The following is a 109,883-nucleotide window of genomic DNA, read 5'->3' as shown; positions in this document are numbered from 1 at the left end:
CTGAAATGATTGGTGTCCCCGTCCTCGTGGCCACTGAACAGATCGTTCTACTCTATGAGACTGCTCCATATGCTGAGGCTGGCTCCTACGAATATCAGCTGGGCCTGTTGAAAACTGAGAGCGCGGCATTTCACAGCCCATAGGGGGCTGTCTACAGTGTAAGCGAGATGATGGAACTCTCCTCAGGTCCGCAAACTGCTGTCTGGTCTGATTTGCCTGGACACTGCGTTCTAGTGTCTGTTGTGCAGCTAGGCCAAAGAGCTGTCCGGGGACTACCGGAAGGTCTCTCAGTGTTTTCCTACAGGCCTCAGACAGGGGTGATTGTGCGAGCCAGTGTATGAGCGTTGACATAAGCCTGCCCAATTCTCTTGTCATGAATGCTATTGACTGTAATGTAGCATCACTTAAGTCCTGGGTTGGTGTATCGCTCCCTGAAGACTGAAGAGACTGGGACAATGCTAACATAAGATGAGAGAGAGAATTGCCAATGCGACCCATACGCGCCGCCGTGTTATATGCCTGTATGAGAAGATCATCTGTAATCCGACATTGAGGCCGAGGGCAACGGACATTAGGCCTCAAGAGAACAAAAGAGGCGATAATTGGATCAACCTTAGGCATTTGGCCCAGGCCAAAAGTGTCTGCATCTTGCATCGCAGCCAAAGCTCTACCTGCACTAGTGTGGTGCGTACGTGATTTTGGTTTAGCCCAACACTTCTGCAATTCATCAATATAATCTTTTGATGGTGGAATGGTAAGAAGAGTTGGTTGAGCCGAACCTCTAAAAAAAGCACTAGTAGAGGTTGCTACTGCCAGGGCTGTATCAAGACCTAGACGAGCCAATGCAGCCCGAAGAGCTCGCTTCACCACTTCCTGCTCTGACTGTGGACCCTCTGCAGATTCCCAACCAGTATCCTGGGATTCATCATAAGAGACCTGGGACTGAATCTCCGATATAACCTCCCTTTCTTCCTCGTCATAGAACTGAGTGTGAGAAGCAGTCATCGACATGACATCCTCCTCAGAAATGGGTGACTCCAAAGTGGGGGCTTCAACTGAAGAAACTAGTTTCTCGCCCGTTCGCAAATTCATAAGCAAGGCCTTAATCTGAGAAAACTCAGCTGTTAACACATCCACTTTCTTAGCTAAGGGGTCTTCCTTAGATTGTTTACCAGCCGAAGCACCCATTGCTTCAGTATGTTTACGTTTAATTGCCGATTTACGTGGTGGTGGTGTTGGTAGCGACTCACCCAAGAGTCCCTCCACCATAGCTATCCTTGAAGTCTTTCTGTCCCAAGACGTGACTCCGCAGTTCATACAGGCATTCTCTGTGAGACCTTGTTTCAGGTGTTCCAAGCCTAAACAGGAAGGGCAACAGTCGTGTCCATCATCCTTTTGCAGAGTGGCCATGCACAACGTGCAGGCATGATATACTTTTTCCATCTTAGCCCAGATGAATTTTCTGTAAACCGAGCGAAAACACTCTGACCGTCTCCAGATATATATTATTATACAATATATACTATTATAATATATATATATATAGTATGCAATAACAAAGTCTACATGCACCCAGCAGTATCAACTACTATTAGCTGCTAGATACACACGGATACCGCACGTAACAGAGCACACCCACTCTTAATGCGGTCTTGTACAGCTGTGAGATACTACAATACCCTCCGGCAGCGCCACAGAGCGAAAGCACTCTATCTAGCTACCAAACAAATGCCGGGAAAAACGAAAACGAACCCCGAGCATAAATGTAACAACTCACCACACTGTATCCTCAATGAAATCGACTGAATCCGATGCAGCCTCTGTAGGACACGCAGTCGCGAAACACCAACAGCTGATCTGTTGCAAAGCTGAAAAACGGATTCCAAGTGTCTTCCTTTAATATTCTCCGACCTGTAATACATGCACGCGAGAAGATTATAGGGACAGTCTGCAGGAAGTCACAGGGTTAAATAGGGGAGGACCCCGAGTCATCCTGGTCACGAGGGACTTTGTTTGTATTAGACTTGACCTGTGCATCTGCGATGAGATAACACTCAGTGTGAAGCACTGCCTCTGGCGGTCAGTAAGAACGAAATAGAACACATCTAATATGGACCTACAGTGTATGTTTAAGAACATCATGCTCTTGGTGGAACAGGTTTGATGTTTTTTTTTCCTCAGTAACTGATCAGTGAGCCGTTGGCACTCATGCGGTGAAGGTTTTTCACTTTAGTACTATGATACGTGCACATCATAGTGTGATATTACTCATGTTATGCACCCGGAGGGCTGAAGTTATGCTAGAATCTAACATGACTGAAATCTTATTTTTGTATTTTGAATAGCATGTACAAATTATTTAATTTCAAGACTGTTTTAGACATTATTTATACATTATACTATTATAATGTTTTTGGAGCTGTTTTTTTTTCTTTGACTGCTTACTTTTTACTGTATATGAATATTAATTAGTATATTATAATAATCAGGTATAGGGGAGATGTCCAGAGACATGCATCGAATGAGACATCCCCCTGCTCTGCGATGATGAATGCTGATAAACCATGTACAGCGCCATGCAAAAATATTCAGACTTTTGATCAACTCTGCTATTTTAATGTATTATAAATATGACATTGGTGATACTTGTATTTAGAGGTAATTTTTTAATTCGCCATGGTTTTATGTTGGAGAGTATAAATAAAATGTGGTGAAGGGACAAATATTATTTAAAAATTAGCTTAAATAATCAGTTTGAAAATATTTAACAATATGGTATTTATATAAAAAAATGTTCAACAAAAATTATTGTCCTAAGGTCACTATTTTAAAATTTCTGAGTGATGCTGTCACCTTCCAAAATATTAAACTGCAGGGGGTGAATGTAACAAAACAATGTCACATTTTAGGAGATTTGTTTCAGTGCTTTCAAATGAAACCTCACAAAGGACACGGCTGCAATGTGGGACTGTGTAATCCAGTAACATGACAGAACTGGTCAAGGCCTGATTACTTTTGGCAAGGCGCTGTAAATGCTTATGTAAACACTTGAATGAAATACATGCTCCTCTTGTATGATCCTTGCCACTTTCTACTTTTCCTTGGAAATGTGTGAACATACGATGAAGATAAAAAGTAGTTCTGATAGCAAGAAACTGAACTCAAGGGAATGCCGAATATGCAGATTCAATAAAGCTGAATAACCCTGGCGTTGTCTTTGATTTCTTGCCATTTCTCAACAAGATATAAATGTAGATTTGTGCTCTACTCTTTCCTGGCTGCAGCTCTACTGTAGGATGTACAGTAAAGTAAGGCACAGATTTTTTGGCAGTAACAAAAAAGAAACTTAAAATACTATACAATGTTATCGTGGGGGACATTTGTGATGCCAGCACCATCGTACAATAGTTTTGTCAAATTGGCACTATGATGTATTGCATAGTACAATGATTTATGTACTATGGTATATATGATTTCTGAAGGATTATGTGACTCTAAAAACTGAAGTAGTGGCTAAAAGAAATACATTTTAAAATATATTCAAATAGAAAAGTTACTTTAAATTGTAGAAATACTTTGTACTATTTCTAATTTATTCTTCATCAAATAAAGATTTGGAGAGCATAAGAGACTTTTTTTCATGGTACATGTATCGTGTTGTACCATGGTATTTTCCTCAGTACTGTAACTACTGTAAAATTGGGCAGACTTTACCAGGGTTTGGAATAATTGATTCATGTTGATTAGTTAATTACTTAACTGAAAATTGAAATGGTGTTTCAGACTATTTTGCCATTTCTAAGTAAATTCAAGTCATGTTGCCTATGAAAACTGTTTTCTTGTGCCCTTGGAAGTGCTGAATAATAGTTGTCAGGTTAAACTTAATCATACTGTCCAAAGAATGCATCCAATTTAATTTCCTCCGTCGTTTGAAATAATGCTGTTGATGACAGGAGCTGCCTATAAATTAGTTTGTTTGGGTAAATTCAGATACAGGGGCAGATTTAGTGAATTGGGGGCCCCAGGCAAATATAGGAATGGGACTCTATACTCACGAATAATCGCAACTTAATCACACTTTATCTGTTCTAAATGTACCTTAAATTAATACTAATCAACATGGGCATCGACAAATAGCCTATGGATTCTTTATGCAATGTTTATTATTAGTGAAACCATAGTTATCACCGGGCATGAAGACTAGACATGTTTCATAGGTCATAGATGTTTTTCAAAGAACTTGTTCATGTCTATTAGACACATGAAAAAGAAATAGCAGGTTCCCATTACTTATCTTTCTTTGCACTGAGCAATTTACTTACACAAACCTGTTTACATTTGCACACCACTTCTTCTGAACATGCAAAATGTACATTTATCATTACACTGTAAAAAAATGAGGAAACCCTTTGCCTTAAAATTTTTAAGTAAATAATAATAAATAAAAAAAAGTTAAGTGAACTTGACAATTCACTTAACTTATTTTTTTTTCAATTATTATTTACTTAACAATTTGAACGCAAGGGGTTTCCTCAATTTTTTGAAGTTAAGTCAACTTATCACTTTTTACATACAGCTAAATTCTCAATAAAACAGTTTTCATTTATATATTTTAGTATTTCTGTTGTCAGACAATGTGATGAATATGAAACCATTAAGACAGCTCTCCCTTCCAAGATGTTAATCTGCACAAAAATCCTGATTTATAATCGTGCCGTCGTCTGATAAAATCAAATAGGCTACAAATAAGATAAAGACAATAGCTGTGCTGTTGGGCCCTTGGCTTTTGGGGGCCTAAGGCAGTCGCCTACCGTTGCCTAATGGGTAAGTCCGCCCCTGTTCAGATAAATGTGGTGATTCTGCACTGCATTTCAATGGCATTTCTTATTAAAATGTATATTTGGTAGAGAACATTTTTATGCATGTAAAATGTGCTTTAATGTACACAGTGGTTCTCAACTTTCAATTTGGACTCACGATTTTACATGAAATTACATCATTTTAGAAAGGTAAATAAAAATGTCCTTTGATTAAAAAAAAATATTATTACAAATGTATTAGTATTACGGAATTATTAAAAATGCCTCTGCAAACCAGTGGGAAATTTGTGAATGACAGAGAAAATATTCCTGACGGTATCTGGTAGGCTAAGATTAGCCAACACTGTCACTGTAGTACTTGGTAAACATGACATGCTAATATATGAGTGCAATTTCCAAGTCCTGGAGAGAATCTAATTATGTGGATTGTAATGCCCTCTGGTGGTTGCACAAAAGCTCCACTTTTTAAAACAGTTTCTTTGGTATATTTTATTTGTATCAACCTAATTTCAAAACGAAAACGTATTCTAGAACCGGATCCGCTTATTCTACGATATTCAAGAGCATGTACTTTTTCTCTCTATATCTAAATGAAGGGCACTTTAAAAAATACACCAAGCCGTTCTTTCATAAACATCTCTGGTGCAGGATGATTTGGATCCCGCCCACATTTTTGATTGGCTCCGTCATGCCACTTCGGCGTCCGTGATTGGTCCGCTCCGCGCAGCGTCTGCGTCAACCTGCCACAGCGGAAGTGAAAGCTTCAGAAGAAATAGTGGCTAGATTAATAAGCATGTTCGGTATTTGAGTATTGCACACTGTAAATATTTCATACTAACAAAAATGAGTGTTTTTATCTGCGTCGTGTTGTTTCTCGTTAGTGCCGCAGCTGCTAACAAAAGCGGGGACGATGACTGGGTGCATCTGCCAAATAAATGTGAAGGTAGACTGTGCTAATTTATAATGAATCAATGTTTTGCTTTAAATACACCATAATCGCTTGTGCACTTCCACACTTATTTTCAGCGCTTGATAAAATCATTTAATGCTAACGCAGACACATATTTTACACGATATAATAGATCTGAGATATGTTATCATACTCAGTGTATCAATAGCAATCTGCTTTTTTGTTTCATAGCAGTTGTAAGTCGAAAGAGACCATTTGTTTTTATTGCATTTTATTAATTATTTCTCGTTTTATTCATTAATTCTAATAGTTATTAATTCAAAATGTTGCATTGACATACTGGGAAAAAAAACAAGGGCTGCAGATTTCCTCTTTTCAACGGACCTCACTGGATGTGTCTCAAAACCTAGTGTGATGCCTCCCTAGGCTGCATGTTTGGAACCTTGAATGGGTCTGTGATGACAAACAATGCTGTCTATGTAGGCAGCACACTAGGATTTGAGGCACAGCTGCTTTCTGTTCCTCTTCTGGTGCTGAATATGTTCTGTTTGTTTTTATAGTGTGTAAATTTCTTAGTATTGAAATGAAGTCTGCATTTGAAGAGACTGGCAAAACAAAAGAAGTGATTGAAACCAACTACCGCTTCCTGGATGACAAAGGTGCACCGCCAATCAAATATGTCAAATCGTAAGTCACTTTTTTTTTTTCTTAACGCAAACTTTGACCTTTAAAGTATCATTCATCCATGTGAAAATTCTGTCATTTACTCACCCTGAAGTTTGTCCAAACCTGTATGATTTTTTTTTCTCCTGTTGAACACAAAAGAAGATATTTTGAAGAATGTTGTTAACCAAAGAGTTGACGGTAGCCATTGACTTCCATGTTTTTTTTTTTTTTGTTTTGTTTGTTTGTTTTTTGTTTTTTCATTCTATGGAAATCAATGGCTACTGCCAACTGTTTGGTTAACAACATTCTTCCACTAATTCTAGTTTAGAAATGCAGGAGTACCATAAATCAACCATGTCATACTGTTTTTGGACTTGTGCATTTTATTAAGCAATGTCCTTTGCTTTTCAGTGATATTCGTTTCATAGAGGTAGTGGAAAATGTTTGCTCAAGGATTACGCAGTACAATCTACACAAAGAGAGAGATGGAAGTAATCGCTTTGCAAAGGTCGGCTACCACTTTTCCTTTTCTTCTACCACATTTGTTTTTGCAGCACAACTTCAGTGATTTAACTTTTTTGGTTTATGAATGAATAAGATTTGGAATTGATTTTGTGAATGAATACCCCAAGTTGCAATGGCAATTTCGTATAATAAATGTAATGTGAAAAATATGCTTTGTACTCTATGCAATTTTGAATTTAAGTCTTGCATTTCTTTTTTTACTGTATGCTGTGATGTGCTATACTGCATTATAGCTGGTGAGATCAGATCATTTGTCTTTCTCTGCTCAGGGTATGTCTGAGACATTCTCCACCTTACATAACCTGGTTAATAAAGGCGTGAAGGTGGTCATGGACATTCCTTATGAACTGTGGAACGAGACCAGTGCAGAAGTGGCAGATCTCAAAAAACAGGTATGTGAGTGACTGAAAAATCGTAGAATTAAAGCCCCATTCACACCAAAGACAATAACGATAAAGATATAGTTCTAAAAATCATTCTCAGTATTAAAGAATAGGAGAGTCCACACTACAGCTATAACGATAAAGGCAGAGAGAAATGGTATCTTTGGAATCACTTCCAGAACGATTTTTTTCCAACTGATGAACTATACAAACATTGACATCCAATCAGAATCCATCCTGCTATAATGAGCTGGAGAATTTAAAGTGGCAGACGCACGTGCGCTGCATTCACGTGCTATCGGAATTATCTTAAGTACGAGTTTCCTAGTTGGAAATTGGCCATATAAGGCATCTCTAAGGCCGTTCATGTCCAATTTCAACTAGGAAGCTTGTATTTATGATAATTCCGATAGCACGTGAATGCAGCATTAAGCCCCGTTCACACTGTAAAGATACAACATTGATAATAATTCTTTGTCATTTTTTTAACAATATTGTTCAACCGGTATGCTGTTTTTTCTTGTAGAAATCTTTGATTCTGTTTCTTTTTCAGGCTATAACTTTGATGAACACAGATTAATGGGAGTGCATATAAAAACAGTGCATGTAAATGCATGTTTCTGCATTGTATATATACAGGTACATGGGAAATATGAGATGTGTGTTTTGTTCCCTCAGTGTGATGTGATGGTAGAGCAGTATGAAGAAGTCATTGAAGACTGGTATAAAGGCAGTCAGGAGGAAGATCTCACCACTTACCTGTGTGAAAATCACGTGCTGAAAGGACAAGACACCGGTAATATGAAACTAACAGCTGTTTTACTCCATCACAACCTTTTTTTATAACAGTTAAAACACTCTAGACATAATATTATGACTACTTACTGACTAAACCTCTTGATCTCCTTTATCGGCACCAGCTTTAAGAGCTGTTTCTGGGGAGACTTTCTACTCAAGGCCACAGGAGCAGCAATAGTATAGGGACATACTTTAAAAAAAAATATATATTATTTATTTTATTTTTTTCAAGGAATTAATACTTTTTGCTAAGCATATCGTTCTGTATGTATGTGTGTGCAAGTGTGTTAAGTAAAAACTGTACAAAATGTAAACATTTATCAAATGTAATATAAAATAAGTAATGAATCCTCAGTAAAAATACTAGTTGGGTTGTAAATGAGCAAATACTAATTATTTGCAGTCTGTCATCATATGACCAGCTTGTTGCTTCCTGTTATAAAAGATTAATTTGGCATTGTACTGGCCTTTTTTGCCATTGCCATAGCAACCAATATAGATCTGCCAGAAAAAGACATCACTTCCTGAACACGCAGCTCTGATTTGATCACTTGTTGCTAATAACAGTGAGGACAGTCAGTATGAAGATCAGGACTGTGCAAACACATACTTCTGATTCTCTCTGCAGACTGTCTTAAAGAGAACTGGTCTGGGAAAAAGGGAGACACAGCAGCTATCGCAGAGGGCAAGAAGAAAAAGAAGGTCAAAAAGAAGAAGGGTAAAGACAGTGAGGATGGGCAGAAAAAGGAGAAGAAGAAGAAGAAAAAGTCCAAGCTGACTGACACTGAGACCAGCAAGCGGAAAACTGAAGAAGCTGGATACACCTCAGATAAGGAGGACATCCAGAAGAAAGTTCCTCTTAATCAGGATAAAACTGAACTCTGATAGATTTCTTTGCTTTGGTTTTTTTTTGGGGGGTGGGGGTTCTGACACTTATCTCCTTGAAATCTAAATTTGTGACTGATACTGAGATGTGCGTTTAGTTTTAGTCTATTAGAAGAAGGTAATATTGAGGTCCTCATTCTCGATCACTTGTTAATTAACTCATCCAGTAACGAGCTAAAATCAAATGCCATTTCAAATCCAAAAGCTATTGGAATGGATTCTGGAAATCCTTGTAGTTCTCATTTCTATTACTCTGACTCATCTCACTGATTTTTCCCCCCTAAAATTTAGTTTAGGCTATAGGTTATGAATTTAGTTAAGCTGTTACTTTTATTTGTCATTGATTTCATAGTTAAAGATCCTTCATAGAGTCCCACTAAGGAACTACATACTTGCAACTTTTTCAGTATTATTATAATTAGGTGGTACAAATTTTAAACGATATATAAAAATATCAGACTTTTATCTTTTTTCTGTGTAGGAAAATATTTTTAGGTATACTTTTATGTGATGCAACAAATGCATCACATAAAGCAAAAGTGTTTTGTGATTCAACAAATTTGTTTGTGATTCATGTGATTTTTTTTTTTTTTTTTTTTTTTTTTTCTTTAATTGTTTTTTTCTATTATTATTTTATTTTTTTAAGCTTGAACAGTCTGAAGTTGGCATCTCATAAAGTCTCTAAATTTCCCACATTTCTCATTTCAGTAATGCAGATAATGGGAGAAACCCTGAGAAAATATTTGGGACCTTTTCTTTCTTTCGTATCCAAATAAGGGTGTACCATTTTTCTCGATATGTTCATATTTGTTTTTGCATTTTCTGTGTTTATGTATGTGATGTCACTTACAGGGAATGTTTGAGTTACATTTTTATTTAATATTTTCTCCAGCGATATTGTTTACTTAAGCTGTTTATCTGATATCAGGCGTCGCTGTTTCCAAAAGAGAGAGAGGTGTGTGTGTGTGTGAGCTCCTGCAGGTGTTTGTATGCCTATTCTGATTACTGTTGTTTGGAGTGTGTGTGAAAGTTATTGACCTTGATAGGTTGAACTGTATATGCAAATGTTGTAATGGGAGGAACATGTGCAGGTTTTGTTTCTTTGCAGCAGCTCATTAGCTGAGGCTTTTGATAAGTGTTTGGGGAGGTGTAGATGACCGATGAATAAAAAAGAAAACTAACAACAACTCTCAGGCTGATTTAAAAAAATAAAATTAAAATAAAAAAACGTCAGAAGGAAATGTTTTTAAATGGCAGTTTCCCAGGCTTCACCACAAGGGGGTGGTAACGCCAAGAAGGAAGAACAAATCCTTGCTTGATTTGAGATTGTTTATTCGAGTGTGCACGTGTCGTTAGGGCGTTCTGTCTGATTTTTATTTAGTTTTTTGCAACAGGGTATTTCTATATCATGAAAATTCTATATAATTAAAATGTGAAAATTAATTAAAAAGCAGTTTAATTTAAGGTGTAAACATTGTATTTAAAACTTGATAACTTGTTTTATTTGAACAGTGCTATGCCCTCAACAGAAAAAAGAAAAACAACACAAACAACGCATGTTGCTCCGTCTGTCACGAGGCCTGTTTATCAGTAAGTGACCCTGCTGCAGTGCAGAAGGCTTTGTCCGCATTTCCACTTCTCAATGTCACATTCCTCTTCTGTTATGTTTGAGCAATCTGTATTATATTTGCCCTTCAGTATTGGAGCAAATGGCTATTCACTTGCACAAACACATCTCAATGAATAATTCACAAAAACAAACATCTTGCACCCAGGCTAAAACCTTTTCATTTTTTGCTATCAGTAAGACTGGGAGATTCTTCCTATGGCAAATGTAGAAAATCAAGAATTTGATTGTTCTCTAATCTCCGAGAATAAAAATGCAGTATGAAATTGAAATATTGATCTTTTACGTTGCAATCACCTGGTATATTACACGAGAGACAGTAGCCTATGTGTGAGCAAGAATATGAATCTCTCTTCTCTGGGTCTGGGCCTTTGTTTTGTTTCAGTTTTTTTTTGTGTGTGTTCTTTTCAGTTTTCAGTGTTTGACCATGTCTGGCTGTATGAAATCATTTATATGCCCCTGCATGGTTTCCCCTGGATATGGTGCCCAAATAACCACATAATTAATCTCTCTCTTTACCACATTTGAAATCAACATCATCATTTTTGACATATCTGTTTAACTGAGTTTCAGTTGAATGTAGAATATATATATTAATTTTGTTTATTGAACTATTTTAAACCTTTTCTAATGTTAGTTAGCATTTAATAGTAAAGAATTGAGGGCCTTTTTTTACCCTATTCTTGCCAGAAGTTTATTCATATATTTAATGCAGATGTTTACTTAAAATGAATACATCACAAACACTACTGAGTGATAAAGACAATTTTATAATACAAATGAAAAATGTTCGCGTATGTACAGTCAGTAATACTTGATATATATACCATTCAAGATTTAAAAATAAAAAGTAAAAAAATCAATAGTTTTATTTAGCAATGATGTATTAATCATAATTAAGAGACAATAAAAAAGTTACTAAAATGTATGTAATTAAGTGCCACAAAAACTGATTATAATAAAATAATATAAGAAATGTTTCTTGAGTATTATAGTGATAGTAACTAGGCTGAAAATTCATGTTTGCCATCACGTGAATAAATTACAATTTAAAATATATTCAAAACTTTAAATTTTAAAATTTCACAAGTTTTTTATTTTTTTAATCTATTTGTAACAGATTAAATGCAGCCTTTATAAGGCTTAATTAAAAAACATTCAAAAATCATACCAACCCCAAACTTTGGAATGGTAGTGTAGGACTATAAATAAGTATATGTAGTTAGGCCTAGTTTTTTCTGGGATCATCTGAAACCATCATTTAAAGAAACATTCTCATTCTTCTACACAGTGTAAATCAAAAGAGTGAAACGCTGGTCATTTTAGATGAGGAAAAACATCCTCTGTTATCTTCAGATGTCAAGTAAAAAGTTGTTCACAAGTTCAATGACTTAATCACGGTTTAATCATTTCCTTTCAAAGTGTTGCCTCCCTTTCCATCCCATCATGCCCTAATATGGGTAATCTAGTTAAACAAACATTTTTTCATGTCTTATTTAAGCCTTTTCCTCAAAATGTGTGTCTTTATTTGAAGGCTGTGGTGCATGAAATGGGTCTATAACTCACTGAAGACAACAAGCTTCTTCAAATCACATTTAAAAAAAAAATCTGGGCTGCCTTTTTTATGAGAAGCAAAATAAACTCATGTTTTTATTGTGAATATTATGGGCAAATCAGTCAATCAGTGCGTATGACTAACTATAGTCATAGTCGCACCACCCTGAGAAAACAGCAGCCACCCTCAGTGCATCCTGGGAATAATCTGACATATCAGGCACATTTCTGTTTACCCCGCTCGAGGGAATTGAAAGAGCCCACAACTTGTCATTTCAAAGAAAATAATCAAAACAAGTTTCTGTATTGAAACTGTAAACAAATGTTTTGAAGTTTATTATTAGGAGTGTTTCACAAAATTTTTGGGGGGTATTTCAATGTTTTTTTGCTTCAGAATTTAATGTTTAATTTACTGTTGCATGCCGTTTCTTTGTAATAATTTGTAATATATAGCTTTTTTTTTCAATGTATTGGATCATGTTTTTAATTCTTGAGGTTTCACTTTTTTCTTTTGTTTTTTTCTTTGTTTCCAGTCTGCTTAGTTAATGCTCCCACAATATCCTGTAAGCAGTTCCTGTAACACAGAGATTCAAACCTTGTGTACAGCTAAAATAATATATATTCCAGGATGTTGAACTGAACTGAATACACAAACAAACGCAACAGTCCTCTTCACGTTGACAAGTACTGATATATTTCTCACAAAGCAATCATAGCAAAACAGATGCCATTTCTGTATCCCAAACACATGTTTATCTTTCGCTCCTATCTTTTGCTAGCTGTAGTTTTGAAACCACACTTTTCCCACGTTCCCAAATGGTCATTTCCCATTTTTAGGGAGCAATTCCAAATCAGAGTAACTTGTTTTCAAATCTATTTATGGTCCCCACAGATTTATGGTCTCGGGTGATATTCCTAAAGTATGCAAAAGAAAAATATTACAAGTCCATGTTACAGTACTGTACTTTGAGTCATGATTCCCTTGTTTGTATATTATACAGCTGGAGCTGTTGGAGTGCTGTTTTAGACTAGAAATATCAGTACGGAACAATACTTAGCTTGTGTCTGGCCACGAGAAGACCACAAACTTAATGTTAATGAGGACTTTGATACGTGTCAGTAAAGGCCGATATGTAGCAGCGGAGGCATTTAAGCACTAATGGGGTCTCATTTGCATGACCTGAATCGATAGGATTGTTTGATGGCTTTAGCTTCATCAGGAACGCTATTGACGACAAGGTGACACCGGTGACATGAGCATCGCTTTGTTTATTTGTGTTGTCAGTTCATTCTGTTGCACAAAATGGTGACAGACATCGATCTAGACCTTTCAAGACATCATTTAGCATTCGAATGCCTATAGGATGGATGGATCATCCTGACAACACCAGCAGGGTATTCTGTTCAGCGGGAAGTCTGTTTTCCTCTTTAAGTAACTCACAGACTAAATAAAGACTCGTGTGTTGGGGAAAATACCAAATGCATAAGAAAATATCCTCTGCGGCCTTAGTGTCTAGTTTTAGCTTATGCTAAAATGGTTAGTGAATCAAATCGCTGTAAATGCTTGAGAACATGAAACCACATCTACAATATCCACAGGTTCTCCTTGGAATAATGAGAGTGAACTTTTCTTTGACTTTGAAACTTTTGAATGAGTGAGGCGGTGGTAATACTGTATTTCTCATTAGGAAAGATTCAAACACATTCAGTAGTTTTTCTTTCTGAAAGCACATAAAGTAAAGGAAGGTCTTACAAAGAAAACTCCCACATAAGGTTGCTCAAACTGAAAAACAGGTGAACATTTTAAACAGTATTAAGAAGCTAAACTGACCTACAAAGAGAGATAAATGGACTGTAGAACCAGAAGTTGGACATACAAGAGAAAAGCAACGAAATGTAAAATTCCACACTCTTTAGAGTCTTTAAACAAGTATGAAACAAGCCAGATGCATCTCTTTTCTTCCTTTTTTTTTTAAAACATTTTCCTCAGCCTGTCCTGAGGGCATTAGACTGAAGGTCACTGTCCTGAAGGGATAATGCCAAAACAGCATCCAGTTGCTTCAAAACAAGTAACAGTACACCAACAGTGCTCTCCACAGAGCTTAAACAGGGAATTAAGCACAATGTATGTAGATAAAACAACAGTTGAGGATTCTGGAATGTTGTGTGGATGGAGCATTTGATTGGGTCAAAGAGAAGATCTTCTCCAAAGTAGCTCACTGCATAAAACCTTGAAGTCCTGTCTTCAGCATTCAGAAAGTGTGTGATGTGGAGAACATCCTTGTCCACCTCTTCTTAGTAAATTATTGGATTTTTTGTGTATGTTCTGCCTTCTGTAAGAAAGAAAAACAACAGGAAGGTTTGAGAGCACTAAACCACAGGTTGAATTACATCAGTCTGGGAAAAAATTGTACCTATCTACTGTAAATTTAAAGACTGAGAAATATAAAAATAAAAAGACTGAAACCTTGACAACTTTCAACATTAATTCAACAATTATTTAAGTATGTGTAATAGTTTGGGCCATCTAATGGGACTTATATATTTAATAAAGGTTTTACATTTTATAAAAGTTTGGGGTCAGTAAGATACTGGGTTGATTGTTGTCAGTAAAATATATTAATACTTTTATATTAATTAAAATAATATAAAATAAATTAATTACTTTTTTCTCTAAAATAATAAATTTTTGCATGTCATGGAAAAAAGGCATTAGACAGTAAATGAACACCTCCAGTCCAGTGCTGTGCCAACATGTAGCAGATTTTCTCGACATTAGGGAGCCATTTTAATAAAATTAACACAAGGTGTAATTCAAGTAATTTATCATGTCGCTTTAGCTGTCTCACGGAGGGGGAGAGAGCGAGAACGGCCAGCTGCAGAAATAGATAAACGGGTGGAAGGCGGCGCTGGAATATTCATGCAGTGAGGCTTTGCTTACACAGGAAACTTGCAATTAGTCCCCAGTCTTTTTATTCATCTATGTGTTTATTTGCCAATGGTTTCACTCTGAGACAGAGGGAGCCGATGATCTCATCTGTTTGGAGGACACGGGCGAGTGACACGGTGTTACTGAGAAAGACTGATGGGAAGGGGAAGTGAGGTCAAGACAACAAATCTGAATAAGCCACAGCTGAAACTGTGCACATCCATATACATACATACATAATGTATACGTGAGTGTGTTGATAGGCATGTTTTTTGTGCAAGGACCTTTTTTTTTTTTTTGAGGTTAATACTTTCATTCAGCAAGAATGCATTATATTGATTAAAAATTACAGTAAGACAAAAAAACTACTTTTACATAGTTACAAAAATTATATATTTCAAATAAATGCTGCTCTTTTGATCTATTTATCAAAGAATCCTGAAAAAAAAACATTAAAAAAATATTAAGCAGAATAACTGTTTTCAACATTGTCAATAATAATAATAAAAAAAATGTTTCTTGAGCATATCATGTGACACTGAAATAATGATACTGAAAATTGAGCTTTGCCATCACAGGAATAAATTACACTTTACTGTTTTTATTTTACATTTTATTGTTTGTATTTCAGTCTTTTAACTGTATATTTAATCAAATAAATGCAGCCTTGGCAAGTAGAGGAGATTTCTTTCAAAAACATAAATGTTTTTGAATACTAATGTATCAAAAATTAAAACTAAAATGAGTTCATTTAGTTCAGTCATACTATTTTATTTTTATATATATTAATGAAACAGACATAATGTTAACGTTTAATGTGTTTAAAATACTACATGTAATTAATGTAAATTAATTAAAAAAAAATCATAGTATTACTGTTTTTACTGTATTTTCGATCAAATAAATGCAGTTTTTTTTTTACTGTTCTTTTGCTCTCTATATATTATGTTTTTCATTTGTGTGTGTGTGTGTGTGTGTGTGCGTATATACAAGTATATACTTAATATATATTACTATGAAAAGGGGACAGTTCATCTAGGTTTCTATTAAATTTAATACCTTGTAACAAACGGTTGTCCTCCGGGCTTCTGCATCGCTCCGTCTCCATGTCCAGACTGATTGGATCTGTGTTAACAGACAGCGACAGCTGACAAAGCCTGCTGAAAGACTATCGGCCTGAATGAAACTCTCTGAGTGTGTGTGAGAGCGTCTCACCGTGTGTGAGAGCGCCTGATGAGGTGGCCTGCTGTAAGGCCTGCTCGATCTGCCCTCTCCGCTTGGACTCGTGTTCCAGCGCCTCCTGTAACCTCCTCTTTGCCTTCTTCTCCTTCTTTAGACGTCTCTGAATGGTAGCTGGAAGAGAAAATATCCATGTGTAAACATCAAACGGAAATAGACGATTTCTGTTTTTTCCGTTTTCCAATATGTATTAGAACGCAACATTACCTCGACTGTGTAGCTCTGAGGTGAGTTGTCTCTCTAGACTCTCTCTCATCTCTCTCTCTCTGTACAGCTCCATCTTGAGCTCTCTCCTCTCCTGCTGAAGCTGTTTCTCCTGCAGACGGGCGTTCTCCAAAGCCACCTTTAGCAGACCCTGCAACACGTCCACATGTTATTGTTGCTGAACGTGTGTGTGTGTGTGTGTGTGTGAGAGAGAGTGTGTGTGTGCGTGTGTGCGTGTGTGTGTGTGTGGTTTGTGACAAATGAGGACATAGATTTGTATAATGACACGGGTATGATACAGGTATTACAAGGTGAAGGTGACTTTTCAGGACATTGACCCATGTCCCCACTTTTCAAAATGCTTATAAATCATACAGAGTGAGGTTTTTTTTGGGGGAGTAGAAATGCACAGTCTCCTGTGAGGGCTAAGTTTAGGTGTAGGGTTGGTGTAGGGTAATACCACATACAGTTTGTACAGTATAAAAATCATTACGCCTATGGAATGTCCCCACTTTTCACAAAAACAAACGTGTGTGTGTGTATGTGTGTGAGTGAGTGAGTGAGTGTTTGAGTGTGTGTGTGTGTCTGTTGCATTTCTTCATGGCCATACCTGGACATTAGTGAGCAGTGTCTCAACGGAGGAGAGGCCATCTGTGAAAAGAAGGGAAGCAGGGAAGCCAGAGGACAATTGAGTTGGAACCTTCTCAAAGATTGTTGGTTTCACTGCATTTTGTTCAACTGTAAAATAATAAACACAAAGGGATGAATTCAACTGATCAACTGACCGTTAAAAGAATAGTTTAGCTAGAAATTCAAATTCTGTCATTTACTCAGTCTTATACAGGGTTATTAGTTAACCAAAACTAAAATCATAAAAAAATTACTTGAAATAAAGTAAACGCTACATAAAATTGCAGCTAGTTGGCAAGGCAACATTTTTCATTTTCATTTAGTTTAAAAAACTGATGTACTAGAATTTGAACTTAAACTGATATAAAATTAATAAAAACTATATAGACATTTTAAAAAGCAATTAAAATTATAAGAAAATATTAAAATAAAAATAATTAAAAAATATATAATATAATATACTAGATTGTCAATGATACTAAAATAATACTGGCCTCAGATGTGATTTATAAGCTACAAAGAAGGGTAATATTTTCAGCAAATAAGAACTTTTTTTCTTCTTGAATTACATCAATTAATAAATCTACAGAAAATCCCTGTTCTTTTAGCTTTTGGCTGTTGTTTTTGAGTGAGGGCATTTGTTTTTTTAATGTTTTTGAAAGTTAATTGTTTATGCTCACCAAGGCAGCATTCATTTGATTAACAATACAATAAAAACAGTAATGTTATGAAATATTATGATTTATAATAACTGTTTTAATAATATATACCAATTTATTCCTGTGATGGCAGAGCTGAATTTTCAGCCGCAATTATTCCAGTCTTCAGAAAGTTCAAAAGAACAGAATTTATTTATAATAGAATTTATTGTAACATTTAAAAAAAAATTCTTTACTGACACTTTTGGTCAATTTAATATGTCCTTGTTGAATAAAATGATTCATGTAATTTAATTTATAAAAAACTCTCACTGAACCTAATTTTACAACAGTAGAATCTGTATGTCGTTTTATGCTTTTTATACATTTGCTAGTAGAGGATGAAGCAAGGCATGAGCATATTATTTTAATTGTTTTGAGATTACTTGTATACAAAAACTAGAATATCCCATTACAACATACAACATACCATTACATCACCCAACTAAACGCAATGTAATATAGTGGCTCTGTGCAATAATTGAACTATAATGAGAGCAGAAGAGGTCAGAGGAGAGGCTTTTATGTAATGTTACATTATATTAAATTTGATTTTTTTTTATGAAATTTTGAGTATGTTGAGGAAACTCACCCCTGTCGTTGGAAAGTCTGCTCATATGCAGAGTTGAGTCTGTCTCACTTTGTTCATCATGAACATCATATGCTACAGAGAGAGAAAGAGATATATAAAGACAGCAGATAAATGAAACTAGAAGTTTCAGAGTAGCACAGACTATTGCCAACATATATTGCTTTGTGCTGTTATTGTGTATGCAACAGAGTCATTGCAAGCCTCGTTGATTACATTTTTTTCCTCAATGTAAATCATATAATGCTGTTTTCTATGGACATTATATGTAAGATATTATGAAACAACAGTAATATCACACTTCAAGATGAAGATGCTAACCACAGTAACTGGGTCTCTGTAAATACACTAACATTCAGAAACTACATTTTGTATAGCACATTGTGTTTGATAAGGTGTTCCAACTGGACTACAGGCCAATGACTGGCTTATGTTCAATTATATGGAAATAAAATAAACAATCGGCTATGATTGATGGCTTCTAATGCTACTGTCTGTATTTTTTTTTTTCATGTTTTTATGCCACAATAATGCATTTGAATTACACTACCATCCAAATGTTTGGGGTGAGTCAGATTTTTTAATGCTTTTTGTGCAAACCATTGTACCTGTTTTTTAGGATTATTTGATTCCAACACTATTTACTTGAAATAGAAACAGAAATATGAAGTGCAAATATCCCGCCTTGTTGGCAGAGGCTCCGCTCACCAATGGGTGGTTGGGCTAGACAACATTACAAGAGACAGCTGTCAAAGACAAGGTCCAGTGGTGTAAGTGGTAAAAAGAGTAGTGCAGACTTTTTGACACGACTGACCCGAATTCAAATGTCCCTTTTCACATCTCATATCACATGGAAAGGCATTTATTTTCAATAAAAATTAAGGAAAATAATCAAAAAGTTGAAAATGAAGTATTGGGTAGGGTTAGGGTTAGGTGTAGGGAGGGCTTTATTGTCCCAATAAGTCAGCATCCATTTAATAATTTTAATAAAATTTATAATTTACACAATATATTTACACAATAAAACTTAGAATTTATAATACGATATTATTGTATGCTGTTTTATAATATACTACAATAATGAGGTGCAGATATTTGCCACTATTTGCAATAAGTAGTATAAACAGCAGAAAATGCTGCTATTTTTACATAGTGTAAATACAAGCTATGACTATTTGCACTTAGTATAAATAGCATCTATTGCTAAGAAAATGCTATTTGCACTTAGTGTAAGCATCTATTGCAATTTACACAGTGCAAATAGCTGTTCCAAATAGAAATATTTTGTATCCCTTTAAATATCTTTACTGTCAATTTTAGTCAAATTAATGCATCCTTGCTGAAAAAAGTACTTTTAGTGCATATTCATTTGTGAGATTCGCTCAGCAGAGATTGAGGATTGCTAATTAATAACTGTAATTAATTACGTGTTATCATGTCATTAATTCAACTGACAGCCTGAATATGCAAACTTACCTGTCTTTTGAGGAGACTGTGGGTAAGGTTGTGTGGGGCTGCTGGGAACTGAACTGGTTTGTTGAGGTGAGGGTTCAGTTTTCTGAAGAACATTCCCGTCTATGGATGGTGTCAGAGAGGGGCTCTCATCAAAACACTCCTGCTGAAATGAAAAAGAGAGAGTTCAGTCTTGCAAACCTGTATAAACACTCCCCACATGACAACATCTTCATTGGCCCAGTTCATCTGAAATCCAACAGAGACAGGTTGCTTTGAGGTTCATATCACCATTATGGTTTTTCAAATTCAGATTTGTGGCTAGTAAGTTATGAAAGCTTGTTTCTGCCACAGGATGAATTGTCACTTTTTTCTCGCAATTCTGAGATATGAACTCTAAATTGCAAAATATGAACTCAATATATTGAGAAATACAATTCTGAGAAAAAAGGTCAAACCAATTACCTTTTAAACTGATTTGCGAGATGTAAACTCAGAATTGTGATGGGGTAAAAAAAACTTTTAAAAATGCAGGATTTAGAACTTAAAAAAATGCAGGATGTAAACTCAGAATTATGGTGGGGGGGGGGGGGGGGAATAAAATAAAATGCAGGATGTAAACTCAGAATTCTGGGGGGGGGGGATAAAATAAAATGCAGGATGTAAACTCAGAATTCCAAGAAAAAATTGAATTGGCTAGAAAAAAAAATTGAATTGTGAGGTAACAAGCTTCCATACTAAGCTGTGATGTGGAACATGGTTAACAACCTAAAACAGGTCTCAAGCTACCTGACCTTACCTAAAGCAGTTTTCACCCCTTTGTATCAAGTGGACCGGCAAATTTCCTTAAATCACTCAAAATAAATAAACTCAAGCTAGAATTGTGTGAACAGTCCCTGATGACCTTGCAGCAAAAGAGCTGTGTGTTTTAGTATCTGGTGTGTACAGTATGTCCTACCTTGATGGCAGATGTCTGCCTAGAGACGGGGCTGTGCACCTGTGCACTGGCAACCATGTTGGCAATTGTATTAAGGTGGTTCATCTGGTTCATTGCCATGGCAACAGAGGCGGGAGGAAGTCCAACAGGAAGCAGGGGATGGGGCATCATCATGAAGGGCAGGTCCAGTCCTACGAGAAGAAGAAACAATCATGGAATAACTGCTTAAATTTAGGTCTGTTTATCACACAAATCTATATGGCTTCAGATTAGACTTGAAATTTAGTCATATGAACTACTTTTACGATGCTTTTGCATAATAAGCTTGAATGCTCTAGTACCAATTAAATGGCCCAGGCATTGAAAATAGAAAGTCAAACAGGTTTGAAACGACATAAGGGGCGAGAAGCTACAGACAGAATTGTTATTTTATATTGAATTGTTCTCTTTAAACACATAAGGGTGTGAAAGTGAATGGTAAATTCTCACTGTTGGCCAGTAGATGGGTGTGTTGGAGAGAGTTGAGCTGAGAGCTGTTCAAGCTGTACTGTGTTTTCTCTGAAGTAGGTGATGAATGCTTTTCTCTCTCCCAGGACAAAGCGCTAAATCCTGTTTAATCATAAAAGAATATGAAATAGCGAAAAGAAATATTCGCAATATTGGTAGTCAGGTAGTTACTTTTTTTAACATAGCTAACATATAACATATAGCTTTTATATTTGAACATATATTCATTTAATATATTTTTATATTAAAAAGTTTTTAGTGTCTAAGTTTTTTAAGTTACATATAGTTTTAATTTTTATTCATTTCCATATTAATATAGATTTGCATATGTACTGTGTGTATTTTTTTTATCAATTCAGATTCACAGATTTAGTTTAGTTCATTGATTCTAACTGATTGAAGCTAGTCTAAACTATAGTATGACTAAGCAAAGCAAGATACATGTTTAAATCTATTGAAATACACAATTATAACAATATATAGAATTTAGTAGCATGGGTAAAATATATACATAAACTGTATTTAGAAATATTTGTATGTTTTTAAGTGACTTTAAACTTCATACTGACACCTACTGGTGTGGATGTTACTGTAGAATTATCCTATTCACAAGCATTCTTGAAACCAAAAATAACTGACTAAAGTTTGTTAAAAGTGCTATTCAATGCTTTTGGTTAGCTGCACATTTAACCACATACTGTACACATTCACACACAAATATGCTTAGAATGGAATCCCCAAAATAAGTGAGCAGAATTCTATAGATTGGGCATATCTCATTAGTTTTAATGAAAAAAAGGAAACAATAAAATGTAAGTTGCCCAGCGACCAGCAGCAACAATGAACTGAACTGATAATCTATCATCAGCATTCATGTCAGTGCCATTGGGAGCAGATGGTGTTTAGGTGGCAGATTTGTGGCGAAGGAATCAATGATAGTGCAGGATGAAGTCGGTCCCCCTAAGAATATCACATGCTCCAACCAATAAGGTCTTCACACGACTGGACAAAAATAACCTGATTAAAAACAATAAGCTCTCTCATTACGACACAACCCAACACTGCAGATACATTACAACACCACGGCAGCTTCGCAACCTGTGCCCTTCACCATTACATAAATACTGTACAATAGAGCGGCCATCTGTGCGACAATCTGCACGTCTGTGGAAATCAAGACTAGTGTCAACACAAGCTCACATATCTTGTGGGACTGGAGTTCTAACGTAAGTGAGAGGGCGCTAATTCACAGTAATCAGACAGATGAAGATGGATGAGAGGAGGGAAAGCAAGAGCAATCAGAGACAACAAGAGCTGCAGCTGTGCTGCGAAACACACTAAAACAAACACAAACATGCACACGTGCATACGGTATATTCTCCCGTGTCAAGTACACAAATAGAAACGGCTTTCAGCTTTTGGTCGGATGTCTAGAACAGCTTGCTTTGGATTACTGATATTCTGAAAGGAGCTGGTGTAAAGAGAAATACACTGTAAAATGGTTTTCGAAAAAAAAAACTTGCAGTTTTCTGTAATTATTTGTGAAATTTACAAGTCATTTCTGAGTAAAAGAAAACTGTCTGAGTTGCTTCTACAACAATTTTTTTTCAGTGTATGATGGCAGATCGTTCCGCAAAATGTCAACATAAAATCAATATTTTATTTTTTAATAAACATTCCTGGTCTTATTATGTGTGGTTCATAAGTACATGTTATTCAAGATACCTATTATTTTGTGCTTGTGATTTTAGACAGATCATTTTCATAATGAAATTGGCCAAAAAAAAGGCGATGTCATAGAAGAACCATTTTTGGTTCCACAAAGAACCATTCAGTCAAAGGTTCTTTAAAGAACCATCTCTTTTTTTACCTTTGTATAATATGAAGAACCTTCTTTCGCCACAAAGAACCTTTTGTGAAACAGAAAGGTTCTTCGGATGTTAAAGATTCTTTATGGAACCATTTAGACAAAAAGGTTCTTCTATGGCATCGTGAAGTGCCTTTATTTTTAAGAGTGTACCGGGACAGATTAGTTATTAATGAAGACTTGTTTTATGTGGTTTCTTGCACACTACTATTTTATGACAGTAAACACACTTTTACCAAAAGCATGATTTGTAAACTAATACATTTTGATGTTTGTATCACATAACCAGCTCCATGTGTATGGCTTTTTTTGATGTGGTAAACTTGCTCAGTAGCTCACCTGGTAAAGCATTGCATTTTTGATGTGGAGCAATCAAGTATTAGTCCAATGAGCCACGAGGCTCGATAAAACAGCTCAAAGATGCAAAGATTTGTAGAAGCAAGCTAAAATGGCATGGTTGCTTCAGGAAATGCGGTTTTCTCTCACATTTATTTAATTAACACTATATATTAGGTTTAGTGTATGCGCTGTTATGAGAAAAAAATTAGCCATGATGACAAGGTCAAAAATGTCACATGGAAATGATTATTGCTCACTTTTGAGTATTTTTGGCCAGTAATTAATTACAGTAATTTGTATCCCAAGTAATTAATAAACACCAGATGGTCAGCTTGTCTAGACTGTTTGATCAAGTGAGAAATGCTTTAAAAGTCAACTAGAAGAGATTTGTGTGTTTCTACATGTTTGCTCTCACCAAAACAAACACACATTGGCTGCACAAAAAAAAAAAAAACCCATACTGATTTAAACAGCATCTTAAAAATGAGGGCAACTTCAAACAGACAAGATGAGAGAGAAAGGAGGTGGATGGGTGAATATACAAAAATGCTGACCATATGCTCACAGGGAAAGAGGGGCAAACAGATAATGTGTGTGTTACACTATACACGAGTTCCCTGCTAAGCGCACGCGGACGTGAAAACAAGCACACATGTGCTAACAAACACCCGTATGCACGCACACAGCGCACACCTGTTTCTGTTAACGCAGGCAATCACCCGTATGACAGGTTTCGGCCATCTTGTTAAATAATGCATGGAATTTTTCTTTCAACTTGTCAACGCAGGGGGAAAAAAAGTATCTCTCACTGCTTCACTCCGCTCTTCTGATGTCATCCTTGATGCTGATTTTCCTTGACTGCATTCCATCTTTCTGAAGGCCGTTTTTTTCTTCTCTCCTAAATTCTGCTCGTCCACAGCTGTTCTCTCTAGGAATGCTGTGCTCTCTTCCTCCTAAACTCTTGTGAGAATGGCCTTTGAAGTCCACATTATCTGTGTTAGTTTTAGCCACAGTAAGTATATGGCTGCTGTGTTTGAAGACTCAAGATTTTATGCCTAAAAAAAAACTGTCTAGCAAATACTGTCAATTGCAAACACTAACAGAAGTGAAATGTTCCATTTTGTTGTTTGAACTTTCTATTTATCAGGGAATCCTGAAAAGAAATATGTACAAAACAAAATATAAAGCAGCAGCACACATTGGCAATAACAAGAAATATTTTTCAGCAGCAAATCAGCATATTAGAATGATTTCTGAAGGATCCTGTGACAAAATATATTAATATACATTAAAATAGAAAACATTATTTTAAATTGTAATACTATTTAATAATATTACTGTTTTAATGGTGTATAATTAAATATTTTATTTTTATTAGTTTTATATAAATATATATATATATATATATATATATATATAATTTTATTATTTTGTATTTATTTTATATTTTATTTTTATATGTTGCACTTGCTATCATAAAAACATATATAATAAATAAAAATATGAATATAAATATAGAGACAAAATATTTTTAAATATAAAATTAAATAATAAATAAGTTCAATCAGAAAAGCCACGTAAGGCATATCAGTTGCACACTTTTGTAATACTTTGCATCATCCACAAATTTTGTTTCTACTCATGCATGTACACACACAAATACTGTACAAATATAACGTTATCCATTTACACGTTTTCTAATTTTGCTTGGCTTGTATGCACACACACAAACACATGCACCCCTGCAGCAAATGTCTTGTTTCATCTCTAGGGCTGGTGTACGATTAACTATTCTTCTGTCTGTTGTTGGTCCTCTCTAAATGCACAGTCAGGCAGCAGTCATTAATGTCACCATTAGTCTCTGTAAACCAAGCACAACCCTGCAACATGGGCCCCCTAAGCGAGCTCCGTGATGGGGCTCATCTCACCCAAAAAGCCCAGGTTACTATTGCAAGGACATCTGTCTGGCACATCTACAGATTGCACTTTAAACAAGCTGCCTTAAAGGAACACAAACACACATTAACAAACAAATCATGTAAGCACAAGCCCTGTACCTGTATTAGTGTTGAGCTCATCTGAATCAAATTCTGAGCCGTTGTGGGTCTTGTGTAGATTCATCATCATCTTCATCTTCTGTATCTTCAAAGCTTCAGCCATGGCAGCTGTTGTTAGACCTGCAATACATTCAAGAACAATCACAAACACAAACAACTGTGTGCACGCACAAAACACCATTGGTTTCTCCCATTGGTTTCAACTCATGTGTCTCCTCAACAGTTTTATTAGCGATATCAACAATTTCAAATCTCAATCCCAATTTGAGCCCAAATTTGCCATGATTTTCTCTAATCAAATGCTAAAAAAAAATCCAAGATTAATTTTCCATCCAAATCTATTATGTAGACATAAACTATCGGTGAAAAGTTTGGGATAATAATGCTTTTGAAGGAAGTGGCTTATGTTCACCAAGACTGCATTTATTTGATCAAAAAATTTGATCATTTATTTGAGAAGAGTTTTTGTTGCTTAACATTTTTGTGGAAACTGTGATACACGACTGCTCAAAAGTTAAAGATAAATAACTTAAAAAAGAGGGTGTGTTAAGCTGATCAAAAGTGACAGTAAAACAATTATAAATGTTACAATTATTTCTATTTCAAGCATTTCAAGGGCTTTTGAACTTTCTATTCATCGTATACCATGCTTATACGACATTAAAAACAGAACTATTACTAATATTTAAGCACTAATAATAATTAATAATAAATGAGTACCAGAATATTAATCAGAATATTAGAATGATTTCTGAAAGATCATGTGACACTGATAACTTAAGCAATCACTGCTAAACAATCAGCTTTACCATAACAGGAATAAATTACATTTTAATATATATTCAAATAGAAAGCAGTTCTTGTATTTTTATACATATATATGAAGAGTTAATTTGCAAAAATAGATGACTCCGTTTTTAACTATTTTTAAAAATCATGTTTTTCATTGTGCATTCCAATTAATCTCAATTAAACTGCAGTTGGGTTATTTTGATTAGGTTAAAAAAGAACTAAAAAATACATCACTAATATTCTAATACATCACAATATTCCCGTTTTTACTGTATTTTTGAATAAATAAACGCAGCATTGGAGAGCATAAGACATTTTTTTCAAAAACATTTTTAAAAAAGCTTAATTAAACCAAACATTTGACTAAGGGTTTTACTGTAAGACAACAATGAAAAAAAGCCTTTACTTTTTGGTTTTGAATACCTTAATACACTGGTTTCAGGCTGCTAAGAGATGTGCTATTTATTAAGCGCATTAGCCTAAAAGTTACAGCAATAAATTCCTTAGTTGACAGTAAATGGATGTTGTCATCAGCAGCAGGGTTTAGTCAGAGCAACTGGAGGGTCACAGTGAGATAAGGGACCTGAATTAGCTCTCTGTTAGCAGGACTGCATTATTTATATAAGCATATCATGGAAGCAGTACAAAAAATAGCCATCTGCCAATCAATCACTTTAAACTCCTCCCACCAGCAGCACAATTAGCCAGGCAAAGAGCTCTGGCCTTGGATTCCCCTGGATACCATCAAAAAAAAAAAAAAAAAAAAAAGCATTGATTAGCAACAGACAGTCAATTCTCTGGACTAGTGATTGATGTTAAAATTGCTGTCCATTGTCCAATGTCCATTGTATGTATGTGTATGCGTGTGTGTGGGCATGTGTGCATGTTTATGTGGTTTATGAGGACACAAATTTGTATAATGACATAGGTATGACAGAGGTATTACAATATGAAGGTGGTTTATGAGGACACTGCCTATGTCCCTGTAATTCAAAAGGCTTAAAAAACATACTAAATGGTGTTTTTTTGAAAATCTAAAAATGCACAAAGTCTCCTGTGAGGGCTAAGTTTAGGTGTAGGGTTGGTGTAGGGCAATAGCACACACAGTTTGTTCAGTATAAAAACCATTACGCCTATGGAGAGTCCCCATAAACCACAAAAACCAACGTGTGTTTGTGCGTGTGTGTGCGCGTGTGTGTGTGTGTGTGTGTGTGTGTGTGTGTGTGTGTGTGTGTGTGCGTGTGTGTGTATGGTTTTGCATACAAGTTTGGGTGAGCGTGTGTATTGTATTTGACAAGGTCACGATTTTCCCTCACATTGTGACAAAGGAGAAGAAAAGTGCAGGTGAGGCTGACTGCTGATAAAGAGAAAAACAATGGACCATTAACACTCACACACACAAAGACACAAGTAAAGAGCAGAATATTCCCCTCAGGAGAGCATTGGCTGCTTGGCTAATCATGACTTTAACATCTCTGTGTAAATGCTGACTGTCTAAATCTAGTATACAGCTGTTGCATTAGCTTCGCTGTGGACTCATGGGAAAAAACAATCTTCAGAGACTTGATGAGTTACGTAAGCTGTATGAGAAGGAAAGCGATCGTTCATGTGAAGTGAGATTGTCCTGGGGGGGGGGGGGACTCTATTCCTTAAACTCTTACGGTATTGCAGAAACAAAGTCACAGCCACACACAACCTGTGTGTTAAGATTATATGAACATTCATACACAAGACATGCTTTTTAAAAAATGAGCTTTGAAACTGAGCTGTTTGATGCAGCTTGCCAATATAGGAGTAGTTCCTCCAAAAAACATGTATTGTCTGTAACTCAGTTATGGTACAACTTGGAGAACTATAACTTAAATTTATATTTTTCTTATAGAAAGTTGTCAAATGGTTTTAGTACTTTATGGTACTTTTTTGTCATTTTTTGAGCTTGGCAATAATGCAAATCTCAAGGTCAATTTTGTTATAGAAAAGAACAGCTTGGACATTCTGCTAAATATCTCCATATGCATTCCATTTTTAAGTTTGGTATGAAGAATTATCATTTGTGGGTGAAATATTGCAGGTACAGAGGAAATGCTCAGCTATATACACAAACATATACTGTATTAAAAACTTTTGGGTCAGTAAGTTTTTTTTTTCTGTAAAGAAATTACTACTTTATTCAGCAATGATGCATTAAATTGGTTAAAGTGACAATAAAGACATCTAAACATTTTTTATGTCAAATAAATTCTGTTCAAGTGTTCTGATAATAAGACATGTTTTTTGGGCAGCAAATCAGCATATTCAGCCTGGTCTCACGGCAATTCGTACATATTTTACGAGGTGGCTAATTCGTACGAATTTGTATGAATTACCTACACCTAACCCAGTCCCTAAACCTACTCGTCACTGGGGTTTAGACAAATCATACTAAATCGTACGAGTGAGGTCGTACAAATTAGCCATCTCGTAAAATATGTACGAATTGGTCGTGAGATAACGCTGACATATTAGAATGATTTCTGAAGAATCATGTGACACTGAAGACTAGAATAATGATGCTGAACATACCATCACAGGAATAAATTACATTATTTGAAACATTCAAATAGGAAACAGTTAGTTTAAATTGTAATACTATTTTATAATATTGCAATTTTTGTTTTTATTTTTATCTCAATAGGTGCATGCATGATGAGCATAAGAGACTTTTCAAAAACATGTAAAATAATAATAATAATAAATGTAGCACTTTATTATAGGGACCAATTCTCACTATGGACTAGTTACTTATTAGCATGTTTATTAACAAAATATTGGCTTTTAGTAAAGCACATACTCTGCATGGCCATATTCTACATCCCTAATCCTACCCAATACCTGAACTTACCTTACTAACTATTAATGAGCAACAAATTAGGAGTTTATTGAAGCAAAAGTTGTAGTTAATGGTTTGTTAATGGCCTTAAATTAAAGCGTGACCAATAAATCTTACCAAACACAAACTACTGAATGGTAGCGTGTATATAAAAGTATTTTTCTTTAAGGTAGCTTTGAGCTTATTACACTTGTCTTTTTTTCTCTCAGGCAAACAATCTGAAAAGCGTTTAAAGTGTTTAGCGTTTAGAGTTCCCGTCTAAGAGAAACAGATGTATTTCTGATGTTCTTTCTTTAAGCAAACAAAATGCAAAGCAAAATACTGTCATGTCTCCATTGTGTTTTCTGGCCTGTTGTATGTTGCTGTTAGAATATAATCACTGATTCACTCACCACGTTTTATTTTTTTACCCGACTGTCATAGCCCCAAACAATGACTGAGCACTTGGCAAATCAAAGCAAACTGCCCTACTCTCATTCCTAACAAGTCCTGACATCTGGCACTTGATGATGCCAAGACTCTAAGTGACATCTCCACGGTAACTGCTCAAACACGGCAGAATATCACTGCACAGTCTAGCGCATCCTCCATGGTGACCCCACAACTTTGTGTGTGTGAGAGAGAGAAGAACCACAGTTTTGCAGTGCCATTAATGTACAAATACACATGTACTGATAAGCATACAGTATATAGCTAATTATTTTTTGCAAAGGTCTTAAAGTAAAGTCTTAAAAATGAGGGTGGTGATGGCGCAGTGGATAAGACACATGCCTTTGGTGTGAGAGACCCGGGTTTGAATCCACTGTGAGACACCAATGTGTCCCTGAGCAAGACATTTAACCCCTAGTTGCTCCAGAGGCGTGCGACATATATAGCAATTGTAAGTCGCTTTGGATAAAAGCGTCAGCTAAATGAATAAATGTAAATGTAAATGTAAAAATGTTGATCTCTCTGACATCATATTTATGGGAGTGACCATTTTTTGACCACAGTGAAACGGGTCATTATTATATTGTTTACAATTACACTTGCCTCATCAAGCTAAATAAAGAAAGGGGGGTAAATTCTGTGTAAATAATGTAATGTGTTATTACTGTTAAATAAAACTAAAACTAGCACTATTAAAATATTTTTTGTTAATTGAAATGAAGCTGAAACATATAACGTAAATATAATTATTAGATGAGAACCTTGATAAGAAATTAGATGAAGGTTCGAAATGTTGCCTTGGCATATAGGTTAGATAAAATAGGTTGAAACTGAAGTGTTTAAAAATAACTAAAAGTAAAAATGAAATAAATAAATATAAAATATAAAAAAACAAAACAAATTAATCAATAAAATACAATAAAAAATAATTTAAAGCCAAGTAGAAAGAAAAAATTATAAAATTGCAAAAGCACAAAATCACTCAAACTAAAAATAAAAACTATAACATAAACAGCATAATATATATATATATATGGGAATGTCCAGCGCTCTCTCCACCCTCAATACCACGACTGAGGTGCCCTTGAGCAAGGCACCGAACCCCCAACTGCTCCCCGGGCGCTGCAGCATGGCTGCCCACTGCTCCGGGTGTGTGTTCACGGTGTGTGTGTGTGTGTGTGTGTGTGTGCATTTGTTCACTACTCACTGCTGTGTGTGTGCACTTGGATGGGTTAAACGCAGAGCACCAATTTCGAGTATGGGTCACCATACTTGACAATACGTCACGACTTTACTTTTTTACTTTACTTATATATATATATATATATATATATATATATATATATATATACACACACACACTGTATGTGTGTGTGTGTATATATATATAAATAAGACTAGCTGTACTTGTTGTGATGGTTGAAACTATACGTCTTAAGGCTAGTAATCATAAATAATTACTGGTATAACCGCATATAGGATAGAAAAAATAGGTCATAAAAACCCATGTCTATGATGGTTAATGCTCAGGTATTTTGGATCTGAGGTGGTAAAAATTGTGATTTCATGAAAGTTAAGTATTTACTTTTTCACATGATAAAAAAGTAAAAAATACAGTATTAAAAAAAAGTTAATTATATTTTCCAGACATTATCTGGCAAAAAAGTCGCTGTTTCCTGAGAATTAGCCATAATTGTCTAAAAGTGGGAAGTCCCCTTCCAGGTATAATCATTGCTACACTCCTGATTCTGGCAGAAATAAGACATTTCTTGGGTCAGATTTCAGCACATTTTCAGCATCCACCCTTCCCAATGTGATACAGTAGAGATGAGAAGCAAGGACGGGGGATGTGAGGCTTCTGGCCAGTGAGAGGAAGAGGGAAATAGAGAGGGATGAACAGATGGATGAGTGATCCCGCTGGGGTGTGTCATTCATCACTGTCACCCGTAAAAGAAGGTGCATGAAAGATGACCGAACTGAGCAGCAGAAAGGGAGAGAGAATGAAAGACGAGCAGAAGGACAGCAGAGGAGGGAGTGATTTAAGCATATACTTTTCATATGTGTTGAAGGGGGCTGCGAGTGAGTAAATTGAGGCTCATCTAAATTTACAGCATACTGAACGTGGTGAAAAACTAGATGGATGTGTGTACGCTTGCGTTTACCTGTGGGTGACAGCAGGGCTGGAGACAGAAGGCTGTTTGCTCTGTGGTGGAGGATTCTGGGGCTTTCTTGCACACTGGCCCCATAGGAACGCTTCGGTGGGCGACCTGGACGAGAGCTGTGAAGGGTGTAAACACACATTAGTATTGTGCCCATCGTTAAGGCCAACAGAGACATTGAAAATTAATATACATTTAAAGCAAATAAAACTACTTTTTCACTATTTTTTTTACTTTTAATAACACTTTACAAATAATATTAATAATAATAATACAAAAAATAGTTTAAAAAAGAAATAAAAAATAACACTTTTAATTTAAATTACAACAAGTTTGACAGGAAACATTTAAAACAAAAATTTTCCATAATGCCAAAATTACAACATGATCCCTTCCAGTGGCACAAGTCATAACGGTTCTGCATTAAATTTAGAAATCTTCCAAGTATTTCAACTGCCCCCCCCCCCCCCCAAATAAAAGCATGAAAAAAATATATAGATATTAATAATATTAAAAATATTATATATATATATATATATATATATATATATATATATATATATATATATATATATATATATATATATATATATATATATAATATATAAGTCTATTATGACTTTTATAAGTCTATTATGCTCACTAAGGATCAAAAATGCAGTAAAAACAACAATATGGTTTAATATTATAACAATTTGACATAACTGTTTTCTGTTTTAAAATATAATTTATTCATGTGATGGTAAAACTGAATTTTCAGCAGCCATTTCTTCAGTCTTCAGTGTCACATGATCCTTCAGAAATCAGAAAAATATGTTGATTTGGTGCTCAGGAAACATTTAATTCATTAATAGTGTTGAAAACATTGTTCTGCTTCATATTTTTTTAGCAAACTGTGATTTTTTTTCAGGATTCTTCAAGTATTAAAATATAAGCACTGTGAAATATATATGTCTTTAATGCCTTTTTTGATCAAATGAATGCGTCATTGCTGAATAAAAGTATTTATTTATAAAAACATCTGTTGAACAGTAGTGTATTTACACAATGTAAGCATGAGTTTCTAACCTCTGGAACTGGAAAGGCTTTATAAAGGTCAAAGCAAGAAAAGCTTTCTGAAGATTCAGGTGCAGACTGTTCAGTAAACTTCAAAATGGATACTTTTGTTTTTCCCAATAGCTCTTCAGTTGCTCTGACATTGCACTTTGTCTGTCACCTGTCAATCTGAAACAGCGTCCATAACACAACCAACTACTGATGAAATAAAGACAAACCCTTCTGAATTCAGTTGAAATAGCCAAAAAAGAGTATATAGACTGTCCAGTCAGTAAGGGTGATGGGCGGTAACAGGAGGAGAAAGAGAAAGGACAGTCGGTTGCTTTTTTTGCCTGTCTTGCTTTTGTTTATAACTTCAAAAGTTCATCTCAGGGGTAGAGACACAATCTCTGAGCAGTCAAAGGTTAAAAGACACTGAGGGGCTTTTGCCCTGGAAGAATGTGGAAGAAAAAAAAGAGGGACCTTTAAACAGAGGCCCGTGACTGACAGAGAAACAGACTGAGTTTAACATCCCTCCATTGATTTATGTGGTAATGGTAGATGACGACAAGAATGCGATCTGTCCTCTGATACAGCAACAATCATGAACCCATATGTGAATAACAAATAAATGACATTGACATACAGTGAACTAAAGTTAACCAGTAGCGTTTTTATTTAAAGCGGGGATATTCTACACATTTTTTTATTTTATTTCTTCTCTAATATTGTGACTGATATCCATTTAAATCAAGGTTTATTAAAAAAAAATTGTGAGTTGGTGGTGGATTTGTTTCAATACATACAATCTGAATATGTAGCTAATGGGACAAATTCATATGAATTCGTTACTAATTCAACAAAATGAAAATTTGCACCAGTTTAGTCAAGGTTGCCTAATTCGGAGTGTCTATTTACACTAAGTGCAAATGGCCTGCCTTGTTGTAAAGTCTATTTACACTAACTCCACCCACCGACATGTGGTTGGGCTAGACAACATTACAAAAAATGGCTTTCAAAAAAATCTCCAGTGGTTTACGTGGTAAAATGTGTAGTGCAGACTTTTTGACGTGATAGACCCAAGTGCGAATCTGCCTTTTGCCGAACTCTTTCTTGTCCCTTTTCACATCGGAAAGGCATTTATTTTCAATAATGAAGGAAAAAAAGAGAAAATTTGAAAATGAAGTATCGGGTAGGGTTAGGGTTAGGTGTAGGGAGGACTCAGCATCTTTAATTTACACTCAATACGTTATTATTCCATATTGTTTTATAATACAATACTACAATACTGAGGTGCAGATATATTTGCCACTATTTGCAATAAGTAGTATAAATAGCAGAAAATACTGCTATTTTTACATAGTGTAAATAGAAGCTATGGCTATTTGCACTTAGTGTAAACAGGATCCACTGCTATTTGCACTTAGTGTACCTATCTCTAAAAAAATATGCTTTTTACATTTAGTGTAAATAGCATCTACTGATATTTGCACTTAGAGTAAATAGAATCTATTGCTATTTACACTTAGTGCAAATAGATGCTGCCTTTTTAATTTGCAGAAGCCAAAAACTAAGGAGGAAAAACAGGCTGATAACTAATTAATTGGCTGAGGGTTTTTTTTTAAGTACATAAAAGGAATTTTCCACACAATTTAAAATAGTGCTAAACTTACAAAATTGATAAACAACTTACCGTGAAAATGTTTTACAATTAGGCTATTAATTAAAATAAATGACAGAAAAAGGATACAGGCACACTCAAACTAAACTTTAAAGTAACACTCCAAATAACATAAAACTAATTCTAAAAATAAATGCTTCCAATTACAAATATGACAAATTTTACAGGTGAAATTTCGAAATTTTTACTTAATCTTCTAGCACTTGACTATCCCCGGTGATTAATGCCAAAAAAGAACTACCAGCAATTAATCGATCAAACCAGTATTTTGCTATGCCATATGTTTAATACTTCTATAAATGTGTTCTGTGTATGTTGTGGGTGTTTATGTATTGTTATTATTGTATGTACAGCTAAGTAATCTTGTAATCTTCAGCTTAGGCTAGACAATAAAGTTTAGCTAAACTAAACTAAACTAAATTTCCTTTATGTTTGACTAACCTCTCTATATCAGCATATTCATACTGTCCTTCATCAAGAAAAGCAGTGTTGGGAAGGTCACTTTGGAAATGTAATAGGTTACAGATTACAAGTTACCCTATTCAAAATGTAATAAGTAGTGTAACTATTTCAATTACATTATTAAAGTAACTCATTATATTCAATTACTTTCTGATTACCTTATTACTGATTATTAAATTACTAACATTTAAAGCAGGTAGGGTTAGCCTTAAGTTTTTTGCACACTGAAATTCTAGTCTGAAATTTTTGCTTGTTAAAAAATAAACACGACCAATCACGTTTACACTGCCTCCGAAACAATCAACTGTTCGATTGTCTGCGTTTTTGCATCTGTAGTAAGCATTTTGATAGGAAAGAATGAGGAATATGAAATAAGCGAAAAAACACATTACAGAAATTTCAGACTCAGTGTGCAAGGACCTTTACTCAACACTAAAAGACTGTCAGAATTTCAAAATCCTTCATCACTTGAATTAAGATTATAATAATTTAATTTCAAAGCGCAGCCACCACAAAATCAGACATTAGCACCTCTTTTTACTTCGAGATCGTTCTGATTTTTGATTTTTACATTTCCAGCATTGGAACACAATCAACCAATCAAAAGCATCAGAATAGCTTCCCTTTACTAATTGGGCCTTTAAATGGCCGGAGATATTGTGCACATCAAAAACAGGCAAAGCAACAAATTAACATTATTCAGCATATCCTAACTTTTTGCCGAAAATATTCAGATGTAACCCCATTTGCAATTGTTAACATTTTCATAAATAACTGTAATTTAATTACACTTTTTTTTTTCAGTAACTGTGAAGGATTACAGTTACATTTATGTTGTAATTACATTACATAATGCCGTTATATGTAGCATAGTTACTCCCCAACACTGCTAAAAAGCCACTGTTATAAAATATGCTTAAGATACTGATGTCTCAACCCCCAAACCTTGTGAATGAACTGTTTAAACTGTTTAAACTTCTGAAGAAAATGTAAAAATAAATCTGTACAAAACTGTCATGATTCAAAAGAGCACACGTTCAAATCTGAATTGGGTCCCTCTTTTTTAATTTTTTTATTGGCTTCCAGATCACTTTGAAAAGTAATAGCTCAGGCTCTCCTCAACAAGCCACACAATTTTGCAATTATTCATGTCTGTATGATAAACGGTGCAGGGCGAGTTAGGCACTGAAATGTAATACTCTAGTATTTTAAAAGAGCAAGGAAAATCCTGTTTTCTCTGATACGGCCCCTTTGAAATCTTTGAGTATTAACACAGGCTCAGCAGCAGTTTAGAATTTAAACAGTCAATTTAATAAGGCAATGCAATTTTGAAACAATAAGGATTGTGTATGCTTTTTGCACGCTTAATTAGTGTGATGCCTAAAAGAGCCACAAGTATATGCGGATGAATCCCAACAGAGAGAAAGAAAGAGAAGGGGGGAAAAAAGCATTTCCACAGCAGTTCAGCTGCTCGTATCTCTCTTTTCATCCCGGTGTGTAATGTTTATACATCCACTAACCTGCTGTGTCAGCCTAACAGGAATGTGTGCAGTGTGTGTGGGACGGTGTGTTGATGTACGGGGGTGTGAATGGTTTCCTCTTTCTTAAAAGCACAGACAAAAGGAAGAACGCTGTTTACAAAGCTTACAGTAATACAGCTCTTGGAGACGCTCATTCATTGATCTCTTGATACCACTTCTCTCTCCCTCTCTTTCTCTCGCTCTGTCTTTCTGTGCACATGCACGGAAACACAAAAAAGCTAGTCCAGATCTACTGACAACAGCTCTTTTGTTCTGTATTATCAGAGAGAAAAGAATCCCTCTCTTTTAGTGAACGACAGGATGAGCTGCTAATGGAAGCGATGCAGTCATGCAGAGGTCACTGGCGCACACAAACTCTCTGAAAAATAACTGATTGTATGCACTGGAAACACACCGGCTAAAGAAGCCCGTCATGCCAATATCATGGCGTCAGATAAGACTGCATTTCTGTTACTCAGCAGGTAAAGCAAGATACGACAAATGCCAAGGTCACGGGTTTAATTCACAGGGAACAAAAAGACTTGCCACATTTGCATTTATAATCTTATACGATTATAATTGATAAACTGATTATGTCGAAAATCATGTAAACATTTATAACCGCACCATAGCACTTTTTGAAACTTTTTTGTTAGTGAGGTAAACATTCTGCACATATGAATTTTACAGATGTCACAAAATATCCACGGTAAGACACAACAGTATGTTACAATATAATTTTTTTATCTTTATTTTAAACCTATTTTTATGCGATTTAAGTAAAGATTGACCAAGTACTTAATCTAACCGTGAGTATTGCAAATGTAAAAAAATATATTTTTATAAAAAAAAAAAAAAAAATGATTTTTTGTTTCAAATTTGAAACAAATTTGATTCCCACAAATGATTTACAGAATGGTATTGACATCTGTTCTATTTATTTATTAAGAATATTGTGATTTTCTAATGTGATATTTTGCATTTTATTTGTGATACATAAGATAATGTTTCATTTGTTTGTATATAGTCTTCTTTGTGAAGCCAAATTAGCACAGTAGTGGAGAATAAAGCGTTATCTACTCTAATCTAATTAAACATGTTCGCTCACAGCAGGGATATTATATGAGATCTTGATGATATTTGCTGCATCACCGTGAACACAAAAATAACAATTCATTTTGTTTACTCTAGAGTGTAGGTGAAAATATTATTACATTTTAGCAAAGATAAGCTCTGCATATAACATATATCAGACCACACCCAAGAGTCTGTTACTATGGAAACCTGTTCTCAATCAATACTCTGTCATCGACTATGATTGGTGGCAGATGGAGAACAAGGGAGGATTCCCCCAGAGATCAAAGACATATTACTAAAGCTCAGGCTCACACACACACTAACACACAGTTCAACAACTATTCATTTTGTCAATCTCACACACACACACACACACACACACACACACACATACAGATAGGGTAGCGCTGCTATTTATTGCCGTGATAGATATCAAACAGCTGTCATAGGCGTTGACCACAGGTCTCACTGCAGTTCCTCTTTACATCCATAAATGTTTACTAACTATAACTGTTAAAGTGAATCTCAGAGAAACATGTTACCAAATTGGTTCACATTTCAATCCAAAATTAAAAGGAAAAAATTCTGAATTTTCTTATATTAAATAAATAAAATAAGGATATTTGTCCAATTTTAGGACCATTAAAAGTGTCTTTAGGACCATTAAAAATATGTTAGCCATTTGCTTGTTGATTTCCCTGAAAAGCATAAACATTGTTGGTCTATGAAGGTTTCAAAACATTGTATCTTTTTTGAGTGTTCAGGAAATTACACGTCATCTTAAACATTTAAGCATGCATGTATTGAAGTAAAAAAGGTGTTGTTTTATAACAAATCTTATTATAATATAGCAAAAATTATTATATTATGGTAAATTTTATTTCAATGTAGCAATTTTTATGTATTGTTTTTATTCAATCTGAGGGATTATTTACAATTGTCTTGTAAATAATGTTGCAAAAATGAATTTAAAGATCCTAAGAATATCACTTTCTTGTTATTATAGCAAATATTATTTTATTATAGCAGTTTTTATTATATTTTATTAAATCATAAATATTAAATTAAAGGAAATCACAACAATTAAAATAAAACACTTACTAAAAAGATGAAATATTTGTTTACCTCCATATCATGAGGACCATTGTGACCGTTAACCAATGAGTCAGAGAAACGTGAACATGCACTTAATGTGTTAATTAAATTATTACTTTAAAATGTAAGAGGGTACTTCAAGTACATACATTAGGTGAAAGAGGTAAAACTATGGGAATCCCTGCTTTGCATGTAAAGTACTTAATTTTTGGAATCTGATTACGTAATCCAGATTACATGTAATCCGTTACTACCCAGCACTACTAACAACATATACAAAACAATATCTCCCTGAACTACAGTAGATACTATATTGCAAATATATATAAAGTTATATTTAAATTTTGTTGCTTTGCTTTGTTGCATGATACACCTGAACTGACATGCTTTGATAAGACAAAGCATCTGTTTCTTTGTTTTTTCTACTATGAAGTCATAGTGCTCAGGTCTGGAGGGAATCCCTCCCTTTATTGATTGGTCAAGGCTGTCGTCTTTACTTTCTTTCTTTCCATTTGAGCTTGGTATTGAATTTGTGTAGCCATTTGCCTCTTTTCTTTGCTACTATCAAGTATGATAATAAGGATAGACATGCAGCACATACATAAACAAATGCTCTCCCTCTCACACACACACAAACACACACACAAGCTTAATCGCACCTTCACACACCCATTTATACACACATACACAATGACATCTATTGACTTTCTTCTGAGAAATACAATAGCCCCATCTTTCTCTGGCTGGTTTTGTGTAGACCACAGATGAGCTAATTACAGTCTCTCATTTTCAATTGAGTGAGAAGAGCAGGAGAGGAAGAGATGGCAGAGAACACATGCAAAAGGAAAGAAAAAATGGCCATAACAAAAAACAACAAAGAGGAAAGTGAGGGAGATAATAAATTAGAAGATCACAGTGAGACAATTTGAGACTTATTCAGTTTTCCAAACCAATATCATTTACAGCCCCTGACTCTTTATATTTGTACAGAATATTATGGAAAGAACACAATGCTCAGGCTATGAAGTCTGACTGTTACTTACTAATACAAGCATACACAACTCACAAGAATGGTGGTGGCGATGGGCAAGAATAACTCAGAATATAAAAAAAATATAAAAAAATAAACGCATATATATATATATATATATATATATATATATATATATATATATATATATATATATATGATTATTATTATTAATATTATAGATACCAAAACGGTATCTATAACAGGTGTATACATTTCTTTCCAAAACACATATAATTGTACATTTAAATGACAGTAAGTGCATTTTGAAGGCTGCGTATGAAAGCAGAGGAGGAAATGAACATAGCGAGAGAGAGAGAGAGAGAGAGAAAGAGGCACAGTTTATCTGCTGCTCTGTTGCTTCACCACACAAAGACTTCATTCATTCTCTTTCTAAAAAGAATCACAGAGGCAAACAGAAAACATAAATGCTGATTTCTATTCATAGAGTGGAAGAGGAAAGGGGGCACAACAACTGGTCGCTGGGGGCACAATTTTTTATTAATGCTTGAGTAAATATAGAAATGTCTTTAAAAGACAAAATGGCCAAGTGAATATAGTTTATGAGTGTTATTTGCTTTCATAACACTTATGATCTGTTATAAAATAGTCAACTGTGTAAACATATGTTGGAACTTTAGATTTCATTCCATTGCAAAAAATATCAATAAAATAGTGTAATTGTGTCAATTGTGATTCAAGTCTCTGGTGCAGATGGGTGGTTGCTAGGGTGTTCTGTGTGTTGCTAGGTGGTCAGGTGGGCCAAGGCTCCCTGACTCACTGTAAGCCTTCAGGGTTTTGCAGCTTGTTTTATCATTTTACCAGGTGAAAACTTACACATCCGATCACTTAAAGAACTTCCAATTTAAGCTATAGTTATTCATGCTACAGACATGGATAAAAGCGAGTTCAATAAAATGTGTTACACACCAAAGTCCAATACTCACAGTTTTTGCAGTTTGTTTAAACCACAAAAGTATGAGAAATAGTAAAAGTAATGGTTAAGGAACGTTAGCAAGCGTCACTAATGACCACAATTCTGCATTGACTGCTAGCTGGTTTCTGCCTCTACCTCATGAATACTTCTCTCTCTTCCTCTCTTCCTGTCTTTCTTTTCCTCTTTGCCTCCTGCATATTAAAACATTTACTTATTCAATTCTCTCTACTTTCCTCCCTCTCTGTCCTTTTTAGATAGAGGACATATTTGCAAGCCAATAAACAATCCTCTGTGTGTGCATGTGTGTTTGGAAAGTGTCAAGTCAGCACAGTCAGAGATGACACCTTGTGATCGGTCAGAGAGACGCGAGCAGCATTCTCAAAGGTGCTACAGGGCAAGAATGGAAAAACTGGGAGAATGAGTTACAACACAACAGACAGGACTGAAATAAAGCAAGAGGCCATGAGAAACATGCATTACAGCGATTTTAACATGATTAAAGGGTTTTTTTACACAAGAAGAAGAAATAAATAATAAACTTATGCCAGGGGTACATGCATGAAGTGAGGATCGCTGTTCTTCTCACACTACATGACTTTCACAACGTTACACAACTTTTCAACAGAAAGAATCACAGATAACTCTGTCTGGTCTACAAACTATATTTCACAACCAAACACATGTGAGAAGTGATACAGGAAAAAATTAAGGTCACGTGTGAGACAGGAGTTCTCGCGCAAGACTGGATATCTTCCTGTTAAAAATTGCAGTCCACAAGAAGCTTGTGATGCAAGCTGTCTTTATGCTGATTAGCAGTAAAAAAGAAAAAGGAAAAAAGAAGAATATGAAGGAGAGGATGGTTGCTTGCAGAAGCCATGCTTGCTGATGTTCTGTTGCAAGACTTTCACCTAATAGCTGGTTGGTTTCGTTTGTGGTTTATAACTCTTGGCAGCGGCTATTTGCACTAAGTGTAAATAGCAATAGACGCTATTTACACTAAGTAAAAATAGCATATTTTATTCGGAGTGTCTATTTACACTAAGTGTAAATAACATTGGATTCTATTTACACTAAGTATAGCATTATATTCTGCTATTTCATGAGTTCACCTGCCCATACAGTCCTGATGATTAATGGTAAACAAACTTGGCTTGCTTTCCTTAATGGAGGCTCGAACCCGAGGCTCGGCTTGAGCACCGAGTTCAAACCCCCCCCATTTCGGTACTACCTAGAACTGGAACTTCATTTATACTATTGACTATAATGTTACAATCTATGACACTGTTATAATCTAATCTTTATCTTTATCTAAAAAGGGTAAATAAAGTGTCACCTAATGTGGTGTTTGTGGAACAACTATCCCCTCAAGTAATTTAATACATTGTGGCTTGATCAATTAGATTTCAGATAAAAACAAAACATCTATTTTACGAGTGTGGAAAAAAAATCAGGTAAAAGAATGCAGAAAAATGAGGAAGACTTTTCAAGCTCTTTTCCCTACAATGACAATAAATGAGGAATGAACATTCATAAAGCACAACTCTTATGCTTATATTGTAAGTCCTCTGAAGATTTGTGTGAGAAACATGCCAAAATGTAAACAGTTATTCACTGAAATTATTCAAAAATTTTGGCCAGTTATTTTATTTTATTAACCTTTATTTAACCAAAAAAGACTATGAGATTAAAAAAATCTCTTTCACATGAGTGTCCTGGCCAAAATGGGGAACAATACAATCAGTTTCATCACAAATTTACACACAAACAAACTAAGAACACTTAAAACAATTACATGTGTGTGTACATATAAAAAAAATATAGCGCATATGTCACATAGACTACCATTATGATAACTTTATAATGCTTTTGTATCAAGCTTTCACTGTAATTGCATCAAAAACAAGTGAGGAAAAATTTTGTTCATATAGATTAGACATGGAAAGATAGTAAGTAAATGATCAGATTTTATTAATTTTTGGGTGAACTGCTCCTTTAAAAGGAAGGCAAAAGAAGAAAAATAACAGGCTTTGAAAGATATACTGTCAAGCTCCACTTTGTCATTTTTGCTTTCTTCAAGCCTCTAATGGAGAGGTGAGTAGGAAGAGAGGGCTTATCATGTGTCTAACATCATCCATAACATCCACACCTCAACAGGAAAAAGCGTGGGGAGGGAGCGTGCGTTTGTCTGCTCGGCTGTCTTAAGGGGAAACTGACTGTTTTACAGCAGCTTATCTCCTTCACTCAGATAAGAGAGCCGAACAGAAGTCTGGTTAAATTTTTTCGGAGAAACATTATCACAACACATCTATCCATCCGCATGTTACCCGTCTACATGACCACAATGCTAACACCGAGGCATGACACACTCAACAGAAGTTATAAACAGGTCATGATGCTAAGGCTAAAACAAGTGAGGTGGGGGATCCGTTTGTATGAAAACAAGCTGACTCTTGTTGCGTCTAGACGAGATCATTCATTTATGCGTCTGTGAACCGCACAAGAGTCAGGTCATGAAAAAAAGATGCCAGATTCCTCCTGTTTCATTCAGTATCTCGAGCACTCAATGTGCTAACCAGTCACTTAGCGCCTCACAATAAGCTAATCGCTTGGTGTAACATACAGAACTTCTCTTTGTGATCCCACTGCTAAATAAAGCTCTTCTCTCACCACAAACAGTAAAAACGCTTTTATTATCAGTTTGGTTTCACGTACGTCCATAAAATATTACACACAATCTTTGAAACCAACTGTAACTGAAAACAAAAGAAAGAGGAAGGTTTATATACCAATCAATATAATACCAGTCAAAATTTGGGGCTTGGTAAGATTCTGTTTTTGTCAAAAGTATCTTATGTTCATCAAGGCTGCATTTATTTGATAAAAAAATATATATATAATACAGTAATATGATGAAATATTACTTCAATTTAAAATAGCTTTTTTATTTGAATATATTTTAAAATGACATTTATTCCTGTGATGAAAATCTGAATTTTCAGCATCATTACTCCAGTCTTCAGTGTCACATGATCCTTCAGAAATCATTCTAATATGCTAATTTGGTGCTAAAAAAAATCTTTTTATATTATTATCAAAGCTGAAAACTTGTGTGGCTTATTATTGAAACCGAGATACATGTTTTTAAGATTCTTTGATGAATAGAATGAACAAAATTTATTTGATATAGATTTTTCCTAATATTTTTAAATTCTTTGCTGTAACTTTTGATCAATTTAACGAATCCTTGATGCATAAAAGTGTTCATTTCTTTTAAAAAACAAAAACCGCACTGGCCCCAAACTTTCGGACTGTAGTGTACTACATGCAATTAAAATATTTGTTCATGATTAAGACTAAATACACAAAGGAGTTTTCTTTCATTTCTAATCAGGAACCAAATCTTCTACTGATTACAATCTGAGCATAAATGGGCTTTTTCATCTACATGTTCCTGATATTCACCTGGTCTGTACAATAACTTTCTAAAGAGGAAGTTTGTAATATTTACAGCCTGATTCTCCACAAAGAGGCACAAAGCAGTGACGCAGAAGTCGCACCGTCCAACATCCGCCTCTGATGTGGACAAATGTAATTAAGTGTTATCAAAATGTCCACTTCACGCTACACATTAACCTCGCTGAGTGCAACTGCACCCCTAGTGCAGCTCATTAGTACTGAATGTACTGAATGACCTCAGCTGAGACAACTCAATAAGGAATCAAATGAATGACTGCTGCTCTCATAGTCGTCCACACTCACTGCTTGAAGCAGCACATAATGCCACGTTTGGCCTATTTTACACTGCATGCATTGCAGTGGCCCCAACATTAACAGGTTACTGGATTCACACTCCAGTGCCTACAGAAATAGAGAAATGTACAGAAGATTATTTCAGCCATGGAATAAAAAAATAAAAAAATAAAAAAGCGACTATTTAATCTCAAAATTCTGACTTTTTTTTCTTACAATTCTGAGTTTATATCTCAAAATTTACCTTTTTAATTTGTTTTGTTCAGTGGCAAAAACAGTGTTATTTTAGTATCACTGAGATACTATTATAGTTTTTATCATTTTATAGTTTAATTTTTATGAATTAGAATTTATTCTTATATTTTCCATTTCTTTTTAATTTCAATAAGTTTTAATAATTTAGTTGTGTTTCATTGTCATTTTTTTATATGTCTATAGTTGTTATTATTATTATTATTATTTATGTTTTAATTATATTTATTTTAGTACATCAAGGTAAACTAGGTGAAAATGAAAAATGTTGCCTCGGCAAATAAAATTAAAAAAGGTTTCATTTTTATATATTTTATTTCCGTTATCATTTATTTTATTGCAAGCAATTAAAATTTATATGTTTTATTTTTAGGTTTAGTTTAGTTAGCCTGCGTGAATGGAAACAAGCTTGACATTTTCTCACAGTTGTTCGACAATAGTTTGTCTGGCATTTCTGAGGTTAAATCTGGTTTATTTCTTGAGGAAAAGGCAGAATTGCATTTAAAAAGCCAGAATTGTAAGATAAAAAGCCACAACCACAAATAAGCTTCCATTAAAATGGTGTCACTACAGAGTCAAAAGCTGAATATTAGTATGATCCTAGAGGCTATTTTACATTCATATTATGGCAGACATAGTAGTCATCCACAGCAGCCCCATGTACAGACTCACTATTTCATCATGCATTACTTCATATTGACTCAATCATGATTCAAAAACATCTGAGGCATAGGCTTAATGTTTTATTGTGCTTAATGTTAATGGTTTCCAAATTCTTAATGAATGGTAATGTTTAATGCATGGCATGCTAGGCAATAAATCAAGCCACGCTTTGAGCCTTTGCATTCTTGGGATCACATATGGTGAGACATCACTGTATAAAGAAATAAAATCAAGAGTGTATGTGTGTGTTCGCCACAATATATGTCACAGGTGAATAAGCAGTTCACTCATGCACAGCAGTGTAAGCCATCTGCTAGGAAACACAATCCAGACAACACAAAAGGTGAAATGTGACCAATACTAAATTCTTAATGCAATTACAAAATTATATTGTTTTTCCTGGATTCATTCCATTTTTATTGTATTTTCTCATAAATAACTAATTATGAATGAATGATCAATTTCTTTTAGCAGTACAATAGCAAACACATGGCCTCAAAATTAGCAGACATGAACAAAAAGCCATTAAACAGTGGCTTTCTACATAATTATCTACAAACAAAAAACACTACTAGATGCACTTTTCTCTATCATTTCCTTATAGAGCAATAGCTTTAAATTTCAAAACTTTTTTTAAATGACTACAGTTTCCTAATCTCGCCAGAGGCACGAGTTTTGACTTCACACGCCATGAAAATATTTCCTGCAAACCTCTGAAAGTATCCAAAAGGCCCTTTGAAACCTGATGACAGGCTTTCTTCAAAACACATGACCTAATATGACAATATATCTCCCCTCTATTCAGTTATGGTCTCTGCACAAACAGACCGCAACAAAGAGAAGGATTAAGACATCACGTTCAATGTGCCAAATTTTAACCTATTGTTAACCTGCTGTTAATAAAGCGCGACTGTAACTTGACTCTGTAGAGGCTACATTACTTTACTTACTTTACTTTACTTTTGTCATTTAGCAGACGCTTTTGTCCAAAGCGACTTACAAATAAGAAAAAGTAACTAAAACTAAAAAGTTACAACTCTATAAATACTATATACCCACATATTTAAGAAAATAAAGAAATTAAATAAAATTGACACATGCATATAACAACATTTCAATAATAAACATATAAATGAAAAAATTAAATAAAAAGCGATACTTCTATCCCTGCCCGGTGGAGTCGCACGGTAGAGTCGATGGTCTTTACACTAAGAGGGCTTCACACGACTTTTCACCACGGTATAATAACCTTTTTTATACCAATCCAACAAATCATCATTTCAATTCAGCTGGACCCACTTTCCTGTTTATCAACTACAAATGGCCAGGCAAGTGCACACACTGACAAGATACGCGATACAGTACGAGACCAAACGCGATTTCAGCAACTCTCATCCCAGTAAACAAAATAAGCATGATCCTACATGATCCCAGTTTTTTCACAGCACTGTACAAAACATGCTAAAATATATACAGTCATGTAGTTAATCACTAAGAGATAAACAGAAGCTATTACTCAAATGAAATGTTTAAATTCATTACATTACTAGCTCCAAGCAAATATTGTCTTTGTTAGGTCAAAATGCAATCTAGTTGGTTCTCTCTCTCTCTGTTTAGAATAAGTCTGTTATTATTGATGTTAGTAATGAAACTTAACACAGGATGCTCAAAACGCACTTAATGAAAAACAAGCAGAGAGGTCGGAAAGCGAGTAAACAGCTTCCTATCTTGACCAATGCATATGCGTTTACATAATGGAGAGAACTGGAAAATTGATCTGTGTCACGTACATGAGGGTCTAAGGGGATTGAACAGGACAGGCATGCACTGGGCTTCAAAGAATGGCAATTACACTTTGGCCACAAAAAATCCACAAGCTGACGCATAACGTGTATTCACAGAACTAATGGTTCCTGACGGAACTATTCCATCTAATTAGAGCCAGGGTTTTCATTCTGGGGTCTGTGGACCCCTGGGGGTCCCTGAAAGTACTTCACGGTGCCCATGGAGAAGATAAACACATTGTGATGTATTAATGCTAGCAAATTTTCACTAAATGTTTTACCAAGAAAATACCTTTTTCATATTAGCAGTTGCAGGACTTTGCATTGGTGCTGTATTTTTGGCCTGGATCCTGTAAGTTATTCAAAAATTAATTAAGAAATCAAATTTCTAAAATAACTTGAAATAAATCTCTCTTTATGTTTTCACTTTCTGGGTTAAAGTAATTTACTTTTTGTGGGGCTTAAAGTGAGTCAAATTAAAAGGCTTACATTTGTAATGGATTGATTTTGTTTGCCGTTTACTTTAATATTTGAAAAACTTTTGGCTGCCAAATCAATATCAGTGTGGTGTAACCAACATGCAGGAAGCCCCAAGAAAACTATAAAGCAAAAACAAAAAAGAAAATCATAGTGAATCAATACCCAGATTTACATTGCATAAACTTCTATTCAAGGTACTTTTAACTAAGGATATTTAATTTTTACTAGGTTATAACTTTTGACATTTTTGCAGAAATTAAATATTCTTGTATGAAAGCAGCATGAACACAAAAGTTCCATTGCTAAGAACTTTCTTTGAGCTTGGGTTTTAAACTAGATTTAAAAACTAGAGTCAAAACTGGGGCTCCACTTGTTGCTTTCTGTTGACTGCCATTTGAAACGACTTATAAGCAGCATAACGGGACACTATGTTCCTCCACCCAGGCATAGTGTAAAATACAGTCTGCCTTTGTTTTTTCACACATCTCTGCTTCACTGCGGTGCGTGTTGCATTTAGCAATAAGAAATTAGGAATTTCTGTAATTCTGAAAAAGTACTAAAAAATATTTCTATATGCAATTCAAAGGCTGATGCACAATCATCAGTTATTTAAACTGTTAACAGAAAAAAGTTATTGACGAACCTTGCGTTGGTACAGTCGTTGTACAACGCTTCGAAATCCTTTCTGGAAATGAGTTTGCAGCGGTTCACTCCGGGCTGGATGGCACCGAGTCCGCGCAACACGCGCACCTGCTCCACGGTGCACACCACCGGGTTTATATCCAAACGCTTGAGTTTCGTGTACACGGTGTGTAGTCCGCCGACAAGGTGCTTCAAGAAAAGGTCGAAGACTTGCGGGAGACAAATAAGCTCCTGTCCATCAACGCTGAAAGAAGCGACTTTCACTCCGTGCACCTCCACGATTTTGCATTCGTTCGTCGCTGCGCCGCTCGGAAGCGTGGCGTTCAGCGAGTTGATCGGTCGCGGAGAGTCCGCGGGACTCGAGAAGAACGGGTCGGTTCTGAAGAGTTTACCGGACACCGCAGAAGTCCCAGAGTGAACCGGAAGAGTCGCAGGAACGGCCATAGTGGTCATTACAATTATTATTATTTTCAATATATTATTTTAGGTCATCTACTTTCTCATCACTCTCTTTTATATGCCTTCCTCTTTTGAACTGCGTCCACAGAGCAAACCTGGCAGCACCGAGCCGAGCGCCTCTCTTTACCCGTATGAAAACTCAGATCAGCGGAGCGCTTCTCGGTCCGGTTAACTCCGCCTCTCGCTGGAAGAATGATGCTCCATTTTGCCAACCACATGTGCTCCAATTTATGGGTAAAGACTTCACTGGAGGTCGAGAAATGTCAGCCCTCCTCCTCTATTGAGCCAGTGTCCAGCTTCTCTCAAGCTGTTAAATGTTATATCCCAGATCTATATCTGATCATCCATCCGTCAATCGCAAAATTATCCTGAACATTTTTAATGTGTTTTTTTTTTTGTTTGTTTGTTTTTGTTTTTTCCCCAGCACATGCATAATTATTAATAAGCAAATAGCCAAATTTATTGGGAAAGGTTGTTTGCACTGACTCCTCCCCCTTTGCTCAGACAATTTACCGAGGTATAAATGGCATTTTACTTATATTTACATTTAGTGTGAATAGCTTATTTCACTATTTGAACTTAGAAAAGCACAAACATAGAGATGCTATTAGTTGCTATTTACACATGGTCAAAACATTACTATTTACACTAAATAAATTCTACATGGAATATTTTATATAGCCTATTTAAAAAAGTACATTTTGTCACACCACATATTTCAGTGCAGTGTTATTCTATCTATCTATCTATCTATCTATCTATCTATCTATCTATCTATCTATCTATCTATCTATCTATCTATCTATCTATCTATCTATGGATATAAAGTACTCTTGATCCACTTTTTTCCATGACCCTCTGGCCAAAAAATACAATCTTCACAGAAATTTCCACTCACACATGTATCACACTGTGTAATACACTCTAAATTGTTCATGCACACTAAATTGTGTGCAATAGTTCTGTCAAGAAAATAAAGCATGAAATAAGAAGCACGATCTTTAGGCAACAGAAGAATCAGCTTTGTCTTTTATAGGTCAGACTAAGTCAGGTACTCAAGTGTTTGAATGCCATCTGTTCAGCATCATTGGGAAAACACGCTCACACATCTGGATGTGTCTGTGGAAAGACTTCTGTGCACCCCTCTCCTGGGACTCACAAGGAATCCTTTGAGAAAAATGCCATAAAAATATCCCACATGTCCTTTTAACCACATTTGTGTTCCCATCAGACATGCCATCTCTATATTCACATTAATAAAGCAGTTTTGTAAAGTATCTTAGGTATTGTGTAGGGTAATGGTAAATGAATAGTTCACCCAAAAATTACATTTCTGTCATCATTTACTCACACTCATGTCCTTTCAAACATGACTTGACTTGCATCTGTGAAACCTTTTGTCCATACATTGAAAAAGTCAATGTTGTTTGGACTCAAACGTTCTTCAAAACATCTTTTCTGCAGGAAAAAAATTAATAAATAATGCATAGAGGATGGAATGACATGAGAGTGAGTAAATAATTGCAGAATATTAATTTTAGGCTAACTATGCCCTAAATCTATTTTCCTGGGTATCGTAATAAGAGACAGCTTTATTGTTGTAGAATCTGTAGCAGATTTAATTGTATGTTAATAGGACACAAGTACTATTAAATTCAAAAAACAGAAAACATCTACAAGTTGCCTCAGACTGTGTGCAGTTTTGTTATAGAGCTTTCATGCTATTCATTTTCAGTTTGTTTTGTATTTAGAGATTTGAAAGACTGGTACAACTGATTTAACTCATGAGCTTTTGATATGTACAAATGTACAATACTACATGACTCAGACTGCACAGGTGAAGAGTAGGAAGAGGTTTTTTTGAAGTAGAGTGAGTCATGAAACCATTATAAAACAGTGACATAATATAGATTTAGTTGCATTTAGTTAACAATTTCAACATTATGAACACATGAAAACTCGTTTTGGGTATCGAGAAGCACAATTTCACAGTGTAAACTTCAAGCATCGCAGACCAAAGTCAATAAAGAGATAAAGTGTCAGGAAGATGTGGATGACCTCAATGACACTTTGACCTGAATTTGCATTTCAGCGTAAAATGTAATTATGAACAGTAGGAATGAGGCTTTCTGGGAAACAAAGCTGGAGTTAATCCATTCAAATCCAATTTAAAGGAGAGAGTGTATAACTAGTCTTAGACTGACATGCTTCTCTTTAAATGGTTAATGGACAGTAAATTAATGGTGCGAGAGCTGTAGAAACACACTGAACACTCAGTCATTTAGAGGCGAAGGAATGATTTGAAAAGTGAGGGGTATTAAAATATGAACAAACAAGTGTTATGATGAATTTTAAATAATGTGCTACATTACCGCTGTCTAAAACTATTTATTTTGAGTCTTATGACATTACAATTAAATAAACAGTTTTCTTGATGTTCATTTGACTTTAAAATGCATATGTGGCACCACAAATGATATTTTTTGGTTTGACATTGACACTAAGGTGTCTTTAATCACGTGTATAGTTTTCACATTTAGTTTGCTATAATTTCTCTATATTAAAGGGGGTTTGTAATATCCAAAGGGTATAGCTTCCATAAGCTGGTCTTTTATTTTATTATTATTTTTAATCTTGTACAGTATTTAATTATATAGACAAATGTGTTTGATTTATTTTATATGGTAAAATATATTTTTATCCATAGCGATTAACAATATGTTTAATTCATGTAATAGATCTGTACCTTTTTTATATTCTAGAGGTAAAGTTAACCATGATGCATTTGAACTTCATTCTATTTTACATGATTAACCTTCATGTAAAGGAATAGTTCACCCAAAAAATGGCCATCTAAGATGTAGATGAGTTTGTTTCTTCATCAGAACAGATTTGGAGAAATTTAGCATTACACCACTTGCTCACCAGTGGATACTCTGCAGTGAATGGGTGCCGTCAGAATGAGAGTCCAAACAGCTGATTAAAACATCACAATAATTCACAAGTAATACACACAACTTCAGTCCATCAGTTAACATCCAGATTTCTCCAAATCTGTTCTGATGAATAAACAAACTCATATCTTGGATGTCCTGAGGCTTTATGATTAGCACATTTTCATTTTTGGGTGAATTATTCCATTAAGATAACAAAAAGAGTTATGACAGAATTTCTCCATGACATCTTACCTTTGTTTGCATATCACTGACAATAAATCATATCGCGCACAGGATCAAAGCTAAATATCTTGAAGTGCAACCATCAAAATGGACTTAAAAACACAACTAACTAAATAAATTCAACATGTAAAATTACATTTAAAATGCAACTTAAATTCATTAAAATAGGAAATAGTACACTGATACCATCTCTCAATACATGGACACATTATCATTATTTGAGGGATTTGATTACCCACACATACGCACAAAATTGAAAAAAGGCAAGGCCAGTCAGTCAGAGTTTTGGCTATGCATCAGATCACTTGAAGGGCTCAAGGAATGAGAGAATTAAGCAAGAGTACGGACCATATATATATAAAAAAACATATATATATATATATATATATATATATATATATATATATATATATATATATATATATATATATATATATTAGTAAAGATCAGACAAGTGACCAAACGTCTTCAGTAAATGGAAAAACAAATCCAGATGCTCTGGAATAAATCTGCAGGATGGACTATGATAACCTTGTGGACGAATAAACTTGATAAATCTGATATATACAGTACACATACACATGTTAATTATCTGCCATTTAGAACCGTATGTGCATATGTTGAACGAATGATTTGCCGATGTTAAGCGTATCACAGGCTGTCACGTCCAAAAAAGAAATGACTGGCACATGTTTGAAAAAACAGCTCAGTCTTAGATACACGCTCCCTTTATTTTCGGCAGCTCTTTGTCACTGTGTGCAAATGAGAACAGATGCGTTGCTTATCTGGCAGATGCTAAAAACACTTAAATGAATTTTCCTCTTGGTTAAATGAGTCTGAGGTGACAGCAGCCTGACGTGACACTAATGAAAGGCGAAGTCTCCTCTAGCTCAATTTTACTGCTGTTATTGTACGCCTGAGCTGAATTCAGACATTGGTTAGGCAGAGTTTAGTACTAATTATTTAACAAAGCTCTCTGGACTTTCTCAAAAATATCAGTATGACAATAATTCTCACATAAACAGCAGATTTGTTTCCTAATAATATTTGTGCTTGTCAGATTAAATGACAGTAGCACTGTGTTTGCTCTGTAAAGTATTGCCAGGTGTTTACGAGCTTTAACAGTATAGATCTTAAGCAAAAAAATATGAATGAATTTAGGACAGATCATTTTCTGAACTGTGTTGAATTATATGATTGTGCATTTGTATTTGAAGTCACAATAATGGTAAATAATGTTCCCTTTGGTTGAAAATGTGAACCTTAATAGATTTTTCCCAGGTATTCTGTTACAGTAGAGAAAATTTGCTTAGTTACTAAGTAACTTGAAAGATAGCAACTTGATTTTTTTACTATAAAGTATGTGCGATTATTGTATATTAGAGTACAAAAATAATTAAATATTTATAAATGTATAAAACAATTAAATATTTTGTACATTACATTACATTGTATTTTTATGTATTCAAATGTAAATATGAAATAAGCTTAATATAAAATGCTTGAATTAATTATAAAAAAACATATATAAAGAATATATATATTCTGAGTTTTAGTCAGGTGGACAAGTAAAATCATGTCCTGTCAACTTGCGGCGTCTCACTACACAATAGGATGAGTTATAACAACCTCAGCTTGAAGAGAAATGGAAAACTTTAAATAACATGTTCATATAACAACAAAACACAAGTTCTATCATTTTTTTTTTTTTCAAGTCTTCTGAAATCATACAATCTCTTTGTATGATGGAAGCATACAAATTTCAGTCTTGGTTTTACATAAATATCAAACCTCATTGGTTCTTGCATGTCTTTTGATCAAATGTCATGACACGAGAACTAACGAGGTTTGTTGTTGTTGTATGTCGTAAATGTAAATGACAATTATCATCTTTGGTAACCTATTCTTTGAAATCCTTTAAAGTGTTGTTACAACCCAATCAATTTAAGGCAGGGGTGCCCACTCCTGCTTCTGGGGAGGCAAGATCCTGCAGAGTTTAGCTTCAACCCCAATTAAACACACCTAAACCAGCTAATGAAGGTGTCCGGGATCACTACAAACTTCCAGTGTGTTGAACCAGGTTGGAGTTAAAGTCTGCAATACATTATTGGCCCTCCAGGAGCAGGATTAGACACCCCTGATTTAAATGGCATGAGCTTGAATCCACTATTAAATCTTATTTTGGTACTGAACAAAGGTAATTAAAAGTGCAGACGGGCCGGTGCGGGTTAACAGGTTAATACTTTTGACAATTTATAAAAAAAAAAAAAAAATCTAACCTTTCATTGGATAATAAGAATTTAAAATGGGGGGAAATATCATTATGAAATAAATGTTTTTCTCTTATACACATTGGCCACAATTAACGGCACCCTTTTATTCAATATTTTTTGAAACCTCCATTTGCCAAAATAACAGCTCTAAATTTTCTCCTGTAATGCCTGATGAGGTTAGAGAACACCTGACAAGAGACAAGAGGGTTTTTTTTTTTAAGATTTGTTTTTGGATTATTGTCTGGTTGGAAGATCTAAACATGGCCCATTATAAGATTTCTAGCAGTCACTTATTGATTTTTTATCTGTTGGTATTTGATAGAATCCATGATGCCATGTGTCTAAACAAGATGTCCAGGACCTCCAGCAGAAATATAGGCCCACAACATCAAAAATACAGCAGTATATTTAATTGTACACATGGGGTACTTTTTATCCCTGTGTTCACCAAACCCATCTTGAGTGTTTGCTGCTAAAAAGCAATAACAGAATATGCTGGAGTTTGTTTTTGGATGAGCTAGGAGAATTTTCTTGAAACCCTCCCCAACAACATATGGTGATGTAGGTGCTGTTTAATCATTTTTTTCAAGGTTTTCTGACCCCGAGACTCAACTATTTTCTGCAATTCTCCAGCTGTGGTCCTTGGAGAGTCTTAAGCCACTCCAACTCTCCTCCTCACCGTGCATTAGGACGATATAGACACACGTCCTCTTCCAGGCAGTTTCATAACATTTTCTGTTTCATAACACAAATTCTTAATTATTGCCCTGATGGTGGAAATGAGAATTTTCACTGCTCTAGCTCTTTTCTTAAAGCTACTTCACTAATTTGTGAAGCTGAATTATCTTTTGCTGCATATCAGAAATATATTCTTTGGTTTTTCTCATTATGATGGATGATTACGTTAATTTGGGCTTTGCTTTGCCTCATATTTATATTTCTGTGAAACAGGAAGCCATGGATAATTTCATGTTCATAATCACCCTGGAGTGCTCAAAATTGTGAATATGAATGGGAATATAATTCAGAGATATTTTACTCATAAGAATTTCCAGGGGTACCAATAATTGTGTCCAACATGTATTTGAGGAAAAACATTTAGATTTTTTATTTTATTTTTTTAAATAAAAGATCAAAAGGATTAATAATGCAGGTTTATTTTCAGAGCCTTCTTTGATCATATTTACCAAGGGTGCCAATAATTCTGACCACTACTATATATAAAAAGTGTTTTAATAATAATAATTATTAAACTATAAATTATAATTATTAAATTATAAATATAATATATACTGTATATATATATATATATATATATATATATTTTTTTTTTTTTTTTTTTTTTTTTTTTTTTTTTTTAATTGCAGACATAAGAAAAAAGAAAGAAACAAACACTTGTTTGTTTGTTACTTTCTTTTTCTTTCTCTCTCTCTCTATATATATATATACATATAGAAAGAAAGAAGAAAAAACAAACAAATAGATGCAATCAAGTCAGTCAGTTAAACAATAAACAAATATTACATTCAAAAGGAAAATTTGCTCATCCTTAGGCCATCCTAGATGTAAATGAGTTTGTTTCTTGTATGATATAATTGAAATAGGCTGGATTTGTTTCTAACAAACACGCAGCTTTTTGCTCCACAAGATGTTAGGTTGTGGCCTAATGGTTAGAGCGTTGGACTTGTAACCCAAAGGTTGCAGGTTTGCGTCTCAGGTCAGGGATTGTAGGTGGGGAGAGTGAATGTCCAGCGGTCTCTCCACCTTCAAAACCACGACTGAGATGAGACCCTTGAGCAAGGCACCGAACCCCCAACTGCTCCCCGGGTGCTGCAGCATTGGCTGCCCACTGCTCCGGGTGTGTGTGTGTGTGTGTTTGTTCACTGCTGTGTGTGTGCACTTGGATGGGTTAAACGAGACACCATACTTGGCCACACGTCCTTTACTTTCCTAATTGATGGACTGGAGAGGTGTGGATTATTGTGATGTTTTTATCAGCGGTTTGAACTCTTATTCTGACGGCACCCATTCACTGCAGAGGATCCATTGGTGAAGTGGTGTAAAAATAAGACATTTTCAGCATTTTTATTTTTGGATAACCTATTTTTAAAAACAGTTTTAAAAATTACCTTGTCTTACATTGTCTCTGACGTGTATTCTTTCTTCTTCTCCACATGTTGGTCCTTGTTTACTTTCCACCAAAATATTTCCACCCCTCCACTCTCTTTTATATCTCCCTGGTGCAGAGAGATTCTCTCAGTTATTCTTAGATTTCATCTGATAGACCATATCATTCCTTCGCTGATTCCTCTCATCCCATCAGTTTTCCTGGCGGAGGAGAGGAGTTTCCTCCGGGCTCCCTGAACTCTAGCCACTGCAAGGCTCTAAATCATCCATGTATCTCTTTTGACTCATCCTTCTGCTTCAAGTTCATCTTGGGGTTTGGAAGGCCAGGTAAGAGCTGGCACCAGATTTTACAACTTTCCGTTCACTCTCCATAAAGGCAGAGGGAAAAAATGCTTGGCCAGGGTTTTTTCCACCAAGTTGTAGATATCATTGCCTTGGTAAAAGATGAGAAAAACACTGAGATCTGGAGCTGGAGAAACTGATACAACCCCATACAGTCTCATCAGAAACAAACATGTTGTTAATCATTGTGGTATGCAGAGTACTGTATATAGCTGGAGTTATTTGACCAAGTTGTACCATGTTCTTACTACATGTCCTCCATTAGCCTGATCATGATCATTTGATTCATTGAGTTGTAAAAGCCTGATTAAATTTCAAATCTCAATATTAAGTCCTTGTGCACTGCAATGTTTAGCATTATTCATTTCAATCAATAAAATATTTGAATACTTTTTTCCCAATTTGTTTGCAGTTTTACAATATTACCTTTACATTTAAATTAAATACTTAAAATCTTCTTATAAAATGTACTCCAATTATTTATTTGGGAAATTTTTTTATCAAAATTGGAAAAACATAGCACTAAATAAATAAAGAAAATGATTATTAAAAAGCAAACCTTTGAATTTTCTTTTTTTTTTAATTGCCAGCTCATGTTACATATTTAATGCTTTTTGCATTACAAACGTTAAAGGAATCATCTGTTCCTCCATCCTCTGTCTTTGTTGGTGTAAAGTGTTTACTTATTTTTTCATGTTGGCAAAACTGTGTAAAAGGTTAATCGAATTTGCTTTCAAGTGTCATTCAGTCTAAGGATACCATTAGTATGTGTGAAGGAAACCTGCTGATATAAAATCTCACAAATTTAAGCATTGATTAAACACTAAAAACCTTTTTAGTTACAATCTTCGACAGACCAATGCCATCAGTGCTATCGCCTTAATTAAAAAGGAGCAAAAAGTGCAAGAGGTTTTAATTGTGACTATAAATATTAGTTACTCCTGCATCAAACTAAATCCAAATGAAACTAATGCAGTATGAAGAAATTATCTTACTAAACAGAGAACAGGATGTGATTTTGAGCTAAATAAATGTGTGATGCATACAAGCATCTATTTTCTGCAAAGTGCAGGCACAAGGCCAAAAATTCTGAAATCCACCCAGATAAGGTGAAGAAATGAAAAAGTCAACTTGAAGGAAAAAGTTGATCCATGAGATAATGGAGAAAACACCTACAGTTTCAGCCTCTTTCATCTGTATTCAACCTCAAATTCCCCAAAAGATCAATCATAGGACAGATCTAAAAAAAACTTGTCTTGTCTTGTTTTAATCTAGAGTGTCTATCAAGTATATACCTGGATTTATGGGTACCTTATGAAAGCAGTTATTTTTTGCTTGATCCAACAGTAGCACAATCAATCAATTGTGATGGTGCTGTCATTGACCTGTGTTAATACTTTTAGTTTTTTTAAATACACCACCATTCAAAAGTTTAGGGTCAGTAGGATACTTTTATTCAGTAACATGCTTAAATTGACCAAAAATGACAGTAAAGAAATGTATAATGATACACAAGATATCTGTTTAAAATTATATATATTATAAGTGGTGGGCAACGATTAATCACATCCAAAGTAAGTTTTTGTTTATATAATATATGTGTGTGTTGTGTGTACATGTATATAAAAAGACACACTCATACATAGTATATATTTTAAAATATTTACAAGTATTCACATGTGTATGTATGTATATATATATATATATATATATATATATATATATATATATATATATGGCCAATGTATTCAATAGATATTCAAATAGAATTTTAAATTAGTATTTAAGTTTAAGTTATTTTAAATTCAAATAATTTTTCAAGATGTTGCTGTGTTTATTGTATTTGTGATCAAATAAATGCATACTTAGAGAGAAAAATTACCCCAATCTTTTGGGTGGTTTTGCTGTACATAGTCAAACAATTGTGTTGTGAATTTATTGAGTTCAAATTACAAACTGGATCCATCTGATGAAACTATTCACACTGGCTTTTGTAAACTGGATCAACCATTCAATGAGAAGATCAGATTATTTCTTTAAAAGCATTCTTTCTAGCCAAGATGCCATTTCTCTTGCCTCTCTTTGCAGACCTTTCTGAAGATCAGAGGTTTGGCTTGAGGGGTTAATGAGTGTCCAGATTTATTCTGACACTGACCTTCTCTCTCTGCAGCAGGGAACTTATCAGTGGTATTAATAGATTAATGAAATCATAAGCAAAGCCATTAATCATCTCAGGAGTATCCTGTCACAAGTTTAGCTTTCAGCAGGTACTCGACTCTCGGTTTCTTGTTGACATCAGCTAAAATGAAACAACACAGACCTGCACTTCAGATAAGTGCGAGACTGACTGAGACAGATCTTATGCAAATACAATCCACATCCTCGAGGCAGATTATAGTGTCCTCCATATAATGGACAACATCATACCTTACCAATATAACCACAAATGGAAAAGGAACTGTTTCTGAGTTTTAATTTAATTCTTTTTTTCCGTGACGCAAAGCTGCATTTTTTAGCAGCCATTACTCCAATCTTCAGTGTCACATGATTTATCAGAATTCTAATATACTGATTTGCTCAATAACATGTCTTATTATCAGCAATGTTAAAAACAGTTATGAAACTGTGCTACATTTTGTTTTCAGGATTCTTTGATCAATCGAAAATTCAAGAGAACAGCATTTATTTGCAATTATAATTGTCGTTACTGCCATTATTGATCAGTTTATTGCATCCTTGCTAAATCTGACCCCAAACATTCGAACAGTAGTGTACCATGTTGTCTGCAATGTTTATAGGAGTAAGTTGTTTCCAGAGTTTTGCCCAAGAACCCCTTTCTTCTGTAGTCTTGATACTGCAGAAGTACGTGTATATTATATTGATGACAATTCATTTTCTTGAGACAGCATTTAAACATTTTCTTAAAAGTCACCAAGTGCTGCTGTTACATGGCTGAGTTTTGAGGAAACAAACCATGGCAGAGGCTATTTGCACTAAGTGCAAATAGCAATGGATTCTATTTACACTGAGTGAAAATAGCAGTATTTTTTAACGATATGCTATTTAGACTAAGTGCAATTAGCTATAGATTGTATTTACACTGTTAAAATAGCAAGAGTTTCTGCCATTTATATACTACTTATTGCAAATAGTGGCAATTATCTACACCTCAGTATTATAGTACATTATAAAACAGGACGCAATAATAACGTATTGAGTGTAAATTATAGTTTTAATTCAAATTATTAAATGGATGCTGACTTATTGGGACAATAAAGCCCTGCCTACACCTACCCTAACCCTAACCCTACCCGATACTTTATTTTCAACTTTTTGATTATTTTCTTCATTTTTATTGAAAATAAATGCCTTTCCGATGCGATATGAGATTTGAAAAGGGAGAAAAAAGTTGGACAAAAGGCGGGTTCGAACGCCACTGAAACTGATGCAAAACAAACGTCTTTTTTTCAGTGTTGACTATCCCAATCACACGTTGGTGGGCGGAGTTAGTGTAAATAGCCTTTGCCAACAAGGCATGCTATTTGCACTTAGTGTAAATAGACACTCCGAACAAACCATTAAACATCCCAATTAACATACAAAGTGACCTTTGAACAGATTCTGTTTCTCCATATAAATTCCTCTGTCTAGTCGTTTAAACTGTGACATGTAATCTCATTTAAAACACAAGCGAAGGAGGGGATTTAAATATCAAAAGAGAATGAATCCACATTAACGTTCGTTCCATGGTATAAAACAGTAGGGGTTTAAATTTCATTTCAGTGTGGATAAAGGGATTGCTCTCCCTATCTTCCCCTCTCCACCTACTTCTTTTATGAAGCAAAGACGGAGTCTGATCCAGCAGTGTGGACGATTTTAATAAGCTGTGACATTGTCCTTGGTCATGACATCAGCTGGAGAGTGAAGACACAGGAAGACTTCTCATGAGACATGGACCCCAGAGGGGTGAGTGGGTAGGAAAAGGATTGGGATTGTCTCATAAGACAAGTGAACAAGTTTTTAAGAGCTCAAAGACACTTTCATATCCTTTTTGTTGTTAGACGTGCCATACCTGAGGGCTGCATATACATTAGCCTGAAACTTTTTTGTGAACTTATTCATACATAGATGAGGTTTCTTTCTTCAGGGAAGGACATTAAGAGATATGTAACATGATTCACCCATAAGTCACTTATTTAAAGGGATAGTTCACCCAAAAATGAAAATTCTGTCATTAAATACTCCCTCTCATGTCATTCCAAACCCATAAGTCTTTCGTTCTTCTTTGGAATGCAAATGAAGATTTTTCAGCAATGCAACTACCATGTTCAAGTCCCAGAAAGGTAGTAAAGACATCGTTAAAACAGCCCATGTGACATTAGTGGTTCAACCGTAATGTTATGAAGCTACGAGAATACTTCAAAAAAAGAAAACAAAAATAACGTGTGGTACACTCGTGAACGTGCGACAAAGACTGATATAAAAGAGATTAAATTCTTGAATTAAGTTGTTATTTTTGTTTTTTTTGCACACAAAAAGTATTCTTGTAGCTTCATAACATTACGGTTGAACCACTGAAGTTACATGAACTATTTTAACGATGTCTTAACACCTTTCTGGGCCTTGAACATGGTAGTTGCATTGCTGTCTATGCAGGGTCAGAAAGCTCTCGAATTTCATCAATAATATATTCATTTGTGTTCCGAAGATCTTACGGGTTTGGACCGACATGAGGGTGAGTATTAATGACAGAATTTTCATTTTCACCACTGTTTACTTTTCTAATATACATTCTTCATTATCTTTCATTCTGAAGTCTCCCCTTACATTTAATATCCTGCTTCTCTCATCACATTATAAAGTGGTGTGTGAATAAAATCTAATGTTTTTGAAAAAGTCTCTCATGCTCTCTGCATTCATTTAATCAAAATACAGTAAAAATAGTGTTACGTTAAATATGATTACAATTTTAAATAACTGTCTTTAACTGTATTTTAAAATGTAATTTATTCCCATGAAGGTAAAGCTGAATTTGCAGCAGAAATTCTTCAGAAATCATTCTAACATGCTGATTCGAATATTTACTACTATCAACATTTATGCTGCTTAACCGAGATACATTTTTTCAGGATTTTTTGCAGAAAGTTCCCAAGAACAGCTTTAATTTTCTTTAACAATATAAATGATTTCACTGTCATTTTTAAATTAGTCGCATGCTTGCTGAAAAAAAGTATTTGTTTATTAACCCCAGTTTATGAACCCCAAACTTTAGAATGGTAGTGAATGCTTCTTGCAAGAAAAAAGAACTGTAAATGGAAAAAGACGCATTTATGCATCTACTGTACAACACTACCTACAAGCAAAGGGTAACTGTTGACTTTAACATAAAAATTATTATTGTCCAGTTCCCTTAGATATCCATTGACAAATTTATAAAATATAAAATATCCATTGAAAAATTGAGAAGCAGAATGATAAACCACATAAACTGAACCAGCAGAAGCAAAAGAAAATGCAGGTCTTAAACTTTAAATGACATCTGGGGGGGATTAGCTAATGGGAAGACAGTTTAAGGCAGATATTTGGCTAAATACATGGATTTGAGTGTGTAGGTGAATGAATCATCAAGGGCAAAGTGGCTGGAATGGTTTAGACCTTTTCCAGTGTCTATTTTTTCTCAGACCCCCAGGGTGAGATGAACCAAAGGACCACTGACTGCTTACTAAATTAACAGAAGAGCTTTAAAATATATCACCCTTCTCATGTCAGGCGGTGTATGACATTTTCCAAATTACACCCTTGACATTTTGTAGTAACTCTTTCTGGGCATGTGTGCTTTTATATCCTTCAAGTGGAAAATGAGTAATAACAAGAAATAAAAAGTTTAAGGTGGGAGAAACAAATGGATGAGACAATTTGCCATTTACACACATCAATAGATAGCTATAGGTGAAGCACTCACATTTTACATTTTTAGGATAGGGTTATTTTTTAAAACCCTATGTCATGCACTTCTATTACAGATATTATTCACATCTTGCATGAGTCTTGAGGGCATTTACACTCTGTCAGCAATCTGATCAAAATAATATCAAGTCATCAGGTGTAAATAGGCTACCCCTTTAAAATCTTGACCACAAACAGACATTTAAAATTTTCACCATTTCTGTCCAGGAAAAAATAAATCTACAAAATGTTTGTAACAACATGCCCCAGAGACAGGGCATGTGAAATAGGTGTTTGAAACTAACATACAAAACAGCTAAATTTAAAAAGCATTCATAGTTGTCATCTGAGTCAACCTCCCAGGTCCCAGCTAACAAAAATGTGTTTTGCTAAGGTTCCCACTGAGTTAGGAAAATTTTATTTCTGATCGTTATCTGAATGTTTCAAACACCCTTTTTAAAAAAAAAAAATGATTTTCTTAGTTATGTGAACATTAGAGACAACAGTATGGGAATGTTCTATTTTATAATTTTGCAAATATTATGGGAATATTACTTTTGAAAGTTCTCCAAGACATCTAAAACTAATACATAACATAAAAAATAAGAAAAATGTCCAACTAAAATATTTCAGAAAAAAAGTTCTAAAAATAATGTATAATAATGTTTTTGTGCTAGTATTTTGAGAACATATAGACCAAGTCACTTTTTCATAACGTTGAGAGAAGCCTGCTAGAAAGTTCTGAGAAGGTTCCTTGTGGCCTACTCTTTGGTTTAGCTGTTCAGCTTTAGGGGCTCATTTCTAATTATGCAACAACTTTATATAAACTTTTTTTTTTTTTTACTGATTGTTTTAGGCTCCAGTTCCGTGACAAAATGTCTGTGTAAGTAGAAAAACAATGTGTGCAAAAATCATTTCAGCATTTCTCCAGATGTTGAACTCGTAGCACACAGGTTAAGGTGGTCGAAGGGACAGATTACCTCTCAGCCGCCGTACATGAGCCTCAGAATACACGGTGGAAAACACACAGACCGACAGGTGCTCGGAAAATCAAACAGGGCTGGTGGTGATGATGATGATGTGTGATGGAACAGTAGCAGCTGGTCAGCAGAGCTCCGGCTTCAGCTCCCCTTACAGGTTCCGCTCCGCCATATCAAAACAAGAGATTACATTCACCTGCCACAATAGGTGAGGACGAGAGAAAAACTTCTGATGTGTGACGGTCTTTGAGAGGCTGACATGTTATAATTAATTGTTTAAGCTCTCGTCGCACAGTTGTACGCTATTTGCAGACATGAAACCACACAGTTACAGTAGGCCTGTTTGTTTTGACCCGAGTCGTTGCTTTGGAATTCACTAGTAAATACTGCCACCTCCTGACATATATTAGGAGTTGCAGCTGAAGTGATTTCTCTGAACTAGAATTTCCACCAATAGTACAACCTACCTTCACCATTAGAGGTCTATACTCACTGTTGTACAGTACCTTCTCGTAATCGGAGAAGTTAATAGATTTTACTGTCATGTTTACATGCTACAGATATTATAATGCACGGAAGACTATGTTAGTTGTCACATTTTACTCCACTAATATTAAGTTAGACTTATTTTAAACTTGACTTGAAAATGCGCTATTTAAAGTTCAATTGTTATAATTCATGAATGCTTTTGAATACAGACCTAAGGTTGGTCTCTTTTTAAAGAAGACAATCAGCAGATTATTGCAGAAAAATGTAAAGTAAAAAAAAGTTATAAAAATTTACTGTAAATAACATGTACGGTAGGCTACTATTAGTATTATACTGCAAAACGATTAATGCAAACGGTAACAATTTTGGACAACAAATATCGTAAGTAATAAAATGCACATATATTGCCTACAGACACACACACGCGTTTGTTTTTGTGAAAAATGGGGACATCCCATAGGCGATTTTATACTGTAGCCTAACTGTCTGCTATTGCCCTACACCTAAACTTAGCCCTCACAGGACACTGTGCATTTCTACTTCCCCCCATAAAACTCACTCTGTATGACTTATAAGCGTTTTGAAAAGTGCTTTATATAGTGATTTATAAGCGTTTTTACGACAGCAATTTTGTTAACAACAACAACAACAAAAACGTTGATTCTGCGCGCTGTAGAGTTCGAGAGTTGTGTTTATTGTGTAGCGTGAAGCTCTGGGCTGAGATCAGATCCAGTAGTTGCTGCGGATGCTGCTCAGTTTAAGATCAGGATGCGTGAACACTCGTCACGAGACCTCACTCCCTCACTACAGCATCAAACGGATAATATCACACATTATGGACCCTCTGTCCTTTATTTAAAAGAAAAGTGTTGCGCTTAAACCCTAAACAGACGCACAGAAGATGGGGGATAAGTTCGAGCTGCTGAAGACACCTGTCAATAGGACAGCTGTGGGGAAGAAGAACAAGAACGAGAAACTGCGATTACGCGTCATCTTCTTAGACGACAGCGAGAGAGTTTTCGAGGTGGAGGTGAGAAATCATATATATATATATATAGGCCGAAGCAAGTTGTCACAGGTGCTATGGGTAACTACAAGGTTCACTAATGCTTGTTTTATAGCAGTGGTTTTCATAAATGCCAGGTTGAGGCAAGTTGTCACATACATATTTAGTTGCTGCCCAAATATGTATGTTGCATTTTTTACTTGTGTATGATAGATTGTTCAAAAATATTTTGCAGTTAGCCCAAATACTGTGCCAATATGGCCCTCTATTACAGCATGTGGCCACAAAAGGGCAGAATATGTTTTTGGTGCTGATGTTCAAAAATAACCCTACCCTGTGAAATATTCAGTGAAGTAAAGAGTGTGACAACAAGTCTACCCTACTTCATAATTACATTTTGCAGTGTTTCTTTTCCTATCCGTATTAAATAACCACTTAAGCATAAGAGTTTCTCTCAAATGTATGGTGTAGCTGATAACAAGGGCAATACATAATTGTGTGTGTGTGTGTGTGTGTGTGTGTGTGTGTTGTTTGGGGGTGGGGTGGGGGGTTGTCTTACTTTTGGTCCAGCTGTGTTTTGCTTGTAAAGGAGCATCATTTCATGTCTCATTATCCGCTTACTGCTTCTGCTTCATGGGGGATGCTGCCTGGGGGTTTTCACTGCTTTTACACAGCACAGCCTTGTCCTACCAGTCAGAAAAAGCAGGTGAGATATAAAATCGGGGGGTATGGGGGGGGGGATAGACAGAAAAAAAAAAAACAGAGAGTGAGTCAGTTAGTAGCCGTGAGGCATATGTGTGTCTGAATAGGGGTAAATATCGTGGCCAGCACTGAACAGAAGCTTGTCCTGGCCTCATTCCAGAGAGCATGCCAGCATTCCCCTACATCCTCAGGCAAAACAGGCAATTAGTAAAGAGGCAGTGAAAAATACAAGAAATCAGAGAGAAAGAGGTTGTAGAGAGATTATCTTTTTTTTATCGATACTTGGTCAACAAAATGTAATTTCGGCATATTTAGTGGTGCTTGCTAAGTTGCTATTATTATTTTTAAGGTTAGGTGAGTTTTTAAATTTTTTATTCCTACACCTATGTAGTATATATCAAAATTAACGACACCTCAGATAGTCAGATTGTGTGGTTTGTGGAGAAGAGCAGTATTATTAGCCTACTTGTTTAACTCTAAGCAATACCTGCTAAAAGAACCAGGGGAAACCAGTTTGGTTTAATGGTTGGCTGGTTTTAGACGATCTTCCAGCCAGATCAGGTTGGTTTCAGAGGGGGCTTGGCTCAATCAGCTGACCATTAAGTAAAACCAACTGAACACCAGTTTGACCAGCTTAAACCAACTTAGACCAGCCAACCAGCACAAGCTGTTTTTAGCTTTTTTCCTCATCAGCAGGGATTATCTCAAAAACAAGTGGAAAATGTAATTAATTCACTAGAAAAATATCTAGTGACTAGTTTTCACTTGTTTTAATCGCCTAGAAACAAATCTGAATTTTAGAAGATAAAACTTACACTTCAAAAAACGTAGAAATGAAAATTAGAAATGTTGCCTTGCAATAAAATACAGTAAGTCAAAGTATTAATAAATAAATAAATAAAATAAGGCATATTTAGTCTATTTAAACTAATAAAAATGCCAAAAACACATAACAAAAATACATAAATGAAACAAAATTAAAACTGAAAAAAAGCTATTTTGAACTATTAATAAATAATATAATGATATACAAGTAATACAAAAATAAAGCTGCTACCTGGCATCATGGTGTCAGCTTTTACACAGACAAGCACCACACACATTTTCTGTAAAAAAAAAAAATAAATAAAATGTTGAGTATTTTGATGTAGATTGTATTCACTGGACTAAAGTAAAGCTAGCAGTGAATTAAAGGGCATGATCAATGGCGATTCACTGTTAAAGATCCTATTTGTTCTGAATAAACAGTGCAAGAAAGCATCCATTATGTCCTCACAAGTATTTACAGTCTGTATATTTGGCATAAATTTACCCTGCCATGCGAGTCACAGATCTATCTTTGTACTGTGGTAAGTGTTTCAACCTCTCTATCTCATGCTTGTTCCAGACTTTATCCCTCTATCTTCTTCTCATGTTCCTTGTCTTTGACAAGATAATGGGGAGGTTCTATGCCCCGCTGTCACAGTAAATACAGGGTTCAAGAACACATCCTCACACACATGTGCCCACAAACACACTCATCAGATAGCAGCCCTGTATTTTGAGGCTGACTCAGTGAGCATCTGACTTTCCCATAATTCTGTTTGAGTACTCTAGTTGCCGCAGATTCAGTTACCAAAAAAAGTTGCTCTAAGAGTCACATTCTGCTCAAATCGCATCACCATCTCATTACCACCCGTATCAAGTAATAGAGATGGAAGAAAGAAGCAAATCTGAGGAGTAATTTCACAGTGACACTGCAGTCACATCACTCAAAATGAACATTGATACAAGCAGCACTGAGAGGAGTATCAATTTTGAAATGACATGTAAGATGTATAAAGCAGTTCTGTCTCTGTGCTGTGATTTATTATTCATCTTCCCACAGAGAAAGATTCTGGGCTGTGATTTCTTCAATAAGGTGTGTGGTCATGTAAAGCTGCTGGAGAAAGAGTACTTTGGCCTGGAGTTCCGTCACCATACTGGCAGCTACGTGAGTCAAAACCTTTGACCTGTCAATGACGTCAATAGCAGAGTTTGATCATAAACAGCAGAGGCCAAAAATGAACATTTTGTCGTTATTTACTCATCCTCATGTTGCTCCAAACCGGACTTTCTTTCTTTTGTGGAACACAAAAGAAGAAATTTTCTATAATGTAGATGGGCACTATTTTACATGCAATTATTACGGATGGAGTCTAGAACTTTTAAGCCTTAAAAAGGATGCAAAAGCACCATAAAGGTGTCATTAAATGGTCCATTTGACTTGTGTGATGTAACAAATTCAAATTTATAGTCACTGACATCCACCAAGCTCTTCGCAAAGACTTCACAAAAGTAGTGATGGTCTTTTGAGTGAGATTTTTTTAGTTGGTTCATCCAGTTCAAGAAACTGATCTGAATGATTTGTTCACAGTTCGGACTGATTTGAGTCACTGAGTTCACTGATCTTGTCGCAGCTGTTCTTGGGTTAATAGCTCATTGCATGGCAAGAATATGAATAATGACTTCAAATTGGATCTGAAGAAAATATGGTTTGGAACAGTTGAACAATAAATCACAGAATTTTCATTTCTTACTGAACTGTCCCTTGAAATAGTTGCTATATCAACATTTGTCAAATAGATTTGTTTGCTGCACCCATACAGTAGAAAATGAAATCAGATACTGTTTCTTCTATACAGGTTTGGCTTGAACTCTTGAAACCAGTGGCTAAGCAAATCAAAAGTGAGTTTTGTTGTGTCGTATTTGTTTTGTTGAATTTTTTAGGTCACACTTTAGTTTGGGGACCTTCTCACTATAAATTATTAATTACGACTTATGTCTAATAAACTTTTGCTGCATATTAATAGTTAGTAAGGAAGTTAAGTTTAGGTTATAGGTAGGAATATGTGATTTAAAATATCGTCATGCAGAATAAGGCATTAATATGTGCTTTATAAGTACTAATAATCAGCTAATATGCCAGCAATAAGCATGTTAATAAGCAGCTAGTTGATAGAGAGAATTGGTCCCTAAACTAACGTGTTACAATTTTTATTATTATTTGTTTAGCAAATGCTTGTTATGCTAACTTATAGTAGTGGTGAATGAGGAGTGATGCATCAGTTGTTGTTAGGTTTTACTATTGACAAGGAGGAAAGGTTTAAAATTGAAGGATTAAAATAGGGTTTCCATAAAAAGTGATTCTATAATATATTGATCCAACTTGCACCCAAACTCTCTGACATAACACTCATTATACTGGCCTTGTAGAAAACTACACGAACAGCTAGAAATGCTGCTGACATGCTTGTTTGCAAATGAACATACTGTATCTCGAGAACATATCCCCTGGCACACCTTAACCTTTCCCTATACCCTAGATGCTTAGTGCAGAATATGTGATCTCAGAAGTCAGTATTTACCAATTATTGATTCAGTTCTTTCCTGGGTTAAACCTTTTATTCACCATCACAGATGCTTAACCATTAGACCATGGCTATCCACTTGATCTGTTACCTTTAGTGAATGTTAAGCTTATTAATAAAGTAGGCTTAATGCCCGTTTTATGGGTCTAATAAGATAGTGTGCTCCTCACCCATAGATATCAGTGATGTGGGGTTCCATTTTATTGTGAAGTTTTTCCCTCCTGACCCAGGACAACTGCAGAGAGGCTTAACCAGGTAAACCACACACACATGATAATCTTATAAATAGGCAGATTAATAGATGGTGATAGGTGATATGCATTCAGTCTGACTGCTGCCTCTTTTATACAGGTATCTGTTTGCCCTTCAGATAAAACAGGATCTGTCAAATGGTAGCCTTACCTGTAACGATAACAGCGCCGCCCTGCTGGTCTCTCATATACTGCAAGGTAGCTCCTCTTACCTCATTGAATGTTTACATAACATCAAAATACAACACTTTCAAATCTTACCTTTTTGATTATCACACGCACATACTGTACTTTTCCCTCTCTGTCCCCATTTGTAGCAGAAATTGGGGATTATGACGACGAGTTAGATGCTCATCATCTTGAAAATAAGCAATATGTGCCAAACCAAGAATACTTGGATCACAAAATCCTTCGCTTTCACAAAAAGCTCAGGTAACATACAGATACACACCATGCAAGTATACCAGAATGATGATATTCCCACTGACATGCATATATAATGTAAAATATAATGTCCTAATGTACACAGTGCTTGGTAGATTACTTACAAATTGCAATCCGTTACTGATTACAAATTACTTGACAAAAAGTGTAGTTAGAAATGTAATCTATTACAATGCACATTTTAGATAATATAGTCAGACTATTTTTGATAGTTTTTTGATTACTTTTAATCTAATTTCTGACTTTATCACATTCATTTAAATAGGATAATCTTGTACCATGTTGATATAAAAATAAAGTTATAATAAAATAAATGGGTTCATAAATTGAAGAAAAGGAAATTAAGCTAATTAAATCATAAAATATCAAATTTAAATAAATCCAATGGTCAAAATCTGTTTACATGTAATCATAGTGGCTGGTGTGTGAGTTCAATGTTATGTTTATGGGGTCAGAGGTCACACTCCTGCTGAATCAGATGTGCATTTGCTGGAGGTTGCCCGGAAAATGGACATGTACGGGATCCATCCTCACCCTGCCCATGATGGAGAAGGCATGAGGATCAACCTTGCTGTCACACATATGGGAGTACTAGTCTTTCAGGTACTGTACAAAAATATATGCTTACACTTTAGCCTTCTAATTGGAAAAATGCATAAAAACAAATATTAACAGCAACCTTAAATGCAGCTTAAACTCTCTCTTACATGTTTATACCAATATCAGGGAAACACAAAGATCAATACCTTCAGCTGGGCCAAGATCCGAAAGCTGAGCTTCAAGAGGAAACATTTCCTCATCAAACTCCACACTGAGACTGGGGTGAGACACAAACTATCCCTCCATAGCAACAGCTGTTTTTACATTGGAATCTGTGGGGAAAAGAATACAATAGTTCCTCAGCAACACTTGAAATAATCTTTCTCATTATATATTATATCTGCAACGTTTGTGCTGACTTCTAGATTTACATTTAGTCATTTAGCACACGCTTTTATACAAAGCTGTCAGACTTACAAATGAGGAACAACACAAGCAATTTATCATGAGAGACAACAGTATGATAGAAAATAAAAGAAAGATAAACAACGTAAAATGCAAGATGCAAAACATCTTAAATCTTAAATCTTCTTATCATCTTAAATCCACACCAACGAAGTGGTAAAATTCCAGATATTTTATATTGATGATTTCCATAAATACAGGAATGTATTTCTAAGATAGCATAAGGATGAAAGCGTTTAATTTGAGGCTGAAAATGCTTTAATGAAAATGAATTTTACATGGAATGTTTAGCAATATCCTCATCTGTCATTCACTCAACTCTTACTGTGTTAGCCTTCAAGGAGAGACACTGTTGAGTTTTCCATGGCCAGCAGAGATGTGTGTAAGGCATTCTGGAAGATGTGTGTGGAGTATCATGCTTTCTTCAGACTCGCCGAAGAGCCCAAGTCGCATCAAAAGTCCATTCTGTCCAGTAAAGGATCCAGTTTTAGATACAGGTATGTGACAGAGAGACTTTAGCTTTTGTGGAATACAATGAGAAGCCCCAGTTGTCTAATACTTTATGCTATGATCCTTCCTAATCATCTTCCATAAACCCTGTGAGAGATTGTAATGAAGATATTCAACAGAGTAGTTCTAATCTTCTTTGCTAAACACACAACAAGAGACTATTCATTGGTTTATATGTATGAAAGTACAAAGCGACTTTTTTGAAAGCTGATGATTGGCAAAATGAGTGACAGTAATCACTGGCAACACAAAGTGGGTGTGTCTAGCGATATGACAAAGTTGAGAAAAGCAACGATGTGGCAATATGGTCAGATACTATAGTTGAGTGTAGGTAAGATGCAGAAGTTAATGTCACTGTGAGTGATTTCAGTCTTCTGTATAATATATCTCTGCCCACATAAAGCAGTATAATAAAAAATATGTGGAAACTGTGTCAGAAACAGTCAGCATTCTGAGAGAGTATGATTCATGTATTGGCAATCATTAATCTTGTTCCGAATATGGTGCATCACGCACAGCTGGATTTTATATACAAATGAGAATATTCATTTTTAACTGCACAACAACTGATTAATTGTCAAAATAGAATAGCCTCTTGTTTTTACAGTAATATACACTACAGTTTCATACTTCTGTTCAATGAGGATGCTTTAAATTGGTAAAAAAAATCACAGTAAGGACATTTACATTGTTTAAAAAAATATTTAAAATAAATCCTGTTCTTCTGAACTTTCTATATCAAAGAATCCTGAAAAAAAATGTTGCATTGTTTTAGTTATTTCAAATTGCAATAATGATTCACAATATTGCTTCTTTTACTATTTGATCAAGTAAATACAGCCTTTGTGATCCTAAAAGACTTCTTTCAAAAAATTAAACCCAATACCAACCCATCTGTAGTCAAATTTTCAAAAGCTCTGGCCAGTTATGCAGCCCAAAAATAACGTCAAGGTATCCAATGGCAGAAAATTCAAATGTTCTATAAAATCACTGTCAGTGTGAACAAGGCTTGATGATATTTTTTTGATCAGTAACAGTTGTCTCTTTTTATTCTTACGATTGTGGTATTGTAGTGGCAGGACACAGAAGCAACTTCTTGAGTGTGTAGGCTCTGGAGACAAGAAATATTTGCCTTTTGAAAGGTAAGATGTTACGCTGGGTATTGTATGTTATGGGAATACATTTGTTCATAAATTGTTCATGCAGTTTCTAAGCCACTATTGGGAATAATCAGAATAGCAAAAATTATACAATTGTCTTCTGTTGGCTTAGACAATTAGGTAGGCCTGACCCAACACCAATGGTTGAGTCAACATTACTGTGTTGAGCCACTCAAACAAAGGCCCTCATGAGCACACATCTGAAACATAAAACATCAAATAGGACACCCTACAGTGTCATGAACGGACAAGTGATGACCATTTCAAGTACACAAGAACACATCAAGTGCACCATTTGGGACAGAAACCAACAAAACAATAACAAATGCACCACAGATTTTACAACTTTGCACCCTTTCAAAAGGCACTAATATGTAACATTTACATACTAATTTGTAACTACTTTATGTACAAATCTGTACCTTTAAGGTACTAAAATGCACCTTTTATGGGTAAATAAGGTACAACGGTGTACCCTTTGAAAGGGTGCTGTTCCAGTGACAGCTTTTGTACCTTTTTTAAGAGAGTGTAGGGCATATCAACCTACAAAAGGTTTAAAGTTGTCTTTGAACATTAAACTGCAATGTGTCTTAACATTTTAGTTCCAAGAACAGAGCCTTTAGGGAATTGAACAGTGCTGTAGAGGTTTGTTTTTCACTGCATGTACAGCCTGTTTTTGCACTTTTTTTCAGAAGTTACTGCAAGTCTGAATATGACACTCGACAGTGTAGATCCTCTCCTGACATAGTGACTGATGTCTCCAAGCAGGTATTGTACTAGTTACTTACATTTCGGATGTGTTTTTGGATCGTGTTTCTCACATTTGTTTCTTCCTCACATAGCTGTACGAGCATCTACCTCCCGACCCAACTGTTGCTGGGCAACACAGCGAACAGACAGGCGTAGCAAAGCGCAGCCTCTCCGCTGTGGAAGTCATGTTCGCTAATGAGCTGGAACGATCCAGGCCCTTGTCACGAAATCCTGCCTTCTCAAGCAACTCTGCCTCGCCCAAGCTCCGTTCCCTTTCCACATCAGGAGCAGAACATCGTGGTAGAGGAGCTCAGAGACAGAAGGCAAAGAGACGATTGTCTCCTAGCGCCCAGCATCTTGTGCTCCTCTATCCTAACACGCCCCATCTACAGTTCCACCCAGTGCTGCCAACCTTCCCACTCGCCACTCACCCATACCTACTGCAAGACCACACGTCCTCATCCCTAGACCGCCTCCCTCAAACCCATCACAACCATGTCACTCTGCAATACTTGCCCAGACAAATTGCTCATTCGTCCTTGCCGTCCTCTTGCTTATTGCCACAACTACAAAAGCAGCAGGAAAGGCTCCGTCCCGCCGGCCGGGAACAATCGAGATGGTACCCCAGAGAAGGACTAGGACAAAGGGTTGGGTTGAATAGGAAACTGGACTTGAGTGGAGTGGAAGTGGGCCATTACAGCGACGACTCCACCTTTCAGACTGGTTTGCCGCGTCGAGACTCAAGCCAACCAGACTTCAAATTCCAGCGACCTACACTTGCCTCCAACGCCGCTGCCTATGCATCTGAGTATCGCCCTCTGGGATATTATCCACACCTTTCTCGACACCAGGTTCCTACCAGGCCCACCTACCTTCCACTAAGTCCTGCCCCACTCCCGGAAAGACCCACTTCTTTATGCGTACTCGGCACAGGTAGTTATAGTGATTCAGATTCAGACACTTTCTACCCCTACTTTCCTGCACTGGGTAAAGTGGTGCGTTCTGGTCCACTGGCACGCATGCGCTTTTCTTCTGGGAGCCTCCAACTTGATGAAGAAGATGGAGAGGAAGAGGACTTGGACTGCCCAAATGATGAGGAGAACACAACTCTCACAACTGTTAAGGTGCTTAAGTTGTAGCCATGGGCAGAATCTTGAACCTTGGCAGTGACTGATGGGGCTCAACAAATAATATAAACAGTTGCGGCCTGCAGACCTTGCACTCTTAGAAGAAATGGTACAAAAAGTGTACACTTTCCAAATGTACACCTTTGTACCTCATTTAATCATAAAGTATTCATATTAGGTACCTAAATCAGGGGTGTCTAATCCTGCTCCTGCACTTAAAAATAAATGTTCCAAAAGGGGGTTTTGCAGCGATGCCGCAGATCAACAAATGTTTGGTTCCCCAAAAAACCTTTCAATGAACTGTTCTTAAAAGAACCATTTTTTTTTCTAAGTATGAAGAACATTTTCATCATCTAAAGAATATTTGTCAATTGTAAAGAACCACTTGTACAATGGATATTTTCCATGGATATTAAAGGTTCTTCGTGGACGTGGAACCACAGATGCTAATAGGACTAGAAGCTTCCAGGCAGGAAAGTAAACTCCACAAGAAAGTGGCCCCAGGAGCAGGATTCGACACCTCTGACCTAAATTATATATTAGAACTTTTTAAAAGGGTGCTGCCACAGTGATAAGTTTTGTACCATTTTTTTTCTGAGTGTACGGTTGTAACAAATACAAAGGGGGCACATTAGTAGTCAGGTGACATGAGCTAATATTACTGTAAATAAGAAAAAAAGAGAAATATTTCAACTCGATTTGCATCTTTTATCTAAAGTTATATTTTGTCGTAAAAAATTATGTAAAGGGATAGATTACCCCAAAATGAAAATTCTGTTATTTACTATGATAGGATATTCTTTCAATCTGTGTTCCACAGAATTTGAAAACATGGGGGTGTGTAAATGATGAGTAAAATGCCATTCTTTGGTAAACTATACTTTTCATTATATTACATAAAATGTACTAAATCATTCTGTGGTGATTCAAAGTAAATCTACATTTTCAGGAAAAGTTATTACTTTTTCCAAGTCCATAATGTAATAGCTGGAAATGAAAACTTTTAAAAGATTTTCAGATGTCTATGTGGCTGGAAAACATTAGCAATTATTCCTTTGACATTTGTGCTACTGTAGTGACATGTACTAAATACATTTTTGCAAGGATGTTAAATTTTGTCTATAAAAGAGGTGTCATTTATTAAAGCGTCATGCTCACCACTAGAATGTTCAGTTGAATGTCTGCATATTTTATATTTATTTATATATTATACTTCATATTTTCCTTAATAAGCAAGTTCTCTCTGCCTACTAAGACAATCACTTGCATACTTTTTATGCCAAAAATCACATCATAGATTTCATAAAATGTATAGACATACCTTGAATGCACTACAGGTTGCTTTGGATAAAACAAATTCATTTAGCCAAAAAGAGCTTGTGTTTGCCGTGTTTGTCTTATTAAAAGGATAGTTCACCCAAAAATGAAAATTCTGTCATTTACTTCAATAGTATTTTTTGGAGGTCAAGGTCTCCTGTCAACAGTTTGGTTACCCACATACTTCAAAATATCTTCTGTGTTCAGCAGAAAAAATTAATTCATACAGATTTAGAACAAGTTCAGGGTGAGTAAATGACAGAATTTTCATTTTTGGGTGAACTGTCCATTTAACATTAGCATTTGACTTGGAAACTTACCAAACAGATGCGTTTTTTTTAATTTTCACTATATAGTATATCATTACAGTTGTCATAATTAAGCAAATAGTCAGACCCCCCAACACACACACAAATACTCAGGTATGAGATTGTTAAAACATTTTAGTCACAAAGGAAAATACAAAAATAATCAACGACAAAATCAACAATGACAAGGGTAGAATCTGTTAGCGAAATCGCTAAAATGTAGTGCAACAATATATATAAATATATATATAACATTTTCAACAAAAAAATTAAGAGTAAATGCACAGTACAACTGCACACTCATGTAAACAAATCAAACTCTGCAAAAATAAAAACATAATGGTCACTTCTGCATTTCACAGAATAGGTACAAGTACTATATCTATTAGTAACTGTATCTTCATTAAGAGTGCAGTGCAAGAAGTTCAATTCAGCTGGTAACGAGCCTATGCGCGATTGGTCAGCCGGCACATTTACATCCGATTACACTTTCCAAAATAATGTGCAAAAAATGACAACAGCTTGTCACTGGTACAACTTTGTACCTTATTTACCCCCAAAGGGTTCTCTTAGGGTACATAATATAGGCGTATTACTTCTCTAAAGTACTATTGTTTTGTTTTTTACAGCTAGATAAGGTATGAAGTTGTCTCAGTGACAAAGTGTTGTACAATTTTGCATACTTTTTTGTAGATATTAAGTTAATCACAACAATTTTCTTTGATGAGTATTTACAGTCACTAGCATTTGACAGTTTTTATGTGCAGATTGTGCCAAAGAGAGAAATGTCAAAAAGAAAAATTGTCTTCCCATTCTACTTTACTAGGCAATGCTGAAGGTCTTCATATATCATATAAGGGAGACGATTTTAATGCAGCATTAACATTAAGATTTTAATGCAGCTATACCTATATAGCCACAGACAGGTACAAATTATGAGCAGCAATGCCTGATTTAAAAACAGCATCAACAAAAGTAACACAAGGATCATTAGAAATCTCAAAATGATCTGTAAGCTGAATTTGAGGGTGCAGATACACAGTAAGACATGCTGAATGCTGTAGAAGGAAGGTAAAGGTTTAGTCTAAACCTGGGCCACAAAAGAGAATAAACCCCTACAGGTCTACTGAATAACATCTACGGAAAAGCAATAAACTACACTGAAAAAAATAATCAATTCATCTTTGCCTATGATTCAATCTATAGCACATTCCAATAATAGGTGACATGCACTAAAATGCACTGTCTTAAAAATAAAAAACGAGTTTTGCTTTTGCTTTTCCTCTTTTCTAAACCTTCCAAATGTTTCAGTGTGTTTTCATTTCCTTTTTCTTGCTCATACCCTTCATTTGATGTGCCAGGTCAGGGTCAAATTGATATGAAAAAAATGCTTTATAAGTTATAACAAGAGCACGTTGTCACATGAGGCACTTACACAATCTCTCATTCTAACTGTAATGTTTCAATATATTTGTGTGACGCCACAGTCAATTCATGGAGCAAAACTAGCCTGTTTCAGTAGTTACTGATTGTGCAACTAAACTAGAAGTTAACCTCCTCCTCCACATTCATCACTCCTATGATGAGTAGTTGTGCAGCGGTTCACTAATTTTCATGCAGGCCCAGTGTAGAGCTCTGAGCAAAGTGATCAGCACCAGAAGAATGAATAATACCCAGGAGACATAAATCCCCTTATATGTCGGTGCCCTCCACCACGTGCCAGTCTACAAAGAGAGAAAAGAGGATTCCTGGTATTCTGAAACGATGATGCATTTTTAAATAATGAACTCTAAAATGCTTTTATTCTTACAATCAATCCTGCAGTTGTTATAATGAAGATCAAGCACACCAGGAAACATATCAAACTCCGCTTTCTAGGGTACCGCTGGCCAATCGATGAGCTATATGGATGAAAAGAATGGGATTACATGCTATTATTTTATTTGCAGTGAATGTAACGGCTGCTACTAAATCGAGGAAGGTTGATGGATAATATTTAACATACACTTTTCTGCAGTGTGGACAGCGAGCCAGTGTCCGATCTGTAAATTCTGTCCACTAAATCAACAACAGAGAGACATTAAGTCGTGGTTATATTAAGGCTATTATTAGGGCAAATTAAATGATAAAGAGCTTTAAAATAGGCACATGAATATGAAAAGTTCTTACAAGAAAAGTGTTTCCACAGTGGCCACAGGAAACTCTGGCACCACTAGGCTGAGGATTCGGACTACCGGCACCAGGATGAACTGGACTTAAATTGATAATTCGCTTACTGATCCCCATCAAAAAACAAACAAACAAACATACAAAAACATTAAATAAAAGCATTTCTGAAAAAACACTATCAAAATCATTGCACAACAACCTCCGGCCATCCAATCATATCTAATTACATTGTTTCATACATCTTTAATATCATTCAAATCTTTTAATATCTTTAAAATCTTAATTATTTCCCGACTTATCTACTAAAGTCCACTAATAAAAAAAAAAAAAGGTTTTGAAAATACGATACAGTTCAAAACTTCTGTGGTGATAATTTCCCACCAAGGCTGCCTTTATTTGATCACAAATACAGCAAAATCAGCAACATATTTTCATTGTTCATATTTCTGTGATGGCAAAGCTGAACTGCATCCATTATTACTATTCAAAATAACTGGTAATATGCTGATTTGGTGCTCAAGTCTTATTATTATCAATGAATTATTGATATATTTAGTGGAAACCTAGATGCATTTTTCAGGATTCTTTGATGAAGAAACAGTTTAAAAGTACAGCATTTATTTGAAACAGTTTTTATATACTGACCACAAACTTTTGAACAGTTGCGTAATAATAACTCCGCTTCGTAGTATATATCTGATACCGTTTTCCATGGTGTGTTCCTAACCTAATGCTTTGTTGTAAGGCTGATGAAGGATAGTATTGTCTCTCACCAGTAAGGTCGCGGGCAGGCAATCCTCTGTGAGGTGACTTTGCAAATGAGAAGACAATTACACGGACACCTCACATACTTCTTTCCTGCTGGAGCATTCTTTATGGGCTAGATAAAACAGGAAGCGATGTCACAGTCTGAACTTTAAATAATTTTAAATCTAGTACAATTTGCAAACAAATATTTCACATAATATTAGGCATGTCTACTGATTGGAATCCTAAATGAACGTGCTTGTTAACTCACTGTAGCCTCATTGCAGACACCGCATTTGACCACATGCTGGTGGATTTTGCCCTCCACGCTAATAAGCGACTGGCACACTCTGCAGCTGATGACAGGAGCACTGCCGCTCTCCGGAGAGCCCAGCGGGGAGTACGGTGGAGGAGCCTCTCCCAGCATCAACACGGGAGGAGCTGACGGGAACGCTGGGTAATCTGGGGATGCAGAGAGAGCAGGAGAGATGATGTAAGGAGGAGGCGGCAGAGAGAGAAAGAGAGAAAAAAAAAAAAAGGATGATTGTACTACATTTAACAACTGACATGCAAATGAAATATAAAGAACTGGAGAAGGTTTCCTTTACAATATTATTATGCCTCGATGGCATGCAATATCCAAAAAATTTATTTAAGATTAAGACCAACATTTTTTTGCAACAAATTGAACTCATTACTAATAATATCATTTAAATAAATATTTGTAGGTTGCCTGTAACAGTGAAACAAAATTAAAATTAATTGATAAAATAAATAAATTTTTTACTTAAATATTTGTGGGACTTTTTTTTAACCAATATCAAAATGCAAAGTACGAAAGCATGTTTCCGACAGTCTTTTTCTTACAATTCCGTACTCACAATTGTGAGAAAAAGAGTCAGAGTTGTAAGTTAAAAAAAGATTTAAAAAAAAAGAATTTCCCCGCCTTTTGTACTTTTTATTTCATGCCAGAATCAACATTCCATGCAAACGGATAAAAACAATGCTTTAAAACCTTTTATTTAAATTTTTTTTACACAACATTAATGAATACACTTACGTTAATAGATTTACACAAATATTGTCTCCAAACATTTTGCTTAAATTATAAATTAACTTTATATAAATTATAAATATACATAAGTACAATTCGAAGAAAGAAATATACTTTTAAAATAGATAATACAAAAAAAATAGTATTATGTAAACAAACACCTCAAAATAATAAGTAAATAAATGTATAAAAAATATTCAACATCAATAAAAACCCTAACCTAACATTATGCCTTCATTACTAACCATATAATTTTTTTAATTGCCTTTTTTATATGCACTGTTTTAGCAAAGCGAAGAAAATGGATTTGTTACCCACAGCAATATTGAGTGTAGATAGTTAGGTACTCAACATTTTTACAAATGGTCAATAATTTTAACTTGTATTATTGCTCAGTCTGATCCAGGGTCAATAGTACTTATAACAAGTGTGAGGTGATTCCTTAAGAGTCATGTGATTCAGGACAGGTGCACTGTCTAATCTGCCACTAATCGATTTGTAGAGTGCTCAGGATCTGCAGATTACGGCAAATTAAATCACATGGTCAAAATATGCACACAATGTGCTCTAAATAAATCAAAACAAAAGTAATATATAATAAAAGCCTAGCTAGTCAGAATGTGAGCGTGGGCATCTCAGGCGAGTTCGAACGCTCCAATCGAACTGAAACGAAACGTTCGAATTCGCCTAGGGTGCCCAAAAGTGCTGTGGAGGTAGACAGCTCCAAATTAAGCTCTGTCAATCCGGGTCAGGTTTGACTCACTCTGTGGTTTGCTCGGAGGTCGGTAGGTCTCATCTCCCGGTGACAGCCCGTTCATTCCATTGCGACTGTCCGACAGCAAAGGCGATCGCTCACCGTCAGCCATGCCATAAACGAGCGCAAAATCCCACGGTGGATTTAGACTTTGCTGCTGTAAATGTTGTTGCGGAGAGCAAAAGTGATACGTGAAAGTAAAGCTATAGGAAGTGTCACAAGATTTTTTGCTACCAGGAAGTCGACAACAAAAATAACAACACAAACACGTGATTGAATTGGGCCAATAAGCGACGAGCTCAGAAGGATTGAAAAATTAATATGATCCCTTTTTAATTAGCTCTTACTCATTTAGGTGTGCTGTGCAACCAGTGAAATATTAATGTTCACTACTCCTTATACACGCCTTTATAAAAGCTGCCTGTTTTAGAGAATGTTATACATTTTGGGAAAAATTAATTCCTATTAGTCACGTTAATTACTCTATTTTAACTAATACAAATAACAACACACAATCATATATGTGTGTGTGTGTGTGTATAGACAGACAGACAGACAGACAGACAGATAGATTTCCTGAATAACAAAACACAAAGAAATGTAGGCTATTTACCACTACTGGTTTATTTCCACTCAAATTTGTAATTTTCAAGCAAAAAAGCCAGAATATGAAAAGATGTCTTTTACTTCACATAAGTCAGAGCAGCATTTAGACACAAAAATCCACAGATAAATTACAATAAATATCAATGTAAACATTATCAATATACATGTTCATCTGTTATGTACACACATCCCTCAAGCTGTCCATAAAAAAGCAAAAAAAACATTAACATTTCAAACAAAACAAAACCAAGCACTTCAACAAAAGTAGTCCAGTACCCTGAATATGCAGCAACACTTTTGTCAGAAATTAAAGTTATAAAATACATCTTTATTTACAGTCCTTATGTAAAATGGAGTACAGTCCATGTACCCAATGTACACACACACAATAATAACGAAATTAATGATGGTGCATCCTATTGCATTTACCTGAAATTAAGTCAACACAGCTGACCTTTCGAGTGTGTCCTCATGTCCCTTAAAGCCAACCAATGGATATGTAACAAAATATATACTGATTACAGGTTAAGATACTGGTTTAGTAACTTCAAAAAAGATAATGAGAGAAAACTGACTAATCCTCATAATGAATATTATATAAAAAAATTAAAAACCAATAAATGTCCTGGGTTATATGAAGAGAAATAATTCAGATGAACACAGAAAGGAAAAAGATCCAGGTTTGTAGAGGAAGTACCTTGTATTTGTATCTGTGTGTGTGTGAGAAGCAGCAAGCAGAAGTCACACTCACACAGCAGCACTCTTCCTTCATCATAGCTGAAATTTGCACCTCAGTAACATAATATTCACAGTGTCCTACACATGATGCGACACTGATGAAACGTTCAAAGGAACTGATGGAAAACTGGTTAGTGTTACACATCGTAATCAGGAAGTGCTGAATAACTGATGCCACCAACAGAAGGAGGGGAAGAATGGAGTGGGAACAACCAACATATTATTGAACCTGTAAATATGAGAGGAATACAAACGGAAAAACAATTATTCTGTACACAGCTGTTCAAAAGCATGGGGTCACTTCTTTTTTTTTTAAGTATTCATTTTACTCAGTAAGGATGCATTAAATTTATCAAAAGTGACAGTAAATACATTTATAATGATACAAAAAAAATTATATTTCAATTAAATTGTTATTTTGAACTTTCTATTCACAAAAGAATCATGAAAAAAAAAAAATTCTAAAATAATATTAATTAGCAGAAATGTGTCCAACATTGATATGAATGAAAATTGTTTCTTGAGCAGCAAATCAGCATATTAGAATGATTTCTGATGAATCATGTGACAGAATACTGGAGTAATGATGCTGAAAATTCAGCTTTGCATAACAAGAATAAATTACATCTTAAAATATAAAACAGTTATTTTAAATGATATAAACAAAATTACTGATTTTACTGTATTTTTTTTTCTCAAATAAATGCAGCCTTGATGAATATAAGAGACTTTGAAAAACACACATTTTTGTTTTGTTTTAAATAATGTAAAACATTATTTCTCAATGCTTTGGATTTGTAACAGTGCTAGTGATGCAATTCTAACAACAGGCTTGCAGGATCAAAACAGACACCGTAAATAAACAGCATTAAACTCACCACGTCCGAAAACCTCCCTCAGCAATGCAATTTTGGGCTTTCTTGTGTGTGTAATGTGTGATGGGTGGGTGTTGTTGGGTTTATCTTTTATTAGTCTGTTCCGCATCTGTTCAATTGGCGTCTCATCTGTTATAATGGACACCAGCTTTTGCAACAAAAACAACAGAGAAACAGGAGATGACAGATCAACGCATGCAAAAAACATTAAAATTTCAACAATTAATTACATAAGATTTTCATTTTCTGAAGAAAATACTAGTGTTTAGAAAGTCAAACAAGAATAGTGTTAAAGTTTTATGCATGATTAAGTTTAGACTTAGTTTAAAAAGAGACACTTTGCATTAATCGCGGTATTCATTTTGTCATCTGTGAATGAGGATCAACACACAACAACACATCATCTGCAATTTAAAGGTGGCAAAAGTTGAAATGAATTAAATGATTCAGATAAATGCAAAATGACAAGCAGTAGCAATTCAATATGAAATATTACAATTATGGCATTGCTGTTTATTATAATGTTAACATATGGTCCAAAATTACGAATTATATAATGTTGAAGCATACCTGGTCATAAAATATCACCAAGACAAAAACTCCAAAAAGTATCGACTCCACCAGCAAAATGATATAATGTGCCCTGTAGGTCAAGTCACAAAAAACATTGTGAGAGAAGTGAAAAGCTAACAAAAGAAAATTCATCTTAAACAATATTGATCATTGTTATATAATTTGTTCGAACATACAGTGGGTACGGAAATTATTTTAGGACCATGTGATATTTCAGTTTTTCTTTTTTAATAAATTCTGTGTTTTTCTGTCAATATGGGGTGCTGTGTGTACATTAATGAGGAAAAAAAAATGAACAAATGATTTTAGCAAATGGCTGCAATATAACAAAGAGTGAAAAATGTAAGGGGGTCTGAATACTTTCCGTACCCACTGTATATAGGACCTATACATGTATTGGTGACTTACACAATGAGATGTTTGCTGGGAGCTTCTTCTCCATCTCCATCTCCCTCTCTTTCGCTCCTTATTCTCCACACCCATGCTGACACTACCAGCGCCATGGAATATAAGCTGGCCATGCCTACAATGACACACAAACAACATGGCATTAGAGGAGAGGAATGGAAAACATGAAATCCAACACTGAATTTCTTTTCATGTGTTCTTTAAGGGAAAGTGAACCCAAAAATGAAAATTCTATCATCATTTCATGTTGTTCCAAACTGTTTTGGGTCCTATTGACTGTGTATTGTCTGTGTAGATTCATCACTAAAACATCCAGGTGTTTAAAACTTTCCAAAAAATGTACTTTTTATTAAAATCACTGGACTATAAAAAGCTTAACAAGACGTTTCGGTGTCTATCCAAACACCTTCATCAGTTGTAAAAACAGGAAGTAACTCTGGCTAATATATACACAAAAGTCACATGATCAACAGACCTATAGAGGTCATATGACTATTAGATTAAATAGGTGCGTTCGACTTGAAACACGGCTACAGACGGTGGTCAACGAGAGTAGCCGCTTGCAGTCAGGGGCGGAGTTGAAAACGGAGTCGTCAAGTCGGACACTTCGGGGCTCTCGTAGTTTGCTGCATCTACCTCAGTCATGGCAGATCACGTGGCGTTTGCTTGCTTTATTGCAGACGAACTGGAAGCTATAGAGATGCCGTTAATGTTGTATGAAATTGAGCACAATGAGCAACGAAAGTGAGTAAAGGTTCAATGTAATAAGTATTGTTTTTATAAACAGTTTATGAAAGTGATCTGAATGTTGTATTAAGTTGACATCCAGCCAGAGTTGTTGGCAGTAATCACATGCAAGTGAAGATGGATGAACCCAGCAACTAGACAATTAGTAGGCTATCAATCAGAATCCATGATGACCACATTATATTAAAAGTCTGTAAGATTGACATTTGATTTATTCCATAAAAAAACGATTATCTAAATAGGTTATGCAGCTTAATACTGTAAAGGGTCTGTATGAAAAAGATCCAAAATAAACCTGTGCACAAAACCTATATTTAACGAATTAACAAAAAAGTGATTGCAGTAAAAATAATTGTAATCTTTTAATAAACATGATTTACGAGATGAAGATGACATGAAAAGTTAATTTATTTTTATTTTTTTGAAAGTCCGTATATGAGCAGTAGTGGGACTGAAGTTTTTTTTTTTTTTTTTTTTTTAGTGGGACTGAAGTTGTCAGAATAAACCCGAAATACACGTCGTTGTTGTCATGTGGTGAATTTGGCCAATCGTGAAACAGCTGTGTCGTCATCAGCTCTCCCGCAGTCGCTCTGGAGAAATTGCGCTGGCTGAGTCAGCCGGCTGCTCTCGAAACGCTGTCGCGGTACTTTGATGCCACACGTGACAGTGACGTGTGATCGGCCCAGGTTCAAGTCGGACTAAATTTCTAACCGGCATGCACTGCTTCAAGTCAGCCGCCGATCGGTCTGCTAAGTGCTGCATGAAGTCGAACGCACCTAATGTGTAACACATGCCAGAGTAGATGGTGTTACAGCTCACGATGGTGCCCCTCCTACTCTCCAAACGGAGCACTCCAATCTCTCCTTGCAGCGTCGTGGGAACCATTTCCAGCACAGCATCATAGGCGTGGGACAGCTCACCATTGTGAGCTGTAACACCATCTACTCTGGCATGTGTTACACATTTAATCTAGTAGTCATATGACCTCTATAGGTCTGTTGATCATATAAAGGTTTGGAGTGGCTTTTTTTGGATGAACTTTTAAAACATACCTGTGTAGAAGAGGAACTGAATGAAGTATTTCTGATTGAGTTCTCCAACACAGTTATTGATCCTATAAAAGAGCACACACATATGCAAACACATTTATCTGAAAGACTGCAAAAACAAAATATTATATTGTAAACTCTTATTCTACTTTAAATACACCCAGTTACATGAAAATATATTCAATTTGACAACACTGGCTAATGGAAAATGATGAGAGCTTCACCATGGGCAGTGATGGTCCATTCTCCTAATGCAGCGCTGACAAACTCTGCAGTGATGGGCTCGAGGAGGCCGATACGTCTCACAGCGACTGCACACTGTCCAGCCCTCACAGCCCTGATGAGAGCAACACAAAGATTAAAGGCATGTCAGAGAGCAAATTCACTGTGAAATAAGATCCAAAGCCAGTAAATAGAATATACACACTATGTGAACCACTATTAAATCAACATAATAACCACATTATAAATACTGTTAAAGGAGTACACAGACCAGCAACACTCACTCTGTCATTCAGACGGTTGGACTGGGACCTCAAGTCTGAGAAGTCAATGGCTGTCTCAGGTAGAGGAACCATACCTGTAATAATAATATATGGTACAAATTTACATTGATAGCCTTTTTGATCCTGTAAAGCCTGACATATGAAATGATAGTCAGACAAATCACATTTTTTGAATCAGTTCATTAAACAAGACAAATTCTGACTTAAAATATAAAAGTTTGCATATGTGTGTTATGTTTTGTATCATATTTAATGGTATGGTCATGGTATGACATGAAAAATATGGTCCATATAGTATGACATAGTGAGAGTATAGAGCTCATACATAACAGTCCAACTTACATAAAATGCATATAATTATGAGTTGTCACTTTATATCTCCCAATAATCTTAGTATAATTAAATATAAATGTTTTGTCTTATGATCAAAGCTCTGTAGATTTTATTGTGGGGAGCAAAACATAATGCAAAGCAATACAACATTCCTCAAAAGCCTGTTGTATGATATTTAATACTTGCATTTTAACATGATTTCATCTCAAAATACTTACAATATAAAAGTATTATTACTTTTACTTTATAAAAATCATTAAATATTTTGCAGCTAAAAGACATGTGAAGGTGGGCAATTACTAAAAAGCCATTTACTTCCAAAAAAAGTAGAAACTATCAAGCAGAGGACAGAAGACATGTAGCAGATTGTGAACATTTTGTTTTGTCAAGTTTTGATCATGCTGATAATTTAGAGGATTTGAAAATTCATGTATCAAATATGATACAGTAGATTTAATAGGTTTAAAACAGTCTACAATATATGAGACCCAGAGAAAACAAGATTGATCCATTAAATAAGAGCACTCACCAGGATCAGAGAACACTGCTTTTGAATGGCATGCCAGCAACAGTAATAAAATAATATTAAACACAGACCCATGGAGAGTGCACCATACACTAAACACAAACAGAGAAAATAGATAAACATTATATTTTGCATATCGCATATGTATTCAGTGCAGTAGTAATTTTATTGGCAGCTACTTAACAGGATTTAAATTAAGGAAAATGACCAATAAACCCCAAACAATTTCTTTACATTGTGTGGGATAGAGTTGCCATACAACAGATAAGAAAAGCTCCAAAAAACAGTTTTCCTAGTGCCTGACAAATATATGAGGATGCTATTTTAAAAGCTAATGTCCAAATAAAGTTGTGAGACATGTTACAGTTGCTGTTACTAGTTGCAAACAGTTTAAAACGCATCAGAATGCTGATAACATTCGGAACGCTCTGCTTTTGAACGGCTGTTGCTATGGGGAATTCTAAAAAGGAACAGTGGTGCTGTTGCGTGAACCAAACGCTGGCTGTTTAAATCTTCGTTCATGCGGTACTCACCTTCCAGAATACGCGGGGATCAGGACATACTGAATCACAACATAGTCGGCGTAAAAGACGCTGAAATAAGTTAAAATGAGACAAATAAAGCCGCACGGGTCTCGCCGACAGCGAGCCATCTTTCCATCTGCGGGCTTCCTGATGACGTCACAAAGGGACCGCATCCAGCAGTCCTCCTCCTGACCACGTGTTTGTCTGGTGTCTGATAATATTACTTGTAAAACGTGATATAATCAAAAATCTAGCACAAACTTCAGTACCTCTTTATTTGTTGTTGTTGTTTAAAGGAATGTTCTCACAAGCTCTCAGATATCCAAGCACACGGTTTAAAATAAATTAATCACACAGATTGTTGGAATGACAAACATTTATTTATTCATTTAATTTCTGATCACAGAACAACTAGCTTCTCATTAAGCGCGATCTGAGCTTGAGTGAGATTTGCCAGGTAGGTCACCATCAACAGATCCTGCAAAGAAACAGAAGAGTATGAGCACTTCAGAAACACCAGAACACAGCTAGGATTCAATCTGAGACACATTACAGGGTTCCTACGGTTTTAGCATTTTACAGCTTTTTTGTGATTTCTTGGATAAAGACTCTTATTAATCATTTTGGCTACGGTACCATTAAATAATTTTAGTAGTACATAAAACTAGCTTTACCAATTCGTTGAAAAGAAGTCAATTCACTCACAAATCACTATGGCTAACATGTTTTATTCAACATATGAGCATTAACTAGCCACTGAAGTATTAAAGAACAGAAGAGAGAAAAAAAAACAACTTATATTCAGCTACCTCACATTCATTCTAAAAACTTTCATGATGTTTTCAGAAATAGAAAACAAAACTGTGATATCTCCAGTTTTTCATGACTGGGGGAACCCTGAAAGCATGTAAAACATGTAGTATATCAAATTGCACAGAATGTCACTTACATTAATGTTGGAGTTCAGCATGCTCTCAAAGTCTTCTGCTGTGATCTTGGGCACTTTGTTCACAAGATCCATCAGGAAACGACCAACACTGTTATCTGCAGTCACTTTACCAGACTAGGAAAAAAATTATATTTCAGTCATTAAACAAAAATGGATTTTGTGAGATCACCCTATAAGACAAGTGTTGATTACTCTTGGGGAAATGGTAGTTATATATATATATATATATACTTACTTACTTTTACTTTTGTCATTTAGCAGACGCTTTTGTCCAAAGCGACTTACAAATAAGAAAAAGTAACTAAAACTAAAAAGTTGCAACTCTATAAATACTATCTACCCACATATTTAAGAAAATAAAGAAATTAAATAAAATTAACATGCATATAACAACAACATTTCAATAATAAACATATCAATGAAAAAATTAAATAAAAAGCTACTACTATCCCTTGCCGGTGTCCCTGCCCGGTGGAGTCGCACGGTAGAGTCGATGGTCTTCACACTAAGAGGGCTTCACACGACGACTGCCGCGACCGCTGCCGCGGTATAATAACCTTTATTATACCAATCTAACAAATGATCGTTTCAATTCAGCTGGACCCACTTTCCTGTTTATCAACTACAAATGGCCAAGCAAGTGCACACACTGACAAGATACACGATACAGTACGAGACCAAACGCGATTTCAGCAACTCAATAATATAATAATAATAACAATAATAAAATATATATATATATATATATATATATATATATATATATATATATATATATATATATATACAGGTCCTTTTCAAAAAATTAGCATATTGTGATAAAGTTCATTATTTTCTGTAATGTACTGATAAACATTAGACTTTCATATATTTTAGATTCATTACACACAACTGAAGTAGTTCAAGCCTTTTATTGTTTTAATATTGATGATTTTGGCATACAGCTCATGAAAACCCAAAATTCCTATCTCAAAAAATTAGCATATCATGAAAAGGTTCTCTAAACGAGCTATTAACCTAATCATCTGAATCAACTAATTAACTCAACACCTGCAAAAGATTCCTGAGGCTTTTAAAAACTCCCATCCTGGTTGATTACTCAAAACCGCAATCATGGGTAAGACTGCCGACCTGACTGCTGTCCAGAAGGCCATCATTGACACCCTCAAGCAAGAGGGTAAGACAGAAAGAAATTTCTGAACGCATAGGCTGTTCCCAGAGTGCTGTATCAAGGCACCTCAGTGGGAAGTCTGTGGGAAGGAAAAAGTGTTGCAGAAAACGCAGCACAACGAGAAGAGGTGACCGGACCCTGAGGAAGATTGTGGAGAAGGACCGATTCCAGACCTTGGGGGACCTGCGGAAGCAGTGGACTGAGTCTGGAGTAGAAACATCCAGAGCCACCGTGTACAGGCGTGTGCAGGAAATGGGCTACAGGTGACGCATTCCCCAGGTCAAGCCACTTTTGAACCAGAAACAGCGGCAGAAGCGCCTGACCTGGGCTACAGAGAAGCAGCACTGGACTGTTGCTCAGTGGTCCAAAGTACTTTTTTCGGATGAAAGCAAATTTTGCATGTCATTCGGAAATCAAGGTGCCAGAGTCTGGAGGAAGACTGGGGAGAGGGAAATGCCAAAATGCCTGAAGTCCAGTGTCAAGTACCCACAGTCAGTGATGCTGGTGTTGGTCCACTGTGTTTTATCAAGGGCAGGGTCAATGCAGCTAGCTATCAGGAGATTTTGGAGCACTTCATGCTTCCATCTGCTGAAAAGCTTTATGGAGATGAAGATTTCATTTTTCAGCACGACCTGGCACCTGCTCACAGTGCCAAAACCACTGGTAAATGGTTTACTGACCATGGTATTACTGTGCTCAATTGGCTTGCCAACTCTCCTGACCTGAACCCCATAGAGAATATGTGGGATATTGTGAAGAGAAAGTTGAGAGACGCAAGACCCAACACTCTGGATGAGCTTAAGGCCGCTATCGAAGCATCCTGGGCCTCCATAACACCTCAGCAGTGCCACAGGCTGATTGCCTCCATGCCACGCCGCATTGAAGCAGTCATTTCTGCAAAAGGATTCCCGACCAAGTATTGAGTGCATAACTGAACATAATTATTTGAAGGTTGACTTTTTTTTTTGTATTAAAAACACTTTTCTTTTATTGGTCGGATGAAATATGCTAATTTTTTGAGATAGGAATTTTGGGTTTTCATGAGCTGTATGCCAAAATCATCAATATTAAAACAATAAAAGGCTTGAACTACTTCAGTTGTGTTGTAATGAATCTAAAATATATGAAAGTCTAATGTTTATCAGTACATTACAGAAAATAATGAACTTTATCACAATATGCTAATTTTTTGAAAAGGACCTATATATAACACACACACATAAACTAGGGCTGGGCGATATGAGCAAAAAATTAATATCTCTGTATGTTTAGCTGATTTGCGATATACGGTATATATCTCGGTATTTTGTATTTGGATTAAACAAATAAAAGTGAATGTAAGTATGTACCTGTATATTGTGCAAAAATGGGCTTAAAATCACATTACATTCTTACATTGTAACACTGCAATCTAAAAACAAAATTATTATAAAAGCAGAAGTTAAATTTACTAAACTAAAAATTAAAATAAAAAAAAGCACAGACTAATTGAGTAAAAAGGCTATTTTGATTTCCCCATTACGCTTTACAGTTAGTGCTATCATACAAATACACTTGTAAGTTTAAAATTCTACATGCGTCACATTTATTGTCCAACTCCAAATATTTCAACAAAATGTATATTTTAGTCAGAGTTATTGCACTCTGTTTGGCACGCATGCGTGCAGCGGTGCTCGTTCTAAATGAAGTTTAGCGGAGAATCGCCGAGCAAAAGCTCATGCACTTCTGACAGCAAAATGGAAATATTTCCGTGGCTTTCCAACATTTACAGATGGAGACCTGTGAGATGTAAGGTATACATTAAGGAAAACAGCACATCTTAAACACATTAAACAGCGTGAGTAGAATCTCTGTCAGCCTTACACGCAGACTTTCTGTCCAAGCATCTGACGGGGCGAGCTGCTTTAAACTGAAAGTATAAACTATAGGCTACTATATCTTACGAGTTTTTTTTGTTTTTTAAAGCCCTTCATATAAAGCTTGTCACATGTTTAGAACAAATGGTATTAAGCACTTTCTCTGCAGCAGTTCAGTGTCTGTCCTCCCTAGATATTTTTTTCAGATGCGCTGGTATCAAACTACTGTAAGCTATATCGATATTAACGGTATAATGTTTATTAAACGGTATTATGTTTATATAATGATATTAACTGCATCATACCGTATCGCTTATAAAAAAATATTGATATATCGTACAAATTCGATATACCGCCCAGCCCTAACACAAACACACCAACACATTCATACACTTTTTTAATAATATAATTTATAACCTAATAAAATAAAAAGACGGAAAGTCTTCTGTGCAGCAAAGCAGTTAATAAAGTATGAAAAAAAAAAACCTCTTTGAATAGAAATTGTTAAATTACCTCTGAAACCAAATAGGTCACCAAAAATAATTAACATTATGTCCCAAAGAGACACTCACCAGTACATCATCTATATATGAGAGCACTGTGGTCAGCATTTCTTGTACACGTCCTGCTGCACTGGCTACCTGGGCCAGGTCTGTGGTCAGTCCATTGGTACGACTGGGAGATTCACGAGTCCTGTGTAGAAGTTCAACTACAGAAAGAGGTGATCAATTCATTATAAGAATGTGCTCAAAATAAAATATGCTATTCTTAAAATATGCAACTAACAACATTCCAATCCAAAATATTTTGTGAACCAGTAGTGCCAGTCAATTTAGAATGAATACTGTTTACAAGTGGAAAAAAGTCTGACCTCCAATGCGCTCTGTGTCGTAGTAAACGTACTTGATTGTCAATGGGGTGAACATGACACCGACCGTCTTGCCCGGAACGCCCATTTGGGAACTAACAACACAAACAACAAATAAACACTGCTAGTGCGGCAGAGGAGAGCAGATCAGCAGCAAGAAATAATCTACCTTTGTCTAGATGACTTTACCTGACATAGGCACGGATGTTCATTTTGTTGCTCTGCAGTGCCGTGTCCACAGTCAGGTGAATGGGGTTCGGCGCCTCTCGGCTGTAGTACTCGTGGATCAGAACGGAGTGCTCTGTGATGTCATATCCTGTGGCATACCTACAAAACAACAGATTGTGCTCGTTATGTTTGCATTTTAAAAGAATTTGTCTTGCCAAAAATTAAAATGTATTCACTTTCAGACCATCAAGATGTAGATAAGTTTGTTTCTTCATTGGAACAGATTTGGTGAAATTTAGCATTAAATCACTTTCTGCAGTGAATGGGTGCCGTCAGAATGAGAGTCTAAACAGCAGGTATTAACATTTCAAATAATTCACACGACTCCAGTCCATCAATTAACATCTTGTGAAGTGGAAAACTGCTTCCTTGTAAGAAACAAAATACATCAACATTTGTTTAGAAGAGCTGATATAAAAAAAATAAATTAAAAAAAACTGTAACTTGAATGCAATGTAAGTCGCTTTGGATAAAAGCGTCTGCTAAATGCATAAATGTAGAACTGTTTGTAACCGTGTCCCTTGATCCATGCATAATTCTCTTTACATAAGCAAAAACAGTAATACAGAGAAAGGACCCTTTAAATTAACGGAGTGTCTATTTACACTAAGTGCAAATAGCCCATCTTGTTGGCAAAGGCTATTTACACTAACTCCACCCACTAACGTGTGATTGAGTTAGTCAAGAATAAAAAAAGCAGCTAGTTCAACATCAGTTTCAGTGGTGTAGATGGTAAGGCACATGCTTTTTGACGCGATCGACCCGAGTTCGACCCCACCTTTTGCCAAACATTTTTTTCCCCTTTTCAAATCTCATATCGCATCAGAAAGGCATTTATTTTCAATAAAAATTAAGGAAATAATCAAAAAGTTGAAAATAAAGTATCAGGTAGGGTTAGGGTAGGTGTAGGGAGGGCTTTATTGTCCCAATAAGGTGGCAACCATTTAATAAATTTGAATTAAAATTATAATTTACACTCAGTACGTTATTATTGCGTACTGTTTTATAATGTACTACAATACTGAGGTGCAGATAATTGCCACTATTTGCAATAAGTAGTATAAATAGCAGAAAATCTTGCTATTTTAACAGTGTAAATAGAATCTATAGCTATTTGCACTTAGTGTAAATAGCATCTGTCACTAAAAAAATATGCTATTTGCACGGTGTAAATAGCATCTAATTGCTATTTACACTGAGTGTACATAACATCTATTGCTATTTGCACTTAGTGCAAATAGCCACTGCCTTAAATTAATTGGAAGCAACTATTTTAAGCTAAAATACCTTCATGATGGATTTATTACACAAACACAGCTTTTCACTTCACAATTTGTTAATTGATGGGCTGGAGGGGTTTACTGTGATGTTTTATCAGCTGTTTGGACTATCATTCTGACGGCACCCATTCACTGCAGAGGATCCTTTGGTGAGCAACTAATATAATATGATCTAAAAAAAAGAAACACACTCATCTACATCTTGGAGGGCCTGCTGAGGGCGAATACATTTGAAATTTTGGGTGAACTACTTCTTTAAAACAACTATCACCATAATGACTGGCAAAATACTTCAAGCCTTTCTACAGTTAAAGTGTTATTTTAGTATCATTGAGACATTATTTCAGTTTTGATAAATATTTTGAATTTGTTTTTATTCTAGTTTAAGTTTGTTAACTAATTATTTACGTCTATATTCTTTTTACTAAATCATATTTCAGTTTGAGTTATGTTAGTACATCAAGTTCTATGAAATGAAAATGAAAACATTCACTTGAAAACTGCCTGAAATCATTTTTGTTTCAGTTAATGTTTATTTTGCGTAACAATGTATTTTATGGTTTTAATTCACTACATTATCTATGCTGTGAAATCGATCTAAGACAAACTAAATTGATTGAATTCCTCAGCATGAGTGGCCACATACCATCCAATAATGACTTCACTTGGCGAAACCTTCTTATGAAGCTCATACATGTTCTTGGCGAACTCCATGTCAACAGCCACCTATGATATAAACATTATAAACAAGGATGAGTGTGTTGTTCACTTTGTCTTTGAAATTAATGTACTGTGATATTTACAAGGTGGAACTCCAAAGTACATGCAATCATTTGATAGTACATGTTTAGTGATAGCACATGTTTAGTAAGTATAAGGTAATCATTCAGGTAAACGGCACATACCACAGATACCATGGTATACCACCAATATATCATAGTACTTTAACGGGCAAATGAGCTGATGCTGGTCTCACCTCATCTTCAGACTCATTGTGAGGAACAGAGAAGCAGTTGGTGACTTCAACTGAATGCTTGTCTGTTGTTCCTGTGTGACACACAAATTAAACCATTTAAGTGGTGCTCTTTAAATTTAGTGCGGATGCGCTTTCTCGTCCTCTTCAGCCATGCTGCTCGACTACAACACATGCTTCGTAAGACAAAACGACGCTTCTGTTGTCTTTAAGAAACGCGACTGTCTCGGACTTCTCTCAGAGACCATAAAAGACCCACCTAATAATGTTCCGATCACGCGACTCGCTCCCTCATTTCTGCGCTCGTATGAGTCCACAATCGATGCCAAAACCACCGGGTGGATTTTCACGAACGGGCCGTGGACCGCCATGATTTCGTAGAGGAAGTAAAGGATGATGATAAACAGAGAAGAAGATAATCTCCATGGGATTCGTGCTGCTGCCCCCTAGCGGATGTAGACGGCTGACAAATACAGTCTGAGACCACACTGGCCAGATTGGGAATATTTATTTCTTCTAGCGAAAAAAAAAAACATTTCAAAAACAATTTCTAGCTCACAAATCAAACACATAATGATTATCATGTGAACTCCTTCAAAGGTCCTTGACTGCAGCGAAGCACAAGATACTCACTGGAACACGATGCTGCTTAACATGGATCCTCTGTCTGGTTTAGCAAAAATTTGCTAAATTCAAGTCAGCATAAGTGCTGCTGTTATTGCAAAAGAGGCAACGATCAAATACTAAGACAACTGTACATTGAATTCGGCTTTTCACTGAAACTTCAAGTCAAAAGGAAGACAAAAAGTGACAGGTGCATTATTACAGTAAAAACAAGTCGCATGCCAATGTTAACAGCCCGTCCCAAAGCTGAAAACGTATTTACCTTAGTCTATCAGTGAGGTGGTGATCGATATCTGACTGGACAACATGCCCAGCAGGTGGCGAAAGTTCATTCATCTTCTGCCCAGGTTTCCGGGATCAGACTTGATTAAATAAAAAATTCTAAAAATGTATCGTTTCAAAGGGGCTTAATAGTGTCTTTAATGATAATGTCTGTAATGCTCTTTGTATCTTTTTTATCACCCACCCCCACTTTTTTTTTTTTTTTTTTTTTTTTTTTGCAGTGAAGTGAAGTGACATGTGAAGTGACATTCAGCCAAGTATGACCCATACTCAGAATTCGTGCTCTGCATTTAACCCATCCAACGTGCACACACACAGCAGTGAACACACACACACCGTGAACACACACCCAGAGCAGTGGGCAGCCATTTTATGCTGCAGCGCCCGGGGAGCAGTTGGGGATTCGGTGCCTTGCTCAAGGGCACCTCAGTCGTGGTATTGAGGGTGGAGAGAGCACTGGACATTCACTCCTCCACCTACAATTCCTGCCGGCCGGAGACTCGAACCCGCAACCTTTGGATTACAAGTCCAGCTCTCTAACCATTAGGCCACGACTTCCCACAGTACAGGTGCAATCATCCGTTGTACATATTTTCACCATACACCATCAAAGTGACAAATATGGCATGTCCTTTTATACAGGATCATGTAGATGAGGAGGCTACATTAATTAGTTTTTGCAATATCCACATGAATATTTTTTTTGAGTGGTACCTTCTTTAAATGGTAGTTCCCTTTTGAATGATTTCTCCCATTGTGTAGCATGCTATGGGGAAACTCCTGTTTACTCTGAATACTGAAGCCTGATTTGTTCATGATTGTGAAGCTGCACGAACAAATGCCACTTCAGCCCACCAAAAGAAGTGGGGCAGACTGCCAACTATGTCGGCTTTGAGCACCATTTTATCAGAATTTTCTCCTTCAGTGTGAAGATCATCTCCTCCCTGGACTCTGAAGAAGCAGCAGCAGCAGCAAGAAGGTCGAAGCCTACTCGCTGTAGAAGAGCCCCGGCAACAGAAGATCACCTCTCTCAGTGCTTCCCCTGCGGCCATCTGGCGACCTTTAAAAAGGGCATTTCCTGAGCAAAAAAATGAGTGTGGCTCATACAGGGAACCCCTGCCTGACTCAGACGGGCACGGCACCGCTTGCCCGGGCAGTGCTCACACTGAGAAATCTGGAGAAATCAGACATGGCTAATCTGATAAATGGCGTTCACTTGATAACATCTTGCCGCAACCTCTGGAAGTAACCTAATAATTAGAATTTCCTTTTGGACCCTCTGATGTGGTTGGAAGCATGGATGACATGCATGCATATTATCATCATCGTTCCGAAAATCAAGCTGATTACTGTATGTCAGTAGGAGGTCATATTCATCTCTATATTCATCTGTGGCTATCTCCTCTTTATCTGTCAGTAGTGCTGGTACACCATTTTGTGAGCCTCTGACTTCTTGCTGTTGGCTGTGTAGAAGTCAAATGTTAATTTCATTACCCGAATGTAACAGGTTGAATTAGAGAATGCTTAATAATGTGAAAAGAGCATTAGACTATGTGGAAAAAACATGCTGCACATTGAAATAGACACTGAATTATATTTATTTAATATGTCAAATGTTTGTAAAGTCATGTAACCTACACCCATGAACCTTTTACGTTTAAAGCTTTACCTGATTGAATTATGTTTTTATACTTCATTTTTAGCTGCTGACACATTCTTTTTTTTTTTTTTTTTTGGTGTGTATGTGGGAGACCATGAAAATGATTACTAGGTCAATAACTTGCAGTTCTGCCAGTTTCACCTCTAATATTTTAACAGTAATTAAGAATTATACTTATGACTCGGAAGTACAGTATGTGGTGAATCGTAATTTAGGAGCTCCATTGATCATGACTTTTTATAATCAGCAGAGTTGAATGAACTAACTCAAATCAGCTGTTCTTAAACCAAAAACTCAGAGTTTCCTATCTCAGGGTAAGTCAACTCAGAGTTCAATTTTTTAGCTCAGAGTTGATTGAACCTCCTTATTGAAACAGGACCCTTGTCTCTGTAACTGCAGCCACACGTATTAGCCAGTCAGAAAGCTTACAGGAGGCTCTGCCAATTGTGTAAGTTTGGGGTGGGACTCCTGGTCGAAGAATTTAAGGAGTTGTTTTGAATTTTTGTATGGGTTACCTGTTTGTGAACACTCTTCAAATTCCTTTTTTTTGCCACCATTGGGGCAGAAATGCTTACAGCAGCTTTAAATATGAAGCTATGCAAATTTTGCCACCTCTGGGCAGTCAAATGTCAATGTACTGAAATTATACCGCAAGGCAGCAGAAATACATGACAGTCTGAGCAATCAAAACTCCATTTTGGTTCTCAACAAAATGTGTTCATACCCCAAAGCAGTGTCAAATCATTCATACAGAAAAGTGCATAATGTAAAAACTTCAGATCTAGCTTGGAGTGCCGTTGGTTAATACCTGCCAGTCACATTGGTTCATTTGATGGTTAGTTTAGTTCACTATTGGCTGAAGTCACCTAGGGCATCATCATATTGCATATCATTTAAATATTTATTCCCATTCTTATATTTTAACCCTAAATTCAAATAAGAAGTTATTTGGTTTGGTGGTTTGAAAACATTTTTAATACTCGATTGACCTGAATCTGGAGAATTTTGGCAATTATTTTTAGCATGCATTATTTTTTATTTGTAGCTATGAGTGTCCATGGGTTTATTAGTAAAATGATTTAGTTCCCAGTATTTCATTATACATGCTATCTTAAATAACAGAACTGAAATTAAACTTCTGTGCCCATCAAAAATGCATAAACATTTACATTACATTTATTCATTCATTTAGCTGATGCTTTTATCCAAAGCGACTTACAATTGCTATATATGTCAGAGGTCGCACGCCTCTGGAGCAACTAGGGGTTAAGTGTCTTGCTCAGGGACACATTGGTGTCTCACAGTGGATTCGAACCCGGGTCTCTCACACCAAAGGCATGTGTCTTATCCACTGCGCCATCACCACTATACATTTTGTCCATCCTAGACTGTGATGTTTGACACACACTTAACTTTCAACACACGTTTGCCACTATTATGCTCTCAGATATTAAGAGGATGACTCAGCTAAATGAGAAAAAGAGGCGACAGTATGCAGTGAAGCACATTAACAGACAGCAACACAGTTTTGTGTGAAAAGAGGTGTGAAGTGTGTATGTGCTATATGGAGTTTCTTGTTTTTCATTTATATTGTGCTGAGAACATATTTTTTAAAAGTAATTCTCTTCTTGTGTCAAACTTTACTTATTAGGAAAAACTACTGTAATGTGAAAATAAATAATTGGAAAAAGACTAAATATATGTTTAACAAGGTATTGATCTATATACTGCATGCATGAAGAGATACAACAAAACATTCTAAAATACATTGCATATTTTTTAACAAAATTAGTAAAGAGATTTATGCTGTCAACTGTTAAATTAATAACAATATAGCCTAATGTTTCCAAGATAATATTAAATTGTGTAAGAAGTATGCAGCAACGACCTCACACTAGTAAAAAGATGTTGATGGAGTTTCTGTGTTTCTGCTACTTAAAACAGTTTTTAAGATCTTTTTGGAAATGAGCTGAGCTGTGATGTGTGAAATCTGGAGACAGATAATTAGATCAGACTGACATAACTCTGCGTGATTTATCAGATCCTACAAGAACACATATCTTCTGAGACGTGATGTGACCCAGAGTAGCTGAAACTGTAGAATAACTGGTAGCTGACAATGCAAAATGACACACTGCTAAATGCAGGATAGAGGCTGTGCCACATTTAAGGTGTTGCTGTCTAGCTGAAAGAAACAAATGAGTTAAGGTCTGTAGTTTGAAACAGTTAAAATAAAATAGAAAGATCAGCACTTATGAGGCATTTCAACCCTCAAAAAGATTAAAAATTAACCCTTATGGAACATAAATATGGTCACTATCCCATATGCTTTGTAAACAGTAGCTCTAATTACAAAGTTAATATTATTTATAGAGTGCGGTGGTTTCACGGAGCATCAACTGACATTGTAAAACCACTGGAATAAATTGTTTTGAGGTTTTGGGGTGGTGATGGCGCAGTGGATAAGACACATGCCTTTGGTGTGAGAGACCGGGGTTCGAATCCACTGTGAGACACCAATGTGTCCCTGAGCAAGACACTTAACCCCTAGTTGCTCCAGAGGCGTGCGACCTCTGACATATATAGCAATTGTAAGTCGCTTTGGATAAAAGCGTCAGCTAAATGAATAAATGTAAATGTATAGGCAATAAAGGGCCATTGACCCCAAACAGACATCCACTTTCTTATTGTGAGTTTGAGAGTTAAACTGATCAAATTTCAAAAGCCAAAGATATTGCAGATGTGCATTTGGTAACTTAAAGCGATAGTTCATTCAAACTGAAATTCTGTCATCATTCTCTCTTTCATGTTTCTGAATGAAAATTGTTTCAAAGGAAATCCTAAATCATTTTTCATACGAGTTTCAATGCAAAATATGGACTGCTTGTTTTGTGTTGGTTATTAAAACTTTATGACACCCACCAACCAAACAATTTCAAACTTATCGCGATCAGCAAAGCTTACAGGAAGTATGCCCCATGTTGTCACGGTTACGCTGCAGGAAACACTTTGGAACATTTTTGATCCATGCAATAAACATCACTTTATAAATGCATTGCACTGTTATCACTATCACCGCTGTAAGTCTGAAAAGGGCAATCTGCCGATCACCAAGCCAAAAAAACTGATAAGAATGGTCATTGTCACTCACGTCAGAGCCAATTATCGATTTTCAGTTTCAAGTGCCCAGCTACCTCTACTATACTGGTTCTTATTGGCAGCCTAGAGACAGTCCAGCAAATCCCTGCTGGTTCACAGATTGCCCCTAATGTATTTTTAATGGCACTGAATGTCTCATTCATGCTTTAGATCAGTACCTTAGCTTTTATTGGCACATTGATTCTGTGGAACAAATTGCTGTCTCCTTCTCAGGCCACAACAAACGTACATTTTCTCCACAAGAGAACTGTTGAAGGATGCATAGCCACTTAAAAATTTCCCCTGCTCTCAAGGACAACACTGATGAGTGAGAGAATGTGGTCGCACAGTCTAATTTACTAAGCAGGGAAGGCTTGCAGCTTTGATTAGTATAATAATAAGGCCATCACAGACCGCCTACTGATAAGCGTCTAGGGAAAATATCTTAGTAAATTATGCAAAGATGTGTTTTGCAGAGACCAGCATCCAAACAAATGACAGAATAATAAGAAGTCCAGCTGGTCAAAATCCATATCAGACCGTTTTACTGTTATCTTGTTTAAAGCCAATGTTCTCATCATGCTCCATAGCTGAATGTTTATCTTTAGCTTTACCTGAGTCATGATAGATGTGCATATTTGAGCAGATAGATTTTGTAGTTGTTGTAGACTAGATGCATTTTTTTTTTTTTTTTTTTATCATAACAGGTCTGCTATTAACATATTAGGATAGCAGGAACCTCAAATTATCATATAATTAATATGTTGTAGTGGGGCAGTCCCAGATAACAAAAAATATGTTTTAAGAACATTTTTCTAAACGCCCCATTAAGTTATGAAAACATCTCTTAGCATGCAAAACATTATTGGTTATGTGGATGTTCCATTTTACCATTTTGCAAACATTATGGGAAAGTTACCTTTGAAAGTGTTTTAAGTATTAACGTTTAAAAAAGTTAACCATTGTCCAACTAAAATGTTTCAGAAAAAAGTTCCATTATTGTTTTTTTAAATAATATAGAATGTTATAAGAGAACATATAACTTCGAACAATCATTCTATTCACATTACTGGAAGAATGCTTATTTCTTTGAGAGTACCTTTCTACAACGTTGCTAGAAATTTCTGAGAATGTTCCCTGCTAGCTGAGATATTGTGCCAAATTACATTCATCTGTAATATCGTTTCCTGTTTTACGGTTTTCGAAAATGGCATGTTGGTTATACTCAAGTTAGTCCTAAATTTCTGGTGAAAGTTATACATTAGCATTCCCATCTATCTTATGGCAGTTGCTTGGCTGGCATACACACATTTTATTTTTTTAGATTAACAATATTTTATTAATAATGACAAAGGTAATTGTTTTGTTTGTTTAGAAAAAAAATCACATATATTGCAAGAAAAAATATTATGGCAAACCACTTTTTTGAATGATTTTCTCACTTTTATTGAACCTGTTTTCACTATGTCGTTACATTAAGCCACAAAAATGTCTGATTTGATTCAGAAATGTCTAGCATATTCAGCATATAAGAGATAATTTGTCTGAATGATGAAATGCATTTCACTGAATAAATAAATCCATGCAAGTGAATGTCATGCCAAATGAAAATTGAAAATCAAATAATTTCAGCAGTTTAAAAGATGTTCATCATATAGCCTGAAAGAAGCAGTCATATTCAAGCCTGAAATTACTTGCCCCTAAAAATCCTTTGGTCTTTATGAATGTGGGAAAATGACAATGATCCTTAACATGTACATCAGTATGAGTCACAGAGATCACCGAGCACAAGGTTTCATTTGTGTGGGTCCACATAACTGCTTAATTTATGAGTGTTCTTTGAGTTTCCTGCCAGGTCGAGATTAAAAATATGTTTAAGTGATGATTCATGCTAAAAATTCAATATTTGAGTTGAAGCTGTAGCTTAGTGATAAATGCTTATGCTCCAGGGCAACTGTGTCTTTTCTTGAGCTCATCCCCCAATAGTTTCATTTTTCTTTCCAATAAAAGTGAACTGTTTTAGAGGGATGCATCACGGAATCTCCAATCTGTTCATCTGCAAACAAAATTAGATTTAATGCTGTTTTGGAGCACAAGGAGAAGCAACACAACCTCCCAAGGTTTCACTTCAGTCTGTTTTCTTGCAAGCTGCGTTGGTAGTGGCCATCTGCCATCCTGCAGCATTACCCAGGAGAATCTGTTGTACAAGCTTCCGAGAAAAGCTTCGCTTTGCTGCCCTACCCAGCAATGCGGATTGTACGATAGTGCCTCTGGAGGCATTTATTCCATCTGTCCAGAGGACAGATGGCACACTTCAGTCCACTGCGGTCACCCTCTGTTGAATAGACTAGAGCAGGTGCAAGGCAGGTTAGTATAAAGTGCTGTGGGTATAAAAAAATGCAATGAAAGCTGAAGTCACACAGATACATTATAATATATTATGTTTTAAAACTTTGGCAAAAAAGGAAATGCTGAACGCTTATATGCATGAAATACTGTTCACAAACTATTGCCAAATATACACTGCAAATGTGGCACAGAAGTGCTTCTGAAGTGATATTTAGGTGTCTTTACACAGACTGTCAGCAATTACAACTGTATATTTTGATACTAGGGGCTGGGAGGGTCTTTTATGTAGCATTGCACCTTCACACTGAATTTTGAGCAGGCACAGAACAATCTTAACTCAGCTGTCTAAATACTTCACAGTATTGGTGTTTTTACTACATTTTTAATCAAATAAATGCAGTCTTGGTGGGCAGGAGAAAAATCTCACCTATCCCAAACTTTTATTCGGTATGTTGATGAAAGACTGACTAAACTTTCACAATCAGTGTGATATAGTGATGCAATAGTGACTCACCATATTTTGATTACAACTCTTATTTAACGCCAGATGTAGCAGAAACGTGTTTCCTCATAATGACTGGAAGACATTGGAGTGCCTGAAATGCTTACGATTTTCACGTTGTTCCCATGCTGGATCCTACTGTATAGGGATGGCTTTATGACTCAACATCCTGCCTGCTGGTGATGACCTTCATAAGGATACATGTAAACAATTACTGCCTCCTGCAATGAATTAGATAAATTAGCAACATGCTATTCCCAGAAGACAACGAGGGAGTTACGAGCTAAAGGATGAGTCTTATTATGGTAGATGCCAAAAAGCAGTGCCAAATGGGTTGGTGGCCACCAAAGGTGATTGTATTGTGCAGAAAGAGGAGTTGACTGAATTTAATTTACACAATGCCAAATGCAATGGCTAATTTTGTTTTATGTATTGTATCTAGGGATTGCTTTTCACAAACAATCATCATAGCGCAATCCTGCAATAGTTTGAAGGTAAATAATTAAACACTGAGAAAAGTGGCTCGACTTTAAAATGTTTTTATGGTTCAGTATATTGTTTCCACATCTTAGCACAGTCCACAGGAATCCATTTGTTAGAGAAGCAGACTCAGATGGTTAGAATACAACAGGTGAGTTTTATTGCAATCGGCGGAGTCAGCGGTTTGCTGATGAAGGGGAGTAACAAGTTCAATGAACAGGTATAGTAGTACGATGAGGGTGATAATGGAATATCCTTTGCTTTCACAGGAACTCGTGGATAGGGGAGACGGAGCACACACCTCACAATCCTGGAGGGGAAAACACACTCGTGGAGATCCTTGGAGATACAGACGATGGAGTATCGCTGTGAAGAACACGCTGGAGATGAGACGGGGTTAAGTAGGAGAGCAAGGGAAGTACACAGGTTAGTAGCTGTAGTAGCATCAGTCCACTTCCAAAGGAAATGAGATCAGACAATGAGGTGATGTAAGGTGTATGCTTTTATGTGCAGGCTGATGAGGGAGCTGATGAAGTGCAGGTGTGTGCAATTAATACTCAGGTGAAGGAGTGCGTTGTGATTGGGAGGTGAATGAGCCTGGCTGATCTGTGACACCATTATGTTATTGAATTTTGTCTGCCTAAGTTTTAGAATTAGATTAGGACTAGTAAGATTTTTATTCTTTTTTGGAAAGAAATTTATATTTTTATTTAGCAAGGACACAATAAACTGTTAGAAAAGTGACAGTAAGACTTTTACATTGTATAAAATGAATACTGCTCTTTTGAACTGTTTTTATTAATTAAAGAAAGTATAATGTATCTCGGTTTTATTAATATTAAGCAGCACAAATGTTTTCAATACTGTGATAAATGATTCTTGAGCACCAAATCAGCATATTAGAATGATTTCTGAAGCATCATGTGACAATGAAGATTGGAGTAATTGCTACTGAAAATTCAGTATAGGAATAAATTACATTTTAAATATATATTTAAAAAGAAAAAGTTTATATATATACAGTAATATAATTTCACATTATTCCTGTTTACCGTTTTAATCTTGTTTAAATAAATGCACCATTGGGGAGCATATAGGAGACTTCTTTTAAAAAACAGAACTTTTTTACAGTTAATATTGTTATAAATACTATTCATATTAATATTATAATAAGTGATATTCATATTAATATTACTATACATAAACACATAAAAGTATATAAACCAAAAAAGATTGCAATATATATTTAGTCAATACTGAAATTAAGCTGCTCCATTACTTATGCAGGAAGTTTACTGTGGTTTCGTGTTGGACACAGTATACAGACCTTTGAGAAAGGGCTTAAATATTCAGCCAATATTTGTAGTTTTGTTGACTTTGTTGTCATAGAGAGAATAAAACATTTCTAGACATAATTTCCATGCCTTTGAAGTGTGAAATGGACACAAAACCAAAGCAAAACTATGAAAAAAAACACTGCTATATTGTAATTTTAAGCCATTTGATGGGTGCTTTGGGATTTTGGAGACAGGGCAAAAAGAAAGAAATTAATTTCATAAATTGAAGATGTATTTAATTTCCCACATAATGTTATTAAAAAAAACTCTACCACATAGCAATTGCATGCACAGGTTTAGCACCTGTTTCAGTAAAGAAATTATGCAAAAAATATATTCTATTCTATTCTAGCGTACTAGTATCTGTTGTGTTGAAGCAGAGAGCATGCACTGATGCACTGAGCATGATTCCTGATGTATCTCTTCAACTCTTAACTCTGCGTCTATGTATTTTTTATGTGAATAGAATGTCAGCCAGGTAAGAGCGCTGTGTGTGTACACATACATGTGTGCATGTTTGCACATTTGTAAATCCATATCTGTGTGTGCACAAGCATGTTTGTGTAAGAGTGATTGTGTGTGTCTGGCAGGGTGACTAAGGGTGGTTTGCCTTCAGGCTGCTGCAGTCGTGCTCGTTCACTGACCCAGCACTGACAAACCATGTCTGCACACACAACCCCCTCTCTACTGTCAACCCAACACCTGCTGAACACTCACTTTAACAAACCTCTTGCACCTCATTGCATGTTAACTTCAGGCTCAAAGTGCATTACAATGCATAATACATTGCATAAACTATCAATTGCTCAGTATTAAACTTGCCTTGCATATGCTGTTTATGAAATATAAATTAAATATACACTACGTTCAAAAGTTTGATGGGCAGTAAGACTTCTTCATTTTTTTAAAGAAGTCTATAAAGCTCACCAAGGCTTATCAAAATAAAAAGTAATATTGTGAGATATTATTGTAATTTAAAATGACTGTTTTCTATTTGCAAATGAAAAATAACCTTACTGATGCCAAACTTTTGAACTGCAATTTAAATCATCTAGCTTGCTGAGAATAGGTGAGCTATTTTATTTTGCAGTGATCATTAAGCATAATTTGTGTCTAATATAAATAAATAAATAAATTATGAGTAAAATAATATCATAGACTTACCTATAATTTTACTACTAATAGCAACATGCATGAATATAGTAGGGTGTTGAAAGATATAGTATTTGTACTGTACTCAAATCTAATCTTTCATATATATATATATATATATATATATATATATATATATATATATATATATTTCAGTTAAAGATATTTAATTGAAAAATGATGAAAATGCCATCACAGGAATAAATTACATTTTAATGTTATTTTTATAATATAATTTGTAATAATATTTTACAATAAGAGAACACAATACGTTCACAACAAAATAATAGTTTTTTTCATTTTGTAAATGAATTTCAAAATGTGTTTCTGGGTCAAAACGATTTAAAATGATGGTGCTGGTCACATATATGAGACCTGGGCTACCACCCACAACTTCTGGGCAGATGATTCCTGTCAAGAAGAGCTACTGAATTCTACCGTGGGTTGATTGAAGACCACATCAGACCTCAGTGTGACCTTAAATATATAGTGTGTGTACGTGTGGGTGAGGGAATGCTTTTTAAATCGAGGGGAATGCTTTAAAGGGAGCATGACGGTGGGGTTGTATAATTTCTCTTCTTTAAGAGAAAGGGCCTGCTGAGATCATCATAACATATACACAATCAAAAGGAGGAAACTGTGCTCTGCTGGGAGTGTAAAGTTAGATGAAAAGCAAATTGACTTGAAGCCTAAAATACAGAATTAATTCATCTCTAGGGTGGCTTTTGATTGGGGAATGAGCCTTTGTTGCCACCTGATTAAGATCAGCCTCTGTGGGGCAATTTTCATCATTGTGAAAGTGGCATTAAACACACTTCCGTCCTCAGGAAACGTCAGGACATTTGAGAATTACATCTAGTGACAAAATAGGATAAAAATAAAGACGTGATGGACGCAGTTTTGACGATTCTGGCAGATAATGGTCTGTGCCGTTCTGTTTGTTTTGCTGCTCCCTTATCAAGTACTTCCATTGGGACGTGTTTATTTCCATTTATGCATGCATTATATTTCACAACACCATCCCCCCCATGCATCCACTCCTAATTAAAATGATGTATCGTTGTTATCTAATGATCTGTGTTGCTTCAGTTCAAAATAATGGCTGGGCAGATTCATTCATTTTTCCCCTTTAGTGACCTTTTCTTTTATACTCATTATCCACAATTTATCATTGTCTTTGCTAAGACAATCAGCACTATTACTGTTGCTCATACTGAAGTTGGTTAGGAATTTGAACAAGCCCCTAACCCTAAGTATAAAAACTTTGGTGCATAATTCTCACTCTATTTTTAGAGGAAAAGAATGATGCATCTAATCATGCAGCTTGTTGAGGAGATGTGTGCTATTATTTTTCTAAGCAATCAGACTTGCAATTTTCCTTTGGCAGATGAAAAAGAAGACAAAAATGCCATAGATTTAGGAATCTGAGCCCTATCTTAGTACAAGAATGTCACTGAATATCACAGAATTTGTGATCAAATTCGGTATGATCAAAACCTTACAACATAGTATGAATATTTTTATTTCTTGACAATTATTTTTTGCTGGAAATTACAAACAAACATATAAGCATATATACACAAACACACACAGAGAGAGAGAGAGAGATGGTTAACTGATTACATGTAATCTGGAATATGTTATCAGATAAAAGTACTTGTGATTAGATAAAAATTTTAAAATACTCATAATCAGATTACAGATATTTTCTATTGATTACATAATTAAATATTATTTTCACAAAATCTAAATATTTTATTTAATACTTGATTCTCCCTAATTCATCTTTTTCATCTTTTAAATGTTACTTTTTTTAAATAACCTACTGCTTACAATCAGTAAGTCTTATAGTTTTGTGGACATTCACACACACACACACACACACACCAAAAAAAAAAAAAAAAACATCCATTAGTCAGGTGGCTACACAGTATTTGACCACTGGATTTACAAAAATCACTTCAGGTTTAAGACATGTTTCAACATTGCATCATCTACTTAATTTTACAAATTAATTTTTGTTTGAATTATCACAGGGTTATTTACGCATGTATTAGGTCTTTGGAGGGCTTTTATCTTTCAAACACATTGAATTCACAAATCTGTGTTATTTATTATTTACATGTAATGCAGGCATTCCCAGACTTGTTTGCCATCTGAACCTCTTTCACCTAATCTATTTACTTGAAGTTCCCCTTTGATTTTAAAATAAGTATTGTAATAAATAATTATCAAATTTGCATGTTCATGGTTCTCTGACGTTGGTTAATGGTCACATGACATGCAGGGTAACAAAAAAAATATTTCATTTTTTTAGTAAGTGTTTTATTTTTACTGATTTTATTTTAGAATGATTCATTTTAATTTTACATTTTTATTATTTAATTATTTATTACCTTTTCATTACACTCACAAACCCCCTGCAATTCCTTTACAAACCCAGTGTGGGAAACCTTGATGTAATGTAATGTTTATTGGACTCCATGTTGGTAATAACAAATGGAATATATTGTCTCACTCCTTGTATTTTTAATGTCAGTATGGTACAATGTTATCCTATTTAAATCAACGTGATAACAAGTTAGGTCAAAAGTAATCTAAAAGTAATCAATGTAAAATATGTAATGTAATGGATTACATTACTAACTACAATTTTTGCCATGTAATTTGGAATCGGTAACGGACTAGTTTATAAGTAATCAACCCAGCTCTGTGTATATGTATGTATCTATGTATGTATATTTGGATGGTAGGGTCAGAATTTGGCATAAACAACATAAAAGCATGGATCTATCCTGGCTACTTCCAGCAGGATATCGTGCCATGTCACAAAGCTCAAATAATCTCAAACTGGTTTCTTGAACATGACAGTGAGTTCACTATAATCTAATGGCCTCCACAGTCACCATATCTCAGTCCAATAGCACGTTTGGGATATGGTGGAACTGGAGATTCACATCAGGATGTGCAGCTCATTCTCTTTGGAAAATATAAATGTCTATTTCTCTTTGTTTTTTTTCCCCTGATCCTAATTATAAAAGAAAAAAAAAAACATGACATGCATTTGTTCTGATCCGGTAAGGTCCATGGTGGCTAACTGTCACCATTTTTCCTGTTATCACAGATAATTATTTTGCAGAGAGAAGAGTAGCGTTAATGTCTGCAGCAGAGTTCGGCTTGCCTGGGGCTGACATTACAGTGCACAGTCATCTATAACATTTACAGGGTTCATCACTCATGAAAAACCAATCAAAAATTGCCATATTTCTGGCGGGAAAAGTCATTTTCACCCCCTCTGATGGAATCAATGAGGTTTGCATCTACATTTTCAGGGAAGTGTGATTCTTTGGGTGAGACAGCTCAAAGTGACCCGGTGGCAGTCAAAATA

General features: G+C 35.5%; 6 protein-coding genes across 9 annotated transcripts; 2 read left to right on the top strand and 4 right to left on the bottom strand.

Moving 5' to 3' along the window:
* The first annotated feature begins 5,541 nt into the window (after positions 1–5,541).
* On the top strand, positions 5,542–11,300 carry LOC306873043 (protein canopy homolog 3-like). Its single transcript, XM_079422045.1, has 6 exons — positions 5,542–5,763; positions 6,291–6,417; positions 6,808–6,904; positions 7,191–7,313; positions 7,983–8,100; positions 8,731–11,300. Exons 1-6 carry the CDS (start codon positions 5,664–5,666, stop codon positions 8,985–8,987), a joined length of 822 nt encoding a protein of 273 aa, XP_079278171.1. The 5' UTR covers positions 5,542–5,663; the 3' UTR covers positions 8,988–11,300.
* A 65-nt stretch (positions 11,301–11,365) lies between these two features.
* On the bottom strand, positions 11,366–49,066 carry LOC306873032 (dachshund homolog 1-like). Of its 3 annotated transcripts, none has more exons than XM_079422027.1 (12): positions 48,275–49,066; positions 31,869–31,984; positions 25,617–25,736; positions 21,336–21,455; positions 20,868–21,037; positions 19,934–20,075; positions 18,461–18,532; positions 17,151–17,278; positions 16,544–16,691; positions 16,313–16,450; positions 16,157–16,222; positions 11,366–14,501 (listed from the first exon to the last, which is right to left on the bottom strand). In XM_079422027.1, the coding sequence occupies exons 1-12, from the start codon at positions 48,724–48,726 to the stop codon at positions 14,464–14,466; spliced, it is 1,710 nt and encodes a 569-aa protein (XP_079278153.1). In that variant the 5' UTR covers positions 48,727–49,066; the 3' UTR covers positions 11,366–14,463. The 3 variants fall into 3 exon arrangements, with proteins under 3 accessions (XP_079278153.1, XP_079278154.1, XP_079278152.1); XM_079422028.1 differs by having other exon boundaries at positions 12,698–14,501; positions 17,151–17,191; positions 48,275–49,060; XM_079422026.1 differs by having other exon boundaries at positions 12,698–14,501; positions 19,934–20,072; positions 48,275–49,060.
* A 15,903-nt stretch (positions 49,067–64,969) lies between these two features.
* On the top strand, positions 64,970–74,424 carry LOC306872728 (FERM domain-containing protein 7-like; the record flags this gene model as incomplete). The annotated part of the gene is made up of 12 exons (XM_079421489.1): positions 64,970–65,098; positions 67,644–67,748; positions 68,440–68,482; positions 69,342–69,420; positions 69,517–69,614; positions 69,734–69,848; positions 70,316–70,463; positions 70,587–70,682; positions 71,199–71,362; positions 72,449–72,517; positions 73,228–73,303; positions 73,378–74,424. 12 exons carry the CDS (start codon positions 64,970–64,972, stop codon positions 74,422–74,424), a joined length of 2,169 nt encoding a protein of 722 aa, XP_079277615.1.
* Positions 74,425–76,155: 1,731 nt separating this feature from the next.
* LOC306873045 (type I phosphatidylinositol 4,5-bisphosphate 4-phosphatase-B-like) lies at positions 76,156–81,018 on the bottom strand. The gene is made up of 7 exons (XM_079422047.1): positions 80,771–81,018; positions 79,225–79,415; positions 78,980–79,086; positions 78,207–78,312; positions 78,043–78,095; positions 77,848–77,938; positions 76,156–77,761 (listed from the first exon to the last, which is right to left on the bottom strand). The coding sequence occupies exons 1-7, from the start codon at positions 80,871–80,873 to the stop codon at positions 77,615–77,617; spliced, it is 798 nt and encodes a 265-aa protein (XP_079278173.1). The 5' UTR covers positions 80,874–81,018; the 3' UTR covers positions 76,156–77,614.
* A 345-nt stretch (positions 81,019–81,363) lies between these two features.
* LOC306873040 (palmitoyltransferase ZDHHC3-like) lies at positions 81,364–87,806 on the bottom strand. The gene is made up of 9 exons (XM_079422041.1): positions 87,656–87,806; positions 87,126–87,214; positions 86,264–86,337; positions 85,982–86,094; positions 85,761–85,822; positions 83,962–84,076; positions 83,551–83,623; positions 82,984–83,128; positions 81,364–82,334 (listed from the first exon to the last, which is right to left on the bottom strand). Exons 1-9 carry the CDS (start codon positions 87,772–87,774, stop codon positions 82,243–82,245), a joined length of 882 nt encoding a protein of 293 aa, XP_079278167.1. The 5' UTR covers positions 87,775–87,806; the 3' UTR covers positions 81,364–82,242.
* A 198-nt stretch (positions 87,807–88,004) lies between these two features.
* LOC306873042 (eukaryotic translation initiation factor 3 subunit F-like) lies at positions 88,005–96,031 on the bottom strand. Of its 2 annotated transcripts, XM_079422044.1 has the most exons (10): positions 95,858–96,031; positions 95,605–95,683; positions 95,231–95,487; positions 94,975–95,045; positions 94,645–94,724; positions 92,680–92,817; positions 92,494–92,585; positions 92,195–92,331; positions 88,596–88,709; positions 88,005–88,124 (listed from the first exon to the last, which is right to left on the bottom strand). In XM_079422044.1, the coding sequence occupies exons 3-10, from the start codon at positions 95,340–95,342 to the stop codon at positions 88,047–88,049; spliced, it is 822 nt and encodes a 273-aa protein (XP_079278170.1). In that variant the 5' UTR covers positions 95,343–95,487; positions 95,605–95,683; positions 95,858–96,031; the 3' UTR covers positions 88,005–88,046. The 2 variants fall into 2 exon arrangements, with proteins under 2 accessions (XP_079278170.1, XP_079278169.1); XM_079422043.1 differs by having other exon boundaries at positions 95,605–95,954.
* Positions 96,032–109,883: the final 13,852 nt, after the last annotated feature.

This window comes from Barbus barbus, assembly GCF_936440315.1.
Source record: "Barbus barbus genome assembly, chromosome: 7".
NCBI classification, from domain to species: Eukaryota; Metazoa; Chordata; class Actinopteri; order Cypriniformes; family Cyprinidae; genus Barbus; species Barbus barbus.
The sequence above is the reverse complement of the archived record's forward strand: the minus strand, read 5'-3'. Positions and strand labels throughout refer to the sequence as shown.

Coding starts and splice junctions, on each gene's coding strand:
- LOC306873043 (XM_079422045.1), top strand. CDS start 5,664: ATGAGTGTTTTTATCTGCGTCGTGTTGTTTCTCGTTAGTGCCGCAGCT. Junction 6,418..6,807: donor CCAATCAAATATGTCAAATC/GTAAGTCACTTT, acceptor TTTGCTTTTCAG/TGATATTCGTTTCATAGAGG. Junction 8,101..8,730: donor GCTGAAAGGACAAGACACCG/GTAATATGAAAC, acceptor TTCTCTCTGCAG/ACTGTCTTAAAGAGAACTGG.
- LOC306873032 (XM_079422027.1), bottom strand. CDS start 48,726: ATGACCACTATGGCCGTTCCTGCGACTCTTCCGGTTCACTCTGGGACT. Junction 20,076..20,867: donor GGCAGACATCTGCCATCAAG/GTAGGACATACT, acceptor TTTTCATTTCAG/CAGGAGTGTTTTGATGAGAG. Junction 17,279..18,460: donor CAGACTTTCCAACGACAGGG/GTGAGTTTCCTC, acceptor ATTATTTTACAG/TTGAACAAAATGCAGTGAAA.
- LOC306873045 (XM_079422047.1), bottom strand. CDS start 80,873: ATGGCTGACGGTGAGCGATCGCCTTTGCTGTCGGACAGTCGCAATGGA. Junction 79,087..79,224: donor GTGTCTGCAATGAGGCTACA/GTGAGTTAACAA, acceptor TGTTTTATCTAG/CCCATAAAGAATGCTCCAGC. Junction 77,939..78,042: donor TGTCCACACTGCAGAAAAGT/GTATGTTAAATA, acceptor TCATCCATATAG/CTCATCGATTGGCCAGCGGT.
- LOC306873040 (XM_079422041.1), bottom strand. CDS start 87,774: ATGGCTCGCTGTCGGCGAGACCCGTGCGGCTTTATTTGTCTCATTTTA. Junction 86,095..86,263: donor CCAACCGTCTGAATGACAGA/GTGAGTGTTGCT, acceptor TGCTCTCATCAG/GGCTGTGAGGGCTGGACAGT. Junction 83,624..83,961: donor CCCAGCAAACATCTCATTGT/GTAAGTCACCAA, acceptor CTTGACCTACAG/GGCACATTATATCATTTTGC.
- LOC306873042 (XM_079422044.1), bottom strand. CDS start 95,342: ATGGCGGTCCACGGCCCGTTCGTGAAAATCCACCCGGTGGTTTTGGCA. Junction 95,046..95,230: donor CGTGATCGGAACATTATTAG/GTGGGTCTTTTA, acceptor TGTGTCACACAG/GAACAACAGACAAGCATTCA. Junction 88,125..88,595: donor TGCTGAACTCCAACATTAAT/GTAAGTGACATT, acceptor GTTTCTTTGCAG/GATCTGTTGATGGTGACCTA.